Below are 144,179 nucleotides of genomic sequence, written 5' to 3' on the forward strand. Positions count from 1 at the left end.
TGTCTAAATGATTCCCAGTGCGATCTATTCACTGACTGAAACTTTGCTAAATGGAACTTATTTGGGTCGGAGGTGTTCTGAAGACTAAAACGTGATGATCGTTTTGTGTGTTTGAAATTCTTTACCTTCACCCAATCCCCAAACAGGGGTGAATTGACTCAAAAGCACAATTGCATTTTAACTTCCATAGGTGTTTCAGTTAAGTACCAGTCCAGGGAACTGAGGCTCAGAGAAGTTGAAAGGGGAAGGGTTTATAAGAATTATAGCTGCTATTTACTAAGCACTTACTAGGTACCAGGCACTGTACTGAACACTTTATATACATGAATGGATTGAATTCCAAACCATGGCTCTGTAATGTGGGCATTACTACTCCTATTTTCCAGATAAGGAAATTAAGGCTTTGAAAAATTAGTGAATAATTTACCAAAGATTCTAAAGCCAGTCATTATGCTAGCACTTTCCCTTCAATGACTGATAACAGACCTTCAATCCATCGACTCCGTTGCTTTTTCACTCTCCAGCACTTACCTACCTGTATCCTCACTTCTCTCCTAAAATTCTAGGCTACTTTTTTTTACATCTTTATTGGAGTATAATTGCTTTACAATGGTGTGTTAGTTTCTGCTTTATAACAAAGTGAATCAGTTACACATATACATATGTTCCCATATCTCTTCCCTCTTGCATCTCCCTCCCTCCCACCCTCTCTATCACAAAGCACTGAGCTGATCTCCCTGGGCTATGCGGCTGTTTCCCACTAGCTATCTGTTTTACGTTTGGTAGTGTATATATGTCCATGCCTCTCTCTCACTTTGTCACAGCTTACCCTTCCCCCTCTCCATATCCTCAAGTCCAATCTCTAGTACGTCTGTGTCTTTATTCCTGTCTTACCCCTAGGTTCTTCATGAAATTTTTTTTCTTAAATTCCATATATATGTGTTAGCATACGGTATTTGTCTTTCTCTTTCTGACTTACTTCACTCTGTATGACAGACTCTAGGTCCATCCACCTCATTACAAATAGCTCAATTTCATTTCTTTTTATGGCTGAGTAATATTCCATTGTATATATGTGCCACATCTTCTTTATCCATTCATCCGATGATGGACACTTAGGTTGTTTCCATCTCCGTGCTATTGTAAATAGAGCTGCAATGAACATTTTGGTACATGACTCTTTTTGAATTACGGTTTTTCTCAGGGTATATGCCCAGTAGTGGGATTGCTGGGTCATATGGTAGTTCTATTTGTAGTTTTTTTAAGGAACCTCCATACTGTTCTCCATAGTGGCTGTACCAATTCACATTCCCACCAGCAGTGCAAGAGTGTTCCCTTTTCTCCACACCCTCTCCAGCAGTTATTGTTTCTAGATTTTTTGATGATGGCCATTCTGACCAGTGTGAGATGATATCTCATTGTAGTTTTGATTTGCATTTCTCTAATGATTAATGATGTTGAGCATTCTTTCATGTGTTTGTTGGCAATCTGTATATCTTCTTTGGAGAAATGTCTGTTTAGGTCTTCTGTCCATTTTTGGATTGGGTTGTTTGTTTTTTTGATATTGAGCTGCATGAGCTGCTTGTAAATTTTGGAGATTAATCCTTTGTCAGTTGCTTCATTTGCAAATATTTTCTCCCATTCCGAGGGTTGTCTTTTGGTCTTGTTTATGGTTTCCTTTGCTGTGCAAAAGCTTTTTTAAAATCACTCTTTTACAAAAGCCCTTACTCCTGCTTCGTTCCCTCTAACGTATTCACCTGGGGAAACTCCAACCCTGATTAAACACAACTTCCGCCTGCTCCCAGGCTGTGTTTGAGCAGCTGTCCATCATCCTACACATCCAGTTCTTATATATCATCTATGTCGATCCTACTCCAGTGTAGAGCAGAATTTGTCCCCTTCTCTACTCTCCATCACTGCCACGTGAGCCTAAGCCACCGGCATCTCAACTGCTGCAGTGGCCGTCATCTCCTTGCTTCCACTCTTGCTTCCTATGCTATTCCCTGAACAGCAACTGGAGCAATCTTTAAAACTATTATTCTGATCACGACCTCCCTGTGCATCGAGCCCTCCAGTATTGAATAAAACCATTGATTAGGGCTTCCCTGGTGGCGCAGTGGTTGAGAGTCCACCTGCCGATGGAGCAGACGCGGGTTCGTGCCCCGGTCCGGGAAGATCCCACATGCCGTGGAGCGGCTGGGCCCGTGAGCCATGGCCACTGAGCCTGCGCGTCCGGAGCCTGTGCTCCGCAACGGGAGAGGCCACAGCCGTGAGAGGCCCGCGCACCGCAAAAGAAAAAACAAACAAAAAAAAACATTGATTACCGAATAAAACGCGAGGCCCCACGTGACCAAGCCCCTGTGCGCTTTTGCACCTCAGCTCAGATTGTGCTTCCCATTGCTCGCTGTGCCCGAGTTCCACTGGCCTTCTCTTTGTTCCTTGGACACTCAGAGCTTGCACCTGCCTCAGGTCCTTTGCAATCCTCTTTCCTCTACCTGACAGCTCTTTTCCCAGACCATCCCATAGTCAGCTCTTTCTTGTCATTCAAGTCTCAGCTCAGATCTCACCTCCTCTGAGAAGCCTGCCCTGGATACTCAGTTTAAGGGGCTTTTCACGATAAAGAGGTGAGAGCTGGTGGCTGAGCTCAGGTTTTCTAACTCCTTTCCTCATGTTTTTCCCATTACCTGGTGCTAGCTCCAAACTGTTTTTTCCTGAAGCGTAGTCATCCTGGACCAAATCTTTCAAATCATCATTTTGATCAGGGATTATAAAATTCCAGTAGCCCAAGGGCAGAACTTCCTTCTGCAACCTCTCTGTTGTGTCCTGAAGGGCTGACAGCTCCCTGGAGGCAGGTTGGCTCTCAGCCAGTTCCCTGCCCCACTGACAGGCAGCTTCAGGGAGCAGCTGTACAAACACATGTAAATACTGTCCCCAGTGCTGAGTGCAGGAGAAACTTCATGCCCCACTGATGTATCTGTGTTGTTTATATCCACAGAGTCAACTGTTAAGTCATAATGACCAATCGCACACTTGATGTTTGTGTGTACATAACTGAAAATGAATGCTGCCTTTTACTGAAATTCTGTGCTGGGTGATTTTACATATATTATCCCTAAGGTTCAGAGAAATGAAAAGACATATTTAAGTTCCCATCTGAGTGATGCCAGAGCCTGTGTTCTTTCTGGAACATCATGCTGCCTTTAAAATAATATAGGAAACACTTGGAAAGCACACTTACTAAAAATAATCTTTGTTTGCATAAGTTATTCATAATACACTGTAATATAAAAAGATGTGTTGTGTGACAGTTTCTGTCAATCTATATTTGCGTATGGAAAGTATGTAAGGATATACAATAAAGTGTTTAAAGAGGTGGAAATAAATACATAAATAAATAAAATAATATATGTATTTGATGAGATGCCCTTTAGGTATAATTTGCAAGTCAAGCTTTTTATCTCTTTTTTCCATCCCTTTCCTCTGACATAACCACCCCTAAGGTTTCTACCTGTTTCTTAAGTTACTCAGTATGTAAACCTCACAAATGTATTATTTGATATGACCCACTCTAAAGTATTATGTGGTTGAGGAGAAAGGTAGCAGGCTTTTATTTTTTTAGGGAAATAAATCTTAGTTGTATTGAGCAGGGACTTTGACAGGAGGGCAGAGACTTAATGAGAGCTTCACCATAAGGTCCCTCAAATAAATTTATGTCCCGGCCACATCAATGGCCACCTGCTTCTACTTATGTGCTTACTGACTCCTTTTCAGCTGATGTTCCCACGACCTTGTCTGAGTCCTGTTACATCAGCAGCACCTGAGGCTGGAACAGTATTTCACACGTGAAAGTAACTAGCCCTATTAAGGATTAACTGTCTCTTAGTTTCACTAAAACAGATTCTAACTAGAACTGGCCGCTTCAGATCTAATATTAGTTAACAATTTTGGTGTGTCTCATAGCTGTTAGACATCCGAATAAATGTTCTCCTTACATTACTTCTCAGTGCCTTTTGAGTACAAAAAATTATTTAGAGCTAGGTAGGAAAAGTCCACGACTTTCTGTTTTTTCTTTCCTGACTGCACTGCCTTGCCACCTGGTCATGCTTTCCAAAGGCTGCTTTCTGTATCTTTTGGGTGATAATCATAACCCATTATCATTTTCTTGGCATGGCTTTTATTTGCTGGGGAAGCTATTCAAAAGCTTCCACACCCTCCTTGGTGACCCAGATAGGTAGGAGAATACTCATGTCTCTGCAGGGCTCATTACCAAGACAGCAATCGTGCAGCATTGATTAGTAGGATGGATAGAGTGGTGTTTTAAAATTCAATGGCAAATGTTAGAATTCTTTCACTTTAAAACACTTTTTAAACCCCCTTTTTAAAAAAATGATCTGTAGAAACTTCTAATAGACTCCATGGTAGAGTTTGTGCCAGGATAAACATGACACTTTAACAAAATCGACTATCAAAGCACCAAAAAGTGGACAAGAAAAAGAGCATTTCCATTTTTATCTTCCTACTTGAGGTTGAATTAAATTACCTTGATGACCCTCCAATTCTAATTTGATAATAGATCTGAGTATGTTTTGTTTTCTGTGTTGTTTACTTATGGTCTCGGCTTCATAACTGCACTTCTCTGCCTGGCTCTGTATTGCTGGGGACCAGAAGTCCAGAGGTAGAGACTTCTGCCTCTGGCACCAACTCCATGGCAAAGACTGGCAGTTGCTGGTAGATTCTGGGGCTGGCAGGAGGAGACTGAGGATTTTCTGGCAGAGCATCTCGCAGGTTGACCAGACCTGACAAAAGTGGCACCTCTTTGGCAGTTCCAGTCCCCAGTCACGGTGGCTTTAATACTGGCAGCAGTGGTACCAAGGCAGCAGGTGCGAGCTGGTGGGTGCCAGGCCAGGCAACAGCAGCTTCCTGGTCTCCAGATATGCCTCTTCTTCCTTTTTTCCTCCTCTAACCCTGCTCACACCTTTGTAGTCAATTCCTTCTATTTGAAATATATCGTATAGTTTGTTTTCCTGACTGGATTCTGACGGATACATTTCTGAACAAAGTATTTCAACCTTGAAGTTATCAGTACATTGATGTTGAACTTTAAGGATTCAGTGGTCTTATGTTTTGTTTCTAATCATCATTTAATGGGGCTTCCATTTAAACATTTGTAGTAGAAAATAATAGCAAATAATAGTAAATGATAACAAAAATTGCTAACCGTTATTTATCATTTACTGTGTGCTAAATGCTGTTCTCAGCCCTTCACGTCTTATTGAGTCCTCACAATAACTCCATGAGATACATAGGACTATTTTTATCCCCTTTGACTCTGAGGAAAATGAGGCACAGAGGAGTCAAGTAGATTGTCAGTGTTCATCACCGCCCCATGAGGACTCGGGTTTGACCCAGGACCTCCTGACTCTGTAGCCCGAGCCCTTATTCATTATGGAATATTGCCCCCGGGGGCTCTATATTCTAACTGAATTTACTTCTATATCGTAGACCAGGAAGTCTTTGCCAGCCACAGTCTTTTATGAGAGGTTTTGCAGATGTGCTCCCCGAGGCCACTTCAGGAGTTGGATAGTCCTAGAAGTAATGCAGTGTCAACTCTAGTCACTTGTAGATTGTGAGCTCCGCAGGCCCAGAAACAATTCCCTGCCTTGTTCATCACTTTATCCCCAGCACCTGGAATCATTTCTGCCACATTTGAAGCTCTGTTAATATGTTTATACAGTAAACAATAAATTGTATACATAAAACAAATTTTACATACAATATACAATAAGTCAGTGAATCTAAGCCTGCATGGGCTTGGATGGGGTTAACATTCCACAGCCAGATAACCCTTTTTCTTGTTGCTAAATATCAATACTTCCACTTGGAAAGAGATCCAGGCAACAAGATAGGCAAAGAAGATTTTGAGGTTTTTGTTTTTCAGCCAGAATACAACCTAGTCTAGACTCAGGAGACTACATTTTCATAAAGGCAAAGATGTGGCCTGAGAACACCAGGGAGGAAAGGTAGGACATTATGTTATGATTTAGGACTATATTTGATGGTTTCTTATAAGTCTATATAGACAAGGAGAGGAAATAAGATATCATAGAAATATGGCAGGTCCTTAGGGTCAAAGAGGCAATAAAGAGCAAACTACAGAACCCCATCTATTTCCTTTAGAAGGAAAGTTTACAACGTCAAGAGCAAGCAGGTACAATGAAGGCTTGAGCCTTTGCTTGTAAGGGTCAACAGTATCATGAAAGAAGTAGTAAGGTACCTTTGGGGTGTGAGGCACTGACACTGCCTTGGGAGAGAGAAAGGTGGATGGGATAGAGACAGGACACTGAACATCATGTCCCATTGAGTGGCCATCTCAGGTCAATTCAGGCTCTGTTCTAAGAACTTTGCCAGCAAAGGGGCATGTGGAGATCCTGAGTAAGGCAAGTTTGTGCAGTGGTCTTCTGTGAAAAAAAAGAAGTGGATGATAATATTTGATCTGTGGCTGAAAGTGGAGGGAATGTTTAAGATTCCTGGAAGAAGGACATGAATCCATCAAGGTTGCAATTCAGCTTCATCAGATTGGAAGGAAGCAGCATATTGAAGTTGGGACAGTGGTCAACCTACCCCAGATATAGGCAAAAGGGGTACACTGTGTATAGGGAGGGTAAAAGCAATAATAAAGCCAATTGAAAGTTGGTCTGCTATTTATTATCACTGTGAGCCTGCAAGTCTAAACACTCTCAATAGAAAAACACTCCTCCTTGATAAAATCTTTTGTTGGTTTAAGATCTAACAAGTTCAACAGTCACTGTTGTGTTTAATATATACATACTTCAAATTAGCTCCTTTTTAAAACTGTATTCTTCAATGAACATTGTATTCCGCCTGGAAGTCAGTGTAGAGAACTGCCAGATGTGAAGTTGCCCCTGACACAGGTGACTCAGCCACATGTATTTGTTCCAAGTGTAAGTTTGTAATGATTCAGAATCACTGTGGCTCCCTCCCGCCATAGTTTGTATCTTCACATATTACTGCGTTTAAACTGTAGATTTTAAGTCATGGTTGTAAATACAATGAAAGAGAACTTGAGTCACTTTAATTCTGTCATTTTATGTGACCCCTTGGAGTTTTTGTGTTTACAGTTTTAAAATTTCCAGGAGCTAAACCTCAAAAACAGAAACTGTGCTGTTAACTCTTCATGACTGTGATAAACCAACATAGGTATTTTTTTCCTTTCTTTTCCAGAAAGTATCTTGAGAACAGTGAGGACAGTGAGACAGTAAACCATTAATTTCTTCCTTTTTAGTTTTGTAATATATATTCATTCATTCATTTCTGGTATGTCTATTAAGGCCAATAAAGAAAAAATTTTACAGTCTGCATTTTCTTTCTGGACATTATTCATTTCATGGTCATAGTTATTACTGAAAATAATTGTGTCACATAGAGGAAAAATATTCTTCTCTGTCGGCTCTACTAGAGATGTCACTGATTGGACGTATGTGGATTGCTGTGAGTGCGTGTGTGGCAAACTTCTCCAAATTGTTGTTGCAGATGAAGTCCATGAGACTCTGGGTAAGAGAAATGCTATCAGTTAAGTGCATCTTCTGCTTTTTAACCAACTCCCTTAGTAGGCAGGGAAGGAGAGTGGCACTGACCTGTATCTTGGACCTTCCTCCATGTCTCATGAACTTCTTAATGATTTATCCACTTACAACATCCTGGTGAATACTTTTAAGTTTCCTGTGTGGTGTATAGCATTTCTTCCAGAGTGACTTTTTTCCCATGGATATAATGTACGTTAGTAGTAGATTCCTTTTCATTTTTCAGAGCCAATGAGTGAAGGACATGAGCTAGGGGTGGGCCATCAGTGAAGGTTTTTTGAGTTGGACATCTGTTAGAAGCTAATAATATGCTTATTAATCATCTACACTTTCCAATGCTGGGAAGGAAATGCTGAAGTAAAGAAAAAAGGTTTTCCTTTAGTCAAGTAAACATTGGCATAGTAACCAACAGCCTCCATATTTACCTTCTCTTCAGGCTTTCTTTAAACTTCCAGGTAAAAGTTCTTATATTTTACTGCGGAATAAAGCAAGGTTCATAAAAATGAATTTGTCACATATAACTTTTTCAAGAAACTGAAAAAATGTAAGCACATCTTTATCTGATATCTGAATCAGAGTTTCGCAAGTATGATGGGAAGAAAGAAGTTTAATATAGGAATTAGGGCTTCCAAGAAGCCCCAATTCCTATATTAGTGGTTTCTTCTAGTCACTGGTCATGCTGGTCTCCTCCTTGTAGGCAAGTGACACGGCATCACATTGGTAAGTGATTCCAATGTGTAATGACGGCAGGACTCAGAGCTGCCCCAACTCTCCCCTCGCAGGAGGAGGCCAGCAGGACTCGGTTATCAGAATGATCTGGCCCACACCCCCCTCCCTGGATACTGTTTGGGTGGGCACTGCTGAGATCTGACTCTGTGATGCCGGTTTTTCAAGTTGTCTTGGCTAACCAGCCTCTCTTCTGAGTGACGCCATCTTTCCTTTAATATGTAGTCTTTAATCAGGTGACCATCCTTTTGATTCTGGAATTTTTCCCCCACTAAAGATTGACTGAATCTGAGCCATTTTGTATTGATTTTATAATTTTACCCTCAGAGGGATAATTATTATTTTCTGGCAATTTATGATTACATACCAGCTATAGAGACCATAAGGAAATTCACCAGTCAACTGAGAGTTTATCAATCTCTCTTCAGTGCATTCACTTCTGAATTTATAGACAAGCACGAAGAATTGGAAGGGGTTCAGAGGAAAGTCATGAAGATGAATAATGAATTTGAGAATGACTCATGGGGAAAGATCAAAAGTACTGAGGGAGAGAAAGCTGAAGGTGAATTTAATAATAGTATCCAAAAATACTGCATGGTTAAACATAAGAGAACAAATTATTTTGCAACATGAGAGAGTTAGGCCTGACAGAAAGAAGAACTTCCATATGGGGAGAAATGTGAACAATGCATAGGCTGCAAGGATTGGAAGTCTGCCCTGCAGAGTTTGAAAAATGGATCTATTTTCACTTAGTATAGACTTCAGTCCTTTCTGAAAGCAGAGAAATGGGCCGCATAACATTTCAATTTTTTTCCAGATCTGAGATTCATGGATTAACTGGCTCAGGAAGAAAGTAATGCATCCTTCCATGGTTAAGTGAACCAAGAGCTTCTGGTGGTGATCCAAGTTAAATTTCAAAGAAATTCCTTTTTTAGTGCACTGATTTTAACTTCTTTTTAGCAAAAGAACTCTTTGAGATACTGATATAACCATAGACCATCACACACCCATATGTGCACACACACCACATTTTACATACAATTTCCAGGGAGTCATTGGCTCCCCATGACGTATTCAAGGAGCCCTTCAAGGGTCTAGGGACCCAAGTTAAAAAACCTCTTTCTAGAGGAAATTTATTCTTGTCCCAGAGTTAATCCCATTTTTCTCTTTATAGAAAAATTTGTTCTGGAGTCTTCTCCATATCATAAATTACCTCCACACCACAGGGAATGTATGACTTGCATACTTCTTTTCTTTCTCATTTTCTTCTTTTTTTGTTCTCTCTTCTAATTTTTTCTCTTCCTCTGACTGTTTCCCCACCCTTTTCCAGTTTTCTCTTTGTTCCCTCCTCTTGGTCAAGGTTTATTAGTGGCCCCAGGACATACGGTAACAACTTTAAAAGGTTGATTATTAAATCCCAGAATCTGATTTAAATTAACATACAAGTTAAACAAAGATCCCTTAATTCCATTTACATTGGTTGGTCAAAGTCCAAATGTCACTCACACTTTATAGTTACTTGTAAAGGGAGAGCTAATGGTAAGCACAGACTGTAGAATGTGGAAATGATCGTTGTGTTGTGTTCCTGAGATTTGACTTAGAAAAATCTGGAAAGTCCCCTTTTATGGTTGGGGACAGAGGCACTTAGGGCAAGCAAATTTCTCAAACCTCTCTGCTTGATTGGAATCAATTTCCTTTAAAAAAGGTTTCTCTGAAAACAATCTTATGGTTACCAAAGGGGTTGGGGGTAGGATAAATTAAGAGTTTGGGATTAACAGATATACACTACTATATAAAAAGTAGATAAACAACAGGGACCTACTGTATAGCACAGTGAACTGTATTCAATATCCTGTAATAACCTATAATGGAAGAAAATCTGAAAAAGAATATATATATATATATATATATATATATATATATATATATATATATGACTGAATCACTTTGCTGTACACTTGAAACTAACACAACATTGTAAGTCAACTATACTTCAATTTGAAAAAACAAAAAAGGTTTCTGTGAGAAATCAAGGGGAGATTAGGGTACACTTTTTTCCTTCTCTTTCCCAAGAATGAAATTATGTGAAGGATAAGTGTGTCTCCTCATGTTACTTTGCAAAATTTCCACTTGTATGCAGCCCTTTCTTTCTCCTTTGCTGATTTCTCTTTGAGGAGCTGTTGTAGAAGCGCTTCCCTGGGAATAATGGACAACACATTTATATGATACTTAATCAGAAGGCTGTTCATGGAACTCATCTTTCCCAACTTCATAACATTCTAGTGTCTCCAGGTCAAAGGTCTTCTCAGTCCTGGGATTCAGTTTAAAGAAAATCTTGCTATAAAATAAACTCCCTGGAAGTCTGTGTATTCATATATGAGATACATAAGAGAAAATAAGACCAGTAGACATACTTGGAAGATTTTCTCCTACTTTTAACTTAAAAACATCACCCCCCCCAAAAAAAAGTCAAAGATTTAAATTTTAACTTGAAGTCTTGACCAAGCGCCTGTTTTAAACCACGAGAAACAAACAAAGAAAAAATAAACTATGCTTTTCTTTTAAGCAAAGAGCTTGATTTACAGAGGAACCATTCTCTGAATGTGTACTCAGATAATTTAAAGGTGGCGAAGTCAACAAAATGGCATTTCTTATTGGCAAAATTCTACATAGTGAGATACCGTACTAAATTTTAAAAATTATTATCTTTTAAAATTGAAGTATAATTGACATATAGTTTCAGGTATACAGCATAATGATTCAATATTTGTATATATTGTGAAATGATCACCATAATAGTCTGTTTAACATGCATCACCATACAGCCATACTACAATTTAAAGTGAGCATCAGGTAATTTGGGGCTTGAATATCCCATTTGTTAAATATTTGTTAAATATTTACTATATATCCCATGGTTACGGACAACATGAATTCCATAGCTGACTATATTCCCCTTCTAGCTAAGGCTACCACCGAGGCATCCAGTACTTAGTGTGTGGCTTCCCTTACTTCTATGCAGAACCTTGAGGCATGCATTTCTGTGAACTAACTCTCCTGGGCTTTTCTTTTCCTTCCTATCAAATTTGCTCTGATTTCTTTATCCTTAAAAAAAAAAACTCACTGTGCTACATTTAAGTGCATAAACTACCTCAGATCTGTTTTATACTAGGGTAGGGCATTAAGAAATAACAGACACTTTTCTTTTTTTTTTTTTTTGTGGTACATGGGCCTCTCAATGTTGTGGCCTCTCCCGCTGCAGAGCACAGGCTCCGGACACGCAGGCTCAGCAGCCATGGCTCACGGGCCCAGCCGTCCTGCGGCACGAACCCGTGTCCCCTACATCGGCAGGTGGACTCTCAACCACTGCGCCACCAGCGAAGCCCCAGACACTTTTCTAGTGGTATAATCTTGAAACTTAAAGTTCAGGAGGAAATCAACACCTTTGAAAAATGGGTGAGTTGACAACAAGTCTTTCTTTTTCAGAAAGAGTTTATCTGCCCTGATTCAAAGTAAATTGGACCACCCTAAAGTTTCTGCATAGCTCTCCACAATTAAACCCACAGCAAAGACAGGCTCTTAAATAAACAATATTTTGCCAAGTCCAGATTTATGTCACACCTATGCATATGTTTGACAGAACATCATCTATAAGTTAATTATACAGAATTTGCAACAAAATCCCATGGTTTTTCATTTCTTAGGATTCTAGGTCTGAATGGTCTGTAAAACATGGAAGCCATATGCCATATGCTAGATCTTAAATATGGCCCCATGGAAATTGCAGAATTCTCTCTGGTAGCACTTAAGTATCCTTGTTGCCATTTCTGATCGAGCTCTCCAGGTTTTTAGAGCCACTGCTCTTCTTCTGGAAAGTCTGGACAATCCCTTGTAGAAAACACAGCGGGATGGTTGAGGAGAGAGCCCGGCTACACAGCTATAGTTAAAGCAATTATAAGTTTGGAGACTGGTTAAACTTTAAAAATAAGCCTTTGCTGAAACACATAATCTCTTCCAGTTTCTGAAATCTTTTGGTAGAATCTTAGAAATACCTTTTCCCATTATGTTCTGTCTTTTCCTTTAAAGAATACATTCAATGAACTGAGCTCTGGAAAATATAGGTGCCAGATAAGATCACAAAGAGAAGTAACCCAAGGCTCCATCCAGATAAGAAAAATGAATAACCCTACCCTGCTCTTCCCCTGACTGTGTATGGTGGTCGTAAGGCAGCAGAATGTAGGGAAATAAAGCAGAAGTACTGAAACCAGGGAACCTTGCTGGTGGGCTTGAAGACTATGATATGATGACTGTTTGAGAGCTCTGACATTACACAAATCTGAGGTTATACTGGGCAGTTACTTCACCTCCATCTCCATTTCCTAATATGCAAACACGTCCTAATCTGGAAACAGTGTAACTGCCAGTTAAATAAGGTCAAATGAAATATTGTGTGAAAAGCACCTGGTGAGTGCCTGGCACATAATAATAATAAATGGTGACTATTATTATTGTTTATCATTTTAAACTGATTTTTTTTCAGAATGCAAGATGTCCTTTTTCTGTGCCTGAATTTCAAAACTATATTGGAAATAGTTACGCCAACAGTGATTTTAGTTCCTCAAGGGAAGGTGCCATTTATTCATACGTAGTTTTACTAATTTAGAGTGATTTTCTAGAAGGTCAATCATAATGATTAACAGTTCCGCATTACAGAATATATTAAAAGAATGCAGACGGAGCACCTTTTTCACCCATGGCATATACTTATAGATATTTGTCGTATTGAAAAGAACATACATAGTTGGGGAAAGATGCTCCCTCAAAGTCTTAATAGGTGATGGCTACTTGTAACTAGTACCCTTTGGATGTGAAGGTGTTTGTTATTCTATAATTTTGACTAATTCTGTAATTTAAAAAATTTAATGATGTTTAAAAACTGTGGAGTTGAACTAGTGTCTAGGGCAAGACTCAGTGTTCTCGGGGTAACTGTGCCCTAAATGGGTAACTGACAAGCGTATTTTCAAGCCTCTCCCTCCCACGCTTTCTCCACTTTGTGCCCCCTGCCTTCAGGGCTCTCCTTCTTACCCTTGACACCACAAAAGCTCCCTTTCTAGGCCTAATGAGATGATCACAGACTGAACTTTTGACCCTTTCTTTCCTCATCCAAGTCAAAATACACTTATTCAGGGTCCAGTTTCTTCAGAGCTCCTTTGATAGACTGATTTAAACTACAGTGCGAAGTAGTCTGTAATAATTTTGCATATTATAACTCCCAGATACCATGTGCATTTGTAGAGCTATCATTAGTGTGTTTATAAAATTTTATTTTTTTAGTAAATAAAAAATAAAATGCTTCATTCTGAAATAATATTAGATTTACCAAGAAAAAAAAGTTGCAAAAAAATACACAAAATTTCCATATACCCTTTGGTGAACTTACCCAAATTTTAACATCACATATAACCATAGTACAATTATCAAGCCCAGGAAACTAATATTGATACAATACTATTAATTAATCTACAGACTTTATTCTAATTTCACCTGTCGTCCCACTTACATTCTTTTCTGGTCCAGTATCCGATCCAGTTCCCATGTTGCATTTATTTTTACATCTGTAGTCTCTTCCAAACTGGGGCAGTTCCTTGGTTGCTCATAATCTTGACACTTTGAAAAATGTGACCAGTTAGTTAATAGAATGTCTCTCAACTTGGGTTTTTCTGATATTTCCTCATAACTCAGGTTATACATTTTTCTTGAGAATACTACAGAAGTGATGTTTTGTTCTCAATGTATCATACTGGGGTGTACATTGTATCAATGTAACATAATTAGCAGTGACCTTAATCTTCATCGCTTGGTTAAGGTGGTGTCTGCAGAGTTTCTCCACTGTAAACTTGCTATTATTCCCTTTGTAATTAATAAGTATATATTATAGGGAGATACTTTGAGACTGCAAATATCCTGCTGCACGTCTCACTTTTGCCCGCTGATTTTAGCATCCAGCAATGATTCTTGCCTACAACAATTATTTCTGTAGTGTCTACCAGTTATTGTTGGCCCTTTCCATTTCATTTATTCTTTCACATTTATCAATTAGAATTTTACTGTGAAAAAGAGCAGTCCCTTCTCCCCCATTTATTTATATATGAAATTATTTACTTATATCAATATGGACTAATGGATGTTTGCTTTACTCTGTGGGCTATAATCCATTACTATTATTATTTATTTTTCAGTACATAATTGAGCTCCCTCAGGAAGGTGACTTTGTGCTTTTAACGTGCCTCTACTTTTTAAAAAATGTACTTTCTTACGTTTTGGCATTCATAACATCCCTGCCCCAGCTTTGAAATCATCAATTTTCCCCAAAAGCCCTGATTTCTTTTATTTGGATGATGTTTAGAAACCAAGATCTAGATGCTCTTACCTCTAGACCCTCCTATATATCTACAGCTATATATCTATATAAACTATTCCATAGGCAACTTCCTCACTCTTATTTGTAACTCCTATCTCTATGAGAAATCGAGGTTTTCATTATCCAAAATATATTTATGTGCTAATAGAATGCATAAATGTAGTTTCAGGGCTTCCCTGGTGGCGCAGTGCTTGAGAATCCGCCTGCCGATGCAGGGGACACAGGTTCGTGCCCTGGTCTGGGAAGATCCCACATGCCACGGAGCGGCTGGGCCCGTGAGCCATGGCCGCTGAGCCTGTGCGTCCGGAGCCTGTGCTCCGCAACGGGAGAGGCCACACAGTGAGAGGCTCGTGTACAATAAATAAATAAATAGATAGATAGATAGATAAATAAATAAATAAATGTAGTTTCAGATTTACTAACCTACCCCTGTGAAAACCAAATTTAATAGAGTACAATATTTGTGTCCTTTTTTTATTTAACCACGCATACATATAAAACTATTGTTTTCCGAAGGTTACTTAGGCTAGTCATTTCTTCACCAACTCCTTCACCATAGTTACATTATTCATTGGTAATACAGTTAAGTTAACTCTTTGAACTCCGTTCCGGGCTCCCCCAATGTCCTGGTTGTTTTTGTTTACTTGTTTTTAGTTGTGTGAAACATCATGGTTCTAAAAATTAGGAAAATACAAAACAGTTATTCTTTCCCCATTCTTTCCGCTTAGGCACTGTGGATAACCACGCCCATTGATGTTCCTGGTTTGTTCTTCCTATATTTCTTTTTGTATACTTTCTTATTTTCCTCTATTTCTTAAGGAAAATAACACACTGTAGATTATCTTTTGTACTTTGCTTCTGTGCTTAGCAATATATCCTAAGAGTCATTCCCTATCAGTTCATAGTGATTGTCCTTACTCTTCATACGGTTACATAGTACTTCATTGTGTGGAGATGCCATAGTTTATTCAAACCCTCTTTTATACATGGGCAAGTGCATGATAGCTCTATTATATTTTGCCAAATTCCCCATCCACATGATTTGTTCCTGTTTGCATTCCTAGCCATGGAAGAGAACGCCTGTTTCTTCACAGCCTGGCCAATAGAATGTGTTGTCATACTTTTAGATTTTCTCCCATCCTACAGGTGAGAAATGGTAATTCAGAGTTGTTTTAATTTGCATTTCTTTAATTGTGAGGGAGTTAAGCAGCTTTACATATATTTAAGGGCCATTTCTATATATTTCTGTGAATTGTCTATTCATATCTTTTTTTAACATTTTCCCATTGGATTGTGGTCCTCTGTTCCTCAGTTTATTTTTTGGTATTTTGGGGGGGTTTTGGGGTTTTTTTTTTTTTTGCGGTACGCGGGCCCCTCACTGTTGTGGCCTCTCCCATTGTGGAGCACAGGCTCCAGATGTGCAGGCTCAGTGGCCATGGCTCATGGGCCCAGCCGCTCCGTGGCATGTGGGATCTTCCCAGACCAGGGCACGAACCCGTGTCCCCTGCATCGGCAGGCGGACTCTCAACCGCTGCGCCACCAGGGAAGCCCTGTTCCTCAGTTTTTAAGAGTTCTTGTATATTAGTTCTTGTGTATTTTTATTTGGGATACATGTTGCAGATATTTTCTCCCAGATTGTTAGTTGCCTTTTAAATGATGGTGTTTGGTATCCAATTCTTTGAATTTCAATTTTTATTAATAATTATTTAATTGATTTCAAATTTATTAATACAGGCATACCTCAGAGACATTGTGGGGTCTGTCCCAGACCACCGTAATAAAGAGAATATCACAATAAAGCAAGTCACGCAAATTTTTTTGTTTCCCAGTGCATACAAAAGTTATGTTTACACTATACTGTACTCTATTAAGTGTGCAATAGCGTTATGTTTCAAAAAATACATTGTATTTCTATTCAAGAAAAACTTTGCTGCTAAAAAAAGGTTAATCATCATCTGAGCCTTCAGCAAGTCACAATGTTTTTGCTGGTGGAGGATCTTGCGCCAGTGCTGATGACTGCTGACTGATCATCAGGGTGGTGGCTGCTGAAGGCTGGGGCAGCTGCAGCAATTTCTTAAAATAAGACAACAGTGAAATTTGATGCATCGATGGACTCTTCCTCTCTCTTGAACACTTAGAGGTCCTTTTTGTGTTATTACTTGGCCTAATTTCAATACCATTGTATCTCAGGGAAGAGAGAAGCCTGAGGAGAGGGTGAGAGATGGGAATAGCCAGTCAGTGGAACAGTCAGAACACACATGACATTTGTCCATTAGGTTCATCAGTTTATATGGGCATGGTTTGTGGTACCCCAAAACAATCACAATATTAACATCAAAGATCACTGATCTCAGATCACCATAACAAATAATGAAAAAGTTTGAAATATGGGGAGATACCAAAACGTGACCCAGAGACATGAAGTCAGCAGATGCTGTTGGAAAAATGGCGCTGATAGACTTGCTCCATGCGGAGTTGCCGCAGACCTTCAGTTTGTAAAAAACTAGTATCTGCAAAGCACAGTAAAGTGAGGTATCCCTGTATTTCCTTTTTTTTCCCCCCAGTTCTTTTTTTTTTTAACATCTTTATTGGAGTATAATTGCTTTACAATGTGGTGTTAGTTTCTGCTGCATAACAAAGTGAATCAGCTATATGTATACTTATATCCCCATATCCCCTCCCTCTTGCGTCTCCCTCCCTCCCACCCTCCCTATCCCACACCTCTAGGTGGTCACAAAGCACCGATCTGATTTCCCTGTGCTGTGTGGCTGCTTCCCACTAGCTATTTGTTTTACATTTGGTAGTGTATATATGTCCATGCCACTCTCTCACTTCGTCCAGGCTTACCCTTCCCCCTCCCCGTGTCCTCAAGTCCATTCTCTATCTCTGTGTCTTTATTCTTGTCCTGCCCCTAGGTTCTTCAGAACCTTTTTTTTTTTTTTTGTAGATTCCATATATATGTGTTAGCATACGGTATTAGTTTTTCTCTTTCTGACTTACTTCACTCTGTATGACTGACTCTAGGTCCATCCACCTCACTACAAATAACTCAATTTCGTATCTTTTTATGGTGGAGTAGTATTCCAATGTATATATGTGCCACATCTTCTTTATCCATTCATCTGTATATGGACACTTAGGTTGCTTCCATGTCCTGGCTATTGTAAATAGTGCTGCAAGAAACATTGTGGTACATGACTCATTTTGAGTTATGGTTTTCTCCAGGTATATGCCCAGTAGCGGGATTGCTGCGTCACATGGTAGTTCTATTTTTAGTTTTTTTAAGGAACCTACATACTGTTCTCCATAGTGGCTGTATCAATTTACATTCCCACCAACAGTACAAGAGGGTTCCCTTTTCTCCACACCCTCTCCAGCATTTATTGTTTGTAGATTTTTTGATGACGGCCATTCTGATGGGTGTGAGGTGATACCTCATTGTAGTTTTGATTTGCATTTCTCTACTGATTAGTGATGTTGAATATCCTTTCATATGTTTGTTGGCAATCTGTATATCTTCTTTGGAGAAATGTCTATTTAGGTCTTCTGCCCATTTTTGGATTGGGTTGTTTGTTTTTTTGATGTTGAGCTTCATAAGCTGCTTGTATATTTTGGAGATTAATTCTTTGTCAGTTGCTTCATTTGCAAATATTTTCTCCCATTCTGAGGGTTGTCTTTTGGTCTTGTTTATGGTTTCCTTTGCTGTGCAAAAGTAAGTTTCATTAGGTCCCATTTGTTTATTTTTGTTTTTATTTCCGTTTCCCTAGGAGGTAGGTCAGAAAGGATCTTTCTGTGATTTTTGTCATAGAGTGTTCTGCCTATGTTTTCCTCTAAGAGTCTTATAGTGTCTGGCCTTACATTTAGGTCTTTAATCCATTTTGAGTTATGTTTGTGTATGGTGTTAGGGAGTGTTCTAATTTCATTTTTTTTACATGTCCCTGTCCAGTTTTCCCAGCACCACTTATTGAAGAGGCTGTCTTTTCTCCATTGTGTATTCTTGCCTCCTTTGTCAAAGACAAGATGGCCGTATGTGTGTGGGTTTATCTCTGGGCTTTCTGTCCTCTTCCATTGATGTGTTTTTCTGTTTTTGTTCCAGTACCATACTGTCTTGATTACTGTAGCTTTGTAGTATAGTCTGAAGTCAGGGAGCCTGATTCCTCCAGCTCCGTTTTTCTTTCTCAAGATTGCTTTGGCTATTGGGGGTCTTTGAATTTTGAATCACAGTTAGAAAGCCTTTCCTGCACTGAGGTTAAAGAAAAATTCACCCTTTTTTTCCCTAATACTTATATGGTTTCATGTATTATATTAAGATTCCTGATCTATTTGGAGTTTATTCTTGTGTCCAGATTGAGATATAGATCTATTTTTATCTTTTGCCAAATGGCTAGCATTTTACTAAAAAATCGATTTTTGCCCCAGTAATTCCAGACGCACCCTTATCATACACTGAATTTCCATGTGTCTTTGGATCTGTTTTCATTATTTTCCTTTGGTCTCTTTGTCTATTCATGTGCCACAGTGTTTCAATCATAGAATCTTTACAGTATAGTATGTTTTAGGTAGGGCTAGATCCTCCTCACAATTTTTTCACTGTTTTCCTGATTATTCTTGCATGTTTGTTTTCTATATGAACTTTAGTATCAACTTGTCTAACTCCATAAAAAAGCTGGTTGGTATTTTATTGGGATTGTAACTTTATCAGTTAACGTGGGGAGAGCTGACATCTTTATAATGTTGAGTCATTGTATTCAAGAACAGGGGAGGACTCTGCGTTTGTTCAAGTCGACTTTTTTGTCTGTCAGGAGAGTGCCATTAACATTTTAATCCAAAGAAGAGATTGATAATGAAAGGTTTGGGACCCAAGGAGTCTCTGGGCACCACCATCAAACATGGTGTGATGGTGGTTGCCTCCCCCTTATTATCCGTTCTGCTAAGTTTTACTGAACACTAACCTACCAGATGGTAGGCTCTATGCTGGGTCCTGCGGATACAAAAGTAAAACACCTGGTGTCTGCCCAGGAGGCACTCACAATCTAGTGGAGGAGACAGGTTATTAAATGGACAGGAGCAATTACTCTTCCTTTCTAAGGATAGCCCAGTCTTTTCAGTAAGGCGGGGAACTAGCTTATGACTCATGAAACATCAAAGAGGATGCTGGGGCTTCCCTGGTGGCACAGTGGTTGAGAGTCCACCTGCCGATGCAGGGGACGCGGGTTTGTGCCCCGGGCCGGTTGGATCCCACATGCCGCGGAGCGGCTGGGCCCGTGAGCCATGGCCGCTGAGCCTGCGCGTCCGGAGCCTGTGCTCCGCAACGGGAGAGGCCACAGCAGTGAGAGGCCCGTGTACCGCAAAAAAAAAAAAGAGGATGCTGACATTTGTTGTAAGAAACCTAGCTGGAAATTTATTTCTCGATGTCATGTATGCATTCAATCACTTTTGCCTGCAACTGTGCTTTAGAAGGCAACTTAAAAGTCTAATTGTAAAGTGTTGGAGCCCTTCTTGTTCATGCATGGGTATCGAGTGAGATAGCGAGTGGAGGGTTGTAATTAGTTGACTCCAGCAGCAACTGGGACTCAGCAAGCTTCTCTTCTCAAATCACTTTACTTTCCCTTGGCTGTTAATAATTCGCCTCAAGAGGAAGCAAGTCCTTAAAGACTTTTATTATTCATCGCCAATTTTTCTACCAGTTCTTGCGATTTTGCATGTGACTAGCACGTTTGGGGGGTATTGGCAGTGTTGGGCATCATGGTTATATGCTTTTAACAGAATGTAGTTGCTGCCTAAGCTGAGTTAATAATCACTTAAGAAGTTTTGTTTTCTTTTTTTTTTTTACTCTTACTTCTGCAAGCTTACTTCAATCTTATTTTGAGAGTCAAGCAGGATACTAAGTGTGATCCTGTGGAAGTTAATTAAGCCTTTCAGGAGTATTGATGTTCCTAAAAAAAAGAGGCAATTAACCTTCTGAGCTGCTCTCTGGCCAGATATCTACTATAAAATTCCCAGTCTCACATTCTCTCATTAGGACCAAATTTTAGGTTTCACAATGGCACGAAGAGAATGGTAGGATGCTGATGTGGATGTTTGCTGCTCACTGTAGAATTAGAGGTGGTAATGCTGATACCAGGACAGGGGATGGCGTGGGAGGAGGGGAGGAATCCTAGTTCTTTCCATTCCTTCTCATCTCAGCTTGAAAGTAAAAGAAGACACGTTCACTACAGCTTTTCAGAAAGCAAAGACTCTTTCCTCAGGGAGCCTAAGAGTCCAGAAGTAATGGAATGTAGTCTTAGAAGCCTTTCAGAATGAGAAGCAGGCAGCTGTTATTCAGACAAGCTGGAAGTAACCTTACATGGAACTGGCTCAGGAGTAACTCCTAGAATTTAACCAGTGGGTTTTCTTTTTTTCCTTTTTTCTTTTTTCCTCTCATTAATTTCATCTCACCTCTTTTCTGCACAGCACTGCAGTCATTCAATTAAATCCATTCGTTCCCCATCCTCCCTACCCACCCCCTCTCCAGCTCTCCAACCCCTTTCTCCACCCTCACTCGCACCTTTCCTCTTTCATTTTCATTCTAAAGTGGTGCTCCGGGAGCATTATATAGTCTCTAAGGCTTTGTGGTTCATCACCATCCTCAATAATTTTCAAAGCTATTTTTTTTTCTGATACTTATGCCCTTTTACCCAAGAAAATGTTATATCCAAAGATCACCTAAAATCACTGGTCAGATCACTTAATATCACCAGGTTTCCTCCAGTCATTCTTCCATCAAACAAGAGTATGTATCCCAAAATAATACCTAACATTTATATAGTGACACGAGTTACAATCAGAACATTTCAAAAACATAGGAAAGGGAGTCTACTGTACCAAAGGATCATTAAAGATTGACTGACAAATTGAGAAATGTGAAATATGGAATGAAGTATGACTTTTCCCATTTAGTTTCATTATAATTATGTAAGATGAAAACACATCTGACCTTTTTTCCTTTCCTGTAGCCTTGTTTCATCTGTTTGACAAAGGACCAGTAGGAGATGGCGACATGCTGCAGTCACTTCCCAATAGTAACTTCTCCCCTTCCACTCCTGCCAGTGTAGACATAACGTGCCCCCCACCCCAGGCAAATTTTCTAATAAGAGGAGCTTCTCACTACCATTTTTGAGGCTCTTGACTGACCTAGTGGTAATGTTTTAAGTCTAACCCCATGAAACCACATCCATCCATGCACTTCATAGATGAATTTCTGCTTCTTAACAGCCTCTCCGTACCTGTTTGTTTTCATTTCACTACACATTAAGATTTGGCAGAATAAGTGATGAAAAGGAGCATTTCCAGATTTACTTGCTATATCACTGCTCCTTCCCTTCTGTGGTTTCAGTTTTGTATTTTATGCCACGTAGAGGAAAGGGAGGGATTATTCATAAACTGAGTAAATGAAATGTTTATGCTTTAGATGGTGTCCCTCCCCGCAACCCCACTTCTCTGGAGATTCAGAATTTGGGTTTTATTATGTTTGGACTAAAAATAGAACTACGCAGTAGTTATAACTGCGTGGGACTTACTGGCTCATTGTCTTCCATGGATTTGAAGGTTACTACACCTTGTGTCTTAGAGCAAGCTTACTCGGACTTAATTATTGTAATTCAGGACCAGCCATGTTTCAAACTGACAGCCCTGCCCACATACCCACACCAGTTCCAGCCCAAGAGTAGATTGGAAGGCAGAGAGCATTATGAATGAACACTTTGTTGCTAGGGAAAAAGTACTTCAAAATTTTTTCCTGACCCATTTTGTTTCCTAGTGTGACTCCAATTATATATACATATATATATATATATATATATTTTTTTTTTTTTTTTAAGATTTATTTTATTATTTATTTTTGGTCGCATCAGATCTTTAATTGTGGCACACGGGATCTTCATCGAGGCATATGGGATCTTCCATTGCATCACGTGGGCTCCTCGTTCAAGTGTGTGGGCTCCTTGTTGTGGCATGCGGGCTTCTCTCTAGTTGTGGTGTGCGGGTTTTTCTCTTCTCTAGTTGCAGCATATGAGATCAGTAGCTGTGGCACATGGACTTAGTTGCCCTACAGCATGTGGGATCTTAGTTCCCTGACCAGGGATCGAACCCATGTCCCCAGCATTGGAAGACAGATTCTTTACCACTGGACCACCAGGGAGGTCCCTCCAATTATCTTTGACTATTTGATATTACCTCTCAGTTATAGGTGTTCTGTTGATTTTAAAACATTTTTTTCTTTTTATTTCAGTTTAAGTCATTTTTAGTGACTTCTTCAAAGTTCACTCATCCTTTTTCTGCAGTATCCAATGTGCTGTTTGCCCATCCAAAAAATGTTGACTTCTGATATCACATTTTTAAGTTTTAAGGTTTCCGTTTGGTTATTTTATATCATTTCCATTTTTTCATAGAAAATCAAGAGAAAATTCCATTTCTTTGCTCATAATATACACTTTCTTATAAATTCCTTGATAAATTTATAATAATTTTTTAAAAGTCCCTGTCTACTAATTTCAGCAGCTATCTCTGGGTCTGCTTCTATGTCATCTGAATTTTCTCTTGATTATCACATTCCTGCTTTCCCACATTTTTCATCTATAGTTATATCTATATCTATATTTATATTTATATCTATATAGAGAGAGAAGGAGAGGGAGGGAAACAGCAGAGAAAGAGAGAGATAGAGAGAATTCCAAATATTGTGAATTAAAGAACATTGGAGCCTTTTTGACCTTGTTGGTATTTGAGCTGGGAGGGGTTTACTGAGGTTTCAGACATATTGGGTTCAGTTTTGGCCCTGGAGTCCAATCATGGTAAAAATCCCCAGGACCCTGTGATTGCCCTTTGCTCAGCAGCCCCTTTCCTGCTGCTTCTTTCTCTATGTGGGGAAGGCTGGGAGAATAGACTCGTGGAACTGAGACTCTCAATTCAGTCCCCTAGCCAGTCATCCAATGAAGGGCTGGCTCTTCTCCTCATCCCCACAAGGTCTCCCCATCTCTGGCAGCTCACCTGAGCCCTGGATCGAAGTATGGAAGCTGCTGCCATTCTCTGCTCACCTATCATGGGCTCATTTCTTTCTGGAATGTGGTTTATCCAGGCTTCTTTGATGCCACTGACCTCTACTAGCCTCATGGAAAAGTATGGTTTTTATTTTGTCTGGGTCTTTTCTTGTAGTTACTCTGAGAGCAAAGGTATATTTCATCTTTCTACATCCTAACTGAAAAAGCAGAAGTCTAGCCTGCTTCTTCAATTCAACATTTCTATGGCCTGGAAAAGGCCACAGGACATTGAGGAATATTCATAAAGTCCCCAGACAATTTCTATGGCATCAATGGCTTCTGTTACAAAGTAGAAAAAAAAGGATGGATAATGAAATTTCCTGATAAGATATAATTTATAATTATATTTTCCAAATGAGATGACAAGAGAAATGTAGAGAAAGGGGATAAATAAGCATAGGCTCATTAAGGACTCCCCATCACAGGATCAGACAGTATAAAGAAACCACACTACTACAATCACAGTATTTCAGAGCTACTAGAAAACCTTAGAGGGTCTAAAGTCCAAACTCTTTATGTTATAGGTCTCGATGCTCATTTGAGTTCACTTGATAGACTGAATGTTTCTTTCGCCTTTTCCATGCCTGGGGAAGCCTGTCGGTGAACATCAGCATGTCTTCATCAGACCTATAATGAAGGCTAGTCCCTCCTTTCTTATTCCTTATAGTCAAAAATACCAGAAAGCACCTATCTTTTCCTGAGTTCTAAATTTGAAGTCTTTAAAAAAAAAAAAAAAAAAAATCAAACGTAGACTCCATAATGTGGAGAAAAATCACACCATCTCTGCATAATGGAAAACAGGTTGTGATGGGTGGTGTGGTCATCTTTTGACAAAAAGCACCCCAACTTCGTGTATCTGAGGCAGGGCAGATCTGGAGGGTCCAGGGCATTTTGGAATGTATATGAATCCTTCTAGATCTGTAGGCTCTCATAGAAAAATATGTTGATGAAGACTATACCTCAAACCCTTTAGTACCAACTGATAGGCTCAGTGGCTAAAAATCCATGCTTTGGGCATGTGAAAACTAAAATTAGAACCCGTGGTAGTTGAACTGTTCTTCCACAGTCTAAAGAATGATGTACCCAATGATTCATGTTGGGATATGGTCCATTGCTTTTTTGGTTTTCTGTTTAAGCTTGGGCTTGTGACCTTGCTTTCTTATGTAGTGTTTCTTAAAAAGTTCTAGGAAAAGGTGCTTGACAGTCACCTTCATGCTCTAACAGGAGACTGACAGTTATTTCCTAAGGGAATTTTAGAGTTCCAAAGAGTTTAAATAATTCAACCAGAAATAGCCAAGGAAGAAAAGAAAAACAGTGACCCAGTGATAAATGCCCTGTTGAATAAGTTTAGAATACAAGAGAAAACAGGAAATTTGGGAGATATGCACATCTTTAGGAAGGAAAAGAGTGAAATTTGTAGTTGTTAGGAGAGCATGGTCTGTGATTCCATCAACTGTGATACAGAAAAGCATGCTGTCCTTTCAGAGGAAAATTGGTTTATTGAATATGGCCAATGGCTTCTTTGGAATTTATGGAAATACCATAAACTAAACCTAAGTGAACATCTTTTCTCAGTTTCTCACAGGAAAAGGTGATTTCATCATTGGAAGATCTTTTAAAACTAGAGATTAAACTCTCATAGCTTTAAAGTAGCTCCCAATAAATGTGCTTTGGTAAGAAGATTTAGAAATAATTGTGGTTGCTGCCTCTAACCATCTCTAAGGTTCTTAAGAGCACTTTATGATTTGCTAATATAATAAAATGTATTAAATGTAAAAATTTTGTTTGCAGATGTTCTTTTATCCAGCTTGTGTTTGGGTTCCTTTTGTTTATTTTATTTTGTTTTATTCATTTATTTTTTTTTTACATAAAGAATATATTATCTTAGCTTCTCTCTGGTAGTGAGTGTTCCAGAGAGCATGACCATAAGGCAGAATTGGAAAAATGAGAAGATTTATGAAAAATGGGAAGATTTATGATGCTGTTTGTGCTTCAGCAACTTGAGTCACAGAGGGTGGAGGGGAAATAGCCCCCACTTTTTCCTACCCCTGCCCACCGGTGTCCATACTGACCAAACTCAGCCAGAAACCATGTGGCACAGAGCCTATGAAATGCAACCTATAAGGGTCAGCACCCAACCCTCACCTCCCTGAAACAGAGCAGAGTGAGGGAAGGGCAAGGAATGACTGAGGGAAACCAGGCCCAAGATCAGCTCATAAGGGCCCTAATCATAAGGAGTCCCGTCATGGAGGAGCAGTATGTCACCTATAGGAACGTCATGAAACATGGCCCAGCCAACAGCAACCAAGAGCTCTTGCTATCCAATCACTTCACTTCCAATACTGAGGGGGATTTATTTTAAATGGGAAGATTTATTTATAAACAAGGGTTTTCCTTGTAGCTGGGCCCAGCAGAATTTAAAGAAACATAATTAAAGATTAGTAGTCATCTGTTTTTGGTATCAGGGTGATGGTGGCCTCGTAGAATGAGATTGGAAGTGTTACTTCCTCTGCAATTTTTTGGAATAGTTTCAGAAGAATAGGTGTTAACACTTCTCTAAATGTTTGATACAATTCGCCTGTGAAGCCATCTGGTCCTGGACTTTTGTTTGTTGGAATTTTTTTAATCAAAGTTTCAAATTCAGTCCTTATGATTGGTCTGTCATATTTCCTATTTCTTCATGGTTCAGTCTTGGGAGATTGTACCTTTCTAAGAATTTGTCCATTTCTTCTAGGTTGTCCATTTTATTGGCATATAGTTGCTTGTAGTATTCTCTTATGGTCCTATGTATTTCTTCTCCTTTTTCATTTCTAATTTTATTGATTTGAGACTTCTCCCGTTTTTTCTTGATGAGTATGGCTAAAGATTTATCAATTTTGTTTATCTTTTCAAAGAACCAGCTTTTAGTTTCATTGATCTTTTCTTTTTTTTTTTTAGTCTCTACTTCATTTATTTCTGCTCTGATCTTTATGATTTCTTTCCTTCTACTAACTTTGGGTTATATTTGTTCTTCTTTCTCTAGTTGCTTTAGGTGTAATGTTAGATTTCTTATTTGAGATTTTTCTTGTTTCCTGAGGTAAGATCATATTGCTGTTAACTTCCTTCTTAGAACTGCTTTTGCTGCATCTGATAGGTTTGGATTGTCGTGTTTTCATTGTCATTTGTCTCTAGGTATTTTTTGATTTCCTCTTTGACTTCTTCAGTGATCCATTGGTTGTTTAGAAGCATATTGTTTAGCTGCCACATGTTTATGTTTTTTTTTTGCAGTCTTTTTCTTGTAGTTGATTTCTAATCTCATAACACTGTGGTCAGAAAAGATGATTGACATAATTTGAATTTTCTTAAATTTACCAAGGCTTGCTTTGTGGCACAGCATGTGATATGTCCTGGAGATGGTTCCCTGTGCATTTGAAAAGAATGTGTTTTTTCCTGCTTTCAGATGGAATGCTCTATAAATATCAACTAAGTTCATCTGGTCTAATGCATCATGTAATGCCTGTATTTCCTCATTGATTTACTTATTGCTGCAATTTATGTCAAAGAGTGTTCTGTCTATGTTTTCCTCTAGGAGTTTTATAGTATCCCATCTTACATTTATCTCTTTAATCTATTTTGAGTTTATTTTTGTATATGGTGTTGAAGAATGTTCTAATTTCATTCTTTTATATGTAGTTGTCCTTTTTCTTCAATATAACTTATTGAAGAGACTGTCTTTTCTACGATGTATATTCCTGCCTCCTTTATCATAGATTAACTGACCATAAGTGCATGGTTTTACTTCTGGGCTCTCTGTCCTGTTCCATTGATCTATTTGTTTGTTTTTATGCCAGTACTATACTGTTTTGATGACAGTAGCTTTGTAGTATAGTCTGAAGTCAGAGAGCGTGATTCCTCCAGCTCTGTTCTTCTTTCTCAAGAATGTTTTGACTACTTGGGGTCCTTTGTGTATCCATACAAATTTTAAAATTATTTTTCTACTACATTTTTGATAACCACATTAAAAAAGAATTGTGTGTGCATGTGTATACGTTTTCAAGTCATATTAAATTGAAAGGCTATCCTATGTATTCACCTCCATGTAAAAGTTACACTATGATTCTACAGATTCCATTTAAGGCTCTGGGGAAGCTCCAGTTTCTCTAGAGCACAACAGCCCAGAGGGAGCTTTTCCTGACCTTCTATTTAACTTTTTCTAAATTACTCACCTGAGAATCATATGCTGCTAAGTATATTGCCTTATATTGCTGTCTTGTATAATTTCTAACCTCTTTTACTGTACTTTAACATTTGGGTAGCCATGTACTTTCTTCACTAAGGTTTTATGCTCATTGGGCGTTGTCTCCTTCATATCTTCTCAGCCCCTTGCAGTGTCTGCTACAGAGTTGGTCCTCACTAATCCAGAAGAATACCTGATGCTGCTAATTCTCTGAATTTCTAGCTAGAACCCACTTTCTCATCAGAATTTCTGGGCTTCCAGAATGACTAGTCTTCCAAACCTGAAAATCTTATTCTCTCTCTAATGAAATGGATAATGATCTTTTAAAAAATAATAAAGCAATCCATGGTAGGTAAACTCCTTGTTTTCAAGACCATGTACTAGAGTTGAAACAGTAGTTCCCCCTGAGAGATGCCTGAACCTCCTGAAATAACTCATCTTGGCAGGTGGATCATCTACTATTACTATCTCAGCACCCTGAGCAGAAAGCAGTTTTTTGGAAGTCTCCTTGTTGGACCCTAAGAGTGGCAACTAAGGGACAATCTGGTTCCTATTAGAAGATTTAATTGAAAATATGTGAAGTCTCCTTCATAACATAAGAAGTGTAACCTTATACCTACTTTATTTTAGTTTAGTTTACCATAGTTTTCTGTATTCATCAGGATTCTCCAAAGAAACAGAACCACTAAGGTGTGGGTGTGTGTATGTGTATGTATGTGTCTGTGCCATATGTGTGTGTGTGTGTATACACACATATATATGTGTATGTGTGCATATGTGTGTGTGTGTGTGTGTGTGTGTGTGTGTATATATATATATATATATATATATATATGAGATTTTAAAGAATTGGCTCACACAGTTGTAGAGGGTAGCAAGTCTAAAATCTGCAGGGTGGTCTGGCAGGGCCTAGGGACCCAGAGGAGAGTTTATGCTAGAGTTCAGATCCACCATCTGCTGCAGAATTCCCTCTTGCTCAGGGGAGGTTGGTTTTTTCTTCTATTCAGGCCTTCAGCTGATTGGAAGAGGTCCACCCACTAAGTAGGACAATCTGCTTTATTCAAAGTCCATCAATTTAAATGTAAATCTCATCTAAAAACACCCTCTCAGAAGCATCCAGAACAATGTTTGGCCAAATATTTGGACATTATAGCCCAGCCAAGTTGACACATAAAATTGACCACTACATTTTTTTTTTTTTTTTTTTTTTGGCTGCACCAGGTCTTAGTTTGGCACATGGGATCTTCATTGTGGCACATGGGTTATTTTAGTTGAGGTATGCATGTGGGATCTAGTTCCCAGACCAGGGATCAAACCCAGGCCCCCTTCGCTGGGAGCATGGAGTCTTACCCACTGGACCTCCAGGGAAGTCCTGACCATTACATTTAGTTTATTATTTTAACAACAGGTGCACCAACTCCCCCTTGACTCAATGTGAATGTCATCTGCCCAAGGGAAGGGACCCTCTGCCACTCACTCACTAAATCCACAACTCCACAGATGAACAGGTGACTGTGTACTTCTAACAGCCAACCTCTTTCCTTTCTCCCACTCCATTAGCATTTTAGGCAGCATCTGACTTGATAGTAGCCTTCAGTACCTCTTTGTCTACCCTTCACCATACACACACAATAACTCACTTAGAGGCCATAGGGGCATATGTTGAAAATGGGTCATCCTAAATATGAAATGCATAAATAAACTGATTTCTAATCATGATTTTGGCCAAATAATATTACCCTACATCGTCACAGGAGGTGGGAACTGTGTTTTCTACTTGGTAAAGGGGCTTCTTCTTCCCTGAGCATCCATAAGCTTTTTGATATCTTTCTTCTTCTAGCTCCTCCCCGTCACTGTCCTTTACACACACACGCACATACACGCAGGCATGCACACATCCTCCTTCCTCTCTATTCTCTTTTATTGCCAAAATTTTTTCTACGTTAGTGTTTTTCCCCAAGTGTACAAGGTGAATAGTGTTAATTCTAGGATTCTGACAGCTTTTTGTGAAGCTCTCTTGTCTTTGTTGAGGACCGTCACTGGTTCTTTTGGCCTCTTACCTTCCCTTTTACTCCTTCCCCGGGGGAACTCACTGTACTGTTCATCCTCACAAGCTTCAGCCTCACATTCAGGCCTGTGGTAGTTGTGATGCGTGTGTCGCCGTGGTAATGAACACCGGGGTTGGTGCCCAGAACCTAAATGAAACGAGGCAGTAGACCTGGAGGTCACTTAATGTGCCTTGTTCCTACTGCTTCCTTCCTTTTGGCTGGTATTTTGATCAGTATTTACAGATAGAGTCTGAATGTGCAGACCAGCTGATCTCATTCTTGAACAGGATGGATGGAATTATTTGTGAAGAAAAAAGTCATAATGAATGAATATTTTTTTCAACATTTTTTGAGTTTAATGATACTGGAAAAAATGTTTACACTGCACTCTGTTATATATTTTCTTCCCCATGAAAATAGTGTAATATGTAGGAAACTCAGACAGAAACAAGCCTGTAAATGTGTAATTTTATATGTGGCCTGTTTACCTGGTTTTCTTGCTCTGAACAACAGAATCTTGACAAATAAGGTATGGCCTGCCCAGTTTTGAATTTTATCTAAAATACTGATTCTTTACCTTTTTTATAGTCACAAATATCTTTGAGGGTCTAAAAAAACTATAAACCCCTTACCTAGGAAAATTCACATATGGATATGAAATTTTGCAAAAATCTTTAGCCTTGATCCAAAGAGCCCTACAAGTGAATCCATGGGACTCCAGGTTAGAGCCCTTGATGAGTCCACAAGTCAAAGCAACTTAATTCCTTCCCCTCCACCCCCCAGTCACAACTTTAGAAATCACCATGGAAATTTAACCTTTAAGATGTAATAAATAAATCTCAAAAGCACTGTTCCTCCTCCTTGTCTCTTTGAAAGTGTCAGAAACATTGTACCATTATTGTCCAAACTCTACTGCCAATCCTGGAGGTCAGATGAGGCACCAAAACAGCAATGCAGAGATTTAAGATATTCTTGTGGAAAGTGATTACTTCTTTCCTTCCAGATTTTTTACCTTCCCCAGTTCCATCAGGTGATTGCAAACTAACAGAGATTTGGTGGAACATGAACAGTCAATTCTAAGCAGCTCTTCTCTAGGGAAAAACAAAACCCCACAAATACCCAGTATCCCCCCCTCGAAAAGAATAAAATGGGAAGACTTAGCTTACTGAATACTTATTATTCATCTGTATCAGTTAAGATAGAAATAGATAAACAGACCAATGAAGCAGAATAGAGAGCCCAATAGATGGACACTTGATAAATGATGTGCTGGAGTTAGCTTCCGCCAGCTCCTGAGAGATGATTATTCAATCACTGGAAGCCTGAAATTAACATTCGGTTCCATTAGACCTGTTATGTAGATTCCATCCAAAGCTAATGGTTGACTTCTTATTTAAAATCTTTATTTTTATCATTCAGTAGCTTTTGAGAAGGCAGAAGGCTTCATATGGAGGGACTGTGGGTGAATGGATGAAGGTGATGTGCCCTGAGGCAGCCAAAGAGGATGATTGATTATAACAATCCAACTCTGTGCATCTGAAGTGCACCTAGAAACAAATAGATGGTAGGTGAAACACCAGAATCCTACTGTTCTATAGTTTCACTGCTATGGACGTATTTTATAGGTATAAACAACAAATCAAGTAACAGAAAAATAGGTTAAGTAATGGTGGTGAAGTTGAGGGTGGATTTTTGTTCCTTAAACTTTGTTCTTTCTTTCTTTATTATTATTATTATTATTTTTTTTGCTGTACGCGGACCTCTCACTGTTGTGGCCTCTCCCGTTGCGGAGCACAGGCTCCGGACACACAGGCTCGGCGGCCATGGCTCACGGGCCCAGCCACTCTGCGGCATGTGGGATCTTCCCAGACCGGGGCATGAACCCGTGTCCCCTGCATCGGCAGGCGGACTCTCAACCACTGCACCACCAGGGAAGCCCCTTTATTTTTGTTTTGATGAGAATTTTTTATTTGGTATTTTGTCCTATAAATCAAATTTCTGGGGGAGAACCTCAAATGAATGGCAGTGGTATTTGCCGCAAATGTCCCATTTCCTTCTCACTGAGACCCAGTGAGACTAGGGAAAGATCTGTGCCCTGGAGCAGCCCGGGTTCCACGGGCTCTCCAGCTGTGCCCTCCTTCAGTGTATTCCTCTAATCCACACTGGGATATATACATTTTCATCTTCAGGACCTAAATTTCCCTCTTTACTTATGCACTTGTGCAGATTTCTTTTTAAGTACAAACTCTCTCAACTGTATTGCTAAGGAGTTCTTTCTCTCTCTTAAAAAAATGCCTGCTACCAGTAAATTCCCAAAGGACTTTTCTCTCTGTTTGCAGGAAGCTGCAGTTTATGACCTCTTTCTGAAGGGAGTATATCCCATCACTCTTTGTTCTGTACTCTTTGCTCTCCTTTGGAGTTGGAAGAAGTTTTGAAACACCTTTTGGTTGAAAGAGTGTCTTTGTAGTTGGGGTTTGAGCTAAAAGCAGATCCCTCGCCCCAAATAGGGTAGAAATTTGGAAGCCATGACACCTCCTGTCTTTCTCCCCTCTTACTTCCAGCTGAAGCATCTAAGGGTGCGTCCCCTATAACTTCATCACAGTCAGTAGGCTATGGCAGATTAAGCAGAGAGTGTAAGCAGAAAATAAATTTACTTGATCTCATAGTTATCCAGTTTTATCTCATACTTTCTAATCCAGATACTTTTAAAAGTTTGCTTCGGGCCGAGGTTTTAAAGCAAAAGTTTTATGTTGTGAAACATTTTGAACCCCAAATACAAGCAAATAAAATTCAGGAAGGCAAAAATTATTTCTAAGTCCTGTAAGTTTAAAGGCAGTTAATATGCTCATTCTTTCTTTGAAAAAAATTTTTTTTAATGTGAACCATTTTTAAAGTCTTTATTGAATTTGTTACAATATTGCTTCCATTTTATGTTTTGGTTTTTGGCCACAAGTCATGTGGGATCTTAGCTCCCCAACCAGGGATCGAACCCACACCCCCTGAATTGGAAGGCAAAGCCTTTAACCACTGGACCGCCAAGGAAGTCCCCTGTTCATTCATTCTACGATCCATTAATTATGTGTTACATGACACAGAGTAAATATGAGGGTAAGAATAAAAGAATGAAAGACTGCCTTTGGCCCAAGATCTTCACTGTGGTACTCTGTTCTTTCCAGAGGAAAAATGTACTCTGCTGCTGTCATCAACAAAACAGAAAACAGACATAATTATCCAGAAATACTAGCAAAAACTCTTCTGTGCCCTGAATTATGTGGGCAATTGAAACCAGAAGCGAGTTTGCCCCTGGAGGTCTGGCTTCAGCTGAGTTTTGTCCTTCTCATTCTTATTCTCTGTGTTTTCTTGTTCTCAGAGGCATTTCCGTCTTTCCTGCTTTCCCTCTTAACAAACACCTAAAATAAGCTTTGTGACGACTTAGCTTTTCCTTGTACCCTGCTGTCACATGTAGTAAAAAGAACAAAGAAAAACCTATTTGGCCTGACTACTCTGAGGCTTTCAGCAGTCATCTCAGTCCCTGGAGGAGGAAGAGACATCCTACCCATAGATACCAAGTCGGCCCCTCTCAAGTTCACTGGCCAGTGCCTGGGGCTTCCGCACAAGGAGAATGATGGGAGTTGCTCTCCATGGTAGAGGAGAATTCTGCAGCCAGGGATCACTTCAGGTGGACGTGGCTATTTCCTGTGTTCTGTTTTTGAGTGATCTCAAATTTGATCGATGATCAAATTTCAAGCCTTTCATCATAGTCCGCTATGATTTTTTTTCTCATCGAGGTGAAAATCTTAACACGCTAGGCAGTGGTTCTCAATTCCCGCCACACATTCTAATCACTTGGGGCTGTTCTAAAACATACCCGGGTCTGCTTTGCCAACTTAGGCTGAATGAATCAGAATCTCTGGGAGGGGGAGGAGGGCATAACAGGCATTAGTCAATCAAATGTGCTGCCAGGGCCATGAACCACTGGATTAGAATCCTCATTAATCCAGTCTGGCTCTTCTGTAATAAATAGAGTCAATGCGTTTAGGGTTGCTGTCAGCCACCTACTGTAACAGATGTCAGGAGACTCTTATCTGTTTCTAATGAGACTGGCTTACCTGTCAGCTCTGATACTAAAAAAGAGGAGCATAGTGATGGAATTATTTCTTTTTAGAATAAAATCTTATTATTCTGTTGTTAATATGACAATACTAAAATGAATGAATCTTGCTAGCACAAAACATTCTTTGACTTTTTGTATTTCTAATTAAAAGTAGAAGAAAAATACCATTTTACCCACATACATTTCTTTCTTTTCAAATTAATTAATTTATTTTTTGGCTAAGCTGGGTCTTCGTTGTTGAGTGTGGGCTTTCTCTAGTTGCGGCGAGCAGGGGCCACTCTTCATTGCGGTGCGCAGGCTTCTCATTGCGGTGGCTTCTCTTGTTGCAGAGCATAGTCTCTAGACGCATAGGCTTCAGTAGTTGAGGCATGCGGGCTCAGTAGTTGTGGTTCACAGGCTCTAGAGCTCAGGCTCAGTAGTTGTGGCACACGGGCTTAGTTGCTCCACGACATGTGGGATCTTCCCAGACCAGAGATTGAACCTGTGTCCCCTGCATTGGCAGGCGGATTCTTAACCACTGTGCCATCACGCAAGTCCCACATACATTTCTTATTAAGAAACAAAGCATATAAACTAATATGTATAAAATAGATAACTAATAAGAACCTGCTATATAAAAAATATGTAAAATAAAATTCAAAAATAAGAAAGAAAGCAGGACCGGGATTAGAGGTTATTTTAGTCACTTCAAATATTTGTCCTTTAAGCCTTTGCCCAAGGACTACCTTTACTATAGGCATATTCCATTCAGTAGGCTTCAGTGTATCTTTTCTCCTGGTCCATTCTATCATTCATATCGTCATTATTGCATTCATTTTACTGTTATGAAATGGTATGTTTTCATGAATGTCTTCTCTGTATTAGATGATAGGCTACCCCAGTACCTTGTGCACAGTAGGCTTCTGATAATGTGCTCTGTGACTGATCAGTGTATTGATAAATGAATGGACACATCTAAAAAAAAAAAAAGAGGGCTTCCCTGGTGGCGCAGTGGTTGAGAGTCCGCCTGCCGATGCAGGGGACACGCGTTCGTGCCCCGGTCTGGGAGGATCCCACATGCCACGGAGCAGCTGGGCCCATGAGCCATGGCCACTGGGCCTGCACATCTGGAGCCTGTGCTCCACAACGGGAGAGGCCACAACAGTGAGAGGCCCGCATACAGGAAAAAAAAAAAAAAAAAAAAGCAGATGAGGTTATTTTTAAAAAACGGATTCTTTAGATCCCTTTGAGAAATGTAAGACAGTCATTAGTAAAAGTGTAAATAATATTCTTTTCAGATTTTAACTTAGGAAGGATGTTAAGTTTTGATATCAATTGCATGCTTCTCCCCCAGTTACATTAAGTAATTAATTTAGAGAGAGTAGGGAAAAGGGACCTAAGAACTGAGATTGAAACCTTTCTGTAATGAGTACAAACATGCAACATCTCCTATTTAAACACACACACACACACACACACACACACACACACCCCAAAATCTCTCATGGCTCCCATATCCTTTCCCAGCTGACATCCCGTATCTGTATCCCTTTACAAAGAGTAGTTTATTATTGCTGGTTTCCATCTTCATTTACTTTTCTCCACCTAGTCTCTCTTTAACTCTTTCAAACCAGAATTTTGTCCTTATATTCCACTGAATCATCTTCCGTAAAGGTCACTAATGACTTCCTAGCTTCCAGATACAATGGTCCATATCTTACTCATCTCTTCAGTAGAATTTGACAAAGTTATTACTCCCTTGATCTGAAACACTTCCTTCCCTTGGCATCTCAGTCCATATCTTACTCATCTCTTCAGTAGAATTTGACAAAGTTATTACTCCCTTGATCTGAAACCCTTCCTTCCCTTGGCATCTCAGTCCATATCTTACTCACCTCTTCAGTAGAATTTGACAAAGTTATTACTCCCTTGATCTGAAACACTTCCTTCCCTTGGCATCTGGGATGCCGTTTTGTCTTGGTTTCTGCTCCACCCCCCTGACTGCTCCTCTCCCTCTTCTTTTCTGGTTCCTCCTCATCTCCCTGATTCTTCTCATGGGATTTCCCCAGCACTCCATCTTTCTTCCCAACCCTCCCATTCATACCCTTACTCTAGAGCCTAGGGGATTTCATATATCCTAAAGTTCCATATGTATGTTAATGTCTCTTCATTTATATTTCCATCTTTCCTCATTTTTCACCATCTCCTCTTGGATGTTAATAGGTAGCCCAGTTTAATACGTCCAAGGTGAACTCTTGGCTTTTCTCTCCTCCAAACAAATTCCTCCCACAATCCTCTCCATCTTAGTAAATGGCAACTCCATTCTACCAGTCGCTTTGGTCAAAAATCTTGCCATCCTCCTTGATTTCTTTATTCCATATTCCATATCTAATTTCTGAGCTAATCCTGACAGCTCTACCTTGGAAATTTATCCAGAATACTAGCACCTCCATTGCTGTCACCCTGTTCCCAGCTACCACCACCTCTCACCTGGATTATCATAATGACCCACTTACTGTTCTTTCTGTGCCCATCCTGGCCAACCCCTCTCGTCCACTCCCCTACCCCACATGCAGCAGTGCACAAACCCACACCTGAGCCAGACCATATCACTCCTTGATTAAAACTCTTAACAGCCTGTCATATTCCTCAGGATAAAAGCCAAATCCTTATAGTGACCTCTAAGGTCCTACGTGATGGGACCCCATTACACCTCTGGCCTCATCTCCAAGAACTCCCATGCATACTCACCAGCTGCAGCACACTAGCCTCCTGTCTGTTCTCAAACATTCCCAGCACGTGTCCTCCTTTTCTAGAACGTTCTGCTTGCTCACTCTTTCCTTGGCCAGCATGCTCTACTCCCAGGAGGCACATAACTTACATCCTTGCCTCCTTCTCTGTGCACGTGTCACCTCTTCAGAGAAGACCACCCTGACCACCTCATCTAAAATAGCAATCTCGGGCCTCCCTGGTGGCGCAGTGGTTGAGAATCTGCCTGCCAATGCAGGGGACACGGGTTCGAGCCCTGGTCTGGGAAGATCCCACATGCCGTGGAGCAACTGGGCCCGTGAGCCACAAATACTGAGCCTGCACATCTGGAGCCTGTGCTCCACAACAAGAGAGGCTGCGACAGTGAGAGGCCCGCACACCGCGATGAAGAGTGGCCTCCGCTCGCTGCAACTAGAGAAAGCCCTCATGCAGAAACGACCCAACACAGCCAAAACTAAATATAAATAAATAAATAAATAAAATAGCAACCTCCCATCCCCAGATGAATGGATAAAGAAGATGTGGTACGTATACACAATGGAATATTACTCAACCATAAAAAAGAGTGAAATAATGCCATTTGCAGCAACATGAATAGACCTAGAGATTATCATACTAAGTGAAGTAAGTCAGACAGAGAAAGACAAATATTACGTGATATCACTTGTGTTTGGAATCTAAAAATATAATACAAATCAATTTATTTACAAAACAGAAACAAACTCACAGACATAGAAAACATACTTATCGTTACCAAAGGGGAAGTGGGGGGAAGGATAAATTAAGAGTATGGGATTAACGTATATACAGTACTATATATAAAATAAGTGACGGGCCTACTGTATAGCACAGGGAACTGTATTCAATATCTTGTAATAACCTGTAGTGGAGAAGTATTTGAAGTTGACTTAAAATTAACACAATCTTGCAGATCAACTACAGTTAAGTTTAATTAATTAATTTAATTAAATAGCAGTTTCCCTCCACTTCCCTCCCCTACCTTATTCCTGACCACTTTGTGTTTTTTTCCATACCACTTATCCTCTGACATTATACATTCTTTAAAATATATTATCTGTTTCCCCTCCTATGATGTGAGCTCCACAGGTGCTATTTTGTTCACTCTGTGTCCACAGCACCAGGAACAATGCCTGGCAAACAGCATGTGCTCAATAAATATTACTGTTTGAATTGTTACCCTGATTTCTTTAATTTTTAGGAAATGCCTTTCCCACCCCATGTTATGAGTTTCTATCATTTGATCACTTACTCTTTGTATTTTTTACTTAACTATACTAACAGATTCCCCTAAACCCTGTATGAATTTCTCTCATTAGGTACAGTTCAGCACCATGTTTAATTGACTATAAGACACTATCAATTATAAGATGCATAATTACTTTATATGCCATTAAGGGAAAAAAATTGCCATTTAAAGATGACATGCTAATTGAGGTGTAGGGTGTGTGTGTGTGTCCCCTACTAATGTGAGCCATGGTTAGTGGTACTAAGGAAAGGAGGAGGGTAGCCATAGAGATTGAGTGTGAGTGTTTGGTGTGCTGGAGGATGGGGTGAAAGCTGATTTTACCTAAGTGAGTCTCTCTTGTTTTGTGCTTTGCTGTTGTTTTTTAACTTCATTTTGTGGCTGTATCTACTTCTTAAGGGATAAACATAGGTGATAAAAATAGCATAAAACACAAAGACCAAGGCAAATTTTCAAATTAATCCAGCCAATTTATTTTTAAATAAATAAACAAAGTCTGGGGTTTTTGCAAAAGAACCGATTTGGTTTGCTTCCATTTCAAAAGCACGTAAATTTTCCCCAGAAGATATTTCTGGTGAATGAAATGGAAATCCAAGATGAAAAACTGCCAGGTCAGTTATCAGAACATCTGATTTATTGCTGGGAGGCAGCTGACTTAAACTCTGCATGTCTGCAAGTCATTGTATTATCAGTAGACTTTCTCTTGAAATTATTTGTACACATATCCTGAATCACCTTACCTGGCAGTTGGTCGTAAAGGATCCAGGGCTTGAGAAAGCATGCAATATTAGATTAGCAATAGTGCTTAACAGGGACATTATCCCTGGGAACAAAGACATTGAAGGACGAAGAACAATTCCATCCAACGCTACACATTGGATTCCTATCCAATAAGCAGCGTTTTCAGTGTCTAAAGAGAAACTAAAATGTCTTTTCTCATAAGGCGGATCATTTGCTATGGAGATTCTTTTCAGCGTAGCTCTCACCTCACACTTAATGTTGTTTAGGTTCACCCTCTACTCCTGAAGGCCCTATGTTAAGTACATTGAAAACTTGGGAGAAAGCAGAAGAGAAACTTTAAAGTTAAAAGTATATGCAAACTTCCCCTCTCTGCCCCCTCTCTCCATCCTCTGTCAGGCTTTTTGACTGCTAGGCCTTTACTAGGCGGATCAGTATACTGTACTGTTCGAAGAAAAAGGTTTTTAAAGACAAACAAGTGGAGTGGCTTCCCTGGTGGTTCAGTGGTTAAGAATCCACCTTCCAATGCAGGGGACGTGGGTTCCATTCCTGGTCAGGGAACTAAGATCCCACATGCTGCACGGCAACTAAGCCCGCACACCACGACTACCGAGCCCGTGCACTCTGGAGCCCACCTGCCATAACTAGAGAAGCCCGTGCACTACAACGAAGACCCAATGCAGCCAGAATAAAAAAATAAATACTTAAAAAAAAAAAAAAGACAAGTGGAGAATAAGGTTCTATGTGAGAATGGGCTTAAGCTACCTGTGAAGGGAGATCCAGGATCAGGGAGGACCCTAAAGGTATGTAGAGAGAGATGTCAGGGAAATGAGTTAGAACTTGGTAGCTGGAGGCTGAGAGGTTGGAGCAGTTTCCCTGAGAAGTTGGAGACTGTCCATGAGAACTTTGGAGAGAGAGAGAACTCTCAAGGCCCCTTGCAGCAGTCCCACTGTGATGTATGTGGTGCACACTCCCTGTATGCTGTTTCTGGCCTTGAAACTTCAGGAAAAGCCTCTAATCATTTCAGTGCTTTTTGGAGCTGGGCTTGTACCTTTTTGGGGGGGATGTGAAGGTATAACGAGATAGGGCGTAGGCTGAATGCAAGGTAGTACAAAAAGCTTAGCTTTATTTGAATCACATTTGCTCCCCAAGATGCAGCAGGAGAGCAGACCCTCTGGGCAGAAAGGCGAAGTATGCAAAGTGTGAATAGGCTTGTCCGATGGCTGCCCCGCCCCCGTCTCCACACGTCTGCCAAGGTGCCCTGGCCCCCGGGCTGCCCATTTGGACTGGCTCATGTTCTCACACCTTCCATCCTGTCGATCAGAAGTACCGTGTCCTGAGTCCTGTTCCGTTGGAGACATAGTAAGTGAGCGGCCAGTTAAAGGCTGAGTAGCTGGTAGGAGAGCGAAGTGGTTAAGGACATGGGGTATGAAATCAGTGCCCAGGTGTGAGTTGGCTCTGGTCCTTGCTCAGTTATATGAAATTGGAAAAACTGCTTAACCCCACTGAGCCATTGTTTTCTTCAGGTAAAAGAGAGTAAAAGCCTTGGTGGTAGTAAAAGAATTAAATAAAGTAGTGTTTCTGTAGTGGACGCTGTTACTTCAGTCTCTCCAGCTCCCCGTCTTTCCTTCTTCTGTTGTTGTTTTGTTTTGTTGTTTTTGCAGTACGCGGGCCTCTCACTGTTGTGGCCTCTCCCGTTGCGGAGCACAGGCTCCGGACGCGCAGGCTCAGCGGCCATGGCTCACGGGCCCAGCCGCTCCGCGGCATGTGGGATCTTCCCGGACCGGGGCACGAACCCGTGTCCCCTGCATCGGCAGGCGGACTCTCAACCACTGCGCCACCAGGGAAGCCCTTTCCTTCTTCTGGTGACAGATTCTGTCCTGGTCCAATGCCTTATCTCCCAGCTATGGTGAGGCCATCAGAGTCTATTTAAAGGATGTTTTTCAGACTGGAGCTCAGGAGAGGGTCATCTTTTTGTGTTATTGTCATGATGTAGACCTGCTGACAGCCATGTCCTCTTCTCTGTAACAAGGCCAGGCTGAACATACTGACCTGATGACTGACTTCTGTTTGCAGTCATATGGCAGGTGAGGTTATTTAGATCATTTCCCACACGGAAAATAAAATTTAAAAATACTGGAAAATTTTAGTTTTAGTTTTCTTAAAATCATTTAGGAGCTGACAAGGTAGTAAGGTTACAGTCTATGAATGGTAATGAAGGGACGCTGCTTAAAGTCATAGAAGGTTTGCGAAAATGAGCTTCTATTCTGATTAAGTCGGCTCTGCAGGGGACAGAAGTCTGGATCCATCCAAGCTGGGATGTTTTATAGGAAACTGCTCCTCATGAAGCCAAGGCCCCAGAGGGCTATGACCTCAGAGAAATAGTAACTTGAAGTCAACCTGACTCACCGTCTCACCATCACCACCACCACCACCATAAGAGGCTGCAAAGGGAAGTTCCCTTGGAATGGTGCAGGCAGGAGGGGAAACCGTCCCTGAGAACTTACAGCTACAAGCTGGCCTTCCTGCAGATTGCACTCCCAAATCAAATCCCTTGAATAACCCCAGAACCCTTAAGCCCAAACTTCATGTTTTTGTTGTTTTGTTTTATTAATTAATTAATTTGTTTTTGGCTGCGTTGGGTCTTCGTTGCTGCGCGTGGTCAGTATGACAGGGTTATTCTCCCAGATTTTATCACTGCTTTTCAAAGAAGGCCTGTAACTTGGTTAGATGCCCCGGAGCCTCCCTGTGAGGCTTCAGTCTTCTATTCCCAGAAGTGGCAAAATTTAAAGGCAGGTGAAGTTTGTCTTTAACACCATCTCTCTTCCTTAAAGTCTCCATCTCCCCAATCTGAATTGCTGTACTCAAGTAATTTCTGGGGTTCTCGACCTCCTTTCATAGTCCCATTTCCAGGAGATCCTGATCTCAGCTAGCTGTTCTGATAAGATAGTTTGTGTAAAGTGTTAGTAACCAAAATGATGCAGATGTTACCTCCTTGAGGCTGACAGTTACTCAACTTCTAGGGAAAGGAAGTTGGTCTCGACCTATCTAAAGCTTTATTTGGACCTTGGATAAAAATAGCCTTAGATGACCAATTTCATATTTTTAGACATTCATGGATACTGAATCTTTTGAGAACTATGGCTAGAAATGTTCTGTTTGCCATAATCAAGAGTGACTTTAAAAATCTAACGAAGTTTAAAGAAACCATCTCAGCAATTTTAAGAACCAAAAATGTGTAATGATCTACTTTTCTTGTTTAAAATAAGCATTTGGGGGTTAGGCAATCTTAGTCCATAAAATTCTTTGTCTGATATATAAAATTATCACGACTTTAGTCCTTACCAAGAATGTGAAAACTTGGTATGACAAAACTTTGTGAATGACAAAAACTATTGTCCTAAGAAAGATTTGAAGGTTAGCATAAGTGAATAAAATAGAAAGTCTTTGCAAGACTGCTCAAGTTAGTGATAGCAATGGGTTTACTCTCATAGAAAATCACGCTATTGCCTCCAGACTTTTGTGTTGGCAAAAGTGGCATTTGACAGTCAAAGTTAGTATGTACACAATGACTATTCTCTCAATTCGAAAGAAAGCTTAAAAATACTAAGTGTATTTAGTTAACACGATTAGGTATTTTATTTTTTTAATTAATAAGAAGAGGAATAAGAGTGCTTTAATTTCATGGATGAGGAAATGGGGCCACAGAAAGGCAAAGTGACCTTCCTCTGGTCACAGAGGATGACAATGGCACATTTTCAATATATTTGATCTGTCCCTTGCTAGACTGTGCCAAACCACCAAAAACTCTGGGTTTTGCTCATATCAGTTTTTTCTTTTTCAAAAAACGTGTGAAAACCGTTGCTGAAGTGTTAAGGTTGGGCAGTGAAGCCGGATGTGGGCAGATGGCAGACTGCATGTGAACAGCCGCAACTCTTGCAAGGTCAGTAGAAGGCTGTGGGGTGTGCATTTGACATCTTCGAGTCTATAATCTGTCAAGGCACAGTAGGAGGGAAGAACCTCCCTACCTTCCCAGGACAACCCAGTGTGAGTGAAAATATGTATTTCTGTAGGTCAGTGAAGGACCCGAAAATAAAAGTTAATATGGATACTTGTCTTCTCTATTTTTACTGTCTGCCATGCACTTGCCTTCCATCACAGGGGCAGGTTCACATGTGCACAAGGCAACATATACAAAGTTGTTCATTGTGACATTGTTACAACAGGGAACAGAGGAAACAAGCTTGCTGTCCACCAGTAGGGTTACAGACAGATTGTCGTTTATTCATTAATGGGAAACCTTAATGTGGTTAAAGTAAGTGAATTAGATCTACAAGAATCATTAAATCTCAAAGGCATAATGTAGAAAGAAATCAAGCGAAACAGAAGCTCTTGGTGTCTTTTGACACCATCAGTGGTGCCCTCTGTCAACTGAAAAAAAAAAGCACAACCTAAAAGTTGAGAGTTATGTTTTATTAGCTGGACAAGTCTGAGAACTTAAGCCCAGGGCACAGCATTTCAGATCATGCTGAGAAAACTGTTCCAAAGAGCAAAGGGGGAAGCCAGGATATATAGGAGTTTTTGCAACAATGCCATGTAGTTGGAACAAAAGATCACTGTTAATAAAAGAAAACCAGACATCTCAAGTTAAGGAATTTAGTGCTTTTCTATGTATGGGAAGATGCAAGAGTCTGGATTCACTGAAATCATTCCTTTGATACGCACCTCAGCTCTCTGGGGCCAGTATCCTGTGTCTTCTCATCCTGAGTTTCCTCAGGGTGCACTGCTGGGGATGGCTGCAGTCTGATGATGATTCCATGGTGGGTATTATGTTTCCATCCTAAGTTCCCTCAGGAACTTTTCCAAGAAAAGCTCCATCTTTGAAGTCTTTGATTTTATATTTTCTAGTATATCCTTCTATCCTAACAATCTATAACAGATATTTATTAGAGTAATCTGTTTCTCTTTTCCACTATATCTGCTGGTAATAATGCCAACTCTGATCAATTCTATCTGCAGAATTCCCACAAATATGTGACTCTAAACTACATACCTTTTTATGTGTTTAAAAAGAAAAATTAAATGTAAAACCTTTATTAAAAGGCACATTTTCCGATTAGATTTTTAAGCTTTAAAATTAATTTTTTTTTTTTTGCATTACGTGGGCTTCTCACTGCTGTGGCCTCTCCCGTCGCGGAGCACAGGCTCCGGACGCGCAGGCCCAGCAGCCACGGCTCACGGGCCCAGCCGCTCCGCGGCATGTGGGATCCTCCCGGACCGGGGCACGAACCCGTGTCCCCTGCATCGGCAGGCGGACTCTCAACCACTGCGCCACCAGGGAAGCCCCTAAAATTAATTTTTAATGAGCAATCATGTAAATAGCTCAAACATCAAAGTATGAAAGGGTATACAGAAAAAGTTTGCCCTATTCCTGTCTTCTATCTACTCAGTTCGCACCACTCCAACAGATAAATACTGTTATTCTTTTCATGTTGTAATAGATTTCTTTTTGCATGCTCCATCACATATTTTCCCACAGGATGGTCAAACATTATCATCTGGAGTTAAGGCAAAAGACTTCATTTAAACAAACAAATCATTATCTTTCAGAGCAGAAGCATTAACTGTATTCTGATTTACTGATGTATTAATTGTCTGTCCATATACTCTCTAGGAAATATTTTCCTTTCGTTTACTTATTTTTTTTTATACAGCAGGTTCTTATTAGTCATCCATTTTATACACATCAGTGTATACATGTCAATCCCAATCTCCCAATTCATCACACCACCACCACGCCCCCTCCACCACAGTTTCCCCCCCTTGGTGTCCATACATTGGTTCTCTACATCTCTCTCTCTATTTCTTCCCTGCAAACCAGTTCATCTGTACCATTTTTCTAGGTTCCACATATATGCGTTAATATACGATATTTGTTTTTCTCCTTCTGACTTGCTTCACTCAGTATGACAGTCTCTAGATCCATCCACGTCTCAACAAATGACCCAATTTCATTCCTTTTTACGGCTGAGTAGTATTCCATTGTATATATGTACCACATCGTCTTTATCCATTCGTCTGTCAATGGGCATTTAGCTTGCTTCCATGACCCAGCTATTGTAAATAGTGCTGCAGTGAACATTGGGGTGCATGTGTCTTTTTGAATTATGGTTTTCTCAGGGTATATGCCCATTAGTGGGATTGCTGGATCATATGGTAATTCTATTTTTAGTTTTTAAGGAACCTCCATACTGTTCTCCATAGTGGCTGTATCAGTTTACATTCCCACCAACAGTGCAAGAGGGTTCCCTATTCTCCACACCCTCTCCAGCATTTGTTGTTTGTAGATTTTCTGATAATGCCCATTCTAACTGGTGTGAGGTGATATCTCATTGTAGTTTTGATTTGCATTTCTCTAATAATGAGTGATGTTGAGCAGCATTTCATGTGCTTCTTGTTCATCTGTATGTCTTCTTTGGAGAAATGTCTATTTAGGTCTTCTGCCCATCTTTGGATTGGGTTGCTTGTTTCTTTAATATTGAGCTGCATGAGCTGTTTATATATTTTGGAGATTAATCCTTTGTCCATTGATTCTTTTGCAAATATTTTCTCCCATTCTGAGGGCTGTCTTTTTGTCTTGTTTAGGGTATCCTTTGCTGTGCAAAAGCCTTGAAGTTCCACTAGGTCCCATTTGTTTATTTTTGTTTTTATTTCCATTACTCTAGGAAGTGGATCAAAAAAGATCTTGCTGTGATTTATGTCAAAGAGTGTTCTTCCTATGTTTTCCTCTAAGAGTTTTATAGTGTCCGGTCTTACATTTAGGTCTCGAATCCATTTTGAGTTTATTTTTGTGTATGGTGTTAGGGAGTGTTCTAATTTCATTCTTTTACATGTAGCTGTCCAGTTTTCCCAGCCCCACTTATTGAAGAGACTGTATTTTCTCCATTGTATATCCTTGCCTCCTTTGTCATAGATTAGTTGACCACAGGTGTGTGGGTTTATCTCTGGGCTTTCTATCTTGTTCCATTGATCTATGTTTCTGTTTTTGTGCCAGTACCATACTGTCTTGATTACTGTAGCTTTGTAGTATAGTCTGAGGTCAAGGAGTCTGATTCCTCCCACTCCCTTTTTATTTTCCATCAAGACTGCTTTGGCTATTCAGGGTCTTTTGTGTCTCCATACAAATTTTAAAGATTTTTTGTTCTAGTTCCATAAAAAATTCCACTGGTAATTTGACAGGGATTGCATTGAATCTGTAGATTTCTTTGGGTAGTATAGTCACTTTCACAATATTGATTCTTCCAATCCAAGAACATGGTATATCTCTCCATCTGTTGGTATCATCTTTAATTTCTTTCATCAGTGTCTTATAGTTTTCTGCATACAGGTCTTTTGTCTCCCTAGGAAGGTTTATTCCTAGGTATTTTATTCTTTTTCTTGAAATGGTAAATGGGAGTGTTTCCTTAATTTTTCTTTCAGATATTTCATCATTAGTGTATAGGAATGCAAGAGATTTCTGTGCATTAATTTTGTATCCTGCTACTTTACCAAATTCATTGATTAGCTCTAGTAGTTTTCTGGTGGCATCTTTAGGATTCTTTATGTATAGTATCATGTCATCTGCAAACAGTGACAGTTTTACTTCTTCTTTTCCAATTTGTATTCCTTTTATTTCTTTTTATCCTCTGATTGCTGAGGCTACGACTTCCAAAACTATATTGAATAATAGTGGTGAAAGGGGATATCCTTGTCTTGTTCCTGATCTTAGAGGAAATGCTTTGAGTTTTTCACCATTGAGAATGATGTTTGCTGTGGGTTTGTCGTATATGGCCTTTATTATGTTGAGGTAGGTTCCTGCTATGCCCACTTTCTGGAGAGTTTTATCATAAATGGGTGTTGAATTTTGTCAAAAGCTTTTTCTGCATGTACTGAGATGATCATATGGTTTTTATTTTATTTATTTTTTTTAAAGAAGATGTTGGGGGTAGGAGTTTATTAATTATTTATTTTTGCTGTGTTGCGTCTTCCTTTCTATGTGAGGGCTTTCTCTAGTTGTGCAAGCGGGGACCACTCTTCATTGTGGTGCATGGGCCTCTCACTATCGCGGCCTCTTGTTGCGGAGCACAGGCTCCAGATGCGCAGGCTCAGTAGTTGTGGCTCACGGGCCTAGTTGCTCCATGGCATGTGGGATCCTCCCAGACCGGGGCTTGAACCCACGTCCCCTGCATTAGCAGGCAGATTCTCAACCGCTGCGCCACCAGGGAATATTGAGGATTTTTGCATCTATATTCATCAGTGATATTGGTCTGTAATTTTCTTTTTTTGTAGCATCTTTGTCTGCTTTTGGTATCAGGGTGATGGTGGCCTCATAGAATGAATTTGGGAGTGTTCCTTCCTCTGAAATTTTTTGGAAGAGTTTGAGAAAGATAGGTGTTAGCTCTTCTCTAAATGTTTGATAGAATTCACCTGTGAAGCCATCTGGTCCTGGACTTTTGTTTGTTGGAAGATTTTTAATCACAGTTTCAGTTTCATTACTTGTGGTTGGTCTCTTCATATTTTCTCTTTCTTCCTGGTTCAGTCTTGGAAGCTTATACCTTTCTAAGAATTTGCCATTTCTTCCAGGTTGTCCATTTTACTGGTATAGAGTTGCTTGTAGTAGTCTCTTTGGATGCTTTGTATTTCTGCGGTGTTTGTTGTCACTTCTCCTTTTTCATTTCTAATTTTATTGATTTGAGTCCTCTCTCTCTTTTTCTTGATGAGTCTGGCTGATGCTTTATCAATTTTATTTATCTTCTGAAAGAACCAGCTTTTTGTTTTATTGATCTTTGCTATTGTTTTCTTTGTTTGTATTTCATTTATTTCTGCTCTGATCTTTATGATTTCTTTCCTTCCGCTAACTTTGGGTTTTGTTTGTTCTTCTTTCTCTTGTTCCTTTAGGTATAAGGTTAGATTGTTTATTTGAGATTTTTCTTGTTTCTTGAGGTAGGCTTGTATAGCTATAAACTTCCCTCTTAGAACTGCTTTTGCTGCATCCCATAGGTTTTGGATCATTGTATTTTCATTGTCATTTGTCTTAGGTATTTTTTGATTTCCTCTTGGATTTCTTCAGTGATCTCTTGGGTATTTAGTAACGTATTGTTTAGCCTCCATGTGTTTGTGTTTTTTACGTTTTTTCCCCTGTTATTCATTTCTAATCTCATAGCGTTGTGGTCAAAAAGAAGCTTGATATGATTTCAATTTTCTTAAATTTACTGAGGCTTGATTTGTGACCCAAGATGTGATCTATCCTGGAGAATGTTCCATGCACACTTGAGAAGAAAGTGTAATCTTCTGTTTTTGGATGGAATGTCCTAAAAATATCAATTAAATCTATCCAGCCTATTTTGTCATTTAAAGCTTCTGTTTGCTTATTTATTTTCATTTTGGATGATCTGTCCATTGATGTAAGTGAGGTGTTAAAGTCCCCCACTACTATTGTGTTACTGTCGATTTCCTCTTTTACAGCTGTTAGCAGTTGCCTTATGTATTGAGGTGTTCCTATGTTGGGTGCATATATATTTATAATTGTTATATCTTCTTCTTGGATTGATCCCTTGATCATTATGTAGTGTCCTTTCTTGTCTCTCATAACATTATTTTAAAGTCTATTTTATCTGATATGAGTATTGCTACTCCAGCTTTCTTTTGATTTCCATTTGCATGGAATATCTTTTTCCATCCCCTCACGTTCAGTCTGTATGTGTCCCTAGGTCTGAAGTGGGTCTCTTGTAGACAGCATATAGATGGGTCTTGTTTTTGTATCGATTCAGCAAGCCTGTGTCTTTGGTTGGAGCCTTTAATCCATTCACGTTTAAGGTAATTATCAATATGTATGTTCCTATGACCATTTTCTTAATTGTTTTGCATTTGTTTTTGTCGGTCCTTATCTTCTCTGTGTTTCCCACTTAGAGAATTTCCTTTAGCATTTGTTGTAGAGCTGGTTTGGTGGTGCTGAATTCTCTTAGCTTTTGCTTGTCTGTGAAGCTTTTGATTTCTCCATCAAATCTGAATGAGATCCTTGCCGGGTAGTGTAATCTTGGTTGTAGGTTCTTCCCTTTCATCACTTTAAGTATATCATGCCATTCCCTTCTAGCTTGTGGAGTTTCTGCTGAGAAATCAGCTGTTAACCTTATGGGAGTTCCCTTGTATGTTATTTGTCATTTTTCCCTTGCTGCTTTCAATAATTTTTCTTTGTCTTTAATTTTTGCCAAGTTGATTACTATGTGTCTCAGCATGTTTGTCCTTGGGTTTATCCTGTGTGGGACTGGCTGCGCTTCCTGGACTTGGGTGGCTATTTCCTTTCCCATATTAGGGAAGTTTTCACCTATAATCTCTTCAAATATTTTCTTGGGTCCTTTCTGTCTCTTTTCTCCTTCTGGGACCCCTATAATGTGAATGTTGTTGCCTTTAATGTCCCAGAGGTCTGTTAGGCTGTCTTCATTTCTTTTCATTCTTTTTTCTTTATTCTGTTCCACAGCAGTGAATTCCACCATTCTGTCTCCCACGTCACTTATCTGTTCTTCTGCCTCAGTTATTCTACTATTGATTCCTTCTAGTGTAGTTTTCATTTCAGTTATTGTATTGTTCATCTCTGTTTGTTTTTTCTTTAATTTTTCTAGGTCTTTGTTAAACATTTCTTGCATCTTCTCGATCTTTGCCTCTATTGTTTTTCTGAGGTCCTGGATCATCTTCACTATCATTATTCTGAATTCTTTTTCTGGAAGTTTGCCCTCTCCACTTCGTTTAGTTGTTTTTCTGGGGTTTTATCTTGTTCCTCCATCTGGTACATAGCCCTCTGCCTTTTCATCTTGTCTGTGTTTCTGTGAAAGTGGTTTTTGTTCCGCAGGCTGCAGGATTGTAGTTCTTCTTGCTTCTGCTGTCTGTCCTCTGTTGGATGAGGCTATCTAAGAGGCTTGTCTCTTTTACTTTTTTTTTTTTTAAAGGTGCCAGCTGGTCCCAGCACACCACTGGCTTCAAATATATGCCTGTCATCTCCCAGTGCCAGTGTATGCATGGGATCATAGGGAGTGAGGGTGACTGTTTTGTAATGACCTTGGTAACATTTTTTTTTAAAGAAGATGTTGGGGATAGGAGTTAATTAATTAATTAATTAATTTTTTGCTGTTTTGCGTCTTCGTTTCTGTGTGAGGGCTTTCTGTAGTTGTGGCAAGCGGGGGCCACTCTTCATCATGGTCCGCGGGCCTCTCACTATCGCGACCTGTTTTGTTGCAGAGCACAGGCTCCAGACACGCAGGCTCAGTAGTTGTGGCTCACGGGCCTAGTTGCTCCGCGGCATAAGGGATCCTCCCAGACCAGGGCTTGAACCCGTGTCCCCTGCATTAGCAGGCAGGTTCTCAATGACTGCGCCACCAGGGAAGCCCTCTTTTACTTATTTTTTATAGTTTCTGTCTGTCAAGCAGAATGTAAATTGAGAAATAGAAAGCAGCAACATAGGAAACAGATAACACTAAAGCTTTTTGGTGCCATTACATTTCTATGCCTTTGGGATAATAATTTGGGTTTTAACGTAGCAAAAAACAAAGTCTTATAATAGATTTTTCAGCCAATTGAAGAGTTGTGATAGCTATGTGGTCCTAGTAATTTATAGGGAAATTTATATAAACATATTTATGGAGAAGCTGGTACATGTAAAACAACATGTGAGTCCAAGATAGGTAAGACCCATTTTCTCCCATTGCAGAGCCTATGCTCAATTAAGGAAAACTAGAAAATTCAACTGTAATAAAAGCCCCAATATGATCAGTTTGGGGTCCATCCCATTGTCAGAATCCACGACAGATTCTAAGTCTGATCTTGGCTCAGAAAACATGATCGCCACAGCCTTAACCATAAGAGATGTATGACTAGAAGAACACAAAATTATACCTTGTTAAAGAAGAGAGATGTTTTCTGTAACCTGAAATGATTGGTAGAATGTTGACATTGAAGGGAAAGGCATTACAAATGGAGGAAACCACATTAGCAAACATACAGAGGTTGGGAGAGCATGGGCTGAATTGAATTATAGGTAGCCTATTTTGTGTTTTGTTGTTTTTTTTAATTTTATTTATTTATTTTTGGTTGTGTTGGGTCTTTGTTGCTGCACACGGGCTTTCTCTAGTTGTGTCGAGCAGGGGCTACTCTTTGTTGCAGTGCACAGGCTTCTCATTGTTGTGGCTTCTCTTATTGCGGAGCATGGGCTCAGTAGTTGTGGTGTGTGGGCCCAGTAGTTGTGGCTTGCGGGCTCTAGAGCACAGGCTCAGTAGTTGTGGTTCATGGACTTATTTGCTCCATGACATGTGGAATCATCCTGGACCGACCAGGGCTCGAACACTTGTCCCCTGCATTGGCAGGTGGATTCTTAACCACTGCACCACCATGGAAGCCCAGGCAGCCTATTTTGGTTGAAGGGTAGTATATAACTGACTCTTTACATTTTGGGAAATAATGAGAGACAAGCCAGGAAAGTTTGAGACTATACTGCAGAAACCCCTATATCCTGGGGTGAGCAGTTTGTGTTTAATTCTGTGTGTATAGGAAAGCTCTTGAATGTTTTTGCACAGGCATGTGGCATGATCAGGGCTGGGATCCAGAAAGAGTCATTTAATGACAGGGTAAACTTAAACTGGAGAATATAAAAACTGGGCTCAGGATGAGGATGCACTGGGTTGGCTGTAGTTTATACCTGTTTTCCTTATATAATTGTTAATAGCACATTATTTCAATCTCAAAAATACCCTGGTTTGGATGATATATTAACTTGCTCCCCTAGTTAGGAGACTTTTACAAAGTTCCAGGTACATGAAAGTCAGAAATGGAACTTGACAAGCATTTTCAAGACATAGGTGTTAATCTTTATGATGCTTGGTAATAAGATACAAGGGCAACAGAAGAAAAAATAAGAAAACAGTCATCACAGAACCAGTTTAGGATTTTGAATCCATTAAATTAGAGGGAGATTATTGGCATCAAGAAACGAAATACAGAAGTTAGGAGATACAGCAAGTTTAGAGATAGTGTAAGAAACATTTTTGGTGGCCCACCGCAAACTTTCCCTCACCCTACTTCTTTCTTGCTAGTGGAGACCAAAAATTGTTTAGTTATTTACCTTTTGTTGCATAACTGTATTCTCAGGGAAAAGTAATCTAGATTAGCCTAAGCTAATCAAAGTAACTCTTCAATCACTGCCAGTGATTGGCTTGGCTAGTTCTGACCAGTGTTATGTGAGAGGAAGCCTAATAGGAGGGCACACGTGTGAAAGAGTTATTAGTTCTCATAAAGAAACACAAGGGAGAGATAGAGTCTCTGTTCCTGCCTTCAGACGTTGGTATAAAAAACGTGGTGCTGGACACTGCAGCAGTCCTCTTAGGATCAGAAGGGTATGCCTAGTGATGTGCTGAGAAAGATGGAGGGGTAAGATAGAGGGATGCCAATGATACTATTGTGCCACTGAATTAATCACTTATTAATTAATCACTTATATGAGCTGTCAAATCCTCTTACTGTTTAGAACATTTTGAATTGTGTCCTCTATTACTTGTATCCCCAAAATTCTCTTAAGTGATTCAGAGGTAAGTGCAGGGATGGATTAGGGAGGGAGGAAATCACGAGTTTGACTTCTGATTAATGTCTGAAGCTGGAGTAAGCACTTCATCATCTAAACTTCCATAGTGTTTCTTCTCATCTGTCTCTTTTCCATTTCTCACCAATACTATAGCTATCAAAGTAGATGTCCTTTCTCTCCCATGAGATTGTAAACCCTTCTAGATTAAATTCAGTTTCATATTCATGCTGTATTTTGCAGCACAAAGACCAATGCTTATATATGGAAGTCCTGAGTAAGTATGTCTTCAAGTAATTAATGAATACCTTGAACAAAATTAAGTAAGGCACTTGGAGGGTAGACTGTCCCAGGTGTCAAAAATAAATGTCTTTAGACAATATCACTGGGATAGGCTATTAGGCAGAGTATTTGAGAGAAGGCTATATGTATGTCTGCCATTTTGTAGGCCGAACTACCTGGATAATTTTGGCATAGAAATTAACTTTTTTCAGGATAATTAATCAAAATGTGTAAAAAGTATTTTAATAACTAGGCATATTTTTCTGGAGAAGTGCAAGAAGCATGAGACTTAATCTCAATAAAGTAGGTACAAAGAGCTTTAAAATCTATTTCACTAGGGATGATGAGGATAAATAATCTAATATATGTACAATCACTGTGGGCTCTGTGGAAACTGCTGTATGAATCAAATATATTGTAAATACTAATGATCCATATTGGCAGTCTGCCAGATTTTCAATGGTGTTACATTGATACCTATGTTCCAAAACCATAATTTCTTTTATCCCAGAAAGCTTTAAAAAACAGCAATACATAGAATCACAAATAATGGTTACTGTTTTGCATGATTGTTATTGCTAAACAGAACTGCTAATGCATTACCATAGAACCCTAACACCACATCATTTTTGATCTTGGAGACAATTTCCTGCTACTAACACTAACACTTGAAGCAGAAGTTTGGGTTTGTCAGATTATAAATATGAAGACTGGTGGAGTTCCAAAGGAGCCAATCTATGAATAGTTTCCTGAAGTAGGGATTGATTTTTAGAGGTATACAGAGGGAAAGAGTGAACTCCACGATGACCATGGACCAAAAGTGAAAAGAACAATAGGTAAAGTGCCTAATTCATTATTGAAACCAAGAATGTGTTTTACATGAAAAGGAATCAATAAAAAAATTGAAAATATATCATCATTGTAATATTTACTGAACAAAAATTCATCTCATTATATAGTGGATCTCTAAAATAGTTATATTTAAAATATTTTTGAAATAAGTATTTATTTCGTGTATATATAAACATAAAGATGAAATATATTTTATACTTAACATTTTAATATACATAATTAACATTAAATTAACTTTTTATTATGTTTTTGTTATAGTTGCTATATTTATTATTGAATTTGTTTCTTGTTAAATTTATTTTATAAAGTAAAAATCTATTTATACATCATATAAAAATATTAATATGCATCATATCAGTATGCATTAAACAAAAATTTCAAAAAAGTTCCTTATATCAATTATCTGACTGTTAAAAATACAAAAGTAAATAAGTTCATTTGTATCATGTTTTTAGGTTCCACGTATAAGTGATATATGTTATTTGTCTTTCTCTTTCTGACTTTGCTTACTATGATAATCTCTAGGTCCATCCATGTTGCTGCAAATGGCATTGTTACATTCTTTTTTAGGGCTGAGTAACATTCAGCTGTGTATGTGTGTATATATATATATCACATCTTCTTTATCCATCCATTGCTTCCATGTCTTGGCTATTGTAAATAGTGTTGCTATAAACAGTGGAGTGCATGAATCTTTTTGAATTAGCATTTTCTCTGGACATATGCTCAGGAATAGGATTGCTGGGTCATACGGTAGTTCTATTTTTAGTTTTTTAAGGAACCTCCATACTGTTCTCCATAGTGGCTGCACCAATTCTCATTCCCACCAACAGTGTAGGAGGGTTCCCTTTTCTCCACACCCTCTCGAGCATTTGTTATTTATAATTTCTCTAATAATTAGCAATGTTGAGCATCTTTTCGTGTGCCTATTGGCCATCTGTATGTCTTCTTTGGAGAATGTCTGTTTAGGTCTTCTGCCCATTTCTTAATTGGTTTGTTTGCTATTGAGTTGTATGTTTGTGTATTTTGGAAATTAAGCCCTTTTCAGTCACATTGTTAGCAAATATTTTGTCCCAGTTTGTAGGTTGTCTTTTCATTTTGTTTATGGTTTCCTTTGCTGTGCAAAAGCTTATAAGTTTGATTAGGTCCCATTTGTTTATTTTGCTTTTATTTCTATTGCCTTGGGAGAATGACCTAAGAAAACATTGGTACAATTTATGTCAAAGAATGTTTTGCCTATGCTCTCTTCTAGGACCTTTGTGGTGTCGTGTTTTATATTTAAGTCTTTAAGCCATTTTGAGTTTATTTTTGTGTAGGATGTGAGAAAGTATTCTAACTTCACTGATTTATGTGTAGCTGTCCAGCTTTCCCAACACCATTTGCTGAAGAGACTCTTTTCTCCATTGTATATTCTTGCCTCCTTTGTTGAATATTAATTGATTATAGGTGTGTGGGTTTACTTCTGGGCTCTCTATTCTGTTCCATTGATCCATATGTTTGTTTTTATGCCAATACCATGCTGTTTAGATTACTGTAGATTTGTAGTATTTTCTGAAGTCTGGGAGGGTTTTGCCTCCAGCTTTGTTCTTTTTCCTCAGGATTACTTTGGCAATTCTGGGTCTTTTAAGTTTCCATATAAATTTTAGGATTATTTGTTCTAGTTCTGTGAAAAATGGCATCGGTTATTTGATAGGGATCACATTAAATCTGTAGCTTGCTTTGGGTAGTATGACCATATTAATAATACTAATTCTTCCAAAAATCAAAAACATACAGTTGATTCACAAAAGCCAAAAAGAAGAGAACACAAGCACATACAAAAGGAAACCATCAAAGCCAAAAGGAAAAACGAAAAGAAAGGAACAAAGAAGAAATACAAAATCAGCTGGAAAACAAGGTTAAAATGGCAATAAAGACATATCTATCAATAATTACCTTAAATGTCAAGGGACTAAATGCTCCAATCAAAAGACACAGAGTGGCAGGTTAGATAGTAAAACCTATAACATGCTAACCCTAACCTTTAGGCCAAAGGACACACATAGATGGAAAGTGAAGAGATGGAAAAGGATATTTTGTGCAAATGGAAATGACAAGAAAGTGGAAGTAGCAATACTCATATCAGACAAAATAGACTTTAAAACAAAGGCCATAAAGAAAAATAAAGAAGAATGCTATATAATAATAAAAGGATCAGTACAGGAAGAGGATATTATACTTGTTAATATATATACACCCAACATAGGAGCACCTAAATATATAAAACATATACTAATAGACATAAAGGGAGAAATTGATGGGAATACAATAATAGTGGGGACTTTAACACCCTACTGACATACTGACAACAGATCTTCCAGACAGAAAATTAATAAGGCAACAGAGATCCTAAATGACACAATAGAACAGTTAGGCTTAATAGATATTTTCAGGACATTACAGCCAAAAAAACAAAAAAAAAATAAAACAGACTACACATTCCACATTCTTTTCAAGGGCACTTGGAACATTCTCTAGGAGAGACCACACACTGGGACACAAACCTCAACAAATTTAAGAGGATAAGAATTATTTCAAGAATCTTTTCTGACCACAGTGGCATGAAACTAGAAATCAACCACAGAAAGAGAAACAAGAAACAATGATTACATGGAGACTAAACAGCATACTACTAAAAAAACCAATAGGTCAATGATGAAATCAAAGAGTAAATTAAAAATACCTTGAGACAAATGACAATAAAAGCACAATAATACAAAATCTATGGGATGCAGCAAAACCAGTCCTAAGATGGACATAGTGATACAGGTGTTCCTCAAAAAATGAGAAAAATCTTAAATAAACACTTAACCTACCACCTAAAAGAATTAGAAAAAGAAGAACAAACAAGACCTAAAGTCAGCAGAATGAAGGAAATAATAAAGTTCAGAGAGGAAATAAAACAGAGATTTTTAAAACAATAGAAAAAAATCAATAAAACAAAAAGCTGGTTCTTTGAAAGGGTAAATAAAATCAACAAACCTCGGACCGTGCTCACCAAGAAGAAAAGAGAGAGGACCCAAATAAACAAAATAAGAAATGAAAGAGGAGAAATAATAACTGATACCACAGAAATACAAAAAATCATAAGAGAATACTATGAACAATTATATGCCAACAAATTGGACAACCTAGAAGAAATGGACAAGTTTCTAGAAACATACAGCCCACCAAAACTGAACCAAGAAGAAATAGATAATTTGAACAGACTGATCACTAGATGTTAAATAGAATCTGTAATTTTAAAACTCCCTGCAGGGGCTTCCCTGGTGGCACAGTAGTTAAGAATCTGCCTGCCAATGCAGGGGTCATGGACTCGAGCCCTGGTCCAGGAAGATCCCACATGCCGCAGAGCAACTAAGCCCATGCTCCACAACTACTGAGCCTGTGCTCTAGAGCCCACAAGCCACAACTACTGAGCCCACATGCTACAACTACTGAGCCCACACGCCTAGAGCCTGTGCTCCGCAACAAGAGAAACTGCCGCAGTGAGAAGCCCACGCACCACAATGAAAAGTAGCCCCAGCTCGCCACAACAAGAGAAAGCCTGCACGCACAGCAACAAAGACTCAACACAGCCAAAAATAAATAAATTAAATAAACAAATAAAATATCATTAAAAAAACTACCTGCAAACAAAAGTCCAGGACTTTTGCCTTCACTGGAAAATTCTACCAAACATATAAAGAAGAACATATACCAATCCTTCTCAAACTCTTCCAAAAGATTGAAGAGGAGGGAACACTCCCAAAGTCATTCTATGAAGCCACCATCACCCTGGCACCAAAACCAGACAAAGACATTACTGAAAAAGAAAATTATAGGCCAATATCTTTGATGAGTATAGATGCAAAAATTCTCAACAAAATATTAGCAAATTGAATCCAACAACACATAAAGAAGTTCATACACCACGACCAAGTTGGATTCATCCCAGGGTCACAAGGATGGTTCAACATACACAAATCAATGTGATATACCACATCAATGAAAGAAAAGACAAAAACCACATGATCATCTCAATAGATGCAGAATAAGTGTTTGATAAAATTCAACATTCATTCATGATAAAAAAGAAAGCCTCTTACCAAAGTGGATATAGAGGGAACATATCTCAACATAATAAAAGCTATTTATGACAAACCCATAGCCAACATAATACTCAACGGTGAAAAGCTGAAAGCCTTCCCTCTAAAATCTGGAACAAGACATGCCCACTCTCACCACTTCTATTCAGCATAGTATTGGAAGTCCTAGCCACAACAATCAGACAAGAAAAAGAAATAAAATGTATCCAAATTGGAAGGGAAGAGGTAAAATTGTCATTATGTGCATATGACATGATACTATATATAAAAAACCCTAAAGACTCTACACAAAACCTACTAGAACTGATAAACAAATTCAGCAAGGTAGCAGGATACAAGGTTAACATACAGAAATCTGTTGCATTTCTTTACACTAACAATGAAATATCAGAAAGGGAAAATAAAAAAAATCCCTTTTAAATGGCATCAAAATATATATATATAGGGAGTAAACCTGGCCAAGGAAGTGAAACACTTATATACTGAGAACTATAAAACATTGATAAAGGAAATGGAAGATGATTCAAAGAAATTGAAAGATATCCCATGCTCTTGGATTAAAAGCTTATTGCTTCTTAAATAATTTATTGCAAAAGAAAAAAAAGCATTACAAAAGAGTAAAATATTGGTAGAACTGCTCAACCTCTATTTTCTACACATACTATTTTTTACCCATGTTTCTCAGCAGCTCTGCTGCATAGAGATCCAAGAGCTTTGTGTATCTCAGAAGCGTCAGTGTAAGACAAGGTACAACCAGCTGGTATATCAAATGACCAGTAGAGTTAACAGTATCAAATACTTCTCCTTCCACCACTAGAGAACAGAATGAGGTGGGTGTTCCCAGCTACTTGTATTTAATCATACTTCAATTTATCAACAAGAGCTGTGCTTTAAAGTAAGTTGTAATAGATTGTTATAGTAACAGCCTCCAATGAAGCCTGTCTTTCTGTGTAAATGCTCTTCTGCAATGGAATGTTGTCACTCTTCCACTGAGGGATGGATTCTCTTTTTCTGCTTACGCCTTGGATTGACCATATATCTTGCTTTGATCAACAGAATCTGGTAGAAACGATGTTGAGTATGTTTTAGAACCTAAGTCTAAATAGGAAGTCTTGCAACCTCCACCTTGGAACCCTGAGATCATCATGCTATGAAGAAGGGTAGATCAGAGGCCACATGGAGGAGCACCAGCTGATAGCCAGCACCAAAGCCCCAGACATATGGGTAAAGTCATTTGGACCTCCCAGCCTAGCCCAGTCACCACCTAAATGCAGCCACATGGGTAAACCCAGATGAGATTAGCAGAAGAGGCACCCAGTCAACCCACAGAATTGTGAAAAATAATAAATCATTGTTATTTCAAGCTACTAACTTTGGAGTATTTTCGTATGTAGTAATAGATAGCTGATACAGAAGGTGTTAATTGCCTTCTGCTGGAAAATGGGTCAGCCAAGGAGAGATGAAATATCACTGGTCATCCTTCAGATTTAACCACATGTTAAGTGTGAACTATGATCACTACATGTATGTTTTACATTCTACTACATGAGACAATATCAGAAGCTGGACGTGCCAAATGGAGGTCTACCAAACTCTGACTTATTTTAATGCAACTATTATTAACAATAATAATGCATCATTGAAAAGATTTAAGCGCATTCTGGACTAATACTAAATCAAATGAGACAGCAATATACCAGGCACAAACCATGACTGTCCCAGGAAAATAGAACATCTGGTCATACTAGCCATAGTCTAAAATGAATTTCCAATCATTAAAGAATCAGGGTTCTATCAATGCTATGTAAAATTCAAACAGGAAGATCTTGAAATTGCTCAAAATTCCATTGGTCCCAATCTGGGCACACAGGAAAACGTTGTTTCTCATTCTTCCTAGACAAACTAACAGTTAAAATATGGCTCTATGAGCTTTCACCTACATGGTGAGAAAGTAAAATATCAATTCTCTTAATAGTAAATATATTTAGATTTTGTCCTCATGAGATTAATTGTTTTTAAAATCTATGATAATATCCTCTCCCAGTGAACCCCTCACAGCATCAGAACATAAGTGAGCTAAAAGTCTTCCTGCACCTACACTGAGAACCGTTTAAGGCATTTTGAGACCCTTCTTACCACATTTATGAAATCTTACTTTTCTTATGCACTCTTTCCTTGTCCTAGAGTGTTGTACCAAAATGGAAAGCTAAAGACTCACATTGATTTTTGAAGGGTGGAAGTGAAAGAGTCATATCCTAAGGCTGTTTATAATCCCATTTTCTCTAAGTACATGAGTTTTGTATCTGTGCAGTAACTGACATTCAAAAAGATGGAGGGGTTTTGAAATTGCTTCTCCCTAGGAACAAGTGTTAAGAAACCAGTTTTCTCCAGAGTGCTGGCTGAATAAGTACACGAGCACATAGTCACACACACACACGAACACATAGTTACACACACACACACATACTTCAAATGAGTATTTGGGTTTTTGTTTTTAATTTTTATTGGAGCATAGTTGCTTTACAATGTTGTGTTAGCTTCTACTGCACAGCAAAATGAATCAGCCATACATATACATATATCCCCTCCTCTCCCTTTTGGATTTCCCTCCCGTTTAGGTCACCGCAGTGCATTAAGTAGAGTTCCCTGTGCTATTCAGTATGTTCTCCTCAGTTGTCTATTTTACACATAGTATCAATAGTGTATATGTGTCAATCCCAATCTCCCAATTCCTCCCACCTCAGATAAGTATTTGGAGGGTAGTTAGTTCGATCTTTTTCACCTGGGGCTGCCATCAATCTTTGGAAATCTGTTGTAGCTGCTAATATGATCTGCGTCCTAAGTGTAGTGTTTCTGGCAAATGTAAGTCATCAGGAAGGCTAAGTGCAGCATCCTGCACATAATGGGATTATGCAGATGGAAGCCCACTCTGCCTGTGGCCACGAGAGCAAAGGAGGTGGGCATCCCCAGCTTAACCAACCATCCTCACCTATTCAAAATGCTCTATCATGGAATTCTTTTTCTCTCCGAAGCTCTATTTTTTAGACTGTTACTTTTCTGATGCTTTTTCAGAATTGAATAATGTGACAGTTTCTTTGTAATAATTAATTTGATGAGTATCACAATGTATTCACATGTAGAGCTGTTTGGAAATTTCTATTTGGCATGACTCCTGGTATTTGCAACTTGAATTTTTTCTTACACAGTTGTAAATCTGAGTATTCTTTAAATACACACACACACACACACACACACACACACTCACCCAGTCTCACGTACACACGGGGAAAAATTACGGATATCACTGTAGGAATTGAAAATCCCTAGTGTTTCAAAATCCTTCATATGATCAACTTAAATTATTGTACAGATGATAGAATTTAACTTAAATGAGACAAAGAAAAGGGGATGATAAACATGACAAAAGGTAAGGCCTGGAGTTAAAAAACCCATGACTAGGTTCAGTAGTTAAATTGGAAGGACATCATTGATTAGATTAAAAATCCTCAGGAAAAAAAGATATGAGAATGAGTTTTTTAAACCTAGAAGAGGAACTAGTGTGATCACAGTGATAATAAAGCAGAGTGGGACAGTCACTCCCAGTTACTGACAGAATCAAGGGCAGCTTAAACCTTTCTTGGGAGAATGTTAGAAAATTCTTTTTTTCTAAAGGAAATATGTTCTTTCATCAACAGAGTAGAAATATCACAAGCCACAGTCTATTAAACAGATCATCCTTTGGCTCCCATTCCATGCTGGTACCAATTTCCTCTGTATATCTGAACAAAGATGCGGTCCATGGTGTGTGTCTGCCCTCAGTACATGGAATCTGTGCTGTTCAGTTCACAGTGATAGTCATCCAGGGCATTCACCACAGAAGCAACGACCTGACAGCCTACGTGTTACCCACATACGTTTTTGGTTTTTTGTGTGTTTTTTCTTGAGATTATCTTTTTATCATTTATTTTTGGCCACACTGGACGGCATGCAGGATCTTAGTTCCTCGACCAGGAATTGAGCCCGTGTCCCCTGCAGTGGAAGCATGGAGTCTTAACCACTGGATCGCCAGGGAAGTGTCACACACGTACGTTTTTGAGATGCTAAATCAGGTTCCACTATGTATAAGCTCCCTTTGTCGCAATGGACATAACATTTATTAGGGCTTTGCCTCCCATTTGTTTAGCCACTGTCTCATTTGCCCCCACTAAACTATCCTCTGAAATATTATGGCTCCATTTTATATACACAGGCGTCAGGCTCTAATTGGAAATGCACGTTTTTATATTTTGTACCAACAATATCAATAACTGCATGCCTACTCACGTCCCCTCCTAAGGAAAACTGCCCCCTCCACTGTCCCTGTTGCACTGGTGGCCACACCCTGTGCTAGGAGATCCATTCTCTACCCCATCCCAACCCCCCCCAACTCTGGTCGCATAAACAGCCTGGTCCTGACATACTTAACTGCCCAAGGGCTTTCCAATGAGTAGGCTTACCAGCAACCAGGGACACTCTCTGGAATGAAATGCTTTTCTCAGCCAATCAGATTGCTACTCTTAGGAATCGGAGTGAGAAAACAGAGAAGAAGAGTCAGTCACAGGAGTAGCAGAAGCTGAAAAGTCATGACCAACTTCATGGCATGCGATCTGTGTAGTCACCCAGGACTCCAAGCTTAGCAAGGCCCCACCCTTGGTTTAATGCTCTTCTCTTGGTGGCTTGAAATTCTTAATCCTTTTTGAACAAGGGACTCTTCATATTCATTTTGCACTGGACCCCACAAGTTATAGAGCCAGTCCTGGTCGTGACATAGAAATTAGAGCATCAGTTCTCAGTTGGAGCTCTAAAAGAAATACCAGAATCCCTGGGAGGTGGGAAATGAGGTAGGAGAAGGCAAGTGACAAATTTGAGAAGACCTAATCGATCTTATAATTTATTTTTATTTTATAAAAATATAACCAAACTATTATTTTTTTAATGCCCACTTTAGAAAACAAAACACAACACCTTTTTTGCTGCTAGGTTACAAAGTAAATACAGAGAATTCCCAGCTAGAGTTTTCCCTCCCCTAATCCTGAGGGCTGTGTTAGGATTTCTGGGGGAAGTGTGAATGAGATGTTTATATTTATGAAAAGTTGGCATCTGTGTAAAGGGTTGAGAGTTACTGGAGTAGGGAAAACTGGGCAGCGATGATGAGTCCAGTGAGAATCTGAGGATCGAAGTTATAGGAGGTGGACCTGAGGAACAGAGAAAGCTCCAGTGACGGAGCTAAGCAGTGGATTCAGGCCTTCGCTAACACCCTGTCTAGTCTGAGCACACCGCCTGCCCGCAGGTATCTGAAATCTCCCCTTGTCCATCTGCTGCTCTTTATAAAGAAGATCAAAACAAGTGTGCTTGGTGTTTTAAAAAAATGGGGGTCCTCATTTCTTTCTCAAATACAGACAATGAGCAGGGGCTTACTCATTTCTAAAATCAAATTTGTTTTTTTAGCACCCAATTGATGTAATTATAACAGTGATATCTCAGTTCTCTCTTTTTACCTAGAGGTCCAGGTACCCTTTCACATCTAAAACACTTTCTGTCTCCTCTCTCCAGCTGTAGGAATGGTTTTAAAAGAACACTGCATGATTGAGAAGAAAACTTTCTTTTGCAAAAGGGCCTTGAACCACCTTCCACCTCCTCTTAGTGGCACCTTTAACATTAATTGAATGAAATTCTTAGGGCATTGGGAAAACAGTTCTTCACCTCTAAGTACAAAATATTCTCAAAGAGAAACAATCTTTAGGGCTTTTAGTCATTCCAGACAATCTGCTAATGAGATAATTGAGAACTGCCTGAAAATGTGATTTTTTTTTTTCATTTCAAATACGTGGGTCATTTTATGTTTGATTTATTTTTTTAAATTTATTTTATTTTATTTATTTTTGGCTGCATTGGGTCTTCATTGCTGCATGTGGGCTTTCTCTAGTTGCAGTGAATGGGGGCTACTCTTGCTTGTGGTGCACGGGTTTCTCAGTGCAGTGGCTTCTCTTGTTGTGGATCATGGGCTGTAGGCAAGGGGGCTTCAGCAGTGTGGCATGCAGGCTCAGTAGTTGTGGCTCACGGGCTCTAGAGCACAGGCTCAGTAGTTGTGGCACACGGGCTTAGTTGCTCCGCGGCATGTGGGATCTTCCCAGACCAGGGCTCGAACCCGTGTCCCCTGCATTGGCAGGCAGATTCTTAACCACTACGCCACCAGGGAAGTCCCTTATGTTTGATTTAGATGCCAAGTCTCTGTGGGCACAGAATGCAACGGAGGAGGATGGGGGAAGAATAGACTGGGAATTTGGTGTTAACAGATGCAAGCTATTATATATAGGATGGATAAACAACAAGGTCCCACTGTATAGCACAGGGAACTATATTCAATATCCTGAGATAAACCATAATGGAAAAGAATATGAAAAAGAATGTATATATATGTATAATTCAATCACTTCATTGTACAGCAGAAATTAACACAAAATTGTAAATACACTATGCTTCATTAAAAAAAAATGTATACAACCAGTTTGCAATTCATTTGGGAACCAGCACAGAATGGAAGTTTAAATACGATGCCAGTGATTTCCAGTTTTTTAATTTCATTTCTAAACATCCTTCTTTGTCCCTTTCACCAATCTGGAAAATTTCTGTATAGAAATTATGTACTTTTTCAATTGAAGTGACTTAAAATGTTATTTTGAGAAACTTGAGAATTTCATGACACCTCTTAAAATAGCTAAAGACTCCTGGGGTGCTGCAAATCCAAATAATGAAAAATAATAAAAATAGCAGGAAAAAGTCACCTGAAGCAACTAGGGATAAATTTTACTTTTCTATCACACACCACACACACACACACACACACACACACACACACACACACACACACACACACACCATCTTCAAATACTCCCACGCTCACCCTTAGCCAAAAAGTATATCTTTCTAGAATTTTGAAACACTTTAACAATATAATCATAGTACTGATAATGATTTCTTTTATAGCATAAAAGAAACTGAATTTTTTCAAAATTTAAGATCCTGGGAGATAACAATAATAAAAGTGTCTTAAATTGTATGGTGATGGAGAACTGAGGCAAAGGAAGAAAAGTTTACTTTTTCCTCGGTCCATTCAGAAACTACAGCGTTTTAACTCTATTTTAAAAGGAAAACTAGCATTTTAAGAAAGAAGTGAGGGAAAGGTGGATTATTTTGCTGTTTTAAGGCCTTGCTCTGGGGGAGTGGGGATCTCTTTGTTTCTCATCTAGAAAAGTTAAGATAATTATTGAAACTGATGGTCTTAGCATAGAAATGAAAGTTGGTAATAATCTAGGCCAGTGGTTCTCAAAGTGTGGTTCCTGAACCAGCAGTGTCAGTATTACCTGAGAAACTGATAAAAATGCAGATTCTGTGCATCTTCTCCAGACCTAAAGAATGAAGAACTCATTTTAAAATGTGCATTAAGACTAGGAACCAAGATGGCAGAGTAGAAGGACGTGCTCTCACTCCCTCTTATGAGAACACCAGAATCACAACGAGCTGCTGGACAGTCATCGACAGGAAGACACTGGAACTCACCAAAAAAGATACCCCACATCCAAAGACACAGGAGAAGCCACAATGAGATGGTAGGAGGGGCGCAATCACAGTAAGATCAAATCCCATAACTGCTAGGTGGGTGACTCACAGACTGGAGAACACTTATACCACAGAAGTCCACCCACTGGAGTGAAGGTTCTGAGCCCCACGTCAGGCTTCCCAACCTGGGGGTCTGGCAGCAGGAGGAGGAATTCCTAGAGAATCAGACTTTAAAGCCTAGTGGGATTTGATTGCAGGACTTTGACAGGACTGGGGGAAACAGAGATTCCACGCTTGGAGGGCAAACACAAAGTAGTGTGCGCATTGGGACCCAGTGAAGGAGCAATGACCCCAGGAGAGACTGAATCAGACCTACCTGCTAGTGTTGGAGGATCTCCTACAGAGGCGGGGGGTGGCTGTGGCTCACCATGGGGACAAGGACAGTGGCAGCAGAAGTTCTGGGAAGTACTCCTTGGCATGAGCCCTCCCAGAGTCTGTCATTAGCCCTAACAAAGAGCCTAGGTGGGCTCCAGTGTTGGGTCGCCTCAGGCCAAACAACCAACAGGGAGGGAACCCAGCCACACCCATCAACAGTCAAGTGGATTAAAGTTTTACTGAGCACTGTCCACCAGAGCAACAGTCAGCTCTACCCACCACCAGTCCCTCCCATCAGGAAACTTACACAAGCCACTTAGATAGCCTCATCCACCAGAGGGCAGACAGCAGAAGCAAGAAGAACAACAATCCTGCAGCCTGTGGAACAAAAACCACATTCACAACAAGATAGACAAGATGAAAAGGCAGAGGCTATGTACCAGATGAAGGAACAAGATAAAACCCCTGATAAACAACTAAATGAAGTGGAGATAGGAAACCTTCAAGAAAAACAATGGAGGCAAAGATCGAGCAGATGCAAGAAATGTTTAACAAAGACCTAGAAGAATTAAAGAACAAAGAAACGGAGATGAACAATAAAATAACTGAAATGAAAACTACACTAGAAGGAATCAATAGTAGAATAACTGAGGCAGAAGAACAGATAAGTGACCTGGAAGACAGAATGGTGGAATTCACTGCTGCAAAACAGAATAAAGAAAAAAGAATGAAAAGAAATGAAGACAACCTAAGAGACCTCTGGGACAACATTAAATGCAACAACATTCGCATTATAGGGGTCCCAGAAGGAGAAGAGAGAAAGAAAGGACCCGAGAAAATATTTGAAGAGATTTAAGGCGAAAACTTCCCTAACCTGAGAAAGTAAATAGCCACCCAAGTCCAGGAAGCACAGCCAGGCCCATACAGGATAAACCCAAGGAGAAACACACCAAGACACATAATAATCAAATTGGCAAAAATTAAAGACAAAGAAAAATTATTGAAAGCAGCAAGGGAAAAGCTACAAATAATATACAAGGGAACTCAGATAAGTTTAACAGCTGATTTCTCAGCAGAAACTCCACAAGCTAGAATGGAGTGGCATGATATACTTAAAGTGATGAAAGGGAAGAAACTACAACCAAGATTACTCTACCCGGCAAGGATCTCATTCAGATTCGATGGAGAAATCAAAAGCTTTACAGACAAGCAAAAGCTAAGAGAATTCAGCACCACCAAACCAGCCCTACAACAAATGCTAAAGGAACTTCTCTAAGTGGGAAACACAAGAGAAGAAAAGGACCTACAAAAACAAACCCAAAACAATTAAGAAAATGGTCATAGGAACATACATATCAATAATTACCTTAAATGTAAATGGATTAAATACTCCAACCAAAAGACACAGGCTTGCTGAATGGATACAAAAACAAGACCCATCTATATGCTGTCTACAAGAGACCGACTTCAGACCTAGGGACACATACAGACTGAACGTGAGGGGATGGAAAAAGATATTCCATGCAAATGGAAATCAAAAGAAAGCTGGAGTAGCAATACTCATATCAGATAAAATAGACTTTAAAATAAAGAATGTTACAAAAGACAAGGAAGGACACCACATAATGATCAAGGGATCAATCCAAGAAGAAGATATAAGAATTATAAATATATATGCACCCAACATAGGAGCACCTCAATACATAAGGCAACTGCTAACAGCTATAAAAGAGGAAATCGACAGTAACACAATAATAGTGAGGGAGTTTAACACCTCACTTACGCCAATGGACAGAACATCCCAAGTGAAAATAAGTAAGGAAACAGAAGCTTTAAATGACACAATAGACCAGATAGATTTAATTGATATTTATAGGACATTCCTTCCAAAAAACAGCAGATTACACTTCTCAAGTGTGCACTGAACATTCTCCAGGATAGATCACATCTTGGGTCACAAATCAAACCTCAGTAAATTTAAGAAAATTGAAATCATATCAAGCATCTTTTCTGACCACAACGCTATGAGATTAGAAATGAATTACAGGGAAAAAAACGTAAAAAACACAAACATATGGAGGCTAAACACTGCATTGCTAAATAACCTAAAGATCACTGAAGAAATCAAAGAGGAAATCAAAAAATACCTAGAGACAAATGACAATGAAAACACGACGATCCAAAACCTATGGGATGCAGCAAAAGCAGTTCTAAGAGGGAAGTTTATAGCTATACAAGCCTACCTCAAGAAACAAGAAATATCTCAAAGAAACAATCTAACCTTACACCTAAAGGAACTAGAGAAAGAAGAACAAACAAAACCCAAACTTAGCAGCAGGAAAGAAATCATAAAGATCAGAGCAGAAATAAATGAAATACAAACCAAGAAAACAGTAGCAAAGATCAATAAAATTAAAAGCTGGTTCTTTGAGAAGATAAACAAAATTGATAAACCATTAGCCAGACTCATCAAGAAAAAGAGGGGGAGAACTCAAATCAATAAAATTAGAAATGAGAAAGGAGAAGTGACAACAGACACCGCAGAAATGCAAAGCATCCTAAGAGACTACTACAAGCAACTCTATGCCAATAAAATGGACAACCTGGAAGTAATGCACAAATTCTTAGCAAGGTATAACCTTCCAAGACTGAACCAGGATGAAACAGAAAATATGAACAGACCAATTAAAAGTAATGAAATCTAAACTGTAATTAAACTTCTTCCAACAGGGCTTCCCTGGTGGCGCAGCGGTTGAGAGTCCGCCTGCCGATGCAGGGGACATGGGTTCGTGCCCAGGTCCGGGAAGATCCCACATGCCGCAGAGCGGCTGGGCCCGTGAGCCATGGCCACTGAGCCTGCGCGTCTGGAGCCTGTGCTTTGCAACGGGAGAGGCCACAACAGTGAGAGGCCCAAGTACCACAAAAACAAAAAAACAAAAATCTTCCGACAAACAAAAGTCCAGGACCAGGTGGCTTCACAGGTGAATTCTATCAAACATTTAGAAAAGAGCTACCACCCAACCTACTCAAACTCTTCCAAAAAATTGCAGAGGAAGGAACACTCCCAAACTCATTCTGTGAGGCCACCATTACCCTGATAGCAAAACCAGACAAAGATACTACAAAAAAAGAAAATTACAGACCAATATCACTGATGAATTAGGTGAAAATATCCTCAACAAAATACTAGCAAACAGAATCCAACAACACATTAAAGGATCATACACCATGATCAAGTGGGATTTATCCCAGGGATGCAAGGATTCTTCAATATATGCAAATCAATCAATGTGATACCCAGTATTAACAAATTGAACAATAAAAACCATATGATCATCTCAATAGATGCAGAAAAAGCTTTTGACAAAATTCAACACCCATTTATAATAATAACTCTTCAGAAAGTGAGCATAGAGGGAATCTACCTCAACATATTAAAGACCATATACGACAAACCCACAGCAAACATCATTCTCAATGCTGAAAAACTCAAAACATTTCGTCTAAGATCAGGAACAAGACAAGGATGTCCCCTTTCACCGCTAGTATTCAACATAGTTTGGAAGTCCTAGCCTCAGCAATCAGAGAAGAAAAGGAAATAAAAGGAATACAAATTGGAAAAGAAGCAGTAAAACTGTCACTGTTTGCAGATGACATGATACTATACATAGAGAATCCTAATGATGCCACCAGAAAACTACTAGAGCTAATCAATGAATTTGATAAAGTTGCAGGATACAAAATTAATGCACAGAAATCTCTGGCACTCCTATACATTAATGATGAAATATTTGAAAGAGAACTTAAGGAAACACTCCCATTTATCACTGCAGCAAAAAGAATAAAATACCTAGGAATAAACCTACCTAGGGAGACAAAAAACCTGTGTGCAGAAAACTATAAGACACTGATGGAATAAATTAAAGATGATACCAACAGATGGAGAGATATACCATGTTCTTGGATTGGAAGAATCAATATTGTGAAAGTGACTATACTACCCAAAGAAATCTATGGATTTAATGCAATCCCTATCAAATTACCAATGGAATTTTTTACGGAAGTAGAACAAAAACCTTAAAATTTGTATGGAGCCACAAAAGACCCCGAATAGCCAAAGCAGTTTTGAGGGATAAAAAGGGAGTGGGAGGAATCAGACTCCCTGACTTCAGACTATACTATAAAGCTACAGTAATCAAGACAATATGGTACTGGCACAAAAACAGAAACATAGATCAATGGAACAAGACAGAAAGCCCAGAGATAAACCCACACACCTATGGTGAACTAATCTGTGACAAAGGAGGTAAGGATATACAATGGAGAAAAGACAGTCTCTTCAATAAGTGGTGCTGGGAAAAAGTGGGCAAAAATTTTCAAAGAATGAAATTAGAACACTCCCTAACACCATACACCAAAATAAACTCAAAATGGATTCGAGACCTAAATGTAAGACTGGACACTATAAAACTCTTAGAAGAAAACCTAGGAAGAACACTCTTTGACATAAATCACAGCAAGATCTTTTTTATCCACCTCCTAGAGTAATGGAAATAAAAACAAAAATAAACAAATGGGACCTAATGAAACTTCAAAGCTTTTTCACAGCAAAGGCAACCTTAAACAAGACATAAAGACAACCCTCAGAATGGGAGAAAATATTTGCCAACGAATCAATGGACAACGGATTAATCTCCAAAATATGTAAACAGCTCATGCAGCTCAATATTAAAGAAACAACCCAATTCAAAAATGGGCAAAAGACCTAAATAGACATTTCTCCAAAGAAGACATACAGATGGCCAAGAAGCACATGAAAAGCTGTTCAACATCACTAATTATTAGAGAAATGCAAATGAAAACTATAATGAGGTATCACCTCACACCAGTTAGAATGGGCATCATCAGAAAATCTACAAACAAAAAATGCTGGAGAGGGTGTGGAGAAAAGGGAAACCTCTTGCACTGTTGGTGGGAATATAATTTGATACAGCCACTATGTAGAACAGTATGGAGGTTCCTTAGAAAACTAAAAATAGAACTACCATATGGTCCAGCAATCCTACTACTGGGCATATACCCTGAGAAAACTATAACTCAAAAATAGTCATGTACCACAGTGTTCATTGCAGCACTATTTACAATAGCTTGGAAATGGAAGCAACCTAAGTGTCCATAGACGGATGAATGGTTAAGGAAGATGTGGCTCATATATACAATGGAATATTACTCCGCCATAAAAAGAAACGAAATTGAGTTATTTGTCATGAGGTGGATGTACCTAGAGTCTGTCATACAGAGTGAGGTAAGTCAGAAAGAGAAAAACAAATACTGTATGCTAACACATATATATGGAATATAGAAGGAAAAAAATGGTGCTGAGGAAACTAGGGGCAGGACAGAAATAAAGATACTTACGTAGAGAATGGACTTGAGGACACGGGAAGGGGGAAGGATAAGCTGAGATGAAGTGAGAGAATGGCATGGACATATATATACTACCAAGTGTAAAATAGATAGCTAGTGGGAAGCAGCCGCAGAGCACAGGGAGATCAGCTTGGTGCTTTGTGACCACCTAGAGGGGTGGGATAGGGAGTGTAGAAGGGAGACACAAGAGGGATGGGATATGGGGATATATGTATACATATAGCTGATTTAGTTTGTTATACAGCAGAAACTAACACAATAACGTAAAACAATTATACTCCAATAAAGATGTTAAAAAAAGAAAAAAAATGATATTGAATATAGTTCCCTGTGCTATACAGTAGGTCCTTGCTGTTTATCTATTTTATATGTCATAATACCTATCTGTTCATCCCAAATTCCCAGTTCATCCCTCCTCCTTCGTTCCCCTTTGGTAACCATAAGTTTGTTTTCTATGTCGTGAGTCTGTTTCTGTTTTGTAAATAAGTTCATTTTTATCATATTTTAGATTCCACATATAAGTGATATCATATTTGTCTTTCTCTTTCTGACTTACTTCACTTAGTACGATAATTTCTGGGTCAATCGGTGTTGCTGCAAATGTCATTATTTCATTCTTTTATGGCTGAGTAATAGTCCATTGTATATATGTACCACATCTTACTTATCCATTCCTGTGCTGATGCACATTTAGGTTGCTTTCATGTCTTGGCTACTGTAAATAATGCTGCTATGAACATTGGGTCGCATGTATTTTTTCAAATTACAGTTTTCAACGTTTCCAGATATATACCCAGGAGTGGGATTGCTGGATCATATGGTAAACTGTGACTTTTTATTTTTTTTTTAAGGCATGACAACTATTTTTTTATTGAAGTATAGCTGATTTACAATGTGTTTTGTTAATTTCTGCTGTACAGTAAAGTGATTCAGTTATATACATATATACTTTCTTTTTTATATGCTCTTCATTATGGTTTATCACAGGATATTGAATATAGTTCTCTGTGCTATACAGTAGGACCCTGTTGTTATCAACTTTCAAAAAAATGTTCCATCCATATATTTGTTTCTCCCTCATCACTGTCGCTTTAGTCCAGAAATATATCCTCATTCACAGGGACCATGGCAGAAACCCCTGAATAATTTCCCATCTTCAGTTTCTCTCCATTTTCACTTTCCTTTCATTCAGCTGTCAGCATTATGTTTCTAAGAGATGGGCTGCTATTACTCTCATGCTAAAAACCTCCCTAAGATCGGGCTTCTCTTGAGGGTTCAAAAAACTCTTCAGGCTCAGTTTGGTCCCAGATCACCTTTTCAGGTACAACTTTTGCTCCATGTATGTTTTACATATACTTTATGCTCTACAACTATCTGCTTTATGCTCTGAACAGCTTGCTCTTTTTCCTCTACTTTAAATATTCTTGGACACCTTATCCATGTTTCAAATATGATAAATCCTTCCATGCCCAGCTCAAAAGCCATTCTTCCTTTCTAGTCCCAATACCCTACTCATTTCTTGACTTGGTTGAACAATGTCTACTTTTCTTTCTACTCCATAAGCTTCTTTTATTATTATTTTTTTTATTAGTTTCTGCTTTATAACAAAGTGAATCAGTCATACATATACATCTGTTGCCACATCCCTTCCCTCTTGCGTCTCCCTCCCTCCCACCCTCCCTATCCCACCCCTCCAGGCGGTCACCAAGCACCGAGCTGATCTCCCTGTGCTATGCGGCCGCTTCCCACTATCTATCTACCTTACGTTTGGTACTGTATATATGTCCATGCCTCTCTCTCGCTTTGTCACAGCTTACCCTTCCCCCTCCCCATATCCTCAAGTCCATTCTCAAGTAGGTCTGTGTCTTTATTCCTGTTTTACCCCTAGGTTCTTCATGACATTTTTTTTTTCTTAAAGTCCATATATATGTGTTAGCATACAGTATTTGTCTTTCTCTTTCTGACTTACTTCACTCTGTATGACAGACTCTAGGTCTATCCACCTCATTACAAATAGATCAGTTTCGTTTCTTTTTATGGCTGAGTAATATTCCATTGTATATATGTGCCACATCTTCTTTATCCATTCATCCGATGATGGACACTTAGGTTGTTTCCATCTCCATGCTATTGTAAATAGGGCTAAATTTTGGTACATGACTCTTTTTGAATTATGGTTTTAAATGTTTGTACAGAAGAAGCATATAATTTGAGAGATTGGGATCATAAAGACCTTATAAATTGTATATGTATAGCTGATTCACTTTGTTATACAGCAGAAACTAACACACCATTGTAAAGCAATTATACTCCAATAAAGATGTTAAAAAAAAAGACCTCATAAGTTTGAAGTCCCTTCATTTTATATAAGAAAAATCTCAAACCCCAAACAGCTAAATAGGTTGAAAGCCACTCTCTGTGTTTATCACTGTCTTTTCTTCTCCAGACTGAACTTCCAGGCTTCTCAACCTTTTCCTAATTGGTATGACATGTGGGATCTTTACCCTTTCTTCACTGCTTTCTTTTTCTTTTTTCTTTTCTTTTCTTTTTTTTAGGTACGCGGGCCTCTCACTATCGCGGCCTCTCTTGTTGCGGAGCACAGGCTCCAGACGTGCAGGCTCAGTAGTTGTGGCTCACGGGCCTAGTTCCTCCGCGGCATGTGGGATCCTCCCAGACCAGGGCTCGAACCCGTGTCCCCTGCACTAGCAGGCAGCTTCTCAACCACTGTGCCACCAGGGAAGCTCTAACTTGTTTTTGTGTTTTTTGTTTTTTTGCGGTTTGCGGGCCTCTCACTGTTGTGGCCTCTCCCGTTGCGGAACACAGGCTCCGGACACGGAGGCTCAGCAGCCATGGCTCACGGGCCCAGCCTCTCCACGGCATGTGGGATCTTCCCGGACTGGGGCACGAACCCGCGTCCCCTGCATCGGCAGGCGGACTCTCAACCACTACGCCGCCAGGGAAGACCTTTCACTGTTTTCTGAACATGCTCCTGTTGGTCCATATCTCTCTTAACATGCAGAATCCAGATCTCACTCAAAGCTCAAATTGTGGCTTGACTGTTACAGAGTGCATTGGAAATGTTTCTTGCCATGATTGGAACATTTTCTTCTTTTAATGTTCCTGAAAGATTGTATTTTTTTCCAGCTTTATTGAGACATAACTGACAAATTAAAAATTGTGTATACACGGTGTGTACAAAATGACGATGAGAAGGCCAAGACCCCACTCACCTCACAGATGTCCTTCACATTCACTATGACTCATCTTTCAGGTGTCACATTATTACCAGTGTAATCATGCATCTCCTTTTCCACCCTCAGATCAAGTATATTATAAAAGTCTCTGTCCATTGTTTTTGCTGAAATTAAGGTATGCTATATTTTTTAGCATCTCTTGATAAACCCTTCAGTAAATTTATCTAAGATGTTAATGGAGTGAGTTCAGGACAACTTACTTTTTTAAAATTTGTTTTCTTGAAGTACAGTTGGTTTACAAGGTGTTAATTTCTGCTGTACAGCAAAGTGACTCAGTTATACACATATAGACATTCTTCTTTTTATATTCTTTTCCATTATGGTTTATCACAGCATGTTGAATATAGTTCCCTGTGCTCTACAGTGGGACCTTATTGTTTATCCAGCCTATGTAGAATAGTTTGCATCTGCTCACCCCAAACTCCCACTCCATCCCTCTCCTACCCCCTCCTCCTTAGTAACCACAAGTCTGCAGGGGCACTTACTTTTTGTAGTGGACCCACCTTGACTTGAGTTTTTCATTTTATCCTTTCCTCACAAACCTGTTCTGTAGGTTTCTTGAGGGTTGATGTCAAGCCCCAAAATTACTAGTTGTAATTTCTGAGATTTTTCCATTTTTTAGCCTTTTGAAAACTGGGGATATTTGCCCATCTCTAGTCTCCTGGACACATTTTTCCATACTCTGTAACTTCTCAACTATGACTGAAAGCAGCTCTGAGGTGGTAACCTAAGCCATTTAATCTGGCTGCAATATCATTTTTCTGGGTTTGAAGAATTGACTTTATTCAAAAAATTTTGTAACTTCTCAACTATGACTGAAAGTAGCTCTGAGGTGGTAACCTAAGCCATTTAATCTGGCTGCAATATCATTTTTCTGGGTTTGAAGAATTGACTTTATTCAAAGAATGTAGGGGGTCTTTTACTATCACCTCTCTTACATTGATTTCCAGTTTTCTCTTAATCATGTTTTGCCATTTCTAGTTTAGAAAAATATTCCATTTTCTGGGAAGGTTAGTCACAAAATGACAGTTCTCTTTGCCATCTGTAAACCTTATCCCATCTTAGACAAAACATAAGAAAAATGGCATTGCTACATGGTTAGGGGCTCAGGCTTGAGGTCATCAAAACAGGGCTTTGTTGAAAAGCCTATATTCTGAACAAACTGAGAATAGGACCCCCCAAAATGAGGCCTATGGGAAATAAAACTCTCATCTGTATGACTGATATTGGAGCTGATATTGGATAATTTGGCATATCTGGCAGCTAGGTAGCTGGAGTTGTAACCCAGGATTTGAGACACCCTCCCCGTTCATCACAGGCAACTCTGGACCACTGCAGACCTTCTCTGAGGGGGCAAGGCCTTGACCTCTACGTTACCTCAAGGCTCAGAGCATCTGAGGGAGTCGCTTGCAGAGGCAGCTCTCCCAAGAAAGAAGGAAGGGCTAGTTAGCATAGTTTCTACTTCTAAGCTCACTAATCAGCTATTTGGTCCTTTTCCACCACAGTGTAGTAGTGAGAGAGATGGGGAAAAGCCAGGATTAAAGGGTGTTCCGGGCTTCCCTGGTGGCGCAGTGGTTGAGAGTCTGCCTGCCGATGCAGGGGACGCGGGTTCGTGCCCCGGTCTGGGAGGATCCCGCATGCCGCCGAGTGGCTGGGCCCATGAGCCATGGCCGCTGAGCCTGCGCATCTGGAGCCTGTGCTCTGCAACGGGAGAGGCCACAACAGTGAGAGGCCCGTCTACCAAAAAAAAAAAAAAAAAGGGGTGTCCCTCCACATGCAGGACACACAAGGAAGGAGTAAGTGTCCTTCACTGGTTTGAAATCTCTGCTCCATGGTTTAACCAATATATGATATTGCAGAAGCGACTTTACATCTTTGCACCCGTTTTCTCCTCTTTAGAATGAAGGACATAGCAACACAAATACAAACTTCATAGTTTGCACTACCTGATATATATCAGGTGCTTTGAACAACATTATCTGATCCTCAAGTCTCTGCTCACTGTGGTCTTTGACTTCCCTGAGTTATTCCTAACAGTTAGTGCTATGGTTTATACTTGCTTTTTTTTTTCTTTTTTTCTTTTTCCTGCTTTCCCCTGTATTTGACTTCTGTCCTTTAAAAGCCTGAGCTTGTCAGAGAGCATCCTGTACAGCCGTGCTAGTTTTTCCTGATGTCCATCACTTCCACTGGCATCTCTTTTTGAGTCATTTGAATGTATAGTCAGAGTTCATGAGTCATTTTTTACTTTGTATCTCTGCCTGTGGGCATATACTTACTCTTCCTGGAAATTTTTGAAGTCAGCTGTTAAGTCAGTCTGGAATGTATGTCCAGAAATGTCCAGCACTTCATTCCTTTCTTCTATGAGCTCCAAGGTGACATGGTCTCTTTTCCCTGTTTCTGTCACTCCCATGTTGCCACCAAATTATCCTTTGTTGGTCAGAGTTAAGTCCTAGGAGGCACATCATGGTTTCTCTTACTTTATGACATTTTGCTTGAAGGCCTAGAATTTAATAATTCTGGTTGGAAGTAATTTATACGGCCTTGGGCTGTTGAAATGTCAAATATTCATTCATTCTTTAGACTTTTATCATGCTTCTTTTCTTTATCCTGCCAGCCACCTAAGTTCCTTTAAAAAATTCTATAAGTATCTCATAATTCATCTCCATATACTCATCTGTTACCTTTAATGGCCTATTTTTCAAATAAACACTTGAGATATAAATCCGAATGTTCTGGCAAAATAGGCTAAGTATTCCCCAAACAGTATGTTGATTGATAGAAACTTTTTAAAAGTTAAATACCTCTTTCAGTTCATATTTGTGAAAATTTATATTTTTCCTAAAATGAATAACCTTAGAAGGAAACATATTAGGAATAGAAAAGTGTTTATTGTTAAGAAAGTGGCCAAGATTTTTTTCAAGCAAAAGATAAAAATGCTTAAGGACATTATAAATGAACTAATTTAACATTTGCACATCTTTGTTTTCATTGCTTTAAATAGTCATTAAGATTATGGCAAGGACCACGTTATTTATTTAGGAAAAGTGTGAAATGACATAATGGAAGGACTGTTGCTTTACTATGTGTTTAATAGTTAACAGATTAAAAGAAATTCCGATTAAACAACCCTAGTCTGGTTGTTGCTAACCTTTTTGGGGATAATAGTCCATTGAAAAGATGATGGACTCTGCCCTGAAAAAGTGTGTATGTAATTACACATAAAATTTTTCATAAAATTCCAACTCCCTCAGAAACCACTTGAGGAGTTACTGTGTGCCAGATACTTAGCTTACATGTGTTGATTTTTCATTATTTGAGAAGTCGATCTATTAATCTGTGGGATTCAAACTGTGTACCAAAAAAGTAGCTGGTTAGTGCCATACTTTATATTTGCTAATCATTTAATATACACAGGACACAGCTCTTTGGGTGTACACATGGGGATAATTCAAACGTCTAAATCATTCAGATTTCTCAATTTTGCCATTGGTTTTATTGTTCCTTTTGCCAAACTACAAAACCTTCACAGGTAGCCAGAATATTGGATGATTTAAAGATCTCAGCTCTTCTGTCAGTTGGGTGCTCACTAAGTAATAAAGAGCTAATCAGAATTGAAATGGACTACACAGGCTGAAATGGCCACCAGGGGATTTAGAAGACATTCTATCACACCAGTCTGTAAACTTCCCTCCCTTTCTTCTTCCCTGCCTCTTTTCTCCACTATTTTATCTATTAAAAAGTGTCTGGGAAGCTTTTCACTTGCTAGTTGAGGGAGTCCATTCTGAGATTGTCTGATTACAGAAGTAACAGGGTGCTGTTTCAGTCCCTCAGCCACCTTTTGAGAGTGGGGATGCTATATCAGGGCACAGGGGTTAAATACATCAGCTCCCACAGGGTTGTGAGGATCTGAAGCTGCCCAAGTAGGATGAGGGAAGGCCATTGGAAGGTGCCACTTCTGACAGGGACCAAAGAGCCCGCCCTGCCTCTTCAGTGAAGAGAGTACACCTGAGTCCCTAGAGCCTTGAGGTGGCATGAGGGACAGCTCAGTGTTTGCACCAGTGGGTAGATTTCTACAGTAGAGGCATCCAATGTGCTGAGAGCAGGTATTAGCAGTGGCTATGACACCCAGTTCGTCAGAAGTTCTGTCATTTCCTCTGGCATCAGCAGTGGTTTCATAATTAGACCCTCCATTCTCCAGACTGCTTGGGAGTTGTCCATTAAGCTCCTTGGAAGATAATACTTAACTTAGAGACACCCCCAGTCTGGGACATTCACTGGCATGTGATGATGGAAAAATATTCCTAGAGGTGGTGTCTTTTCATTCAGTGGAATCATCTGTAAATTGAAACTTTGAAAAGCTATCAACTTAATGTTGGTTGCAGTTTCTCTCTCCTGGTGGACCGAGATGTCTTTCTTCAAGAGAAAGTCAGGAGATTGTCCTTATTTCTGTCAATGAAAGATGCATCATTTCCCTGGCACAAGTTATATCAGGAGGTCTTGGGATTACAAAATCTTCCACTTTTCATACTTCTTGGTTTATGAACTAGTAGGTGAGTAAGGGCTAGGCAATTTTGCAAGGATATCAACTCCTTGGAAGAAATGGGATGGAGACTGTAAGCACTTCCCTTTTGAGGTTCATTGTGATAAGATCCTCTCTGCTGGGCTGGAGTATTCCTGCCAGAGCTTCTCACTAGCAGGAGAGGACAGAAGGGCCTCTGAGGGGACGCTTCAGGCAGTGAGGGGAGTCCGGCATAACACACTTATGCTGTGTTCTGGGGTGGAAGCGACCATGCAATTCTCCATCTGCTGAGGGCATAATATCACATCAAGGTGTTACAATTTCTCACCTGGCCACCTTAGTCCATTTGGGCTCATAAAAATACCACAGACCACATGGCTTATAAACAACATTAATTTATTTCTCACAGTTCTGGAGGCTAGAAAGTCCAAGATCATGGTGCTGGCAGATTTGGTATATGGTAAAAGCCAAGCTTCCTCATTGATGGCCAACTTCCCCCTGTAACTTCACATGGCAGAAGGGGCAAGGGAGTTTTCTCAGGCCTCTTTTATGAGGGCACTAATCCCACTCATGAAGGCTCTGCCCTCAAGGCCTAATCACCTCCCAAAGACCTCACTTCCTGATACCACCACATAGAGTCTTAGGATCCTAATACGTGAATGTTAGGGGGGAGGGTACAAACATTCAGACCATAACACTGGAAAACATTAAAAAACATATGACAGCATATCCTGTTGGCAAGGCTGTGGACAAACAGGTCCTGTCCCCCATTGCTGGTGGGAATGCAAACTGGTACAGCCATTTAGAAGGGAGTTTGGTGATATCTAGCAAAATCATATACTCATTTTTGAGCCACAAATCTCACTTCTGTGAATTTCACCTGAGGAGATACCTTCAATACTATAAATCTACACTCTTTTAAGGAAACTCTGTGGCTGACACACGCTCTGGACCAGCAGCAGCAGTATCACTGCAGCAGGGCACAAAGACACTGGATCTGAATAGAAGGAAATGTGGAAATAACAAAACTACACATAAATGTACCTTTTGACCCAGGAATCCCATTTCTGAGAATTAACCTTTGGGACTTATGCACCTCCTTCAATATTAAAAACACATTGCAACACTGTTTATAATTACAAAATATTTGAAACAATCAAAAGACCCAGACACAGGAGAATGATTAAGTAAACTGGATACACCCACAAAATGGAGGTCTGTGCAACTATGCAGCTATATCAAAAAGAAAAAGGGAGAACTGTATGAACAGATATGGAGTGATTTCTAGAAAATATTGCTAAGTGAAAGAATCAAAGTACAGAATAGTATAGTTTGTTACTTTTGTGTAATAAAAATATGCTACATTTTGCATAAGAAAGATACAGGGGGATAAAGGAGTAAGAATAAAGTAGAAGAAATGGGGGAAAGGATACTTCTTTGAAAAGACCTTTTTATATAAACCCAACATTTAAAACCATATTAATATTTCACATATTCAAAAAAACAGGTTTGAGGGTGGCCCAAGATAGAATAGAAACACAAGCAAATGATCTTATGTTATTTTAATGAATAACATAACCACACTGATGTGTAGGCAAGAAGTAGTTAGAAACTAATCCAAATAACTTTTGAAAACTTACTGTAAAGCAACCTACTGTAAAAGACACAAGAAGAAATTAAAAACCTGAATAGTACTTTGTCAAATAATGGAATTGCATCTGTAATTTAGACTTTTTGAAAAGAAATATCCAGACTCAAGTGACTTCATCAGGAAGTTTCTCTAATTATTTAAGGTAGAAATAATATCAATCTTACCAAACTCTTCCAGCAAATTGAAAAAGAATAAACACTTCCTAACTTTCCCTATCATCATCTGCAAATATCAATCACCATATTTGCAGAATTTAAAAGTAAAATAAAATGATTTTTGTAATAGATGCAGAAAAAGCACTTGATGAAATCTAATACCCAGTAACAGTTTTTGGGTTTTTTTTTTTAAAACAAAAATTAGTCACAGTTTAAGAAAGGAAAAACCTCTTCTAGTACCCTAGGAACAGAGGAAATTCCCTTAATTTTATGAAGAGTACCTCCAAAAAACTTTATAGCAAATTTATTCGATGGAAAAATATTTAAAGCTTTCATCCTACATTTGGGAACATTCATTAAATCTTAATATGTGCCTGATATTGTTCTAAGCACTAAGGATACAGCAGTGAACAAAACAGACAAAAATCCTTGCCCTCAAGTAGCTGGCATTCTAAAGGCCTTATTTTATTTTGTATGATTGATTTTTGTGTAATAAATCTAAAACTACCATTTATTAAATGACTCCTATGTGCTTAGCCTTTGTCCCAAATTTTTACATATTATTTATCTTTTTTAAAGTACACGCTGAAGGAGCCCTGCCATTTCTTATTTGTTGATGAGAAAAAGGAGTACACAGCACTTAAGGAATTAGCCCAAAGGCATACAACTATTGTTGTATGTTCATATTCATGTTGTTTCCCCTATGCAATATCCACAGCATCTATTGTTATAGACAATTCTTTGTCATATTTAATAAGAAAATTTGTTCTAGTTTATTTCTGATTTTTGTTAATTTTTAAATTCCCAGGCAGAATTTTTGAATTTTTATATAATTAAATCTGGGAGGTTTTATCCCTAAATAATTTCTAGTATTTTAAATTTATGAAGTATCCTCTCAGAGTTTTGTTAAATATTTATTTCTTTTTTCTAGTTTAAAAAAATGTAACTGCTAAAACTATCTGAACTCTATTTTAGTGTGGTGTGTGCAATGAAGAATTTGTTACCTATTACTCAAACTACCAGTATCATTTGTTAATTCTTTTTCTTCTCATTGATCATTGGTGAAAATACAGCATCTTTAGACTGAAATCCTTGAAAAAGTCGCCCAGTAAAGCCCAATCAAGCCACTTTTGGTAAAAATATCTGGATTGTCTTCTTACATCAAGAGAGTTCAGGCTATTTGCTTAAATTAGAAATGTTTTGCCTCTCTGTGTTACACACACACACACACACACACACACACAATCTTAAATTCCAGAAGTGGAAATATTCATGTTGTATCTGAATGCATATTTCGTTACTTAGTTTTATTCCTAATTGTATCTTCTTTAGCCTGTTTAAATGATCAGTCAGAAATATTTACTCAGCACTAAGTATGATATATAGAAATATACACATAGTGGAATAAAACAAAACAACAAAAAAACTGTCCCTTTGAGGAATCTATAGTCTAACTGAGGGAAATAAGACATACACAAAAAGTTGTCTTGTAACCAAGCAGTGTTTGAGAAGGCCTAGTTTGCGGACAGCAGTCACGACAAGCATTAGAGGAAGGAGTGATACCTGTGGTTGACCAGGGAGCTTCACAAAGGCGATGGGGGTTACCTGGGTTCAGATGAAGTGATAGGAGCTTGGTAACTGGAGAAGCGGGGGGTGGGGGTGGAAGTTATAGACTAGAAAGACAGAATGAGTCCAGATACCCAGGCAGAAGTGTGCCAGCCATGTGGGTGTGGAGTGAAGGAAGTACAAAGTGTTCAAAAAAAATTCAATCAAATAAATTTTAAAGATCCAGTTGGCCTTATTAAATGATTCATGAATCTGGCATCATCCCATCTAGCGGGGAGCTCCAAGGAGTTGTACGAAATGGAAGGTTTTTACAGGCAGAAAGGGGGAAAGAGTGGATTTCCAGGTTTAGGTAATCCACTTTTTGGGGCCGAAGGGTACCTCACCGGTCCTGACTGACCAGTTAAGACAACATTTCTGGGGGGAGGTTGTCACTGCCATTAGGTTAGGTATTAAGTCTTGGTTTGCTGACATAGGGCTTAGCACAAGAGACTCCATATGGGGCCTGTCATTTCTTTTCTAACAATTCCCCCTTTTGATCAGATTCTCAGCTTAACTGAGAGATGTGATCAAAATTTAAGGCATTAGCGTCACCCTGAGTTATGGCTCTGCAGTTCTCACAGCTTTGCTGATCCTTGTGTGGTGTCCATGGGTCATGGTGTTTTGGGGTCACAGGGTCATGATCCCTGTGATATTCACAGGACATGGCTTTAGGTTCATAATCTTTAATCATTCTCTTCATTCTTTCTCTTATGTCCCAGCCTTAACATCATTTGCCCGGTAGTTAACACCTGTGAACACACATTTAAAGCCTATGAGAGAGCACAGTACACCAGGGAGATTGCTATGCCTGTATAAGCAGGGTAATTCCCAATGTCTGGAGTGCCCTTCAGAGCCATGGTGCCCAAGACGCAAACCAATCAAAATCAAAGGAGCCAAAGAAGGACCCTCTTGAAGGAGTCACCCTTTTAAGCCAAGTGGCTTGCTCAGTGATCTTATGTCGCCGAGTTTCAACTTTCACAGAAGTGTTAACCCAGGCGCAGCAGTGGTGCTGGCCACAGCACAGATGCTTCCTTGCTCAACTGAAAGATTATACAGAGCTATCCTATCATCAAGAACAACTTTAGCCAGAGAGTCCAAGAATTCTTCTTGGGCAGCTATTCCTTTAGCAACGAATTCTGCAATATTTTTGAGTTAAGGGGAGGGTCCTGACTATAGCCTCATTTGTATTTACTCCTAACCAGGGAAGTAGGGACCTGCCAAAGGGGATGAATCCTGAATCATGCAAACCTCCTGGTAAGTCCTCTCTAACTCAGTGATGCAGATCCAGGGAAGTTGATCAATGAGACATCCCAGTTTGTGAACAGTTAGAGGCAGTTAGATGACCTAAGAGGCACTGCCTGATTATGTACTAGCCTTTTTAGGCATCCACAGGCCCAAAAGGAAGAATAACCACCACAGACCAAGATAAATCCTTTCGGGCACAAACCACTCCCACTAAGGTGGCATTGTTGATGGATTCACTCACAGGGACTGTTGCATTTGCCTGTTCAAACAAAGGGCCCATTAGTTTTTCTCCTAGCCTGAAATAAAAAGTTGTTCTAACTTCCAAAGGTAACCCCCCCTTAGCAGTGGCCTGGGAGATACAAGTGTTGTGTTATCTTTCCAGGCCAATGCCAAAGTAGAGTACAGAAAGGGAAGAATAAGACGATTCTTATTTAGTTAAGATATGAAGTCTTGATCTGGCGTCTTAAGAAGAAGCATTCTGGGGCTTCCCTGGTAGCGCAGTGGTTGAGAGTCCACCTGCCGATGCAGGGGACACGGGTTCGTGTCCCGGTCCGGGAAGATCCCACATGCCGCGGAGCGGCTAGGCCCGTGAGCCATGGCCGCTGAGCCTGCGCGTCCAGAGCCTGTGCTCCGCAACGGGAGAGGCCACAGCAGTGAGAGGCCCGCGTACCGCAAAAAAAAAAAAAAAAAAAAAAAAGCATTCTGCCTCAATGTCAGCTCCTTCTCTTCCTTGTCAATTGAATTTGGAGATCTCCAGCTTTTGTACAGGACCAGATGTCAGGCAGAGCCTTCTTTAGCCGTGAGATGTGCAATCCCTTAAGTTTGGCTGCCACCTGGATAGTGAGGAGGACCTGGTCTAAATCTCCCTGCCAAAGAGGCTCAAGAGCAGCTTTGTTCTTACTCATTCCAACTCAGAAGGTGGGAGAAAATTGGAAACATTAGTTTGGAGAGTCAAAGCCATATATTTGAGGAAACTAGAAGAATTCAAGATCCAGTCCAATTTACATGTATATAACACAACCTCAAAAACAACAAGATTAGAATCTAATATAGACAAAGGTGAAAACATAATTTTTCTCTCTACAGTTATCCCTGTTTCTTTTTTTCCAAGGATGATCACAGCAAAACTAATTTTTTTTTACATTAAATTTGGTTTGTTTTGCCACGCAAGTGTGGCAAGAATCGCGATTGATCTTAGCTCTTCTTAACTCTGCTTTTCTAGGACTTTTTATAAGGAATCTCAGATGAAACTCAAAAACTTCCTGAGGTCAGGAAGCCAAGGTAAAGTCCAAGTAGTCTCGTAAAGCTCTTTGGTCATATCTGAGCCTTTGCATATTTCTCTCAAATAAGATATTCCAGCCAAAGCCTCAGTTATATAGCCAATGTTTCTAATCGTGTCCTGTTATAAAAAGACCAGATTTTTATTTAACTTAGGTAAATAGGTAACTATATTGCCATGAAAAGAATATTCAAGAGTTTCCAAATTTTGGAGGTATCAAGTAGGGAAAAAAAGTAAATGTTTCACCTTTGTTCACAAAGGTATATCTTACCAGATTGCTGATAGCTTTAAGTGAGAAGAGAAGACAGTTTCCTTACATCTGGACAAACAAAACATTAAGCAACCAGCAATGTTTCCCCTCCTCAGTTCACTCAGCTCCATGTACTTGTTCTGCTTAAATCCAGTTTTTCCATTCATTCTGGAAATTCTTACCCTGTTCAGTTTTATGATCTTAAAGTTATCAGAAACCCATACTTGTCAAACATTCATTCCATGAAGTTAAAGCACTTTTGTAGGAACACTTTTGCCAAAGCATCAGAATAAAATGATAACTCTCTGTCAATGACAAAAGACTTAAAAATGCCCATTATTAAAGATTTCATGAGAGTTTATTGTAATGGAATTGGCAAGGAAATTTGGTTATTTCTGTAATACAACATTTAAGGATAATAACTGGAATTATGTCTGACAACGTTATACAAGGACATATCAGATTTCCAGGAATTTTACATAATTTGGGGGACACACTTAAAACATATACCTATACAGACAAAACATAGAGAAACTTTAGTATTATTATTTCTTATTTGACAATGCTTCCCATGTAATTTAACATATCAACTAAGCCTAATTTATTTAACATCTCCCTTTTAATAAGGACAGAGAACAAATCTTTTGAGATGCTCCAGAGGCCCTCTGGACTATCCCACAGTTAGCTTGAAGTCAAAAATACTTCATTTAGAATTTAATTTCTGGGAAGTTTGTCAAAAATATCAAAAGGTTTTAAAATACTGGGTCGGGGCTTCCTTGGTGGCGCAGTGGATAAGAATCTGCCTGCCAATGCAGGGGGACACGGGTTCGATCACTGGCCCAGGACAATCGCACATGCTGCGGAGCTACTAAGCCCGTGTGCCACAACTACTGAGCCTGCGCTCTAGAGCCCACAAGCCACAACTACTGAGCCCACATGCCACAACTACTGAAGCCTGCATGCCTAGAGCCCGTGCTCCACAACAAGAGAAGCCACTGCAATGTGAAGCCCGTGCACCGCAACGAAGCGTAGCCCCCGCTCACTGCAACTAGAGGAAGCACGCATGCAGCACTAAAGACCCAACACAGCCAAAAATAAATAAATAAAATAAAAATTTAAAAATAAAATACTCAGTCAAATAGGATCATAGGTCACTGTGAAACAATACTTAGTTACTTATTTAACCAAAGTGACAAAGACTTCACAGGCAAGTATAGAATGGTACATAGTTCTGAGGTTAACTTAATTCTTTCAGTAATTGGAAAGACTAGGTTTACTTAAGTAGTCAAAAGCCTGATAAAGACCACATGGAACATAGTGATTATTTTGACAAGACACAAGATCTTCATTTTTTCTTCAGCAGATTATTTAAAAGGTAAACAAAAACATTTTGCAATCTGTCATTTTTAAGAACAGACCAATAGTACAAAATAACTTTGTTCTTTTAACAGAGAGAAAAACCAAATTGTAATTTTACACCAGCTTACTTTGGATATTAAAACTCATTTACTTAATTAAATTTATTCTAATCTGAGCCAGTTCTGACCACACATAAAATTCCTTTCCTTTATTTCTAGTAGTTTTAATTGCATAGATTAGCATTTTTAACCCTTAAAAACCTCAAATTTCTAATGTAAACTAAGTGCAAGTAATTATGAACTGCCTTTTACAGTAGCATTCTATGGATTGGCAGACATAAATATTTTCATAATTTCTAGAAATGTATGCTTTCTTACAGAAAATTTCTCAGAGTGGCATAAAACATGTTTATTAACAATCTAAAATATCTTTTTTGACACAATAACCTTTTTACTTATTTTTATTTATTTATTTTGGCTGTGCTGGGTCTTTGTTGCTGCGCACGGGTTTTTTTCTAGTTGCTGAGAGCGGGGACTACTCTTTGTTGCAGTGAGTGAGCTTCTCATTGGCGGTGGCTTCTCTTGTTGCAGAGCACGGGCTGTAGGCACACCGGCTTCAGTAGTTGTGGCACATGAGCTCTAGAGCACAGGCCCAGTAGTTGTGGAGCACGGGCTTAGTTGCTCTGCGCCATGTGGGATCTTCCCGGACCAGGGCTTGAACCCATGTCCCCTGCATTGGCAGGTGGATTCTTAACCACTGCACCACCAGGTTAAGTCCCTAAAATATCTTTAATTCCTCTGTAAAAGGAAGCAAAAAAGTGGGTAAACCTATGGTTAGTAATTCATGTTTCAGTGTTTTACCTTATTTGGAAATGACCTGGATATTCAATGAATTTAACTTCACTTATCATTTAACTTAACCTAGCAAAATTTTAAGGTTTCAGGTTACCAAAAATATTGGGGGAAATTATTTTAAAATTTCACCTATAAATTTTGTACCTTACATCTATTTAATTTACTTGTCTTCAAAAATTAGTTTTAGATTCCTTACGAAAACTTCGTCATAACAAGTTATTTTTCTTATTGACAAATTTTGTAACATTAACTTATTTAACTAATAAACGAAGGTAGAATAAAAGTTGTATGTTTACTTTATATTCAGTGATGATAACTCGGACATGTCTATTTTATTTTTATTTTTTTAATTTTTTAAAATTGAAGTATAGTTGATTTACATTGTTGTGTCAATCTCTGCTGTACAACAAAGTGACTCAGTTATACACGTATATACATTCTTTTTTTTATATTCTTTTCCATTATGGTTTATCACAGCATGTTGAATATAGTTCCCTGTGCTATACAGTAGGACCTTGTTGTTTATCCATCCTATATATACTAGTTTACATCTGCTAATTCCAAACTCCCAGTCCCTCCCTCCCCCAGGCCCCCTCCCCCTTGGCAACCACAAGTCTGTTCTCTATGTCTGTGAGTCTATTACTTTTTCATAGATAAGTTTATTTGTGCCATATTTTAGATTCCACATATAAGTGATATCATATGGTATTTGTCTTTATCTTTCTGACTTACTTCGCTTAGTATGATAATCTCTAGTTGCATCCATGTTGCTGCAAATGGCATTATTTCATTCTTTGTTTATGGCTGAGTAGTATTCCATTGTATATATTTACCACACCTTCTTTATCCACTCATCTGTCAATGGACATTTAGGTTGTTTCCATGTTTTGGCTATTGTGAATAGTGCTGCTATGAACATAGGAGTGCATGTATCTTTTTGGATTATAGTTTAAGACATGTCTATTTTAATCAAACCAATAAACTTAAACTAGCTTTAATACCAAATATTTTCCCAGATCATGTGAACCTGAAAGCCATTTTAGATTTTTTCTATTATAATTTTGAGAATTTTTACAAACACTAAATTTATATAAGTATTTGTTTAAGTCAATTAAGTAGAGCTGTTTCACAAATTAATTTTAGTTTAGTAACACTCTGGAGGCAGGAAATACCACACATCTACACATACATGTATAGACACACGTAAACATACAGACAGACGTAAGCAGAGAGAGTTTCGCTTTAAAATTTTAGCCATGAGACAGGTTAATAATATAAAACTCACTGGTTATAAAAGAACTGTCAGAATAATTTAAGTTTACCTGCTCAGATGGCTAAAATTTTTTAGGTTAACATTTGTGGAGAAGACACTTAAGATTTGTATTTGTCCTTGACAAGTAATCCTAAGGAAAGTGTGGAGCAGTCTGAATTTTTAAAAAGCCTCTTTCCCTTTTTCCTTTAATTTTAGGAATTCAGGATGGTCTGGATAAAAGTTCCCAGAGGACACCAGATGAAAAATTTGTATCTCAAAGGCACAGGAAAGAATGTAAGTCCTCCAGTAAGTACTTTGAATTTTTCTGGAGTCACATTTCTGGTTTTGTAAAGATTTGTAAGATAAGGAGGTTGATCTATCCATCCAACTACATTATCTTCAATTTGCTTAGGGGAGAGGGCTTATAAAAAAAAGTCTGCAGAGCTTCGGGTGTAAGGTGCTGGCCTCCCTTTGTGTCCACTCCCAAACACCAGGGAACAGTCTGGCAGAGGGCTTGAAGGCTGGGCTAGAAATATCCGGTTATTGTAAGAACAGTGAATTCGATGGGGAAAAAGGAAAGGGCATGTAAAGCTTTTGATTGGGGTCCATTTCTTTCTGTGTCCTCAAGTACTGAAATTCTGTCTTCTCGCTATCAAGATAGGGACAATAATGTCAAAATTGACAGAATATTGATATCTCTAAACTTGGCAGGTTATTATTAAAGTGTTCTGAAATTGTCCTTCAGTTCTAGTGTTCCAAGTTTATCATCCACATTTTCATGTTTTATAGTGTTTATGGTAACTTCTGCTTGTCTGATTTCAACATTTTTGAATCCATCTCAGGATGGTGATACTGTCTTCACATTTATTCCCAATGATCTTCAATTTATGTCAACAGGTTTCAACAGTTACTAGAGGATACGTTTCCCCTTCTTCCTCCCGTTTGCTTGTGTACCTCCTCAGTTTAGCTGCTCTATAAACACTTACTGTAAACAAATTATGTAATTTAAATCAATCCCTTGAGGAATCTATTTTAGAATTTGAGAATTTTGTTACCCTTATCCCCTGGTACCTTCTGGTTTCTGCTTTTTCTATTTAAGACATTATTTAACTGTGATTATCAAAAGTATCAAACTTGATTATCATTTGTTTGACTTTGGGAGTTAAAGCTACAGGGCAGAATCCATATCCATTTATCATCTCTCTCTCTCTCTCAGGTAGTGCACAGAGATTAGAGTAATGAATAAATACTATAAAGTCCTTGACTATGAAATATTTCTAGTCCAGTGAGGAGACATAAAACACACAATTATAATACAGCTTGATGAGTGTCATAATAAGGATAAGCATAAGAGTGCTTTTGTTGGGCTTCCCTGGTGGCGCAGTGGTTGAGAGTCCGCCTGCAGAGGCAGGGGGCGTGGGTTCGTGCCCCGGTCCGGGAAGATCCCACATGCCGCAGAGCGGCTGGGCCCGTGAGCCATGGTCGCTGAGCCTGCGAGTGCAGAGCCTGTGCTCCGCAACGGGAGAGGCCACAATAGTGAAAGGCCCGTGTACCGCAAAAAAAAAAAAAAAAAAAAAAAAAAAGAGTGCTTTGGTAATATGTAAGAGAATAAAATAGTAGCAAGCAGTTAATTATGAAGATTAAGGTCTTTGAATAGTCTTAGTAAATTCTTTTGTCTTGGCTATTTGTAAACACAATGAGATAATTATCTTGTGAAATTTGCATAGTCTACTATAAAATATCAAATCATAATTGCATGTGTCTTTTCCAAAAAGAAGAGCTGTACTTCATAGATAAATATAAAATAAGCTTTAGTATATTACTTACAAATGAGACAGAAAAGTATAAATGGCCATGCTGATTTTTAAATTTTTTTTCAATATAATGAAATGATATTCATGATTTATTATAAAAGAGCCAGGAGCAATGGTAGTCTGAAGACTGAACATTTTTGAAGGGCAGATCACCTGAGAACAGGTTTCATCAGAATGCTTTACCCTTTGAATATCTTCTCAAATGCTGAGAAACTTTTTGTCCCTAAGCAAGTCAAGCTTTATTTTTTAAGTATGGCTGCTTTAGAACATTGATGTACATTTCTTCTTTTACTTAATAGTTAAGGGTGTCCCCATTTTTTTACAGGTAGTGAGATTGTTCTGGCATGCAAAGCATTTTCAGAAAGTGTTTGCAGGCTTCCCTGGTGGCACAGTGGTTGGGAGTCCGCCTGCCGATGCAGGGGACACAGGTTCGTGCCCCAGTCCGGGAGGATCCCACATGCCACGGAGCAGCTGGGCCCGTGAGCCATGGCCGCTGAGCCTGCGCATCTGGAGCCTGTGCTCTGCAATGGGAGAGGCCAGAACAGTGAGAGGCCCACATACCGCAAAAACAAAAGCAAAACAAAACAAAAAACAGTGTTTGCAACAAATATACATTTGGTGCACCTGGCTGTGTTGTTGTAGTCTGTGTGCCTCTGTCTACCTGGATCCATGTGGTCAGACAAGTGAATTGCAGGCAGTGACTCAGGACTCTGTTTACTATTTAGAAGCTTTAGCCCTATAGCTAAATTGACGGACACTAGAAGCATCAGCTATAGCTATCAAAGAAAGAAAAAGTTGTGAACCATTTATCTGAGGGCTGTTAGATCATAATTTTCAGTGACATGATATTCAACTTAAACACACTAATGGCTGCACAGTTTTTGGATGTGCAAATATTCATGGTGTAAAATGTGTCTTTAACTTTTTAAATATTGAATTTTAAATATTTGTTAAATTCTCTGAAGAGGTGTTGATAAGATAAAATAGGTGAAAAATCACTCTGCCTCTGGAGCTGTTCAGAGATACTCAGCTGCTCAGAGACAATGAGAGCTGAAGGTTTCCCAGCAAATAAGGCTATGAGATGTGGTAATGTTACTTTTCTTCAGGAAATGCTAGCACCCAACAAGATCATAAGCTCGTTGAAGCAGAGACTTGACCCTGTGTCACTGCTGACACTTAAGAGGAAGCTTCGAAGTCTACTGCTCCCACGACTCGTAGGAGTCCTGACTTAGTCTATGGGATCATGGAGTTGTCAATTTCAGGACATGTGTAAGAAATTCCCAGGACCTGCAGATGCACAGCACTGGCCTGTGTCAACATAACTAGTTAAGTGTGGAAAAGAAACTAGGGCTTTGGGTTCTGGCTTCCCACTGTCATGAATTAAGATGTTATTTCTCCTTTCCAGAAACTAGAGACTTTTTTTCCTCTTAAGAGATCTGAAATTGAGCTAAAGTGAGAAACCAATCCAAGGATTTACTTTAAGAAGAGGCTTTCTGGGCTCCCCTGGTGGCGCAGTGGTTGAAAATCCGCCTGCCGATGCAGGGGACGCCGGTTCGTGCCCCGGTCCGGGAAGATCCCACGTGCCGCGGAGCGGCTGGGCCCATGAGCCATGGCCGCTGAGCCTGCGCGTCTGGAGCCTGTACTCCGCAACGGGAGAGGCCACAACAGTGAGAGGCCCGCGTACCGCTAAAAAAAAAAAAAAAAAAAAAAGGCTTTCTGTTAAAGTTTCATATGAAAAATAAAGTACTTAAATACTCTAGGATGCTTCAAATTTCCCCAGTCACTTAATAATTGGACATCACCATCCTGCAAACTCTTACATAGCTTTAGTTTCCCAGAGTTTAAACTGTGATGGTATGAGTTGTTAAAAAGAAAATTAATACTGGGGTTCAGGCAGTAAAAAAGAAGGAAGGGAAAGGAATAAAAAATATATGTGAGCTTTAGGTTTACTTTTCCTGTCAACACAACGCTGCGAAAGTCAAGGACCCTTTAAAAGAAGAAAGAAGTGGAGGGGAAAGAGAGAGGAGTGGGGGAGGGTATGGAGAGAGAGAAGTATATCCAAATTAAGTAGCCCATCAGTTTGGGAGATCCTTAAAAAGCTTTTATCAAAAAACATATTTTAGGAATAGCATCATACGTAAATAAAGAAGAAGAATTTGATTATCAGTACCTGGATAGGAATTCCCTGCTCTTCCAAACTAAAAAGGTATTGCTTTTGAGGACATGAAGGTAGGAAGCTTTGAAATCCTGCATCCTTTGTGATGTTAATCCATGTGTCAAGGACAAGGTTATTTTCATGTGTATAAACAACATATGACTAGTTATAACATTGACTTTGGGTATTTTTTCCTGATTAGTATATCTTTCTATGCCAATTGTTCTGTCTGTTTTTACACAATTTTGTAAAGTAACCCTCCCATAAACTAGCTCAGATACATAAAAATTTTAGAAGGGAGACGCAAGAGGGAAGGGATATGGGAACAGATGTATATGTATAACTGATTCACTTTGTTATAAAGGAGAAACTAATACACCATTGTGAAGCAATTATACTGCAATAAAGTTGTAAAAAAAAAAATTTTAGGAAAAATGAGTCAAATATTGTTACCGAAAAATGTAGCTATAATATACACAACATAACATGCAACATGGCTTGGCTGAGCCTTTACAATTAATTTTTTAAAAACCTTTCTACACACTAATCATAATGTAATTTTGATATTAAAATATTTAAATACAGTATTGCATCATATTTTAAATTTACTTTATTTACATGATACATTTGATATGAAAATTGTCTTTCAGAGATTACATTGGACAATTGAAGCTTCCCTCCCCCTGCCAATTTGGAATCTAGCTGGTAAGGCCATTTATTTAACATAAATTTGTAAAGGTGGTTTAGAAATGAAAATGTATATGAGAGAACTAACTTGTAAGAGTCCATTAAAAATGGTCAGATATGTTAATATAAGTTCAAATTGTGTAATCACAGAGGAGCAGTTGTTAGAAAAGTAACAGTAAGTCATCCTTTTTACAGAAACACTTTAGGCACATGTCAGCATCAATCAAGAACAGAACTGACATTACTTAGAACACCTAATGTTTGTAGAAAGCAGACTCTTAAAATAAGGACTTAGGTTTCTTGTAAAGAGGTTAACAATAGACTAGACACAAAGTCCTTGAGGGAATAGATTAACACACACACACACACACACACAAACACACACACACACACACAAAGCACGAAATAAGAATCCAAAGCCACCTTTTACTATTATGGCTGTTTAATGCAAAAACATGTAAAAAATATAAATAGGAAGGTTGATATGACTCAACTAATTCATGCCACTAATGGAAAAGAGGACATAGAGTATAGCTCATAATAAAGTTGTTTTCACTTTTTAAGGAGCTAAGTGTTATGCTAAGTTCAAGTCATTTTATTATTGGATGCATACCTTTTTCAAGTTACTTGCTAAATGGGGTTCAAAGACCCCAATATGCCTACATGCAGGCTTCCTGTATGATCCTAAAGCTGTGAAGATGGGTCTGTAAATGCCTTTCATTCATGCATCCATTCATTCAGTATTTATAGACTCCTAAGTAATAGAAGGATGCAAAGTTGGATCAAATACATATTACTTAAGGAGCATGCGTTCTGTTAAGGGATAAAAGTCTCCTACCCAAATAACTTGATTACGAGGTAAAAGGAGATGATATTAGAAAGGCACACATGCAGTGAAGAATGAGATCAAAGAGGTGCTTTCACCTTGAGCCATTGGAGTTGAGCTGTATCATCAGGATGCATGGGATTTGATCATAGAGAAGCAGAAAGAAGTTCCAGCAGAAGAAAACACTAAGAGCAAAGAAAGTGAGAAATTAGAAGTGTTCCATCAAGTAGCTCCATCTGTGTACAAAAAATACTGGGGAATGAGGGGAGAAGTAGTAACAGAAATTTGAATCCATTGCTGTCTTTTACTAAAAAGATAAATTAGTACTTAAACAGATGTAAAAAAAAGTATGGGGTCTCTGAAATGCAGTGTGGATGTTACTAATCCAGTGATGAGAGGTGGCGTAAGGGAAAGCACACAGTCTTTGGAGTCTAACATACCTCGCTTTGTAACTTAACACTGCTTGTCGATAGCATGCGAAGTGGGCATATCATTTAAAAACCCTCTGAGATTCAGCACTTTCATCTGTAAAGGCTCCACTCCAGAGTCACTGTGAGCCCAGTGATAATGATGTAATATGCCTGGAACATAATTGGTATTCAGAAAATGGTAGCTATCAATGTAATTTTGTATTCATTAGGATCCTTTTAATTGCAAGTAAAGAAACAGGCTCAAACTGATTTAAGCCAAAAGGACATTCTGAGCTTATGTCACTGGAAAGTCCAAGTGTAGAGCTGATCTTCTGGCAGGTTGGGGTCTGTGTTGTTATGAACTGAATGTGTGTGTCCCCCAAAATTCATAGGTTGAAATCTTAACCACCAATGTGATGGTATTAGAAGAAAGGGGCTTTGAGAGGTGATTAGGTCATGAGGGTGGAGCCCTCATCCATAGGATTAGTGCCCTTATAAAAGAGGCCCCAGGGCCTCCCTGGTGGCGCAGTGGTTGAGAGTCCACCTGCCGATGCAGGGGATGCGGGTTCATGCCCCGGTCCGGGAGGATCCCATATGCCGCGGAGCGGCTGGGCCCGTGAGCCATGGCCGCTGAGCCTGCACGTCCGGAGCCTGTGCTCCGCAACGGGAGAGGCCACGACAGTGAGAGGCCTGCATACCGCAAAAAAAAAAAAAAAAAAGAGGCCCCAGAGAGCTCTCTTGCCCCTGTGGCACATCTATGAACCAGGAATAGGTCCTCATCAGACACCAAATCTGCCAGGGTTTTAATCTTGGATTTCCCAGCCTCCAGAGCTGTGAGAAATTGTTTAAGCCACCCAGTCTATGGTATTTTGTGATAGCAGCCCATATGGATAAGACACATGTTATTATGGAACACGTACTCTCTCTGTTACATTCCTCTGTGTTGGCTCCATTCTCATTGAGGTTCTTTCCAGGTGATGGCAAAAGTGGCCATTGGCAGCTCTAAGATTATAACCTAACAGTTTACCAACTCTAATAGCAAAAGATCCCCCTTTCCTAACAGTTAAAGTAAGATTCCTGATGTTGCTGCTCATTGACTTAGTTTTAGTGATAAGTCCATCCTGGGACCAGTCAGTGCAGCCAGGTTGCTGGGGTAATCTCAGCGGCCAGATCATGGGCCAGAGACCCTTGTGGAGGTGGAGGGAGAGTCAGCCCCTGAAATTACATGGAATAAGAATTGGAAAGGAAAGCAAATCAAAGAAGGTTTAGGCAGCAAAAGACATGTCCACTACAGATAGTGACTCAGCTGTTGATTGCAGTTTGGTCACTGGCTTGCCATTTCTACAATGGAATTTAAGCCTAGTGTAGCAGTTTGTATTGCCTTCAGATGCAGCTAACAAAACCTGGCTTAATAATGAGGAAATTTATTACTTAATATTAACGGCAAGTTTCCACATAGAGGAGACCTCAAGGTTCTTTGATCCATTGGCTTAAAGATGTCATTAAGGGCCCTGAGTTCTTTCATTTCTCTGCCATCTTGATGAGGTTTTCACCCTCAAGTAGCAAGATGGCTGCAGCAGTTTCAGTCTTGCATCCAGACCAGTGTCCAGAGGTAGAAGAGAGACCATCTCTTCCTGTGACTCTCTCAAGAGGAAGGACATAGTTCCTAGAATATGCACCCTCACCCACATCAGCAAGTTTCTCTCACATCTCATAGACCAGAATTGTGTTACACATCCATTCCTAAGCCAATCCCTGACCAGGATTAGAATACTCATCAAAAATGGAATGACAATTGGGAAAGCAACCCCAATGTTTACCACTTAACTTAGTTAAGTGAATATAACAAATACAATGGGAAAATGGTTCTCAGAGACTAAGCTTGGAATCTTGGTCTAGAAGTTGAAGCTCTTTGGAGTGTGAAAAAATAAAAAATAGACTCTGCCCGCCCAAGTACCACAGTGACATGCATTACAGAATGTGTAATTATGCCATTTAATGTGTTGATAAGACTGTCTGCCCAGCGCCCCCTGAGCTACGTGCCACCCAGCAGACAATCTGTGCTGCTTATCTGAAGAATAATCTAACATTAAATAGTGATTATTCACACTAGAGAGAACAAATATCCCTATATAACACAGAGAATCTCTTAGCTAATTCTTTATTTAGCAAAATTAAAACATGTCCCAAATGTATAGCAAGCATCTCAAAATGGCATTGTAGCAGTTAATATGTACTTGGCGGGGTGGCGGGGGTGACGGGGTAAATGGAACCAGCATCCCCGTCCTCTTCGGAGAAGCAGACCTCGTGTAAGAGCAAATTGCCTGGGAAGCACACAGCTCCATTGATCCTGCCTGAAAATTGGTATTAGTGGACTTTCCATTAACTCTCCCGACGACAGCTTATAATTTCCCCTGTGAATCTGCCTGCCTCTGATGGCTCATGTGCTATTTATCTTCATCTGCATTTGTACCACATTTCTGAATTCATGAATTACAATTACTTTATTTGAATGGAAAGGGATTCTAGAGAGAGTTAAATTTACAAAACCAACCCAGTACCTCTTCTTTTCCTCAAAGAAGTATACATTTTACATTCAAAAAACTTTTCCATATCTTACCAGGGCTGGGGACAACCAAATAGAAGTTGATATATGCAGTTATTCAATTATTTTGGCTCCTTAATTTCTTCGTGTAGCATATTTTGATGTATAGGGTGAAATTCAACAATGTGAGTTTAATTTGTTCCACACTTGCATGTCTTAAATTCTTGAGATGTAAATATCTTCACACAAGAGCATTGTAGATTTAATACATATGGAAATAATCTTCCTCTCATTTTAATACACACTTGTTCCCAACAAAGTGCTAGGCACTGGCAATATAAAATAAGGAAAGTTTCTGGTACTTCAAAATCTTTACAATCCAGAGACAGAAAAGCACACAATTACAGATCAATTTCGTCTCTACTATGATGGCAAGATGGTAGCGATGGCAGCAAGAAGCACAGGATGGGGATGATAGTACAGAGAAAGGACACCAACACAGTCTTTGAATGTTGCCTTAGTCCATTCAGGCTGCTAAAACAAAATATTGTATACTAGGTGGCTTATAAAGAACAGAAATTTATTTCTCACCATCCCGGAGGCTGGCAAGTCCAAGATCAGGATGCTGGCAACTTTAATGTCTGGTGAGAATTTGATTCCTAGTTCAAAGATGGTTGTCTCTTCCCTGTGTCTCAAATGGTGGAAGGGGCAAGTGATCTCCCTGGGGTCACTCTTTTATGGGCACTAATCCCATTCATGAGGGCTGCACCCTCATGACCTAATCACCTCCCAAAGGCCCCACCTCCTAAACCATAACATTGGGGGTTAGGATTTTAACATATGAACTTTGGGGGGACACAAACATTCATTCTATAGCAAATGTCAGCTGGGAAGCAAACCCAGGAGTCACAGCACCTGAGCATAGCACTGACATTAGTTTCTTGTGGCTTCCATAACGAAGTAACACAAACTGGGTGGCTTAAAATAACAGAAACTTATTCTCTCACAGTTCTGGAGATTAGAAGTCTAAAAGCAAGGTGTCGCAGGGCCCTTCTAACACTGAAGGCTCTAGAAAGAAATGCTTCCTTGCCTTTTTCACCTCTGGTGGCATCCTTGGTGCTCCTCAGCTTGTACCTACATCACTATATCAGTCTCTGCCTACATCATCATAGCCTTATTCCCTGCATGTGTGTTTGTCTCCAAATCTCCTTCTTCTTGTAAAGACACCATTCATCGGGTTTAGGGTCCACCCTAATCCCTGACCTCATCTTAACTTGATTACATCTGCAATACCCTATTTCCAAATAACACAATCGCAGGTACCTCGGATCAATGTATCTTTGGGAGAAATATAATTCAATCCATGGCAGTCCTGTAGAGAGGGTAGGAGTTAGCCAGGTGAAGAAGAGGATGAATGTGTCCATGAGCAAAGGCATAGAGATGGGAGGGAGTTGGGATCCATAATGGGCTGAACCAGGTCAGGCTTATGGGCACCCAGTAACCTCCATGCATCACAGCCTCTAGGTAACTACATGACTGTAACCATTTTCTCTTTCTCCTTAATGGAAAGCACACTTTATTTGTCCTTGACCCTTTCCCTTCAGGGAATTTGTAGGCTATTGGTTATTGGCTGGATAGGTAATTAACTGGTTAACCTGATTCTTTTGTGATAGGATCTTAAAACAGATGCTAGTGAATTAATGTATATACCCCTGTGTGGGGTACATGTATTTTAACAGTACTTTCTGATCTGTTTCAAAGAACTAAAACAGTGATTATAATTAAGTAACAAACAGAGGAGAAGAAATTTTGCTAAAGAATTGCCATTGTGCTTTATAAATCATTTCCTCTGCCAATTATTTCTCCCACCCCAAAACCGCTTCTCAGAGAATCTTCCTCCATCACCCGGGCTGAGTGGGCAACCAGCCCAATGGATGCCTGATCCAAGCTGAGCCAATTAGAGTCTATACCATAAGAATTTGGATTTGGGACTCAGAGGCTCTGGTGATTCTATGGCAGGTGTAGAACAGGAAATGATGCAAAGTTGAGGCCTGTAGCCATTTTTTTTTTTTGGCCTGTCCATCTAAAAACACGAAAAGGCAGTCTATAAGAGAGTAAAATGAAGTGGAAACCTTGAGAAGAACAAAGGTGAGAGCCCATGTAATGTTGGAAAGACCAAGATCTTTTCCAGAGGTGGTTCCATTCTTTTCTGAGGCCGCACTGTGCTTCTTGCCCTGGAGTCTTTAAACACACATGCACACACACACACACACACACACACACACACACACCTTTTTCTTAAGCTCACTGGAGTAAGTTTCTGTCCCTTTTAACCAAACAATCCTTAACCTCCTGTACTACCTATGTCTAGAATTGGCTCTGAAGAGGCCCTCCAATCCTGATGTCTAGCCATCCTCCACTTACCTTCTTCCTCTTCTGGAATGTAGACTCTCCTCGGCCACTGCCCCTCAAGCCTTCTCTTCCATGCCACATCCCCTCTCACCATCTTGTGGAAATGTTAATTCACTTGGAAGATCAGGATACCTGACTTAGAAGCAAGAACTTTGCAGATGGATAAAGGTCTCCATAGGAAGTCAAACATGTTATACTCGTATTACAAGTATCATGTGTATACTTTTATTTCTTCGCAGAAAAATAATCCTCCTTATTGCTAAAATGAGAAATGACTTAGAAGGCCTAAACCAATGACTTTAGAGTGAATTATTGTCTTACTTTATACCTTCCTTAAATGAAGTTTGCAAGATTAATTGCAGTGTTGAATGTGACTGTATTGAAGCATATTCACTTAGCTTTGGCCTTCTAGAAATATGACATGAGTCATGTCCTACAAACTTAAACCTAAATGGAAACATGGTGAAGTGGTAAATACACACCATCTAAAAGATAAGTAATTTATAAAGAAACTTGTGCATGGATTTCGGGACTTCTCACCTGAGACAAGAACATTTGGACGACGTAAAGGACAAATTGAAATCACTCTGACAGAGTTGGCTGTCTCAGAACCGCAATAAGATGGTTAAAGTAAATTATGGTTAAAATCTATCTGACAAAAACTACATTTTATGCTGAGGAATCAGCATTATTAAACTGTCATCATGGGGAGAAGGGTTCAGGTCCAAAATATCTCTTAATTTGTAGCATACCGTCCAGTTTCAGATTCCGTTTTCTCTTCTTGAACATTCTTCTCTCAATTTGCAAGTCCAAAGTCCAATTTGATTCATTAGGAACTGGTTCCTTGAAGGAGCCCAGCCTGGGTTAGACTGTATCCAACTGAGTAGCTCTTTTACATGCTCTCTCTACCACCCCGATTCCTCAGTTCTGTCCTCAAATAGTTGGATCTGTTCCCAATCCCTGTGGAGTAGGAATAAGAAGCAGGAAGGCAAGACATATTGGCTGACCTCATAGGGGATCTCTTTCCCTCCTGATCTATCAGCCACTGGAGGAATTAAGCCAGGTAAACTTGGAGAGCTATAGCTGCTTTAGGAAGCATCTGACTGGCTCCAAGATCTGTGATGGGACTGGAACCTGAATTCTATGTCTATTCCACTGATACTCTTTACTTTGACTCAGTCTACCCCATCCCATCCCAAGATATAAACAAAAGTAGATAAGCCTCAAGAGAGTAAGTGATAGTAAACCTAATGCTCATTTCCTTCTTTATTCCCAAGAATTAGCACATAGTGGCATTCTGTGGTGTTTATTAGATTGACGAATGATTTTTCTAGAAACTCTTATGACTGTGCTCACCTTCTGTTTCTTTGACCATTCTCGAATACAGCTGCCTTTCAGATCCTCTCTCAGCATTCTGATCTTGACCAGCCCTGCGCGTCTTCTAGCTCTACTCAGCCCCTAGCCCTCAACTGCTCCCAGCTTGGGGCCTCACTGAATCCCATCCAAGCTAAGGGAGATTCCCACAACTGATTTCTCAAGAGCTTTGGGATTATAAGCAGTTTAGTTCAGGGATAATTTATGACTCTGGTTTAAGATAAAATTAGATCAGCCTCAGGCTCAGGGATGGAGAATATGAACAGATGGTTATTCTATTCTATCCTGTTTCATGCTGTTCTTCCATTCTGCGCAGATTAATGTAGTAATCAAGAACAGAAACCAACCACATGATGGAAAAGCATACAAAAGAACTTAATCTTTCTAAGTCTTTCTATTGAAAAGCATACATTTTTAGAAAAATTATAATAGGAGCTAACATGTATTGAGGTCTTACTATACTGAGGTACTACACCAAAAACTTTACTATAATATTCTTCCCTATAATTAGCACAACAGTAACGAGGTATTTTTTATCACTCCCCAGTTTTACACATTTGGAAGCTGAGACTCAGAGATTAAGTAACTTACCCAAAGCCTGAGCAGCTACCTTGTACAACTCCATGAGTGCATTGCCACTGAGGTCTAGGGAAGTGGCTCTACACTGCACTCCTCCAGGAGGCACCATTCATCTAGGCTCTAATCTGAATGTGTTCCCGGAGTAGAACAAGGCAGCTGCCCTGCCCACAGAAAAAAGGAGCAAAATCAGAGCTTGAATCCAAGTCAGCTTGATTTCAAAACCCAGGCTCATCACCACTAAGCTACGCTGAGATAAACATCTGGGTTTTAGAAATATGATCTGTCTTTTTATCAAGCGATTAGAGGGCCAAATGGGGACGTATTCTGTTACAGTTGCAGGTGTTAGCCATTTTTGTGTGTGACACAACACAAAGGATCCCAGGTCTTTTGGAGCAGAGCCATTTTGGGCGTAATGACACAGTGGTGGAAACATGTATTTAACCACATCAGAGGCCAGCAGAGATCAGTGGATGCATCCAAAAAATGGTGCATAAGTGATTTGGGCTTATATTGGTTTAAGATAGACTAGGGTGACACCTATCCCCATGTTGGGAAAACAATGACAATCGTATTCTCTATCCATTAGGCATTTTTAAAAGCCAAAGTTTATAATGGAAATCCAGAAGGAATCCAAAAGCAAAACAAGAGAATGGTTTAGTAAGCTATGATGTATCTACTCAATGGAATTGTGTATTATCACCATGTAAAATACATACATGTGAAAAAACACAGGAAGGGAATACATACACACAAAATGATAACAATTGTTGTAGTGAGGTAGTAGCATTATTGTATGTGATTCATTTTGTTGTTTCTACTTTCCATTGGTTCTGTCTACAATTTTTAGAAAGAAAAGCAAAAATGATTTTAAACTGTGTTTTGCATATGAGAGAAATATAATTTAACTTTAAACATTTATTTAGCAGCCCAATTTTTCTCCAAAAACAAGAAAAAATCCAATCAGAGTTGTTCATTACACAGACTCATCCCACACTGCTGCAATTTTAAACAATCTAGGCGTGCATAATGGCCAGTTCTTCTAAAGATCACTGCCTTTATAAGCACATCATAAACCACAAATTATCATAATTTTTGAAATGTAGTAGAGCAATGAGACTATCGTTGCCTTCCTAAGCTTCCTTGAGGTAAAATATTGGTAATTAGCTTGTACACAATTTGTAAGTTGATTTTTGAAACTGGTGCTTCCTTCAACATTTGCTTTTTGATCTGTTTTGTTTAACTCCCACTTTGCAAATATGGAATTGTAGAGTCACAGCCCATCATGTTCTAAAACGAACTGAATTGCCAAGAAGTCCATCTCATAACAAAGGTGACCATTTAAAGGCTCACACTGAAAGACAAAAGAAAATTCCTTTTCTTCTGTGATGATGGGCTTTGGTACTGAACACTTGTGGTTTTCAATTAGGAATTTTTTAAAAAATCTGAGTCATCAAAGTAGTGAGCTCAAGTCACAATGAATCAGTCCCTCAGCCCTGTCAGTAATATATCAAGCTCTCCTTTCTAGTCCTTTTTGGTGGCTTTTCATGCAAATAAGTGTTATCGGGAAATGGCAGAGCCTACTGAAGAAAAATGTTTGTCTTCTCTTGACGTCAAGGTCACAGGTGGAGGTAGGAGGGAGCAGAAAAAGAGAACTTTACAACAGAAGGTACAGCTGCAGCTGGAATATCAATATCATTTTAGAAGTTACAAATGTTGCCTCCTTCATTTGGATGGCCCTAAACTTGACTGGACTGCAGGTGCACATGTGACTAGGGACATGATGTCAGTGGCCCAGGTTAGAGATCAGGTTTTCTCGCTTTCCAACTCTGTGACATGGGGTGTGTTACTCATATCCTCATCTCTATAAGAGTTGTCGCTCAAAAGAAATAAAAGTGTAAAAGTATCTTGTAAAGCACTGACTGTCCTTTCTCTACCTGCACCCTCTTCTAGTACATAATGGCTTGTCTCATCCTCTTTTTTTTTTTGTAAGTAGATTTCTCAGATTTCCTGTCTTGCTCTGTCATTCTCACTGGCACTTGGCCTCCTGTTTTTGGGTCCCCTTGGTTCTGGCCTCCAGTCAGACTCTCTCTGAGTCCACTTCCCGCTGGCCATTAGCTGTGCACACAACCCTAATTTAGGTGTCCACCTTGACCTAGATACACTTCTCTTCCAGGTTTATGCCTGGCCCTGTGGAACCCTTCTGACCTCTTTCAACAATTCTCATCCCACTAAGGGACGTGTGGATGGTACCAGTCACCAGGACGGGAGATTCAAGATGAACAGGTTTATAAGGAAAGAAGGCTGAAAAATACCCAAGCGTGGTTAGACCATGATGAGTTGGAGATCCTCTGGACCCCCAAGCAGAAATATTTAGGAGGCTGTTGGAACTAGAAATACAGATTAAGAAATCATAAGCCTATTGGGGAGAGTGTATCAAATGAGAAGAAGAGTGTAAGGGAGATGCCAAAGTAGGCACCAAAATATGTTCATTGGATTGACTCTGCAAGGTCATGAGTAACCTTAGCAAGAGCAATTTCCAAGGATAAGCAACAGTAGTTGCAGTCAGATTTCAGGGGGATCAATAAATTGTGGGAGGAATGAGTCTTTATAGTCAATTGCCTGCAGCTACCTGGTTTTATGTGCCAGCCAGTCATGGTGGCAGGAGTAGGAAAACGTCCTCATGCTGTTTACAGAAAATGGAAAAGTGATGGTGAGAGGACTTACGCTATTTGGAAAAGCTCACCTCTAGATTTGAAGGAAATTTACAATACCTGCCTTATTTGTATTAAACTCTAAAGCATAGCAAACTTATTGCAGACACAGTGATTTTTCTTTCCTGATTTGCAAAACTCAAATAATTCGGATGAAGAAAAACTTTATGGAACCATTTACTCTGAATTGACCAGGAAATAGGAAGACACTAAAATTTTCATTTTTTTTTGAAAAGTGATGGTTGTATGTGTATATGTGTGGGTATGTGTACATAAATATATATGTATATATATGTGTCTGTGTGTGTGTGTGTATATATATATATATATATATATATATATATATATATATATGATGATGGAGGTGAGCCATGGAGGTGTGGAGAGGATAAGTATAAATAGTTGCCATCCCTTTTGAATACAATTATATGGTATTTCCAAAGGAGCAGGCAATGTGCTATATTCCCAAAGGAGATGAGAACATGGGGCAGAATCTGACATATTTTCTGAAAATATCTCTGCCTGAATTAGAGGGTTGGTGGGTATAACTCTGTCTCTGGGTCACCCACTAGTGAAGAGGTGGCCCATCTGTCTTTCCACTAGGAACTGGTAGAAGAGAAAACTGTCAGCATGGTGAGGGGCTGTCTCTGAAATAAACCCAGGCAGCCAGGAGTTCTCTTCTCCTGTATCTTGATGTGGTTTCACTTTGTCATCTCTTTTGGAAATCATTAAAACAGTGATACTGATATATAACCTTTAACAGTCCAGGAGACTCACCTCCCACAGTCAGGGTTTCTTGCTAATTGAACAGAATGAACTTAGCAGAAGCTGTGTTTCCTATTTAAAAAAAAAAGATTTTTTTTGAGTCCCTCCCATCAAGCCTCTTAGATAACCTCATCCACCAGAGGGCAGAGAGCAGAAACAAGAAGAACTACAATCCTGCAACCTGTGAAACAAAAACCACATTCACAGAAAGATAGACAAGATGAAAACGCAGAGGGCTATGTACCAGATGAAGGAACAACATAAAACCCCAGAAAAACAATTAAATGAAGTGGAGATAGGCAACCTTCCAGAAAAAGAATTCAGAATAATGATAGTGAAGATGATCCAGGACCTCGGAAAAAGAATGGAGGCAAAGATCGAGAAGATGCAAGAAATATTTAACAAAGACCTAGAAGAATTAAAGAACAAACAAACAGAGATGAACAATACACTAACTGAAATGAAAACTACACTAGAAGGAATCAATAGCAGAATAACTGAGGCAGAAGAACGGATAAGTGACCTGGAAGACAGAATGGTGGAATTCACTGCTGCAAAACAGAATAAAGAAAAAAGAATGAAAAGAAATGAAGAAAGCCTAAGAGACCTCTGGGACAACATTAAATGCAACAACATTCACATTATAGGGATCCCAGAAGGAGAAGAGAGACAGAAAGGACCTGAGAAAATACTTAAACAGATTTGGGTTGAAAACTTCCTTAATATGGAAAAGGAAATAGCCACCCAAGTCCAGAAAGCACAGTGAGTCCCATACAGGATAAACACAAGGGGAAACACACCAAGGCACATAGTAATCAAATTGGCAAAAATTAAAGACAAAGAAAAATTACTAAAAGCAGCAAGGGAAAAGTGACAAATAACATAAAAGGGAACTCCCATAAGGTTAAAGGCTGATTTCTCAGCAGAAACGCTACAAGCCAGAAGGGAGTGGCATGATATACTTAAAGTGATGAAAGGGAAGAACCTACAACCAAGATTACTCTACCTGGCAAGGATCTCATTCAGATTTGATGGAGAAATCAAAAGCTTTACAGACAAGCAAAAGCTAAGAGAATTCAGCACCACCAAACCAGCTCTACAACAAATGCTAAAGGAACTTCTCTAAGTGGGAAACACAAGAGAAGAAAAGGACCTACAAAAACAAACCCAAAACAATTAAGAAAATGGTCATAGGAACATACATATCGATAATTACCTTAAATGTGAATGGATTAAATGCTCCAACCAAAAGACACAGGCTTGCTGAATGGTTACAAAAACAAGACCCATATATCTGCTGTCTACAAGAGACCCACTTCAGACATAGGGACACACACAAACTGAACATGAGGGGATAGAAAAAGATATTCCATGCAAATGGAAATCAAAAGAAAGCTGGAGTAGCAATACTCATATCAGATAAAATAGACTTTAAAATAAAGAACGTTACAAGAGACAAAGTAGGACACTACATAATGATCAAGGGATCAATCCAAGAAGAAGATATAACAATTATAAATATATATGCACCCAACATAGGAGCACCTCAATACATAAGGCAACTGCTAACAGCTATAAAAGAGGAAATCGACAGTAACACAATAATAGTGAGGGAGTTTAACACCTCACTTACGCCAATGGACAGAACATCCCAAGTGAAAATAAATAAGGAAACAGAAGCTTTAAATGACACAATAGACCAGATAGATTTAATTGATACTTATAGGACATTCCTTCCAAAAAACAGCAGATTACACTTCTCAAGTGTGCACTGAACATTCTCCAGGATAGATCACATCTTGGGTCACAAATCAAACCTCAGTAAATTTAAGAAAATTGAAATCATATCAAGCATCTTTTCTGACCACAACGCTATGAGATTAGAAATGAATTACAGGGAAAAAAACGTAAAAAACACAAACATATGGAGGCTAAACACTGCATTGCTAAATAACCTAAAGATCACTGAAGAAATCAAAGAGGAAATCAAAAAATACCTAGAGACAAATGACAATGAAGACACGACGATCCAAAACCTATGGGATGCAGCAAAAGCACTTCTAAGAGGGAAGTTTATAGCCAAACAAGCGTACCTCAAGAAACAAGAAAAATCTCAAGTAAGCAATCTAACCTTACACCTAAAGGAACTAGAGAAAGAAGAACAAACAAAACCCAAAGTTAGCAGCAGGAAAGAAATCATAAAGATCAGAGCAGAAATAAATGAAATAGAAATCAAGAAAACAATAGCAAAGATCAATCAAACTAAAAGCCGGTTCTTTGAGAAGATAAACAAAATTGATAAACCATTAGCCAGACTCATCAAGAAAAAGAGGGAGAGGACTCAAATCAATAAATTTAGAAATGAAAAAGGAGAAGTGACAACAGACACCGCAGAAATACAAAGCATCCTAAGAGACTACTACAAACAACTCTATGCTAATAAAATGGACAAGCTGAAAGAAATGGACAAATTCTTAGCAAGGTATAACCTTCCAAGGCTGAACCAGGACGAAACAGAAATTATGAACAGACCAATCACAAGTAATGAAATTGAAACTGTGATTAAAAATCTTCCAACAAACAAAAGTCCATTACCGGATGACTTCACAGGTGAATTCTATCAAACATTTTGAGAAGAGCTAACACTCATCCTTCTCAAACTCTTGCAATAAATTGCAGAGGAAGGAACACTCCAAACTCATTCTATAAGGCCACCATCACCCTGATAGGAAAACCAGACAAAGATACTACAAAAAAAGAAAATTACAGACCAATATCACTGATGAACATGGATGCAAAAATCATCAACAAAATACTAGCAAACAGAATCCAACAACACAATAAAAGGATCATACACCGTCATCAAGTGGGATTTATCCCAGGATTGCAAGGATTCTTCAATATATGCAAATCAATCAATGTGATACACCATATTAACAAATTGAAGAATAAAAACCATATGATCATCTCAATAGATGCAGAAAAAGCTTTTGACAAAATTCAACACCCATTTATGATAAAAACTCTACAGAAAGTGGGCATAGAAGGAACCTACCTCAACATAATAAAGGCCATATATGACAAACCCACAGCAAACATCATTGTGAATGGTGAAAATCTCAAAGCATTTCCTCTAAGATCAGGAACAAGACAACGATGTCAACTCTTACTGCTATTATTCAACATAGTTTTGTAAGTCCTAGCCATTGCAATCAGAGAAGAAAAAGAAATAAAAGGAATACAAATTGAAAAAGAAGAAGTAAAAGTGTCATGTTGGCAGATGACATGACACCATACATAGAGAATCCTAAAAATGCCACCAGAAAACTACTAGAGCTAATCAATGAATTTGGTAAAGTTGCAGGATACAAAATTAATGCACAGAAATCTCTTGCACTCCTATACACTAATGATGAAACATCTGAAAGAGAAATTATGGAAACACTCCCATTTACCACTGCAATGAAAAGAATAAAATACCTTGGAATAAACCTACCTAGGGAAACAAAACACCTGTATGCAGAAAACTATAAGACACTGATGAAAGAAATTAAAGATGATACCAACAGATGGAGAGATATACCATGTTCTTGGATTGGAAGAATCAACATTGTGAAAATGACTATACTACCAAAGCAGTCTACAGATTCAATGCAATCCCTATCAAATTACCAATGGCATTTTTTTACGGAACTAGAACAAATCATCTTAAAATTTGTATGGAGACACAAAAGACCCTGAATAGCCAAAGCAGTCTTGAGGGAAAAAATTGGAGCTGGAGCTGGAGGAATCAGACTCACTGACTTCAGACTATACTACAAATCTACAGTAATCAAGACAATATGGTACTGGCACAAAAACAGAAACATGGATCAATGGAACAGGATAGAAAGCCCAGAGATAAACCCACGCACCTGTGGTCAACTAATCTATGACAAAGGAGGCAAGGATATACAATGGAGAAAAGACAGCCTCTTCAATAAGTGGTGCTGGGAAAACTGGACAGCTACGTGTGAAATAATGAAATTAGAACACTCCCTAACACCATACACCAAAATAAACTCAAAATGGATTTGAGACCTAAATGTAAGACTGGACACTATAAAACTCTTAGAGGAAAACATAGGAAGAACACTCTTTGACATAAATCACAGCAAGATCTTTTTTGATCCACCTCCTAGAGTAATGCAAATAAAAACAAAAATAAACAATGGGACCTAATGGAGCTTCAAAGCTTTTGCACAGCAAAGGAAACCATAAACAAGACGAAAAGACACCCTTCTGAATGGGAGAAAATATTTGCAAACGAATCAGTGGACAAAGGATTAATCTCCAAAATATACAAATAGCTCATCCAGCTCAATATTAAAGAAACAAGCAACCCAATCCAAAGATGGGCAGAAGACCTAAATAGACATTTCTCCAAAGAAGACATACAGATGGACAGGAAGCACATGAAAAGCTGCTCAACATCACTAATTATTAGAGAAATGCAAATGAAAACTACAATGAGGTATTACCTCACACCAGTTAGAATGGGCATCATCAGAAAATCTACAAACAACCAATGCTGGAGAGGGTGTTGAGAACAGGGAGCCCTCTTGCTCTCTTGGTGGGAATGTAATTTGATACAGCCACTATGGAGAACAGTATGGAGGTTCCTTAAAAAACTAAAAATACAATTACCATATGTTCCAGCAATCCCACTCCTGGGCATATACCCAGAGAAAATCATAATTCAAAAAGACTCATGCACCGCAGTGTTCATTGCAGCACTGTTTTCAATAGCCAGGTCATGGAAGCAACCTAAATGCCCATCGATAGATGAATGGATAAAGAAGATGTGGTACATATATACAGTGGAATATTGCTCAGCCATAAATAAGAATGAAATTGAGTCATTTGTTGAGACGTGGATGGACCTAGAGACTGTCATACAGAGTGAATTAAGTCAGAAAGAGAAAAAAAACCCCAAATATCGTATATTAACATATGTATGTGGAACCTAGAAAAATGGTACAGATGAACCGGTTTGCGGGGCAGAAGTTGAGACACAGATGTAGAGAACGAACAAATGGACACCAAGGGGGGAAAACCGCAGTGGGGTGGGGATGGTGGTGTGCTGAATTGGGCGATTGGGATTGACATATATACATTGATGTGTATAAAATTGATGACTAATAAGAACCTGCAGTATAAAACAACAACAACAACAAAAAGTTTTAAAAAGAAATTTTATTTTATTTTATTTATATTGGAGTATAGTTGATTATTATATTAGTTTCAGGTATACAGCAAAATGATTCAGTTATATTAATACATATACATTTATCCTTTTTCAAATTCTTTTCCCATTTAGGTTATTACAGAATACTAAGCAGAGTTCCCTGTGCTATACAGTAGGTCCTTGTTGGTTATCTATTTTAAATATAGTAGTGTGCATCTTTTAATCCCAACCTCCTAGTTTATCCCTGCCCCACACTTCCCCCCGTGGTAACCATAAGTTTGTTCTCTAAGTCTGTGAATCTATTTCTGTTTTGTAAATATGTTCATTTGTACCATAAAAATTTTTTTAATGCAAATTAAGTGCTTTGTTCTTTTCAAGACTCTGGATATCACATATTGCAATGTTCTGTGTAAGAGTTCAGTGAGAATAATTATTAAGACCCTTCCTGTGAGGGAAGTATAGCAAAGAAGTTTCCAGTTTTTGCAGGGTGCTGCCCAATAAGGTTGATTACACAATTTATGCTTATTTACATGAGAGAAAAAGAAGTTTCTAGATAAGTTACATAGAAGGGAGTCATCGTTAACCTTCTCCATCGGGTCTGGAGTTGCTCCATCCAAACTCTCTTGTTTTTGTGTGGTTGCCCAGAGATGTTGAGAGGGACACTTCCCCCTTAGAGTATGGCCTCATAAAATCTAGGGACACAGACAGGCATCTGGTAGGTGACTGGTAGGTGACCTTTGTAGAGGTCCTTGGTGATGACACACACACTAAGGGGACAACAGACAAGGTCCCCGGGCACAGATTGTCCATGCTTGCAAGAATGATTGTCATGGTTGCAAAAATGAAGTGGTGCTAAGGATGATGACTCCCTCTCTCCCCTTCGTGAGTGTTTGAACACTGCCCCTCCTGGTGTCCTTTGTGGCTTCTGCCATCCTTGGGATGCAGGAGACTCAGCAATATTGGCCATGAGGTGTTACACCTAGTAGTTGCCCACCTAGAAGTCCTTTCTTCTCTAGGGTGACCCAGCTCTCCTCTTCACCTTCTGCCCCACCCCAGCCCGAGGGAATATTTTCTACCCTGGAAGGAACCTTCCACTTTCCTGTCTCCCTTTAAAAACATTTTTTCTGGGACTTCCCTGGTGGTGCAGTGGTTGAGAATCCACCTGCCAATGCAGGGGACCCGGGTTCGAGCTCTGGTCCAGGAAGATCCCACATGCCACGGAGCAACTAAGCCCGTGTGCCACAACTACTGAGCCTGCACTCTAGAGCCCACAAGCCACAAATACTGAGCCTACAAGCCACAACTACTAAAGCCCATGCACCTAGAGCCCGTGCTCCACAACAAGAGAAGCCACCACAATGAGAAGACTGCATACTGCAACGAAGAGCAGCTCCCACTCGCCACAACTAGAGAAAGCCCGTGTGCAGCAACGAAGACCCAATGCAGCCAAAAATAAATAACTAAAATTTAAAACAAAAAATAAATTTTGTCTACAGATACAAATCCTTTTTCTTTTAAGCCTTCTGTGCAGAAAAAATAAAAATAATCCTTCTCATCAAACCCAGAGCTTTAGTCAGTCAAAACTCGTTCCCCTTTATGCAGAGGACAAAGACAGCTTAAACTTGAAACCCTTCAAAAACAGTCAAGAAAGGCAGGAAAAACAAACCAGCTGATTGCCATATGAAAGTGGCTTGTTTATATTCTGCCAAAGTCACAAAAATCTCATGTTTATGTTTTGCTGGAGTTTTAATCAATGGTAGACCCAACCAACAGCTTATTTAGGAAAAAATGGGCACATTACTGAAAAACCTACCTAAACTGATTGATTTTGTGCAGGCCAATGTGCAGGTTATGGATTCCTCATTTCCCTTTACAACTCACAGGCAGGCATTGTGCTGGCTTTCTTGATTTTGTGGATTTGAGTTAAAGGTCTCTGTTTGACTCACCCCTGCTGTCTTTTCACATCAAGATGTTAAAATGCCAGATTTGGAGCTACTTAGCCTTGCTACACCTGTTTCACTCACTAAGGAGTTCAAAGGTTTGTGCAGGAAGGATCAAATCCTATTTAGACTAGACCATGAAATATGAGTGCTGGGTGGAAGAGACTTCATCCGGGGTATCCACCTGCTTTAATATTGATTCAATAGCAAAATTAATCTTTAATGTTTCAAAACTCAACATTTGATTTTGATAGTAGGAGCAGCCTGGAGCCCAGCGAGCTCTCTCTCCTATGTGTGCTCTGTTTGCAACTGACGTACTTTCCTTTCAGAGGTCAGTGCACGTGGTTCATTGGAGGCAGCCGTCAAGGAAGAAAGAAATAACTCATTTCACTTTGACTGTTTCACAAATTTATGAAGACTGTATTTGCGTTGTTGAGTAGAATAAAAGGGTTACCATTTTTCAAAACTCAGGGAACTGGATTTCCATCCTCAACACTCTTGCTTTTGGGGAGTATCTTTTGTCCTCTCTGCCCCTTCCACCAAAATTTTTCCCAGGTATATCTATGCTTCACTCAAATATCAATTTACCAGTCAGGCTTTCCCTGACTACCTCCAGGGTTAAATGAGAAAATAATTTAGGAGGCTATTGAACTAGCCCAGACAAGATACACCAGTGTAACCCAACTAGGGTGGTAACACTAGAGGTGGAGAAGTGGAAAGAATCAGGGTACATAAATGTTTGTTGGAATGAATGGATAACACTTTCCATCTGTTGAACGTTTGCTACGTGTCAGACATGGTGCCAGGTGTTTTATACATACTGTCTTATTTACCCTATTTACCCTTAAAGTGACTTTAAGGAAGAGGCGTGATATCTCCATTGCATAAATGAGGAAGTTGACCCTTTTGGAGATTCAATAATGTACCACAAGTCACACATAATTGTTGGGGTTGCTATTTGGATTCAGGTCTGTTTGATGAGAGCAAGAGAGACAGAGAGATCAAAAGATATATCTATGTATCTATACAGAGAAACACAGATGTATATAGGTCTACCTAAATCTGTGATGGTTAATTTTATGTGCCAACTTAAGAATGTGCTTTTGGATACGATTAACATTTAAATTGGTGAACTTTGAGAAGCAGATTGCCCTCCATCATGTAGGTGGGCCTCATCTAATCAGTTGAAGCCCTGAATAGAATAAAAAGATTGGCCTCCTGGAGCAAGAGGGAATTCTCCAACAGATCACCTTCAGACTTCATCCGCACCATAGGCTGTCCTGAGTCTCAAGCCTGTTGGGCCATACTGTGGATTTGGACTTCCCAGCCTCCATAATCATGTGAGCTAATTCCTTAAAATAAATCTCTTTCCTAAGGTTGGCTAGGAGTTGATATTAAGGACTCTGGATGATTGGAACATGGATGTTCAATATGCTATCCTTTTTACCTTTGTATATGTTTGAAATTTCCCAAAGTAAAAAGATTCTTTTTGTTGTTGTTTTTATTTAGTCATCATTTGGGGTGATTGTGATTTTCCCCTTATTCTTTTTTGTCTTTGCCAAATTTTTCATCATGGTAGTGACTTACTTTAAATAATGGGGAGAATACTTTTAGGCAAGGAATAAAAGAAAAAATTTAGTCTCTTTATCAGAGACTAAAAAACCTCTTTCCATATATATGTATGCACGCACACACACACACACACACACACACACACACACACACACACACACATATCTTATTCATTCTTTTTCTCCGGATAACCCTGACTAATGCAATATCTACCTACCTATCTACCTATCTATCTATCTACCTAACTATCACAAGAGGGAAATGTACAATTCAGAGAGCTAGGACAAAGGGATGATTGTGACATTGAAATTAGAGGTCACCAGCCATGGGAATAACTACTGTCATGATGTGTGGAAGAAAACGACCATTTAAAATGTTTATCTTTTGTTTGATGGTTTTCTTTCCTGGACACAGATGATTTTCAATTTCAAACATAGTCTCTATATGATAAACTAGTTAGATTACCTTATATATTGTATACGTATTTTTATACAAATTTGCCAGACACTCATTTGCGTACACACACGCACACACACACACAGTCTTGGCCAAGAATACCCATCTGATTCTGTAAACTTGAGGGGCATTGCTGCCCTCTATTACTTCTAGGGTAACACAGAATGAGCATATCAGCTCAACCTAATAAGGTAGACATTCCTTTATTGAAGAGAGAGCTATGGCAGAAGGAACATTTTCTTATTTCTCAAGCAGTATCTTTTTTCTAGTGGTAAGGACACTAAGATGCCTCCCTCTAAGACCTTGGGAGGTTACACTGTGATGGCCCAGCTGGTAAGGCAAAACAGAGCCTGGCAAACAACAAAAAATGCATTTCAGCCCTTCTAGCTCAAGTGGCTCCAGCTCTAGGATGATACAAAAGGGACTCAGTAAAAGGATAGTGAAAGACTGAAAATGTCATGGTGACATTATCTTTTGGAAATACCAGACTATCAGTTAAAATGCTGCCTCCCATTGATACAGTTTGCAGGATTTGTGGCTGAAATTTGTGGGTTGTCTCTTGCAGTTCACAGAAGATGCTTTACTGAGAGTTTTGTGCGGATAACTCCCCCTACCCCTGACTCAGCAGGAATTGTGTCTAGTTGTGCATTCTGTGTACATCCTAGCTCAATTTATAGTGTTGGTAAATGGCAATAAATTGAGGATATGTGACAACTAATTGCCTTTAGTTATAGAAAGAAGTTTTAGAGTGAAAACACATGTGCCTAAAGCATGTTTTCTGTGGAGAGTATCATTGATTTTTATAGAACTACAGAGCATACTTGAAGTAGCAAAAATTTGAATTTCTTTTTCTGAGATTTATAAGAACTTCATCAATTGTGTAGATCCCCTAGCCACATACAGAATGTGGAAATACAGGTATATTTTTGCTAAATGATATAGATGCCTTCCAGCAAATTCAGCTTTAAAGCTAACACCATTTCCCTTGAATGTCCTTTAAAAGTTAGGGATGATTTCCCAAAGGGGCAAAATCTTCTAACAATCTTAAATGCAAACTTTTAATGAAACAGTGGGTAGCCCAGTGGCACAATGGAATTTGGAGTACACTAAATATTTTGATGTTAGGTTATTAGCTCCAATTCAAGAACTCAGGTTTTCCTTGTATTTTCCTAACTTTTACCCAATATCATCATTTCTTCCCTCAACTCATCTTCTCCAGTGCCACAGATATTTTTCCTAATTATCATAACCACCCTTATTGTCCTTATTTTCATGTCATTATTTATTAATAAAGAGTTACTGGTAGACAAACACAGTGGAGGAATGTAGATAAAGAAACAGTGCCCTACCCTCCAGGGGCTTACAATCTACAGAGGAGTGTATAGTTGCTAATAATAATACTGTGGCACTTCACAGTATTACAAAATATGTTATTATAAATTATCTCTTTTAAGCTTTCAACAAATTCTTAAACAGGTAGGTTAGGTGTGTTTTTTGAGGTATAGTTGATTTACAAATATTATATAAGTTATATGTGTACACTATAGTGAGTCACAATTTTAAAGGTTATATTTCATTTATAGTTTTTATAAAATATTGCCTATATTCCCTGTTTTGTACAATATATCCTTGTAACTTATCTTATACATAATAGTTTGTATCTCTTAATCCCTTACCCCTATCTTGCCCCTCCCCACTTCCTTCTCCCACTGGTAACCACTAGTTTGTTCTCTATATCTGTGAATCTGCTTCTTTTTTGTTATATTCACTAGTTTATTGTACTTTTTAGATTCCATATATAAGTGATATCATACAGTATTTGTCTTTCCCTGTCTAACTTATTTCACTTAACATAATGCCCTCCAAGTCCATCCTTGCTGTTGCAAATGGCAAGCTTTCATTCTTTTTTATGTATATATACATATATATATATATGTATTTATGTGCGTGTGTGTATGTGTATATATATATATATATATATATATATACACACACATACTATATGTATATATACCACATCTTCTTTCTCCATTCATCTGTTGATGGACATTTAGATTGCTTCCATATCTTGGCAATTATAAATAATGCTGCTGTGAACATTGGGGTGGGTGTATGTTTTGTGGGGTTTTTATATATGCCCAGGAGTAGAATTGCTGGATCATATAGTAGTTCTATTTTTAGTTATTTGAGGAACCGCCATACTGTCTTCCACAGAGGCTGCACCAATTTACATTCCCACCAACAGTGCACGAGGGTTCCCCTTTCTCCACATCCTTAACATTTGTTGTTTGTGTTCTTTTTGATGATAGCCTTTCTGACATGTGTGAGGTGATATCTCATTGTGGTTTTGATTTGCATTTGCCTGATGACTAGCGATGTTGAGCATCTTGGCCGTCTGAATGTCCTCTTTGGAAAAATGTCTGTTCAGATCTTCTGCCCATTCTTAATCAGGTTGTTTGTTTTTCAGTGTTGGTAGGTTAGGTATTTTTATGCCCCTTAAACTCAGAGAAGTGAAGTGACCTGCCCAGTCCTTGCCCAGCCCCTTGATGAAGCATGCGCTGTGCTCTTTTCATGATGCTATGTTACACCTAGCTGTGACGGTCACTTGTGTCAACTTGAATCGTCCAAAGAATGTCCAGATATGTGGTTAAACATTATTTCTGAATTGGTGGACTGACTACAGCAGAAGATTCCCCAAAAGACGTGGACATCCTCCAGTCTATTGAGGATCAGAATAGAGGGAAAAGGCAGATGAAGGTTGAAATCACTCTGCCTTACTGATTGAGCCGGGACATTGATCTTCTCCTGCTCTCACCACTCTTAGATTCTCAGGCCTTCAGACCCAGACTGCATCTACAACGTTGGCTGTCCTGGGTCTCCAGCTTAGAGATAGCAGATCTCAGCCTCCAGAACTGTATGAGGCAGCACTTATTTTATACATATATAAAATATATATATATATATATATATATATATATATATATATATATATATATGTGCCATTGGTTCTCTTTTTCTTGAGAACTCTGATACACTAACAAAGCTTTTTCTTTAACACAGAACTCTATATTTCTCTTTTAGTATAGTCCATATCTAATAGAGCAATTATTCATAACACATGTAGCTGGTAGATGCTACTCCATCTAAAATCTAGAGATTCTCAACCACATATCATGTCACTCTTGTATTCTAGTCAGTTGAATTGGACCCCATGATAATAAAATGAAACAGAGCTAGTTTTTCTCTCATTATATCAACCTTCTCTCTGTAGTGAAAAAAAAAAAAAGAGTTGAAGCAAATAGAAAGACAATTTCATATAAACCTACCTAGGCATGTGGGATGATGCATGATAATATCTTTTCTCAATGTAGTGAAGCAGAATAAGCATTGAGAACCATCATATTATATGATAGTTCTATCCTTACAGCTCTCAGATTTTAGAATGCAAATTATATACAATTAATTCCCTACTTGTTCAATGTAGAGAAAATTGAGGTTGTCTCAACAACATCCATACTACATTTTCACCCATTTTGTGGCTGAGTTTAGATGTAATTTATCTCTCCACCCACCCCTGTAAAGATGGACTCTGATGACCTTATCCAATCAGAGAAGGCATGCCCTCCGTCAGTGTGATTGATAAAGAATGGCCCAATTAAACCAAAGGTCAGGACTCTTATTTGATTGTGAAGAGAAAATTCTTACTTCTCCAGTTTTCCTGTCCCCTGACCCCACAACCCACAGTTAATATGAAGCATGAAAGACATTGTTGTTAAAAGCCATATGAAAACCATGGAAGAAACCACCAACACGGAGCAGGGCAGATCTGAGCAAACTGCAGAAAATGGACCCAGAGTCATAGCTAGGCTCTGCCTGAAATCCACCCTACCTCTGGACTTTTCTGTTTTTACATCAATAAATTGCTCTAATTATTTAAGTTTCTATCTTTGGGTTTTGTTATTTGCAACCAATAGTATCCTCACTGAAACAATCCATTGAGAATACATTATTAGGAAGGAAGAATTCCAGAACTGAATATTATTTATAAATTTTAACTCATCTAGGACAAGATAAAATGTTCCTGTATATTCGTTTAAAAAAAAACAAATAAAAAGGATATATAAATGTTTTATGGACCTTCAAAAGTGAAAATTTCAAGAAGATTTTAATTAGGTTCTGCTTCCTTAAAAACCAAAAAGAAGATTAGCTCTAGGATAACAAGATTCTACGCAGCAGGAGACTTTATTGCTCAGTATTTGCACATCAATCCCACTGAAAAATGAACACTTAGGTCCATCGTGGTAGCCTAATCACTGTACAAATTGGTGTACTTATGAAATGATTGATTTTCTGCCACCTCAGGGGATAATATTCTGCAATAGCTATTCACAAGCAAATGCCCTTGCACACCATGTTTAGCTTTCTTATGAAGAGAATCACTCATTAGGTTAAGTAAGAATTACTATTTTCCTGAAAACTATGATTATATAAAAATTCTGATCATGGATAAGCCCTTGATTAAAAATTCAAGAAAGGTACAAATCACACAAGAAGATGATATTCAAGCTCGTGCTACTGTTAATGTCAAAATGATTCTAATCAACTAGGAAACCTAAGTCCAACCCAAAACTGTCTTTTAGCTCATATTTGAACTGCAAACAATGGCTGTATTGGCGAATGTATTACAAATTGTGCTTTGATGTCATATGATGGATGGGTAGGAGTCACTAGGCCATTGTCTATCCAAAATATCTCTCCGGCTGTGAATGACGCAACTATGAGTAAGACTTAATTCACATCACACCTCCTCCCCTCTTCCCAATCTGGAAGTGGACTTGCTCTGTGTACTATTGCTGCCTCTGTATCTTGAAGCACAAAGACAGAAGAGCAGAGACATCCTCTGAAGGAAGGTTGTTTGGCTAGAACTCTTTATTCTTGATACTCTGTCTACCTGAAAAATGCATCTTCAGCTGCAAACCTACACAAGAATTTCTGTATGCAAGTAATTCCCATCAGACTATATAAACAGCTGAAAACAGATATTTTAACTGTGGTCTAAACTAATGTATTAAGTTTAGGGTACATGAATCATTTATATTCAAAGATAATATTCCCCAATACAGTGAAATTTTATCTGTTTATAAGAAGTCAGGATTTCTGAGTTTGGTGAGATTTTTGTTGGTTCCCATTATTATATGGATTTGAAATTGGCTTTGGCTAAATCTTAAACTCTTTGGAAATCAGATTGTTTATCTGTAGAATGAAATGCTTAGCATGACGATCACTGAGATTACTTTCAGTTTTAAATAACAAAGGGAATAACAATAGCATAAACAACAAAGTCCCCATCCCAATGATTCTACTAAACACAGTGGTAAAATGTATAAAGACTGGTCTTCAGTCTTGCTATAACCACATTCAGCAGCTCTGTGATTACTAATAGTCTGAAGTAGATTGATCATCCAAGATTTTACATCTTATGGGTAGTTTAGGAATTAACTTAGGACCAACAGAATCCTCCATCCCTCTTCAGAGACAGGGACAACAAAGGGATACCACTTCGCCTAATCACTCCTGGAACAGAAGGGAGTGTCCAGAACAATCCAGTAAGTAAACTAAACAGGCAGGTGACATTCCTAATAGGTCATTTTTGCTAAGGCTGTAGCTCTTTAGTTGGTGATGGCAGCCCTATCCAAGTAGTGGGGTTAAGGAAGAAAGCATCCCAAAAGGAGAAATTGAAACACATTTGTTGGGTCTATTTATAGCCTCAGGCATTGCCACCAAATTGAAACCATCCCGAGACTGTTTTTCTTTTTTTTTTTTCTTTTCTTTTTTTTTTTTTTTTGACTAAAGAATTATTTAGATTTCCGAGCAATTAAGTAGAAGCTTGACTTTGAAACAATAACAAAATCAAAACCAATAGCAATTTCTGAATGAACTGTTGCATTTCCTCTAGCTATAAAGCTTCAATGCTCCATTATGGGGGGTGGAGAAGGAGGGAAAAGGGGGTTGATTGCTTTAACTGGATTTGATTTCCATACAGTATCCTGATTTGTTATCCAATATTTGTGTTCCTCTAAGTTTGTGCATCTTAGTTATATAATGTTTGTTCCATGATCTTTCTAAATAGTACCATAAGAAAAGTCATCTGCATCCATACTGAAGGAACTTCAAGCACAGAATGCATTTTACATTTTTAAAAAATCATCTAATACAGCAAGCTTTCTAAAAGTGGAATGGTATTACTCATTCATTCAATGTGTATTTATTGAGGACCAACTCTGTACCAGGCCTAGTGCTAGCCACTGGAGATATATATATATATCTCCAATATATGTATAACAATACAGACCGGATCCCAATTCTCATGGAGTTTACAGACTAATAGGGAAGACAGACATTCAACAAGCAAATCCACCACAGTGTGACAGGTGTTATAACAGGTAATGAACAGACTGCTGCAAGAACAAAGAAGGCCCCTCTATCCCAACCTGAAATCAGGGAGGCTTCCCTTAAAAAGTGACACCTAATGGAGACCTTCAAGATGGTGGAGGAATAAGACGTGGAGATCACCTTCCTCCCCACAGATACATCACAAATGCATCTACATATGAACAACTCCTACAGAACACCTACTGAATGCTGTCAGAAGACCTCAGACTTCCCAAAAGGTAAGAAACTCCCCACGTACCTGGCCGTGTGGCTGACAGAGTATTGGTGCTCCGACCAGGTGTCAGGCCTGTGCCTCTGAGGTGGTACAACCGAGTTCAAGACATTGGTCCACCAGAGACCTCCTGGATCCACGTAATATCAAATGGTGAAAGCTCTCCCAGAGATCTCCATCTCAACACTAAGACCCAGCTCCACTCAACGATGAGCAAGCTACAGTGCTGGACACCCTACTCCAAACAACTAGCAAGACAGGAACACAACCTCACCCATTAGCAGAGAGGCTGCCTAAAATCATAATAAGGTCATGACACCCCAAAACACACCACCAGACATGGTCCTGCCCACCAGAAAGACAAGATCCAGCCTCATCCACCCGAACACAGGCACTAGTCCCCTCCACCAGGAAGCCTACACGACCAACTGAACCAACCGTAGTCACTGGGGGCAGACCCCAAAAACAATGGGAATTACGAACCTGCAACCTGCAGGTTAAACGTTTCTTGTATTTTCTCCATTCTATTTCCAAGATTTTGGATCATTTTGACTATCATTACTCTGAATTCTTTTTCAGGTAGAATGTGTATTTCCTCTTCATTTGTTTGGTCTGGTGGGGTTTTACCTTGCCTCTTCATCTGCTGTGTGTTTCTCTGTCTTCTCAGACTTCAGACTATACTACAAAGCTACAGTAATCAAGACAGTATGGTACTGGCACAAAAACAGAAATATAGATCAATGGAACAGGATAGAAAACCCAGAGGTAAACCCACGCACATATGGTCACCTTATTTTTGATAAAGGAGGCAAGAATATACAATGGAGAAAAGACAGCCTCTTCAATAAGTGGTGCTGAGAAAACTGGACAGCTACATGTGAAAGAATGATATTAGAACACTCCCTAACACCATACACAAAAATAAACTCAAAATGGATTAAAGACCTAAATGTAAGGCCAGACACTATTAAACTCTTAGAGGAAAACATAGGCAGAACACTCTATGACATAAATCACAGCAAGATCCTTTTTAACCCACCTCCTAGAGAAATGGAAATAAAACCAAAAATAAACAAATGGGACGTAATGAAACTTCAAAGCTTTTGCACAGCAAAGGAAACCACAAACAAAACGAAAAGACAGCCCTCAGAATGGGAGAAAATATTTGCAAACGAGGCATCTGACAAAGGATTAATCTCCAAAATTTACAAGCAGCTCATGCAGCTCAATATCAAAAAAACAACCCAATCCCAAAATGGACAGGAGACCTAAATAGACATTTCTCCAAAGAAGATATACAGATTACCAACAAACGCATGAAAGGATGCTCAACATCACTAATCATTAGAGAAATGCAAATCAAAACTACAATGAGCTGTCACATCACACCCGTCAGAATGGCCGTCATCAAAAAATCTAGAAACAATAAATGCTGGAGAGGGTGTGGAGAAAAGGGAACCCTCTTGCACTATTGTAGGGAATGTTAATTGATACAGCCACTATGGAGAACATTATGGAGGTTCCTTAAAAAACTAAGGATAGAACTACCATATGACCCAGCAATCCCCCTACTGGGCATATACCTGGAGAAAACCATAACTCAGAAAGAGTCATGTACCACAGTGTTCATTGCAACTCTGTTTACAGTAACCAGGACATGGAAGCAACCTAAGTGTCCATAGACGAATGGATAAAGAAGATGTTGCACACATATACAGTGGAATATTACTCAGCCATAAAAAGAAACAAAATTGAGTTATTTTTAGTGAGGTGGATGGGCCTAGAGTCTGTCATACAGAGTGAAGTAAGTCAGTCAGAGAAAAACAAGTATCATATGCTAACACATATATATGGAATCTAAAAAAAAGGTTCTGAAGAACCTAAGGGCAGGACGGGAATAAAGATGCAGCCATAGAGAATGGACTTGAGGACATGGGGAGGGGGAAGGTTAAGCTGGGATGAAGTGAGAGAGTGGCATGGACATATATACACTACCAAATGTAAAATAGATAGCTAGTGGGAAGCAGCTGCATAGCACAGGGAGATCAGCTTGGTGCTTTGTGACCACCTAGAGGGGTGGGATAGGGAGGGTAGGAGGGAGACGCAAGAGGGAGGAGATATGAGGTTATATGTATATGTATAGCTGATTCACTTTGTTATAAAGCAGAAACTAACACACCATTGTAAAGCAATTATACTCCAATAAAGATGTTAAAAAAAAAAAGTGACACCTGAGGCGAGGAGTCTGATGATTTGGGATTTGAGTTCAAGTGATTTGTTTAGAGTAGCCGACAACTCACAAATAAACCTAACAAAGACAGTGAGCTCCTACTATGTGCCAGGCACTGTTCTTTGTGCTTCATATTTCATCTAACTCTCACAAGAAGTCTTCACGATAAATACTATTATTCTTATTGTGAGGCTGAAGCTTTAAGATTAAGTGAATTTTCCAATGTCCTATGACTAATAAGTAGCAAAACCAGGGTTCCAATACTGGTTGGTCTGTTTGACTTTAAAGCCCATGATATTTCTAATGTCTAGCCATATAAAAAAACTTCCAGCTAAAATATAGGGGAAGTGTTTCAAATAGACTAACTCTTTAAAATAGTATGATAGTTATCATTGGAAAATATTAGACTGGTTGACCATTAAAGATGATAGGCTGACCACACACAATTTTGTCCTCTGTCTCCAGAGACTACATTGTAATGTCAGCAAAGGGAAAAAAATCTGTAGAAACCTACAGATATAAAAAGAATGGTGGAATCATCATCATTCATGAACCAACGATTTCTGGGGAACAAAAGGAGAACGAGTAATGGTTGCTGATGAAACAGGACAGAGGAAGCTGAAACCTTAATGAATGTAGAAGAAAATGACTAGGAAGGAGCAGATTTGCCTCCTAGAACTTGGGAGAGCCTCAAGAGTGGAGTGGGAATGGGAATGGAACAGTGGGCATGAGGCCTCGGAGGGAAAGAAGGGGATCAATTGAAAGTACGTGCTGGGAACAATGGGACACATCTTTCTAAAATGGAGATCATCCGTGCCTGGGAATTGAACTCCCAAGCAGAAGACTGAACGTCTTTTATTTGGAGGAGCTGAATGGCTCCAAAGACAAAACATTCTAGCATCCCCTAATGAAAGGGGTGGCTGGCTCTCTCTCTTTCTGATCCACTTAAAGCAATGCCTGGCTGTCAACAAGCCAAATTGGGTTTTAGTGAATCACTTTTTAATATGAGGAATCAACAAAAACGCAGACATTTGAGAAAAGCCTCCAATGTGAACAATAGGGAAAACAAGCAAACAAGGGGGAAAAGAAATAAAAAGACCTAGGAGAAAATAGAGAGTGTTCATGTAACAGAAAGGAGTTTAAAAAAAGAAGAGAAAAAAACCTCCAACAAGCATCCTTTGAGATACAAGAGAAGATATTGCATCCATAAAACAAAATCAGAATACATAAAAAAGGAACAATTGGAAACAAGAAAGAGTTCTTGGGAATTAAAAATGAGATTGACAAAATATTAAATTCAATAGACAGTTTGAGAGATAATGACAAGGAAATCTCCCACAATGCAGAACAAAACCAAAAAGAGACAATAAGAAAGAAACACTGAAAGATCAAAGATCAGTCTAGGAGGTCCAGAGAGGAAGGAATAATCAAACAGGAAATAGACAAAACTTTCCCAGATTCAAGGACAACATGAATGTCCAGATTTAAATGGCCCATTGATTTTTCATCTCTTTGAATGGGCAAACATCTATACCAAGGAACATAACTGTAAATTTCAGAAATTCTGGAATGAAGAGATGGTCCAACTACCTCTAGAGAGAAAGCACAGATTACTTTCAAAAAAGTGAAAGTCCAGAATGGCAGTGGACTTCCCAACAGCATTACTAGATGCCCAAGTTTTTGAGAGAAATTTATTTTATATCTTAAACTTCTATACTCAGCCACTCATGTAGATTTTTTTTTAATGGCAGTCATACAAAGACTCAAAACTTAACCTCCCACAAACTCTTTCTTAAGAAGTTATTTGAGGATGTGTCCAAAAGCAAGGATATAAACTAAGAGAAAGATGGAATAGAGGGAAAAGCAAATCCAAAAAGTTCCAAGAAGACAGGTGTGCAGCAGGTCAAGAGCATAACCAGTCCAATCTGGAGTAGGAGGAAAGGGGGCTCTGGCCCCCAAAAATAGGGGCTTAACACAATCTGATATGCCTCTGTTGAAAATCTGAACACAGGAAAATGAGCACATATGCAAAAAAGAAGAGAACAATAGAGAGTCAAAGAAAAAAGCTGCATGAGAAAGTAAATGTAATCAAAGTATATTTCTTAGCCTTCCAGTAAATAATACATACATTACCAATTTAATTTTAAAACTATGATATGGGGACTTCGCTGGTGGCGCAGTGGTTAAGAATCCGCCTGCCAGTGCAGGGGACACGGGTTCAAGCCCTGGTCCGGGAGGATCCCACATGCTGTGGAGCAACTAAGCCTGTGCGCCACAACTACTGAGCCTGTGCTCTAGAGCCCGTGAGCCACAACTACTGAAGCCCGCGCGCCTAGAGCCCATGCTCGGCGACAATAAGATTTGAATGGCCGCAATGAAAACCTGCACACCGCAACGAAGAGTAACCCCCGCTCGCCGCAACTAGAAAAAGCCCGCATGCCGCAACGAAGACCCAACGCAGCCCAAAAAATATTAAAAAAAAAAAAAGCTATGTTACGATTAATTTGGGAGGATAGTGTAGGAGAGGTGTGCATGTGTGTGTAAGAGAACACACGCTCATCTGACATAATGAGGAAATTAATAGATGATGATTAAAATCGATAGATCAAAGAACAGCCAAATAGCCTATTCCTTGGAGATTTGGGAGTAACTACCAGAAGAAGCAAAAAAGTTACAAGTAGTTGTCCCTAGGAAGCTGGGCTGGGAAGTAAGGAGAACGTGGGACCAAAGGTTATTACTTTGCCATCATAAGGATTTTGAGGCTATTAGATTTTTTTTAACTATGTGCATGTTACTAAGACAAATTGAAGAGTTTATAAAAGGAAAAAAATATATATGTTGAATCATCAGTTAAGAAGTCAACATAGGTTTCTGTTTAAATCTATTAATTGTCCGTGGTCCTAACACTCAGAATAAGAATCAATGACAAGTACACAACATCAATAAACAATTTCAATACCTTGTCTACCATTCCATTTTTTATGGATTCACGTATCTCTTTCATTTACTTTCTCACTCAGATATTGATAAATAGGAATTGTGTGTTGAATAATTTTATTTATATATATGTCACATAGTGAAAAATAAAATACACCTAATTGTATGCAAATGGGTCGAGAACTATTTACCAAACTGGTGATTTCAGTTCAAACTGCAAATTACATATATAAATGTTCTGAAGAGTGAATCTAAAGAAAATTGCGAATTCTTTGCCCTATTTATTCTGTGTTGATCTTCTGAGATTTGTTAGGCTATGTTTCATGTGACATTTTTTTCCTCAGACCTGTCTTTTGTTTAAGCAAAGGGGAAAAAATCATAGAATAACTTTTCCTAGATAGGTATATTCCTATGGCCTACCTTTGAGGGCCATATTGCATTCTGGTTTTGATGAAAATTGAATAAAGCACACGATAATTATTTGATATGAATTAAAATCCTACTCATTGCCATCTGTATTTGTTCTACTAATATTGGTATTATTCAGCTTACCTCTGAAATATAAAGAATGCCTGGCAAACAGCCTCTGCCTGCTGGTTCTATTCTTTTCTTGAAGGGTATTTCCATTGATGATAAAAATGGTATTTTCCTCTTACTAGACATGTGACCATTTCTGTCCATCTTCCTAGAGCTGCCTGCCCTGACATGCCACAGTTCAGTGGCCTCTGGGACCTAACTTGGTTTGAATCTTGGCCCAGGTACTTAGCAGGTACGTGACTTTGGACGAGTTGCTTACTCTCTCGAAGTATAATTTTCCTCCCTTCAAAATGAAGTTAATTATTGTTGTAGAAAGATTAGCTATAGAAAGATTAAAGAGATAATTCATATAAAGTCCTTAGTGAAGAGCCTAGAGCATAGTAAGTGCTCAATAAATTATTATCATTGTTACAAATTTTCTAAAACATGACATGGTTGAAAAATTAGTGGACTAGAGATTGGAAATACTAGATTATTTCCAAATTCCCTTCCAGCTGTGGCATTCCATAGGGTATGATTAGGTCCTTAATATCCATCATTTGCAAGACTATTGGTGTATTTTAGTAATACAGAATATAAGCTACTTACTAAGGAGTTATCATGACTATTTATGTGTGAAGAAACACACTAGATTAAGGAGAAAGACATGACTAGGAAGATGACTGTGAGAAGTAAGACTATTGCTTATTCTTGAGGGAATAAGCAATGTGATACAGGACTTAAAGCAAAGAAGGAAAACAAGTCATTGAATCTTTACTATTGACCCCATATTCATGAAGAAAAATCCAAGCATTTCACAAAGATGCATCCTTCGTAATTTTAGAAACTTAGATGAAAATGTTGCAAGTTTAATTCAGTTCAACAATATTGATTATGTTCAACCATTTAATTCCCAGGTAAGTATGATGCTGTCATTAATTTTCTGCTGTAGTTTGGTTAGGATCTGAAGACTTCCTTCATTAGCTTCTTTATTAGTACATTTAAATACTCCCCTGGTTTCATTAAGCTTCAGATGGCTTTATTCTCCATTCAGCAGCATTTGTGTTCAACAGACTTGCCAAGCTTCCTTACAAATCTTCCTACAGCAGATGTTGAAATGCATTTGGTGTAAGTGACTCAGGTTTGGGGTAATGGGCCATGCTTCTTGAGTCTGGGAAAGCTATGACTTTTATAGCTACCACACCTCTACGGCCCCATGTATACCTCTTTGCCTCAGCTGCTAAGGGACTAGAAAAAAGTCCCAGGTGGGCTAGTCAGATGTTCTCCTCTGGTGTCCACCACTGCACATCAACTACTACATTTTGGAGGTAATATTGGTAGCAAAATATTATGAGTTAAGGAGACTCTTTCGGACTTACTCAACCCTTTTCTTCTACTGGCACTGCAAATCTCCCAAAGACTGCCCCAGAAGTGTCTTGGCATTAACCTTGTCTGATACCATCAAACTGACCTTAATATATGCAATTGAAGTAAATAATTCCAGTCTCTCTGTCTTACAAAGGGCAAATGAGAGAGAGATCTAACTCCCTAGAAGAGCGTTATCAAATAGAACTTTCTGATTTGATATAAATATACATAGATCATGGAACTGAGGAATTAAATTTTTAAAAATTTATTTTATTGAAGTATAGTTGATTTGCAATGTTGTGTTAGTTTCTGGTGTACAGCAAAGTGATTCAGATATATACATATATATATTCTTTTTCATATTCTTTTCCATTATGGTTTGTTCCAGAATACTGAATATAGGTCCCTGTGCTCTACAGTAGGACCTTGTTGTTTATCCCTCCTATATATAATAGTTTGCATCTGCTAGTCCCAAAATCCCAATCAATCCCTTCCCCATCCCTTCCCCCTTGGCAACCACAAGTCTGTTCTCTAGATCTTTGAGTCTGTTTCTGTTTCATAAATAAGTTCATTTGTGTCATATCTTAGATTCCACATATAAGTGATATCATTTGAGGTTTATCTTTCTCTTTCTGACTTACTTCACTTAGGATGATAATCTCTAGGTCCATCCATGTTGCTGCAAATAGCATTATTTCATTCTTTTTTATGGCTGAGTAGTATTCCATTGTATATATCTTCTTTATTCATTCATCTGTTGATGGAAGTTTGGTTGTTTTCATGTCTTGGCTATTGTAAATAGTGCTGCAATGAGTACTGGGGTGCACGTATCTTTTTGAATTCAAGTTTTCTCTGGATATATGCCCAGGAGTGGGATTGCAGGATCCTATGGTAACTCTGAGCAAGAAGGAATGAGCCTCCAGTTTTCTATTTTTTGGTTGGTTTACCTAATGGGTTTGAGGAAGTCCAACAGGTACTCATGGTGAAGGCCTGGGGAAACCTGCAGGTGACTATATACCTTAGATCTGCACCTATATTCATCTACTTGCATGTGTTTAGAAGTCACCTCTATTTTCTTCTGAGTACAGTATTTATAACAATAATAATAATAACATAGTTTAACAATCCTGAGATTTCCTTCATTTTACTTAAAATTTGGGAGAAAAGCTCTATTTTAGAGCTTGAGAAAAATATTTTCTTATCATATTCCTTCTCCCTTTAAAACATATTTAAACTACTATGTATTATTTCATCCATTTCATCATCAGTACCATAATAATTTTCACATTATGAATCATAAATCATTTCATAGAGTATGAGAAGAGGACTTCCTTTTTTGGTCTCTTGATTATTGTTGTACCCCCAGAGCCTAAAACAATATCTGGCCAATGGTAGGCACCCCATAAATATTTGTTGGATAAATGAGCAAATTAAAGACAGCGTCTTCTTCTGAAGCAGTGCTAGTTTCTGGTATCTTGTTGTTTCTTTGATGTTTCTGTTTGGGCAGGGTATGAGAAAACTAGACCAACATGAGCTCAACTAGATAACTAAACACTGATTCCTTTGCCGTGACTCAGTTCAGCCCGTGCTATTTCTCAGGCATCCGGTCTGGTTGTAGCTGGCTCATCGTATGCAGAAGGATTTTATCTCCACTGGCATCTTTTCTTTTTGTTTTATGACTAGGAGCCAAGTCATGTTAAAGACTGGAAGAAATTAGCAACTGTTTAACATCTGCAGGCAAAAGAGTTCATAACTGGGAGAAATTAAAAAGTTAGTCCTGGGGTCACTTTGTGTGCTTTCCCTTCCCTGTTCATTACTGGGGGTTCTCTGGCTGGTTAACAAGGGGAATTTATCAAGGTGGACCTGACACGTTACATGATTTCCACTGTCTATAACTCAGCAACGGTGTGAGGGATGATTGATCACTTTTCCATTTAGCTTAGGAGAATGTTCCATCTGTCACTTGTTATACTTTTGGTGACTTCCCTCTGGAAGCTCATTCCACAGATGGGCAATAAGATTTGTGACAGACTTGAGGAGAGTGTTGCCAGCAAGAAATACCCAAACTAGACTTCCCTGGTGGTGCAGTGGTTAAGAATCTGCCTGCCAATGCAGGGGACATGGGTTCAAGCCCTGGTCCGGGAAGATCCCACATGCCATGGAGCAACTAAGCCTGTGCTCCACAACTACTGAAGCCCACGTGCCCAGAGCTTCTCCACAACAAGAGAAACCACCACAATGAGAAGCCCACGTACCACCCCTGCTCACCACAACTAGAGAAAGCCCGTGCGTAGCAACGAAGACCCAACGCAGCCAAAAATAAATAAATAAATTTCCAAAAAAAAAAAGAGATACCCAAACTGTATCCTCTGGTGACTGAACAGAAACTCACGCCTGCAAGGAATAAACTTCTGGAGTCCTTGGGCCTCCTGAAGAGTTCCATGAAACACATGGCAGGGTTGAGCAAAGAAACAGTGGGAAAATACTTCCATTCTACTGAGGTTAAGTCTGAACCAATAGATTCTTTCAGTTAGATAGTGAATAAGAGCTGTTTCTATTTCACAGCAGGCCTCAACATGGTAAGTGGACAAGAGAGAAAAGGTAATCTTAAAAAGGTCATCTTTCCTAGGCACCCTAACTCTGTAATTCTAAGAATTATACCTCAGTTATTGTTTCTTTAGCCACACAAAGACAAAACCTTTAAGATGTGACAAATCTGGATGCTTTGCAGAGAGTTAGAGTTTCTGAATTACCACAGAAAGCACCAGCTGAGATTTTGCTTGCTCTAAAAATAGGTGTGGGTAGCACTCAATATGGTGAGAAGCAAAGTTACAATTTGTCTACCTTTTCCGGTTCCTCATGTCCGATGTTTGGTTGACAAGTTCATTCCAGCCAACTGTGGGCCCAGGCTTATTATAATGGGTCCAGTCCTTAAAGCATTTTTTTTTTTCCTGAAGCGTGAACTAAGAATCTTTATTTTTAAATTGTACTATATTTTTGGCTTTAAAAATGATAACTGCAGAATCAGACACATTTGGTACATGTACAGTTCCTAAGTGTAGTGTTTAGTACATTTTACACATCTACTGCATTTTACATACCCCAGAAACTTCCCCCATGCCCCTTGTCGTCATTACCCCCGCAAAGATAACCACTATTCTGACTTCCTTCATGTAGATGAATTTTGCTTATTCCTGAATCTGCATTTTTCTAAAAACCCAAGGGATTCTTATGTACTCTGAAGTTTGAGAAACATTGCTGGAGGTTTTGAACATAATGCAAAATAGAAATCTCTGATGCAGGTCCTTTAAATAAAACAAAGCACAACGTCCGTGTGTTGAGATTGCTCTAGCGTGGTGATCACAAATCAGTGTTTTCAATTTCATCATGAAAGCTCTGCAAGGAAATAAAACACAGCTTTGTGCCTGGACTAATATTGATGCCAAATACCAGAGAGGGTCACCTGAAGCCAGACACCTACAAATTCCTATTATCATAAATAGACCATAATGTTTCCTGGACTCGGACTGCACCTTTATTTGCAGGGGCAGGAAATTCAGATTCAGGTCGTATTTTTTTTCCCTGTCAGCTGTGGTATATTTTCCTGGCCCGTTCTAAATCTGTCATATTCAGCCTCATGGGTAAACTTTATGGTTTTCAGTACTGTAATTTTAATATTGAATGCAATTTTACCAGGCTGTAGAAGCCAGTATACCTTTCAGTGAATCCAAATAAAACTGTCAATATTAAGATAGGAACTCTCCATATCCACTTTCTATGGTTTACAAAATTTTGTATTGGGTTGAATAGAGAAAATCATATTTTGCTATTCCTTGGCCAACTCTCCCTATCTGTTTAGCAATATTTTCTAATACCATAAAATCATATGAACACTGTCAACCTTTTGGACTTTCTGGACCAACTTTTAATGACTCATTTGCCTGATAATCTATTCATCTCTTCTCAGCTAGCAGTGACTCCTCAATGCATTTCAATCTTCCCTGGAACTTTCAAGAGCTTCACTCTAAATCAATACTTTTTAATTAAATGGACATTTGAGTGAGGCTGCATGAAGTTTCTTTCATCTCCCACTGTGGGTTGCAATGGGCCCAGCCAGACTCCCAGGAACATCTGTGAGGTCATGATGTTTGTCAATGTCTATAATGATCATCCAAATATTTTCATTATCTGTACCCCCATCACCACAGTCTACAAAGAAGGTAGACTTCTTTGGCTACCATGGCTACCAGTAGCCAGAGCTAATAATTATCCAGTCAACTCTAAGAGAAGTTCATTCTCACTCTGACAGACTCCAACACAATCCTTGTGCTACATGCCAACCCTGTGAGTCAGACTATGGAACCTATGCCGTCATGATGACAGGGACTGAAAATATTGCACCAATAATTTACATTTTATTCTTACCAATTAAATCCTGTAAAGCAAAACTATGACTTATGAGAGAGGAAATGGTTAACGTTAAAACCCATATTACATATTAGTATGGGTACCTATATATCTATATATAGAGAGAAAAATAGATACATTTTATTCACTTCTGAAAGTATAATTTACATTATGATGCACAAAGGGAACTTGATTTGCTGTTAATTACACCATCTCTTTGTTCAGTAGCACTAGGCTAAAATGAGGCAAGTTAGTATCAACAACTTTCCCAGAAACTGAAGTTGACTTTGTATTTTCTTTATTTGTTTGAGTTTTTTTTTTTTTTTTTTTTTTGCCGTACGCAGGCCTCTCACCGCTGTGGCCTCTCCCGTTGCGGAGCACAGGCTCCGGACGCGCAGGCTCAGCGACCATGGCTCACGGGCCCAGCCGCTCCGCGGCATGTGGGATCCTCCCGGACCGGGGCACGAACCCGTGTGCCCTGCATCGGCAGGCGGGCTCTCAACCACTGCGCCACCAGGGAAGCCCATGTTTGAGGGGTTTTTTTTCGTTCTTTGTTTTTGACTTTGTATTTTCAAATGAAAAAATACTACAGGTTCATTACACATATAGAGACAATACAGAAAAGTAGAAAGAAGAAAAAAAGCACTTGTATTCACCTACCTATGGACAACAACTATTGCCACTGTGATGCATTACCTCCTAGGCTTTTCCTGCCTGCAGTTTTGACATGGTTGTGCTCACTTTGTAATCTACCTGTTTCATTTGCTCTTTTATCATGATACTCTCCATATTACTGAAACACGTCCTAATCACAATTTTTATTAATTACATATTTTATTGTGTGGCTATAACCTAGTTTAATTTACCATGTGTCTAATGTTGAGCAGTTAGCCTGTTTCAAATTTTTCACTGCTGTGAATACAACTATGATGGATGGACATCCTTGCTCATATGACTTTTATTTTTCTGATTATTTCTTTGGATGTTTACCCAGAAGAGTTAATGCAGGTCAAAAGGAATTTTCACCTTGAGGGTACATACTACAAATTTTTTTCCCAGAATTGCACCAAAGAACATATCCACGAACAATGCATCCTTTCTGTTTCTATTGTTGATTCAATCCTTAAAACCCTACCTTAGCAAACTCCTGTCTAGAACCCTTTTATATGAAATTGGCTTCATCCTCCTCAGTGTCTAGGCTTATCTAACAAATAAACTAGATGGAGGAAACGGAAGAAAAATGAGGGAGGGAAGGAAGGAAGGAAGGAAGAAAAAAGGGAAGAAAAACAGATGGAAAGGGAGGAACACAGGCATGCAGTAAGGCAGGACTTTATAAAGGAAACTGAATATGTAAAGCCTCCCCAGCCCAAAGGGTAGCCTTTTACACAAGCTAGTTCTTCTCACTCTCCTTCTGATTCATGACTAGGGACTGACATACATAAAACGGGTTCCAAGTCTTCTCCTTCCTAAACAGCATTCTTCAAAACCCTAAGCTTATGAAAATAGAAATAGAGTTAAAATTAGCCCTCTTTCTCTTTTTGCCAGGCTTCATGAGTTTTCACACACGTTATCGCCTTTGATTCTCCAATGAATCGTTGTGAAGTAGATATTATTACCCTAAATTGACAGGTGAAAAACAAACGCAGAGAGGTTAAGCGGCTTCTCCTGTGTCAGCTAGTAAATGGCAAGGCCAGGTCTCAGCGTCAAGGTTGGTGACTCCAATTTTACTCTGCTCCAAGGCTTCTATGGCTTCTCGATATCTCTTCGCTTATCCGATTCCTCGCACCGGCATCGCCCTGGGATTCTTGGAGTTTTGCCTGCGCTTCGCTGCTTTGGTCTGGGCTTCTTGCCTAATTCCTTCAAACTGCTCCTGCCCACAGCTCTACCTGTCAACTTGCCAACTTTGTATTACTGAAGAGTGTGTTCACTTAAGAAAACTTCCTTTTGGTGTGTTTTAGACAGTGAAGAGACTTTATTAGAATGTGTAGTGGAGATATCCCCCTTAAGTGTAACCCCTGGCTTTCTGTTCATGTAAAGGCCTGACCTGTTCCTCGGCCAGTGGTCCCTTGTATCGCGCCTCACCCCCCATCACCAGGTTGGGAACAGGAGGGCAGTTTTTGTTCCTGTAAATTCACCACATCAGTCCAATTGCTACACCATGGTGGGAAATACTGATAATTGTTCACTAACCTCACGTCTCATCTTCCTGAGCACACAGGTTAAATTTCCCATGTGACTGCATTCTAGCGATTGAATGTGAATGGAAGTCCTGTGTGCCACTTCCAGCCCTGGAAAAGTCTTCCCTGTGCAATCAGTCCTTCACACTTGTTTCCTTTCACTGGCTTGAAGCTGATCTTTGAAGACACATATTAAAGAGGGTAGAGGCACAGACAGAAAGAACCTGGGTTCCTGTATCATTGCTTGAAAGACAGCCATCTATCAACAAGGAAAACCCATTTGGGGCTTCATATGAACAAGTAATAAACTTCTTTCTTATTTGTCCCATGAGACATTGGGGAGTTTATGTTGCACCAGTTAGCCTGCCCTAACTAGTATAGGCAGGAACATCTCTGAGTTAGAACAGTGCTCAATAAGGAGTACTTCTTTGGTTTGTGGTTTGACTATATAGCAGAGTAAAGACACTCATTTTTTTTTTTTTTTTTTTTGTGGGACATGTCTGCTGGCAGCCCATTTACATAAGGGATTGGAGTGCCTTGTAAATGGATCTGGGAACATGAACCAGTGTTGAATAGAGAGATTCTCATAATAGTATATTATCTATTATTTAAATTGTTCTCCATTCCCACAGCTCTCACTCATACCTGAGGGTTTTTTTGTTTGCTTGTTTTTTTAATTAATTATTTTATTTTTGGCTGCATTGGGTATTCATTGCTGCGCGCGGGGTTTCTCTAGTTGCAGTGAGCGGGGGCTGCTCTTCGTTGCGGTGCGCGGGCTTCTCATTGCGGTGGCTTCTCTTGTTGCGGAGCATGGGCTCTAGGTGCATGGGCTTCAGTAGTTGTGGCACACGGGCTCAGTAGTTGTGGCTCATGGGCTCTAGAGAGCAGGCTCAGTAGTTGTGGCGCACAGGCTTAGTTGCTCCGTGGCATGTGGGATCTTCCTGGACCGGGGCTCGAACCCATAAGACACTCATTTTTAAATGGGTATTTTCAAAAAGAGTTTGTGTATGTGAATGTACATGTTTGTGTCAAATACGATTTAGGATCTAAGACTTGTATGCTTCCTATAAGCTTTGAATCTGTAAAACAAAGCCCTGCTTTGCCTTTTTAAAATGGCATGTAGTTGCATTGCATTTAACAGAATCTTATCCCAGGGTTGAAAGGGGGCAGATCCTTGTGAAAGTGGAGTCTTATAATCAGTCCACAGAAGCATTCCTAGGGCGATGCCAGCCATCTCCAAGGTAACCCATGTGGCTGCCTGTTAGGACTGCTAAGGCAGAAAGGCCCTGCACCCTCTGCCAGGACTGGGGTGTCCTGAGCCTGACAGGTCATTCTTCAGGCTGTTGAAGATGTGATGAAGGATAAATGAAGAGGTCTTGATGACGTATGAGGTGTGTGCAGGACTTATAAAGGTGTAAGAAGCATAAAAGGAAATTACTTCCAGTATTTAAGTCTAGCAGATTAGAAGATTCAGAGGTCCATTAACAGAAATAAGGAAGTCAGAGGAAGAGGCGTTTGTTCAGAGGAAGACAGTGGGTTCCATGATGGTGAAGTTGATCTAGAGACTGGAGCCACGCTTGCTTCAGTGAACTTGCATTGCATTGCATTGCAAGTGTCTCTTCTCCTCTCCTAAGGCCCATCCATCCTCTGTTATCTGTCCTTAGCCAGTATTGCCTCACCTCCGTCTTTGACATGTGTATTATCACACCACTGAGTGATCCTACATGCATTTCTAGCCTCCTGAAGATTCCTTTCCAGAAACTGAAAAAATTTTAAAAAAGAACACAGTATAATTTATCCCTATTTTATTAATCCCATCCTGTTTGTAAAAACCAAAAAAGCTCTAATCATATCTCTTCCTGATTTGTGGGCTGAAACATAGTCTATATCATTTCTTCTATCTTGGTTGGGCTACAATACGTTTTGGGGTTTATTTGTTTCATGAATTAGTCTGCCCTACTGAAAACAACAATGAACATTTTTGCAGAGTAACATTGCTGATGAAAGAACACTTAACAGGTCAAAGTTGACAATCAAGAGATACTCACTGGGCTTCCCTAGTGGCGCAGTGGTTAAGAATCCGCCTGCCAATGCAGAGGACCTGGGTTCGAGCCCTGATCCGGGAAGATCCCACATGCAGTGGAGCAACTAAGCCCGTGCGCCACAACTACTGAGCCTGCACTCTAGAGCCCGCGTGACAAAACTACTGAAGCCCGCACGCCTAGAGCCTGTGCTCTGCAACAAGAGAAGCCACCACAATGAGAAGCCCGGGCACCACAACAAAGAGTAGACCCCACTCGCCACAACTAGAGAAAGCCTGCACGCAGCAACAAAGACCCAATGCAGCCTAAAAATAAATTAATTAATTAAAAAAAAAGAGATACTCATCAAAGTAATCCCACCCTCCCTTTTGCTGAGTTGTGGGAAGAAATAAACCCTCATGGCTCAGGACAAATGAAAAATTCATTTATAAAGTAATTTTAGGTCTTAAGTTATAGCTGTAAATATTCCTGAGACATCCCAACTTTGAGCTTCTTATCTCCAGCATCCTCTTCCTTTGATCCTCTTCAGTCACTCCATTCCCTGAGCCACCACTGCCTGAAACACCTTCATATTCTACTCTGATCACAGCCCTCATCTTTCTAAACATCTCACTCTTGTTCCTGATACATTTTAGCTTTGAATTCACTTCCGTTTCCAATGTTCTGACCAGCTCTATTCTCTCACATGTCGTCACGCACCCCCCCAATGCCAGCCACTTCCCTGTCCAAATTCCTTCTAATCCAGTCTAGACTTTATGGCACATCATTTCCACAGATTTCTTGTTAGAATCAATCTCCTCTGCTCCAGCCCTGCTAACTGAAGATCTGTCTCAAAACTCTCATTTGCCTTCCATGCTCCTATGCCCAGACTCCTGAGAACTAATGCAGAACATCATGGTAAACATATACTGCCTCTCCCCTCAGCTGAGCTTCCTGGGTCACCCTTTGGTTAGCTCTCCTTCTCGTTCCCTTCAGGAGCTGCCCCTAACACCCACCATTCTCTCCAAACATCACATCCCATTCCTCATCTCTTCTCTCTCAGCAGATATTTCCTCACATTTCAGATAAAAACGATGTCTTTCAGGAGCCATCTTTCTCACCCTCCTTTCCCCACAAAGATGTACTTATCTATAACTATGCCATCTTTTCCTCATGTCCTACAGCAAGAAATTTATGCCTAAAGCTGGTCCTTCTTTCTGTTCTTTAGATCCTATCTGCTCTCAATTACTCAAAGTCTTTATATTCTCAATTATCTCTTCTTTTTCCTGTATCATCAACCTCCTCTCAATTGGATCCTTCCTTCAGCACCATATTAACAATGTTCACGTTTCTCCCACCTTAATTAAAAGCCTACCCTGGACCCATTTTGACTCCTCCCTTCCTGTCTACACATCCTCCTTTGCATCCCTCAACCTTTTGCAGTTTGCTGCTACTTCCACTACTCTACTGAAATTACTCTTGCTAAGAGGATTCCAGTCACCTCCAAGTTTCTAAATTTAAAGGCCAGTGTTTTATTCTCTTATCTGACCTCCCTGCAGTATTTGATGCTCCTGGCTAATTTCATCCTCTGTAAGTGCTCTCTCCCAAATTCTAGAATAACATTCCCTTGTTACTCCTCTCACCTTTCTAACCAGTCTTTTCCAGTCAGTTTTCTGGACTCTTCTTCCTATACATATTTTTTTAAGTTTAAAAACAAAACAAAGAGAATTCTCTGTTTGGTCCTCTTGTCTTCTCCCTGTTTATACATTTAGGGAATTAGTCAGTGATCTGAATTCTACAGCCACTGCTTCAGCTCAGCTGATTCCAATATAATGCTGGATTTGAGAACCACTGCTTAGCAGGATGAAGTCCATACTGACTCCTCAACATGACTCCAAGCTCCTTCCTGACCTAGACATCCTCCAGCGTCCTCTGACCTCTCCTCTCTTTATGCCCTAAGCTCCAGCAAAAAGAAAAAAAAAGAAAAAAAAGATAAACGGAAATTGCTATTGTTTACTGAGCACTTACCCTATACAGTATAGTTGAGTGGTTAAGAGCTCAGACTTGGAAACCAGGAAACCTAAGTTCAAATCCTGGATCTGGCACTTGGTAGCTATGGAACCATGAGCTGATTAAAAAGATCCCTTTGGGTCTTCCCTGGTGGCACAGTGGTTGAGAATCTGCCTGCTAATGCAGGGGACACGGGTTCGAGCCCTGGTCTGGGAAGATCCCACATGCCGCGGAGCAACTGGGCCCGTGAGCCACAATTACTGAGCCTGCGTGTCTGGAGCCTGTGCTCCGCAACAAGAGAGGCCCACGCACTGCGATTGAAGAGTGGCCCCCAGCTCGCCACAACTAGAGAGAGCCCTCGCACAGAAATGAAGACCCAACACAGCCAAAAATAAATAAATAAATAAATAAATAAATTTAAAAAAAAGTGACTTAAGTGGTTTTACATTGACTTTGGGCAAAATAAAAATGTTGATCACCATATGAAACTAAAAAAAAAATCCCTTTGTGCCTCAGCTTTCTCATTTGTAAAATGGAAATTATAGAGTATCGTAAATATCTGTAAAGTGATAAAAACTGTGGCTGGCATATAGTAAGTATTCAACAAATGTTAGTGGCCATGTAAGTCATTGTGTCAGGTACTTTGCAAACAGTGGCTTGTCCCAGGACTGAATGACATTATGGATACCATCTTCCCAAGGTACAGGTCAAACACTTACTTTTCCCAGCCTCCCTTGACGATAGGCATATAGTAAAGACATCATGCAAGACTCTGATTCCAAAGGGAGAAATGTGAGGACAGAGACACCAAGTAGAATTCATTCTTTGAAGAGCACGGACAGTGGAAGGCACTTGGGTTTAAACAGTGAAGGAGATATGGGTGTTTAATGTCTAGTGTCAGCAGTGCACAGCATGGTGTCTGTGCCCAGATATGGCAATGGGGTCTTTGCTGGAGGAGCTCTGCTGTAAATTGTGGGCATTTTACCCAGTTGAGTACCCTTGACATCATTCAGCCCTCTCAGCTACTCTGTGGACTACCCAAAATAATCTTTAATGACTTACTCTCTTACTTAAACTAAATACAGTGGATCTATTGTTGGCAACTAATAACCCCAGCTGTTATTTCATTATTGAGTAGTATGTACATCTGTATATATATATATATTTTTTTTTAACGGTACGCAGGCCTCTCACTGTTGTGGCCTCTCCCGTTGCGGAGCACAGGCTCCGGACGCACACGCTCAGCCACCATGGCTCACGGGCCCAGCCGCTCCGCGGCATGTGGGATCCTCCCGGACTGGGGCACGAACCCTTGTCCCCTGCATCGGCAGGTGGACTCCCAAGCACTGTGCCACCAAGGGAGCCCCTATGTTCATTTTTTAAATGGTTTCTGTTGCCTCTAAACAAACAAAATTCCACAACGAAAGTTGCCTGATGGCTCTGAACTCTGACCTGCATCTCTGGGGGTTGGAACTCCGCCACTTCTATTTACCAGACACTCTGGCCAGGTGACTGCAAGTTATTCCTCTCAATGGGAGTTGCTGGAAGGAGCTGTGAGGTGGCAGAAAGGGATCAGCCACTTTTCTTTGCCTTTTCTGCTTCTGGCAGTGTCCCAGGCAGTAGCAGCAGCAGTAGTGTGTGTGGGCTCCGCGCTCCCTGCTCTAAAAGTGCGGTTTCCGAGGTAGCAGCAGCAGTATGAACTCCAGCAGCCTTGGATCTGGTTCCAGAGGAAGCTGTGGTGGGAGATGACTGCCAGCTCCTGGGCTCCTGGCTTTCTGCAAGGTAGTGACTGTTGTGGTCCCAGTGATCCCACAGCATCAGCGGGTGCTCTGGCAAACCTACCTACAGAGAGTGTGGGTTCGGGTGACAGCATTTCCTCTTTACTCCCAGACTCAACCTTGAAGTGTTGTCACATACCTGTGGATGACCACATTACCTTCTTTTTGCATCTCTAGCCTTTCCAACACCTTATGTAACCAGTTCACTGTATTAAGACCCCTCTGTTTAAAATACCTGGAGGGCTTTCTGTTTCCATGACCGACAGAAGAACCAAAGGATATGAAATTTTTCTTTGAATTCTTGGCAACTTTATTATTTGTGATTATACTTACTCAAGGGAAAACAGTTTTTAAGTTTTAAGCAATGGGAGAGGCCACAACAGTGAGAGGCCCTTGAATAATCATTCATTGAATCAGAGTGCTAATCCTATACCATGTATATAACTCGTATATAATTCATATGATATAATTTATAAAGTTTATAAAGGCTTTGATTTCGTCAGCTAATGAGGGTGGAAGACACACAGCCTGGGTTCACAGCTTGGCTTTGGCACTTGCCTGCTGTGCAAACTTGAGCAAGTCACTTACTTTCTCTCTGCCTGTTTCCTCATCTATGAAATGGAGGTAACTTTCGTGCTCAGTTGCATGATTGCTCTGACGGCTACCATGTCAGTACCTGTGAAGTGCTCAGGACAGTGCCTGGCCCATTGCGATCACTCAGTAGATGGTAGGTGGGTTGTTATTGTTATAGCTACTGTTATTATGTTAATTATTTTCCCTAAGCAAAGAGAAACAAGTCAAAATTTAAAATAATCCAAACACTGAATGAACCATTCTTAAATCTAAAGTAAAAATAGTCTTTAAAAATCTTTGAAGGGGCTTCCCTGGTGGCGCAGTGGTTGAGAGTCCGCCTGCCGTTGCAGGTGACACGGGTTCATGACCCAGTCCAGGAAGATCCCACGTGCCGCGGAATGGCTGGACCCGTGAGCCATGGCCGCTGAGCCTGTGCGTCCAGAGCCTGTGCTCCGCAACGGGAGAGGCCGCAACAGTGAGAGGCCCTCGTACCACAAAAAAAAAATTTTTTTGAAAATTTCTTTGAACCAAAAAATGTCTATTCGCCTTGTATACTTGTTAATGTCACTTCCTAACATACACCTCTTAGAGTGGTCTAAGTACTTTGAAAACTCAATAACTTTGAAAATTCAATAACCCAGAGTGCTAGGAATAAAAAAATCTATCTAGATTAAATGCATTCAGTAACCTCACAAAAATCCATGTTGCAACAAGAAGGGATGAGAAAATAGAGCAAAAGCATATCCCATCTTAGTCTGGGGTAGAATGGATACATGTCTATGTATGGTTGAGTCACTTAGCTGTGCACCTGAAACTATCACAACATAGTTAATCGGATATACTCCAATATATAATAAAATCTTAAAAATGAGAAATAAAAAAATAGCATACCCTATCTTTTATTTTTAGGTGTGAAGACAAATTGTTTTCTTTAGTCCAATTAAAGAGCTTCAGTGACAACAAATATCCTTACTGTGAACCTACTGTGTGCCTGGCATTGTTCAGGACACTTGGGTGAGCACATCAAACAAGAGAGACAGCCTCTGCTCTAATGTAGCTTAAAGTCTAATGTGGTTTTCTCAGAAAGAGATCTGGGGCTTCCCTGGTGGCACAGTGGTTAAGAATCTGCCTGGGGCTTCCCTGGTGGCGCAGTGGTTGAGAATCTGCCTGCTAATGCCGGGGACGCGGGTTTGAGCCCTGGTCTGGGAGGATCCCACATGCCACGGAGCAACTAGGCCCGTGAGCCACAACTACTGAGCCTGTGCGTCTGGAGCCTGTGCTCTGCAACAAGAGAGGCCGCGATAGTGAGAGGCCCGCGCACCGCGATGAAGAGTGGCCCCCGCTTGCCACAACTAGAGAAAGCCCTTGTACAGAAACGAAGACCCAACACAGCAAAAATTAATTAATTAATTAATAAACTCCTACCCCCAACATCTTCTAAAAAAAAAAAAAAAAAAGAATCCGCCTGCCAATGCAGGGGACACAGTTTCAAGCCCTGGTCCGGGAAGATCACACATGCTGCAGAGCAACTAAGCCTATGCACCACAACTACTGAGCCTGCGCTCTAGAGCCTGCAAGCCACAACTACTGAGCCCACATGCTGCAACTACTGAAGTCCCACACCTAGAGCCAATGCTCCGCAACAAGAGAAGCCACCACAGTGGGAAGCCCACGCACCACAACGAAGAGTAGCCCCTGCTCGCCGCAACTAGAGAAAGCCCGTGAGCAGCAACAAAGACCCATTACAGCCAAAAATAAATAAGTAAAATAAATTTTTTTTAAAAAGAGAGATCTAACGCTATTTTATAAATTGTTGGTATTGTCTGTTTTCATCTCATAAATTATATTAAATTAAAATTTGAATTTTAAAGTTTAAATTTAAGTAACAAATATTAAATTCTGGAATCAGGGATCAAATTAGATCTCTTTGTATATGTTTTCATTTATTTTTAAAAATGTATCAAATACCCACTCTAAATACCTACCTGTGCTAGAAAATGTGAAATTTTAGTCCAGAGAGTAATTATCTTTTTCAGAGATGTTTCTCTATATAAAATTAGAAAACAGAATGCTATTATCATTATAGATTTTATTGAGTAGTTTTAATAAGTGGCTTTTGTGGGGGGGGGGTTTGCTGGAATTTAAATGTATTACTCTCAAATTTTGGACCAGTGGAGCATAAAAAAAAATCTAAACAATTTATACTAGAAATTCTTTAAGGTAAAACATGTCCACATAGTTTTCTTCAAGGAGAAAGTATATTTCACATATATCAATATACATAACTGTGGGTTTTTTTTTTTTTTTTACTGAACTGGAATAATAAATATTGACAAATTCATCTCTGAGAACCAGTTACAAATCCAACTAATGAAAGTCCCCTACTTCCAATATGTCTGCCGTAGTATTACATCTAACACCTGATGAACAAATACATCATCAATAATGACAATTATGAAATATCACAGTCACCCAGGTGGGAATCTACTCTATTAAATTAAGAAATATTTATCGAATCCTCATAGGGGTCTGATCGGAAAAACTATATATTCTTTTATTTGATACAATTGGCAAAACTGGAGGCTTACACCCGGTAGGCTGGGCTGGGTCAAGGTCTTATTCTTGGTCCCCACACCCTACTCTCATAGTCTAGCCTCCTTTCCAAAAGAATTTGCTGCCGTCAGCAAAAACACAAGAGTATTTTCTTCTGTTTTTTTTTTTAATCCTAAGAAAAATGTTCCCAACTATGACCTGCTTCTCTCTCCTATCAGGTAATAATGGTTCTGGTGTTCTGAACATTGATTTAGATGCCTCTTTTTATCTCTAGGTTCTTTGGAAGCACCTATCACTATAATGCCTATGCCCTCAGACAAATATATGAGTCATGCTTAAAAAGAGATAAATTTTCCCCGGGTCTCTATTACATTTTAATAGTGCAAAGAATAAGGCAGGGGACAGATAATGGAAAAGGCAAGGAATAGTGGAAGGAAACATCTTTGATGTTTTTTTTGGCTGAATCACCAGACCATAACTCAGATATCGGTTATCCTGGCTTAGATTTCTGAATCATGGACCAAAAATACAGAGGAGTAATGGTGACATTGAGATGCAGTAGCATAAACCTTGCAATATACATCTAATCTGTGCGTTGTCACAAATTCATAGTGGAGGACCACGCTAAATGTTAAAGTGTTTTTATTAGGTTTTCTTATACTTCCAGTGATTACTTACTGTCCTTGCACAAGATATCCAAGTCTGCCTTATAATGAATTTTACAGTATAGAACAATTAGAGCACTGTTAAAATAAGAATCTAAATTGGTTTTCTAAAATTTTTATTTTATATTGGAGTATAGTTTTACATTGGATTTACAATGTTGTGTTAGTT

Source organism: Hyperoodon ampullatus (assembly GCF_949752795.1).
Source record: "Hyperoodon ampullatus genome assembly, chromosome: 12".
NCBI lineage: Eukaryota > Metazoa > Chordata > Mammalia > Artiodactyla > Ziphiidae > Hyperoodon > Hyperoodon ampullatus.